Source organism: Hyperoodon ampullatus (assembly GCF_949752795.1).
Source record: "Hyperoodon ampullatus genome assembly, chromosome: 5".
NCBI lineage: Eukaryota > Metazoa > Chordata > Mammalia > Artiodactyla > Ziphiidae > Hyperoodon > Hyperoodon ampullatus.
Window position 1 is genome coordinate 34820443 of NC_136918.1, and position 124359 is coordinate 34944801.

Below are 124359 nucleotides of genomic sequence, written 5' to 3' on the forward strand. Positions count from 1 at the left end.
AGATTATCTCTGATAAATAAAGTAGCTCTGTCTGGAGCAAGGGGGTGGACTGCAAGACTCTGCCTGGCTGATGGTTCGTAGTATGCTGGGCAGATCCCAGGCCAGGACATCCTGGTCCCAGTACTGAAGTGCTCCACTGGAAACAAGACCAAACCTCAAAAAATGTGTGCAGAAGGAAAAGAAGCTGAGCTCACTGCAGCCCCTCTGGGCTCCGCAGGGCAGGCCTGAGCAGAAGGAAGGAGGAAAGCAGATAGCCATCAGGGTGGCTGGAACGCATGTTACAGAAACAGCCTGGAGCCCGTGGAGCCCAGAGAGATGGGTGAGAGATGGGATCCCAGCAAGGCAGCGTGGGCAGGACTGATGGGGAGCAGCTGGTCTGAGCCCCTCATTTTATAGACAGAAGACTGAAAAGTGACTCACTTGCCCACAGTCACGTAGAGAAAGAGGAGGCGATAAGGCTGTTAGTTCAAAGGCTCAAGGTCTTCCACGAACTTCAGAACGGCAAAGGTAGGCCTAGCTCTGAAGGCTGCTGGGGTGGGCAGGAGTTCTAAGCCACAGGTGGGCAGCCATCTAAAAGGTACGGAGGGAGAGCCATTGACAGGACTTAGAGATGGGCCTCCTGGGACCAAACTGGGGACCCAAAATGGCACTGACGTCTCCACCCTGACCTTTCTTCCCAGCCTCCCAAGGTCACCACCCAACCCTGCGAACTTTCCCATAACGCAGGAGCAAGGCCCTGCCTGCTCACCGTTTGCCTACCAGTCAACCGGCTCAGAGCTGGGCAACACCTCCCTCCATTCTCACCCTTTCCTCCTTTCTCCACCTCCTCCATTCACCTGGCTCACAGACAGGCTGAATCCCTTGTCACTGACACTGTAGAGGCCCCATTGGTCACGTTTACCTCGCCCCAGATCAGCGTCCCCACTTCCACCTGGACACCTGCCGCAGCTTCCTCACTGTGCCCGGCCTCCCACTTCTGCTCCTCCAGCCCTCCCACTTACCCAGCACCTAGAGAGTGTCCGGAAACACAAACCTGGTCATCTCACGCCCCTGAAAGCCAGTCATGGTTCCCTGGTGCCTGCAAGATAAAGCACCAACTCCTTGGGAGGGCCTTGCATCTCAGCCCTCTGTTCCACGCTCCACCGTGTTGATCCGAGAACCCCCCAAGCCTTTTCCCAGCTCTGGCTTTTGCACATGTTTTCTTTGCCTGCGATGCTCTTCTACCCCCTGGTCTACCTGGGATACCTCCTACTCATCCTTCACACTTCAACCCAAAGCTTCTTCCTCTGGGAAGCCCTCCTTGATCTCCTCAGGCAGAACCTGCACTCACTTCTCTAGGCACTTACCACCTGTGCTCTAATCACCCATCTGCCTGTTGTGGTAGGTGGCTGCTCGTAGGATGGCTCTCAATGACCCCTGCCTCTTGGTACTTTTCCGTATGCAACACTCTCCCCTTGAGTGTGGACTAGGCTCATTGACTCCCTTCTAATGACAAGAATGTGGCAAAAGTTAAAGGATGTAACTTCTGAGATTGGTTACAAAAGGAATGTCTGTGGCTTCTGACTTGGGCTTTCCGTGTCAGAGCCCTCACTTTGGAGGAAGCACACTGCCATTTTGGAATGGTCCTATGGAGAGGCCCATGCGACAAGGAACAGATGTCTCTGGCTAACTGTCAGTAAGGACTTGAGGTGGGTCTACTGCCACAAGAGTGGGCTGGAAGCAGAGTCCCCTCAGGCAGGCCTTTGAGATGACGGCTGCCCTAGTTGTCACTTGGTTAGTTTTGGAATGGAGACGCTGAGTTAGAGGAGCCTGGCTGAGCTATGTCAGATTCCTGATCCATAGAAACCATGAGATAACAAATGTTGATAGTTTTAAGCCTCTAACTTTGGGGGTAGGTTGTTACACAGTAACCACCTGTGTTCTCCATTGGCCTTGGAGCTCCTTGGGGACTGACTTATTTATCTTTAGATCTGCTGGGGCAGCTCACTGGGGATAATGAGAAGATCCTACAAGCTTTGAAGAAGCAAAAACAAAACAAAACAAAACAACAGGTTTCATACAAAGGATCCAGAATCAGAATGGCGTCACCTTCTCAACAGCTACTCTGGAAAGCCAGAACACAAGGGAACAAGATCCTCAAAATTCTGAGGGAAAATGATATCCAACCTACAGCAATTAAGTGTGAGTGTGAAACACTTTCAGAGAAGATCTCAAACCTTTAATTCCATGAACTCCATTTCTCAGGAAACTACTCGAGGATGTGCTCTGAACAAGAGATAGTAAACCAAGAAAGAAGAAGAAGAAAACAAGGAGCAAAGGGACTCTCTAGCTGATGATGAGGGGAGATCCCAGGATAACAGCTGTGGCCAAAGCCTAGAGGGCGACTGGTCCACACTGGGGCCCATCAGAAGGTCTGCTAAGGAAGATGCCACCGACAGACCACCTAATGTTTTGAACATATTGACTAGAGATTTGCACACATGGGAGAGAGTTTGGGGTTGAATTAGTAACAAGTATACAGACGACTAAGCAAATGAAAAATGTAAGACAATTGTTAACTCTAGCAAAAACAAAATGTTGTGCAAGAAAAAGTAATCATAGTATACTAATAAGCTGTGAATAGAGTTTACAAAGTCAAAAACATAAACAGTGAATACTGACCTAAAAATTACAACAGAACTAAATGGAGAGGAATGGGGGATGGGAAGTGTGCTGTGAGGTGGGGACAGGGAGAATGAAAATAAGCCAAATCCTCATCTTCCACAGTGAAAAGTCAACAGATAAAGAATTAGCTGAAAAGTTGAAAGTGATTGCCTCTGAAGAGTTGGAAATGGGGTCTGAGTTACAAGAGACAGTTGTTTTCACAAGTCTTACAGAACTATTTAACTTGTAGTACTATGTGCACGTATAACTCTATTAAAAGTTAAACTTTAAATAAAAATCTACCACAATTTCTACATATAGAAGGTGCTCAGTAAATGTCGACCATTACAATTCCTTCTGTACAATGTCATCAGACAGCTTGTTATTCTTGCAGCTGTCTCGTGATATGTTAGGACACTTGATTGCAAATGAGCAAGCCTCAACCCAAACTGATGAAAGCATAAAGGGGATTGTACTGTGTCATGTCACAAGCAAGCTTCAGTCATGGCTGGATCCAGGTGGTCACATGGTGCCAGCAGAAATCTTTCTGTCTCCATTTCTTGTCTCTTTTTTCCTGTGCTGACTTCATTCTCAAGCAGGCTCCTTTCCCATCTTGGCAAGCTGGCCTCCAGCACCTCCAGGTTTCTCTCTGACCAGCTTCATTATCTTAATGGAAGGAGAGAGTCTTTGCCCGGTATTTGCAACAATATGCCTGGGATAGACACTCATTGATGTGCCTTGGGTCACATGCCCATCCCTGAGCAGATTGCTATGGCCAAAGGGATTGAGCCCTCTGATTGGCTAAGCCTGAGTCATATGCCCACCAGGGAACCATGGAGAAAGTGGGGGTGGAGTGGTTTCACAAAGGAAATCTGGGTGCTGTTATTGGAAAAAGAGAGGATAAATGCTGCAAAATCAACAGTTGTGCCCCAAAACTGAGATGGCTGCTCATCATCAGTGCATAAGCCACTGGTTAGGAGCCTTCTCCTAGAACACTACCCAGTTGGCCCGTTTCTTCTGCTTCACAAGAACTGTTAGTGTTTAAAGACATGTCCCATGTTCCCACATCTTCTTATCTTCAGGGAAAACAAGCCTAGATCCCCTGGTTATCCTTGCATGACAGTTTCTGGACCCCTCAGTTTCCTGGCTCTCTTTCCCTGGATGCTGAGTAGTGTCAAAATACTGAAACATGGTACCCAGAGCTGAATGAAGTGCTAGATGTGGCCTGACCTGTCCAGAGGCCCATAGGATGCTCACCTTATTTCTCCTTGGCAGTAGAGCATGCTAAAGATGTACTAGCTTTTTTAGTATCTGCTATGCTATGCTATGCATTGTTGGCTCATATTCAGTTGCGGCCAACACCCTGTATTATATGAGCTGTCATTAAGCCAGGGGTTACTCATTTTGCATTCTCACAGTTGGTTCTTTGAACCTAAATAAAGGACTTTGTCCTTGTTAAATTTCAACTTATAAAATTTGGTCCATTACTGCAATTCATTGAGGTGTTTATGAATTTAAATCCTGTCTTCAGTACTAACCATCTCTCCAGGTTTTGCATAAACCACCTATTTGACTGGCAGATATTTTCTTTATTTTCATCCAAGAGGACAATAAAATTAGGGTCAAGGAAAAAGCCCTTTGTCCCACTACCCAAGTCCGCATGATATGGGCAACATAGCTGATATGTTGCCCAATCAGCTATGGAGCAATCACGTTGTTTGAGTTTGCTAGGGTTGCCAGAACACATTACCACAGAGACTGGGTGGCTTAGACAACAGAAATTCATTCTCTCACAGTTCTAGAGGCTAGAAGTCTTACGTCAAGGTGTCAGCAGGGCCATGTCCCCTCCAAAGACTCTAGGGAAAAATACTTCCTTGCCCCTTCCTAACTTTTGTTGGTTGCTGGCAATCCTTGATGTTCCTTCGCTGTAGCTGCATCACTCCATGTCTGCCTTCATCTTCACATGGCATTCTTCCCTCTATGTGTGTCTTCTTTGTGTCTCTATGTCCAAATTTCCCTCTTATAAGGACATCAGTCATTGGATTTACGGCTCACCCTGATCCACTATGAGTTCATCTAACTAGATTACATCTGCAAAGACCTGAGTTCCAAATAAGGTCATGTTCACAGGTACCAGTGTTGAGGACTCCGACATATCTTTTTAGGAGACACAATTCAACACACCATACAAGCAGTATCGGTTTTCATCTCCCACGTTTCCTTCATGTCCTTTAATGTCTGAAGATCTCCTCTATCAGAAGTCTTGCTGTAGGACTTCCCTGGTGGCGCAGTGGTTAAGAATCCGCCTGCCAATTCAGGGGACACAGGTTCGATCCCTGGTCCAGGAAGATCCCATGTGCTGCAGAGCAACTAAGCCCATGAGCCACAACTAATGAGCCTGCGCTCCAGAGCCCATGAGCCACAACTACTGAGCCCGCACGCCTAGAGCCCATGCTCCGCAACAAGAGAAGCCACCGCAATGAGAAGCCCACGCACTGCAACAAAGAGTAGCCCCCGCTCCCCGCAACTAGAGAAAGCCCACGTGCAGCAATGAAGACCCAACACAGCCAAAAATAAATAAATTAAGACTTTAAAAAAAAGTCTTGCTGCAATCCAGGTGGCCACGGGATTCCATGCACCCACCCCCATAAACCAGTCAACCTGATCCACTAACCCAGTCTAGAGCGGTGGCTGCCACCAGGAGCTGTATGTGGCTGCCCTCTCCCTTTCCACTTTTTTTTTTTTTAAACATCTTTATTGGAGTATAATTGCTTAACATTGTTGTGTTAGTTTCTGCTGTATGACAAAGTGAATCAGCTATACGTATACTTATATCCCCATATCCCCTCCCTCTTGCGTCTCCCTCCCACCCTCCCTATCCCACCCCTCTAGGAGGTCACAAAGCACCGAGCTGATCTCCCAGCTAGGCATAGCCGCAGCTATGCAGCTGCTTCCCACTAGCTATCTATTTTACATTTGGTAGTATTTATAAGTGCATGCCACTCTCTCACTTCCTCCCAGCTTACCCTTCCCCCTCCCCGTGTCCTTAAGTCCACTCTCTATGTCTGCATCTTTATTCCTGTCCGGCCCCTAGGTTCTTCAGAACCTTTTTCTTTTCTTTTTTTTTTTTTAGATTCCATATATATGTGCTAGCATACGGTATTTGTTTTTCTCTTTCTGACTTCCTTCACTCTGTATGACAGATTCTAGGTCCCTCCACCTCACTACAAATAACTCAATTCCTTTCCACTTTTTAGAGATTCTGATAGAATCTCCCTGGGGGGGAGGCCAGAATCTCCTAGGCATGGGAAGATGGTAGGTAGAAGAGGGAGGCCATAGAGTAGCCTGGTTAAGAGCTTGGACTTTGGTGCGAGACAGACCTGTGACTTTGTGCTGGCTTACTCCACGTCTCTTGCATCTCATTTTTTTTCACTTATAAAATCTGAGTCATAAAACTTTTCTTTATGACGATTAAATGACATCCCAGGGTAGCAGTGGATGTTGCTGCTGCTGCTCCTGCTGTGAGTTGCTCAGGATTTGGGTGAATCTAGATCTGCACCCAGATCTTCGATGTCCCCCTGAGGTGAGCTTCTCAACATCGCTGAACCTGTTTCAGGGTTCACATCTGTAAAATGAGCTCCGAGTACACCCACTACAGAGCCTGGGGCCCAGTAAAGCCATCAGAAATGCTTGCTTCTTTCCCTTCCCCTCTCCTGGGAGGAAAGGAGAGGACAAGGGAAGGGAAAGAAATAATGCTAGTCTCACAGGACCTACTCTTAGGAAATCAAGTGACTCCTTCCTGATCCCTCTCTTTTCTCCGTCCTTGGGGAGAGAACTTGGATGTATTTTGAGCCTGTCTTTACAGCGACTCTAGACTGTTTTTTTTAAAACAAACGCTAATTATAGCTAGCATATATATATTCACCCAGGCGGTAACTGAGGCAGGTGGTTCAACAACAGCCCCAGAGGCACAGAGTAACAAGGGGTGGAGCAAGGTTTCCGTCCACACCCTCCAACACCAAACCCCATGCTTTGCCTTTACACAGAGAAGTTTAGATTAAAAAAAAAAAAAAAAGGTTTAATTACATATATAAATGTGTTTTTTCTTTTAAAACATTAGAACCTTACTGATAAATCTAAAGTTTCTTTGTCCATCCCTTTCAATCTTTATCCCCGTATCCACCTCCCCAGGGGTAACTACTGTTTATGGGTTTGATATGTATGCTCCAGAACTTTAAAACACATAGACATTTCCATTCCTTTATTGATATACAAACCTATACAAAATACACTGTGTTTGTGCGGGTGTTTTCACATAGAGGGCATCACGTACCACCCGTGCTTTGGCAACTTGCATTTTGTACTCCGCAGCACGTCTGGAGAGCTGTCCCTGTTGAAACACACGAATCTGGTTGGTTCCTTTGGTCCACTCTATTCCACCATCAAACGTGCCGTGCCTGACGGACCCTGTTGATAGCCCCATGCTCCTGCCCCATTTCCCACTGCTTCTGAGGGCTGCGGGCTCTGTGGGGCAAGTCCTGAGCCGCTTTGAGGAAGCCTCCTGGGCTCACAGACTTCCTCAGCCCGGAGAGGCCAGAATCACGGGGAGTTCACTTTGAAAGTGGGGCCACCTGCAGACCCTAACCGTCTGGGTTCAAGATCAAGGACTTCCCCCTGGCCACCTGCTGCAGGAGCAGGAAGGCCCAGCAGAGCCTCGGGAGCTCCCTGCGGCCCTCAGTTCCTATCTGCTGGGCCAGTTCTCCTCACCTCTACTCACTGTTAACAGTGAAAGATAAAAAGACAAGTAAAATAAACACAATAAATAGGCTGAAGGGTAGTGAATAAAATGGCAGCAGCAAACAATAAAAACAAACCAACTAATTACAGTGCAAATATAAAAACATAGCGATTAAACCCTTTTTGACTAGACTTTGATCTAAACTAGGACTCACCGAGAACAAGGCCTGAGGCTGGAGGTGGGGAACACTTCCCTAAGGGAGCACTCCCTCCTTCCTGCAGGGATTCATCCTTCCTGGATGAAACTGAAGTGAGTCTGGGTCCCCCTCGAGCCAGAGTCCCTGTTACTGCCCATCTCGGTGGACTCCCAGACTTGAACTTCTTCCAGATAGGGGGCTACCCATTTGAATCACCCAGGAAGATTTAAAACAGTCTCCCAGTGGTTGGGGATAAATCAGTTGAGGGGTGGGAGTATGAATTAACACTACACTGATTTGTAGTGTTTGGCAATTTCCATGGTGTAAATGTTCCCATCAAACTGCTAATGGTTTACTAATTGGCTTGCAAATTAACTCATTCAGAATTCAAGACAATGGCACTACATTTAGAACTCCTGGTAGCTTTTCTCACTTTCTAAGAATTTCCAATGCACACCATGATCACTGAAGAATCAGCCAGTCAAAATGCAGTAAGTTATTTATAGCCAAATAATGTATAAAGCAACTTTTTAAAAACTCTTTCCAAATGTTTACAGCAAAAAATATTTAATGTGGGCTGGAAGCTTGATTCACTGTTTGATATGATATGTGGGAAGCTTCCACAAGGAACTATTTCCAGGGCCTACCAAGGGAACAGAAGAGGAGGGAGTCCCCACTGTGTGAAGGTGGACAAGAGAAGCACCCACTGACTACAGAAGTCCTCCTCTGCTGGTCCTGTGGTTCATGCAGCACTTTCACAAGGAAGGAAGCTGAGATTCCAAGAGGTAAAGCAACAAGGTCACATGGTCAGATCTCAACTCAGGACTCTGACACTAGAAGTAGGCCTCTTTCCAAAACATGCAGGAGCCCCCGCCCCGGTGGAGTTTGAGACCCTGCTCAGGTGTGGGACCTTTAAAGGTGGGGTGCCCTTCCTTTCGCCCCTTTCCTGACCTTCAGCCATGCCCTGCAGACCACACACTGAGCCCACCTGAGCCAGGAGTGCCCAAAGGGAGAGCCTGGGAGCCTGTAGCCTCCTGACACAGGAGAAAGCCCTGATTACCCATCCCCAAGCCACCTCAGCAAGGCTCCCCAGGATGGGAGAGGTGCCAGCAGGCAGGAATAGGGGAAGCCAGGAAAGCTTTCAGACCTTCTTCGGGGTGTCAGGAGGCACCTCGGTGTGGCTGAGGAACCAGAGCTTCTGGTCCCCAGGGCAGGCCCACACAGCAGGAGCTGCTTCCTGCAACCTAGTTTACATAACCCACGAGATCAGCCAGGTAGGGTGGCAGTTCCCGTAGAGAAAGTGTTCCCACAAGACAGGGGGCCATTCCCTCCTCCTCTGCAGTGAGCACCCCCCACCAGGGGCTCCTTATAGCTCACCCCTTTCAGTGGCAAAGCTACCACCCTCACTTGCCTGCACTGGAGAGGGCTGAGGACTGGAGTCGGTGAGGGCTCTCCTCAGCCAGAAGGGCAGTAAGCCTAGGCCGAAAAAAATAGTTGATTCCCTTAAGTATCAGCCACTCTGCCAGCCCTGGGCCTGCTCGGGAGGGGGTGGGACCTGGGGACGTATCCCCAAATAGCCCTCAGGGTGGCCTGGGCGTCCTGGCCTCCGAGGTCAGCACTCCACTGAGAATCCTGGAGAGGCTCTCTGCTCTCATACCCTCCTGGATACATCCCCTGGGGTAGGCCAGCTGGGCATAGCTTGGTGCGGCAGAGGGGAGAAAGGACAGGCTCTCTGTGTGCCAGTGAATGTCTCTGGTCCCCGTGGTAACCTCTGCTGTCTCTAAAATTATATGTGGATTAAAAGTACTCCATCTGGCAAGAGCAGATGGAATTGGGCAGAAGCATAATCAGGACACTGGATTTTAGATCTGTGGCTCTTCATTTATCAAGAAGACAAAAATAAAAGACAAAAAGGCCAGGAGAGAGGTGTATGGGGTGTGTGTGTGTGTGTGTGTGTGTGTGTGTGTGTGTGTGTGTGTGTTATGTGCCACGTGATGTAGGAAGTGGACACTGAATTAGTATGTAGTACAGGAAGATGATTTAGCGGGGAGGGGACTGACCAAAGGAAATGGAAAATTGAGGTCAGAATAGATGAGGGAAAAATGGGGTAAACTGGGTGGTCAGAGAAAGACCAGGATGCCCCCAAGGCTCCAAGAGCACAAAAAGCTCCCACAAAAGTCTGAATAAGGAGAGGAGAGACACACTGCAGGACCGGGCGTTCCTCGAGAGCCTTAGGGCATCCCTCCCACATAAAAGCAGAAGGAAGTGCCACACGTCAGTCAAGTATAAATGCAGTTATGAGCAACAGAAAACCTGACTCGCAGGCACTTGAACAAATAATGGCTTCTTTGTCTCACAAAATAAAACATCTGAAAGTGGGCAGGGATTGGCGCTCAAGGGTGTCAGGGCTGGCATCTCTGTGGTTATCTTGGCCTTTTTCCATGGAAATATAGTTACTGCGGTTTCAACTATCAGGAACCTCTTCAACCCAGGCAGAAAAGACTAGGGAACTGCACCAGGCAACCTGTCCTGGGAGCGCTCCTCCCGCTTTAGTCCCATTGGCCAGAGCTGGTCACGTGGTCTCCCTCAGCCACAAGGCAGGCTGGGAAAACAGAGCGTAGGGTTGCCATGATCATGGCCTAGGCTTGTCAGCCGTTCTATTGCACCAAACAAAATCAGGGTTCTATTAGTAAGGAAGAAAGGGGAAACGGACGTTGGGAAGGCAACCAAGTCCAGAGGTGAGACCCTCAGTGGTGAACGTTTTTGGTAAAGACTAAGTTAATATGGCGAAGTGGAGCTGAAACAGTCTCCAGAAAACTGTAAGGCCCCACTTTGGGAAGGCAATCCAAGTCACCAAAGTCTGGGCCCTTGATACAGTCATCTCAGTTATCACTAGTTGTCTCAACTGATCTTCAGGGCAACCCCATGAGGTAAATGTTATTAGATCTCCCCTCCTGCAGGCAGGAAAGGCGAGTTCCACACTCCGCACATCACACTTTGCAGGAATACATATGCGTCAAGATTTTACGGGCCCTAATTCAGATATTCCTCAGCTGTTTGGTCCTAAACTGACTGCTCCTTATAGGAAGCCGTCCCTTCCTCCTTCACTCAATTACCGTCCCTGGCCTTTCCCCAGGATCAAAACACCAGAAAGGAGGCCGTTGAAGTCAAGCAGACCTGGTTCAAATCCCCATTCTTCTTCTGGTCAGTGTGGCCCTGGGCAAGCTGCTCAGCTCTCTGGGCCTCGCAGACCTCAAGAGGTTGTAGGATTAAATAGGAGATGCTGGATTAGAGCACCCAGCACAGTGCCCAGAAACAGCAGGTATTCGATAATATCAGTGCCTTTCTAGAGATGCAGCAATGTGGAAATGCAGCCGTGGACCAGCTATGGTTTTGCATAAACCAAGATCATGTTATTTCCCATGTACTTTGCTTACAAAATTTAACTCTTTAAAATCAGGAGTCATCCGTTTTGTTCTCCTTTGCCACTAAACAGCTGACTTGGCTTGAAGTCTTCAGAAGTACTTCAGCTAGCATTTACTGAGCAACTGTCAAGTGCCAGGCACTCTGCTGCTTGGAGGCCTGGCCCTCACCCTAGGAGGGTACAGTCTGCTTGCAGAATGGTGCACGCAGGCAAATAAGTCTAAAATGAGGCAGGGTATAGTGACAATTATGTGTTGCGCTAATTGAAAATGCTGGGACTTCAGAGGTGGCAGAGGCTGTGTGGGTGTAGCGTGGTCTTGTCCTTCCCACCCTAGGGAGGAGTCCTCCAGAGCTGCTGTGGAAGAGGTGCCACCAGGACCAGCTGAATTTAGTAAAAATTAATTTCAGTGACAGCAGAGCCTTAAACTGAGGGTGGGGCCCTTCTGGGTGCAGGGCCCTGTGTGACTGCCCAGGTTGCATGCTTGTGCAGCTGGCCCTGGGGCCGCCACCACGTGACCCCCTTGCTGGCCCCTCAGGTCCTGCACGCAGGGCACAGAGCGGACCTGTGGGAAAGGGGTCGGCAGGCCTCCCCCAAGCCAGTGACCATGTGTCACACTCCCTACTTCTGCTTGAGGAGAGTTAGTTCTGTCTGATGAGAGTCATCAGGAGTGACTGTGGGTTTCCACAAGCCAGAACGGATGCTAATTTCCCCAGCGTGAGAAAGAGCTGCCCTACGATAGTCTGGGGGCCAGTGACAATGGCCCGTCCCTCACGTGCCTTCTGCCTCACCTCAGACCCCCGGCAGAAGGTTCAGGGGCCAGGAAAAGGGACAGGAGCCACGGATGCTAACAATCCCAGATAAAGGAAGTTCCAGGGACCCTCTGGTCTCAGAGACAGAAACCAAAATAGACGTATAATAAACTGTACCGTACACATAAATATTTGATAGGCACCAGCATGAGAGTGAGATATAAAGTGACGTCCTTGGGCTGGTTGGGCCCTCCAGAGGTCAGCCAGCCATCCCCCCGCCTCCAGAAATTTCAAGGCAAATGCGGAAAGTTCTGTGACATGGAGCATCACTGGGCATCACCCATCTGGGGGGCCATCTCACAGGTCTGTCTGGAGATGCACAGGGCTGACATGGCTGCTTCCCACCTACTGCTCTGCTGCCCACTCATGACTTATTTTGACCCTCCTCAGCGCCCAAGAACAGGTCCCCGTCAATGCCCCAGTTTGCCCAGGGACCTCCATTTCTCTACACTGCCTTTGGGAGCAGCTCTGATTGGGGGCAACCCAGCCCCACTCCTCCTGCTTCAGCCCCAGAGACCAGGCCAGGAAGACTGAAGGCCAGGATGGCAGTGATGCCAGAAGCAAGGAAGCCATAAATGTGCCATGGCTCACCCTGTTGCACTTGCCAGGCCAGGCCTGAATGCACCCCTTTACAGCCCGTGGCTATGGGGCAGGTTACAAACCTCCCCTGTAGCTCAAGCTCTGGCACGAGGCTTTCCTGAATGCCCCCACTTTGAAATGAGTTTAGCGAATGGTCCTTCCAGTGAGGTCCTCAGTGATAAGTCACAGCCAGAACAAGTCTCCTGGCTGGTCCACAAGCTCCAGGGAGGCTGAGACTTTGTAATAAACTTCTATGTATGCTCTTTGCACCTAGCCCAGGAGTCATTATCTGGTACTCAGAGGGTATGGGCAAAATTTCAGCTTAGACTGTCTTCTTTTCAAAATGACATTTTTTTGGCTACTATCAAAAAAAAAAAAAAAAAGAAGGAAAAGAAAATAACAATATTGGCCAGGATGTAGAGAAACTGGAACCCTTGTGCCAGTACAGCGGTTCCTCAAAAAATTAAAAATAGAATTACCATATGACTCAGCAATTCCACTTCTGAGTATATATGCAAAAGAACTGAAAGTAGGATCTTGAAGAGACATTTGTACATCCATGTATAGCAGCAATATTCACAATAGCCAAAAGGTGGAAGCAACCCAAGTGTCCACTGACAGAAAAATGTATAAAAAATGTGGTGTATACATACAACAGACTATTAATCAGCCTTAAAAAGGAAGGAAACTCTGACACCTGCTACTACATGGATGAACCTTAACGACATCATGCTAAGTGAAATAAGCCAGTCACAAAAAGACAAAGACATGAGGTACCTGGAGTGGTCAGATACATGGAGACAGAGAGCAGAATGGTGTTACAGGGGTGGGTATGGAGAGTTGTTGTTCAATGGGTAGGGTTTCAGTTTTGCCAGATGAAAAGAGTTCTGGAGTTTGGTTACACAACAGTGTGGATGTACTTAACATTACTGAACTGTACACTTAAAAATGATTAAGATGGTCATATGACCCAGCAATCCCACTACTGGGCATATACCCAGAGAAAACCGTAATTCAAAAAGACACATGTAGGGCTTCCCTGGTGGCGCACTGGTTGAGAGTCCGCCTGCCGATGCAGGGGACACGGGTTCGTGCCCCGGTCCGGGAAAATCCCACATGCCGTGGAGCGGCTGGGCCCGTGAGCCATGGCCGCTGAGCCTGCGCGTCCGGAGCCTGTGCTCCACAACGGGAGAGGCCACAACAGTGAGAGGCCCGCGTACCGAAAAAAAAAAATAATAATAATAAAATAAATAAATGGTTACATTTAAAAAAAAAAAAAAAAGACACATGTATCCCAATGTTCATTGCAGCACTATTTACAAAAGCCAATAGCCAGGTCATGGAAGCAAACTAAATGCCCATCGACAGACGAATGGAAAAAGATGTGGTACATATATACAATGGAATATTACTCAGCCATAAAAAGCAATGAAATTGGGTCATTTGTAAAGACGTGGATGGACCTAGAGACTGTCATACAGAGTGAAGTAAGTCAGAACGAGAAAAACAAATATCGTATATTAATGCATATATGTGGAATCTAGAAAAATGGTACGGATGAACTGGTTTGCAAGGCAGAAATAGAGACACAGATGTAGAGAACAAACGTATGGACACCAAGGGGGGAAAGCGGGGGCAGGGGGTGGTGTGATGAATTGGGAGATTGGGATTGACATATATACACTGATGTGTATAAAATAGATAATAAGAACCTGCTGTATAAAATAAATAAATAAAAGTTTAAAAAATGGTTAAGTTGGTAAATTTTATATTATGTGTATTTTACCACTATTAAAAATAAAAATCCTGGGGCCTCCCTGGTGGCGCAGTGGTTGAGAGTCCGCCTGCTGATGCAGGGGATACGGGTTCGTGCCCCGGTCTGGGAGGATCCCATGTGCCGCGGAGCGGCTGGGCCCGTGAGCCATGGCTGCTGGGCCTGCGCGTCCGGAGCCTGTGCTCCACAACGGGAGAGGCCACAACAGTGAGAGGCCCGCGTACCAAAAAAAAATAAAATAAAATAAAAAAAAAATAAAAATAAAAATCCTAAGGACATTTTGTGTTTTACTGCATGTAAAAGAAATATTTACTAAAAATCTTGGACTTATAGAAAAGTTTAAAGAGGAAAAGACATATCTCAGATATTACATATAAAAACTCATAGGGCTTCCCTGGTGGCTCAGTGGTTGAGAGTCCGCCTGCCGATGCAGGGGATACGGGTTCGTGCCCCGGTCTGGGAAGATCCCACATGCCGCGGAGCGGCTGGGCCCGTGAGCCATGGCCGCTGAGCCTGCGCGTCCGGAGCCTGTGCTCTGCAATGGGAGTGGCCACAACAGTGAGAGGCCCGCGTACTGCAAAAAAAAAAAAAAAAAAAACTCATAAAGACGGCTTCCCTGGTGGCGCAGTGGTTGAGAGTCCGCCTGCCGACGCAGGGGACACGGGTTCGTGACCCGGTCTGGGAGGATCCCACATGCCGCAGAGCGGCTGGGCCCGTGAGCCATGGCCACTGAGCCTGCGCGTCCGGAGCCTGTGCTCCGCAGCGGGAGAGGCCACAGCAGTGAGACGCCCGCGTACCACAAAAAAAAAAAAAAAAAAAAAAACCACATAAAGAAATAAAAATTACCCATAACCCCACTACCCAGAGACAACTGCTGCTAACACGATACATGTCCTTCTGTAATTTGGACATGTAGCTGTGTGTACACCTATCTATCCATCTATAATTTATAGCATTCAATGGATACAATTATATATATTACTTTTTCACTTAATGTATTGTAAGTATTTCTAAAATCTCCTGTAACATGATTTTTAATAGCTTCCTGGTATGTGAGCATATGGACATAAAATTTATTCAACTAGTCTTCTACTTCTGAACATTTAGGCTGTTTATAAAGTTTTTCAGTATTTTTAAACAGTACTGTGATAACACTCTTCTGTATATACTGTTATCCATATTTCTGACCATTTCCTTAGAATAATTTCCCAGAAGTGAAGTAACTGAGTCAAACTCTGAGTATCTTGAGGCCGACGGCATGCACTGACCAGGGCCTCCTGACGCCCGTTTTTGTTCACAGGGCACAGCTGGCCCGTGATCTGTGCTCCGTCCCTGCCAGTGCTCAGAAGGCCCCAGACTTTCTCTCCTTTGCTTCTGCTAGATTTGACTCTTGCAGGTGCTGGAGAACTAAATGCTCTGGAACTTAAGCAAAGTAAAAAAGGGTCCCTGTGTCTCTATGAGGTAACTTTGTAGGTTCGAATGACATCTTACAAAAAGTCTAGAGTCTCTGTTGCTGGAAGGGACTTACAGATGACCCCATCCAACTCTGTCCAAAAGAAAATGAGGCACACAAAGGGGAATAATATCATTTTTTCTTGATGGATGGTCTGAGCCAAAACTGAGCTTGCTCCATCCCGCCAGGAGGGTTGGGATAACAGCAGAGAGTAAATTCTCCAGCTCACTGGACCAAGCGCCAGCTTCCAGAACAGCTGCGGGGTCATTTCGGGCCATCTTTTGACAGCCTCAGTGCAAGTGCCTCATGACCACATCCTGGCTCTCAGGGGGAGCCAGTAAGACTCTCCAGGACAGCGGCTCAGACCCTTCTCCTGTTGTAAACTCAGAAAAACCTGGTCTTAGGTTTACAACACAGGTAGGCGCTCCACAGGCAGGCACGTGGCTGGGTGGTTTGCTCTTGGTCAGAGAGAGGCAGAGAAGACCCAGGCTTGCCCTGTGCAAGAAATGGAGTGGGGAAGGGGTAGGGAAGGGGTAGGGAAGGGGCCCTACCTTCACTGAGCACCTACTGTGTGCCAGGCCTCGTGCTGGGCACCCACCTTCTTTCCGTCAGTCGTCAGTTCCACCCTGGGATGCAGGCATTAGCCCCCTTTGGCAGATGAGGCTCGGAAAAGGTAAAGAACTTGGCCAAAGGTCAAACTGATAGCAAATGCGGTCAGGATTTCAGTGCAGGTTGACCACCAACAGCTGCAGTGTTTTTACCACACCACTCACTAGTCACGAGGACCCTGAATAAACTTCAACATACGTAATAAAAAAGAAATACATGACCTTGCACATGTCTGAAAGCTGGTTTCATATCACAGTAAGAGACAAGTGACAGGGAGGTTTGGTCAAGTGTGTCAAGAGATAGCACTGGTCCCTCCAGCTCCAAGGCTCTGAATCGTGGAATTCCCATAGGAGTAGGAGAACCAACCCGAGGGCCAGTATCCAAGGACGCTGATGATGGCCACAAGAAAGAGGCAGCAGCTGTGGGGGAGGAAAGGGCATTGTGCTGGGGGACAGGGACCTGGGTGCCATTCCCAGCTGAGCCAGGCCAGCTGTGTGAGCCTGGGTGAGACACTTCACCTCTCTGAGCTTAGCTCTTCCCATATAAAATGCGAAAAATTCCCTCATCCTCCTCCAGCCATCACCCCATTTCACTCCTCCCCTCTATAGCAAAACTCCTCCAAAGTGTTGTGGATACGTGCCTCCAAGTCTTTTTTTGATTCTTTTAAAAAATTTGCACTTATGGTGAAGTACTTCTCAAATAAAAATAACGTATATGTTATAAAGGATATTAAAATAAACTATGCACCTGCCAGTCAGTCAGTTTAAGAAATAGGGACTACTAAGGCATCTGAAGTCCCCAATCACGTCCCTCTCCCCTCCACCCAGGAGTATCCACTATTCCAAATATGGCATCTATCATTCCCTTCCTTTTCACTAAACTTGGTTTTTTTAATTGAAGTAAAATTTACCTGAACACTGTGTTAGCTCCAGGTACACAACAGAGTGATTTGATATTTCTATATATTACAAAACAATCACCACGATAAGTCTAGTTACCATCTGTCACCATACAAAGTTATTACAATATTATTGACTATATTCCCCACACTGCACATTTCACCCCTGTGACTCATTTATTTTGTAACTGGAATTTTGTACCTCTCAATCTCCCTCAACTATTTCACTCCTCCCCCACTCCCTTCCCCTCTGGCAACCACCTGTTTGTTCTCTGTATCAATGAGTCTGTTTCTGTTTTGTAATATGTGTTCACTTGTTTTGGTTTTTAGATTCCACATATGAGTGAAATCATATGATATTTGTCTTTCTCTGTCTAACTTATTTCACACAGTGTAATACTTTCAAGGTCCACGACAGGGGCTTAATTTCTAAAATATACAAACAGCTCATACAACTCAACAACAAAAAAACAACCCAGTGGAAAAAATGGTCAGAAGACCTAAATAGACATTTCTCCAAAGAAAACATACAGATAGCCAATAGGCACATGAGAAGATGTTCAACATTGCTAATTATTAGAGAAATGCAAATCAAAACTACAATGAGATATCACCTCACACTGGTCAGAATGGCCATCATTAAAAAGTCTACAGGGCTTCCCCAGTGGCGCAGTGGTTGAGAGTCCGCCTGCCGATGCAGGGGACACGTGTTCGTGCCCCGGTCTGGGAAGATCACACATGCCGCAGAACGGCTGGGCCTGTGAGCCATGGCCTCTGAGCCTGCGCATCCGGAGCCTGTGCTCTGCAACGGGAGAGGCCACAACAGTGAGAGGCCTGCGTACTGCAAAAAAAAAAAAAAAAAAATGTCTACAAATAACAAATGTTGGAGAGGGTGTGGAGAAAAGGGAACCCTCTTGCAGTGTTGGTGGGAATGTAAGTTGGTGCAGCCACTATGGAAAACAGTATGGAGGTTCCTCAAAAAACCAAAAATAGATTTACCATATGATCCAGCAATCCCACTGCTGGGCATATATCCAGAGAAAACTATAGTGCAAGAAGATAGGGCTTCCCTGGTGGTGCAGTGGTTGAGAGTCCGCCTGCCGATGCAGGGGACACGGGTTCGTGCCCCGGTCCGGGAAGATCCCACATGCCGCTGAGCGGCTGGGCCCGTGAGCCATGGCCGCTGAGCCTGCGCGTCCGGAGCCTGTGCTCCACAACGGGAGAGGCCACAGCAGTGGGAGGCCCGCGTAACGCAAAAAAAAAAAAAAAAAATGCAAGAAGATACGTGCACCCCTATGTTCACAGCAGCACTAATCGCAGTAGCCAAGACATGGAAACAACCTAAATGTCCATCAACCGATGAATGGATAAAGATGTGGTATATATATACAATGGAATACTACTCAGCCATACAAAAAGAATGAAACAATGCCATTTGCAGCAACATGGGTGGAACTAGAGGTTATCATACTAAGTGAAGTAAATCAGAAAGAGAAGGACAAATACCATATGGTATCATTTATATATGGAATCTAAAATATGACACAAATGAACCTATCTGTGAAAGAGAAACAGACTCATAGACACAAGAGAACAGACTTGTGGTTGCCAAGGGGGAGGCAGGGATGGGGAGTGGACTGGGAGTTTGGAGTTAGCAGATGCAAACTATTACATATAGAATGGATAAACAACAAGGTCCTAGTGTATAGCACAGAGAACTATATTCAATATCCTGAGATAAACCATAATGGAAAAGAATATAAAAAAGGATGTATATATATGTATAACTGAATCACTTTGTTATACAGCTGAAATGAACACAACATTGTAAATCAACTACACTTCAATAAAAAAATAAATTAAAAATAAAATAAGTCCCCTACTTATGCATGAGTTCCATTCTGAGAGCACGTTTGTAAGTCCAACTTATTTGTAAGCTCAACATAGTTAGCCTAGGTACCCAACTAACACAATCGGCTATATAGTAGTGTACTGTAATAGATTTATAATACTTTTCACACAAATAATACATAAAAAACAAACACAAAAAATAAAGAAAACAGTTTTTGTTTTGTTTTGTTTTTTTTGCGGTAAGCGAGCCTCTCAGTTGTGGCCTCTCCCATTGCGGAGCACAGGCTCCGGACGCGCAGGCTCAGCGGCCATGGCTCACGGGCCCAGCCACTCCACGGCATGTGGGATCTTCCCGGACCGGGGCACAAACCCATGTCCCCTGCATCGGCAGGCGGACTCTCAACCACTGCACCACCAGGGAAGCCCAAGAAAACAGTTTTAATCTTACAGTACAGTACCTTGAAAAGTACAGTAGTACAGTACAACAGCTGGCATCCAGGGGCTGGCATTGAGTGAACAGGCAAGAAGAGTTACTGACTGGAGGACAGAGAGGAGGTGGGAGGTGGTAGAGCTGAAGGATCGTCAGCAATAGGAGACAGAGGGCAAGCTGCAATTTCACTCACGCCTGACGTTGATGGCAGAGGTTCTGGCTCCTAGCTGGATTCAATTCTATCTACCCTCTTGAAAAAATGATCCAGTGATGTCTGGGTAGTACTGTAGCAGCTACATCACCACTGCTTTTATGCTTGCTTCCAGACACCCTGGGCTTGAAATAAAAATACTGTACTACTGTACTCTATACAGTACACAAAAGCACAACCACTTATAGAGGATGCATGCATGTGACAATGTACGCCAGACACGTGAACTAACTTACATGATTGGACATGCAAATGCACGTTTGCATCTTTGAAAATTTGCAACTTGAAGGTTTGTATGTAGGGGACTTACTGTAAATAAAATACAAATAAACACTAGTATTATATGGTAAAAAAAAATACTTTCAAGGTCCATCCATGTTGACAAATGACAGGATTTCATTCTTCTTTATGGCTGAGTAGTATCCTAGTGTATATATACTATATCTTCTTTAACCATTCATCTACTAAAGGACACTTAGGCTGCTTCCATATCTTGGCTACTGCAAATAGTGATGCAACGAACATAGGGGTGCATATATCTTTTTGAATTAGTGTTTTTGTTTTCTTTGGAAAAATACCCAGAAGTGAAATTGCTGAATCGTATGTTACTTTTAAGTTTTGAGGAACCTCCGTACTGTTTTCCATAGAGACTGCACAAATTTACATTACCACCAACAGTGTACAAGGGTTCCCTTTTCATCACATCCTTGCCAACACTTTTTTTGTTGTTGATAATAGCCATTCTGACAGGTGTGAGGTGATATCTCATTGTGGCTTTGATTTGCATTTCCCTCGTGATTAGTGATGCTGAGCATCTTTTCATGTGTCTGTTGGCCATCTGTGTGTCTCCTTGGGAAAATGTCTATTCAGGTCTTCCAAGTTAGAGGTTTTCAGTTATTATCTATTTAAATAAGTTCTCTGACCTCTTCTTTCTCCCTTCTCCTTCTGGGACCCCTATAATGTGGATGTTAGTATCCTTGATGTTGTCCCAGAGGTCTCTTAAACTATCCTCATTTTTTTAAATTCTTTTTTTCTTTTTTCTGTTGAGCTTGGGTAGTTTCCACTACTCTGTCTTCCAGTTCACTGATACGTTCCTCTGTATCATCTAACCTACTGTTAATTCCTTCTAGTGTATTTTTTAGTTCATTTATTGTATTCTTCAACTCTGTTGGGTTCTTCTTTATATTTTCTAACTCTTCATTAAACTTCTCACTGTGTTTATCCATTCTTCTCCCGAGTTCATTGAGTATCTATGTGATCATTACTTTGAACTCTTTATAGGGTAGATTATCTCCACTTTGCTTAGCTCTTCTTCTAGGGTTTTATCTTGTTCCTTTATTTGGAACATATTCCTCTGTTACTTCATTTTGCCCAATTCTCTGTTTTTATTTCTATGTATTAGGGAAGTTGGTTACGTTTCTTGATCTTGGAGAAGTGGCCTTATGTAGGAGACAGGCTATGGGGCCCAGCAGCACACTCCCGTCTGGTCACCAGAGTTATATGCTCTAGAGTGTCCGCTCTGTGAGCTGTATGGGCCCTTCTGTTGTGGCAGGGCTGACCACTGTGGGTGCACTGGTAGGCAGGGCTGGCCCTGGGCCCACTTGGTTGCCAGGCCCTGCCCCATGCAGAGGCTGCCAGCCCACTGGTGGGCAGGAAGGGCTGGTCCCAGCGTGGCTGGCCGTGTGGCCTGGGGTGTCCCAGGGCTGTCCAATGGGGTGTCCCATTGGTTGGCAGGGTCAGGTCTCTAGGGGGCTGGCTGCAGGGCCTGGGGGCCCTGAGGCTGGTGCTGGCCCACTGGTGGGTGGGTAAGCCACCAGTGCTAACAGGCTAGGGGGAGGACTCCAAAATGGTGCTTACCAGCAACAGTGTCCTTGAGGTACAGGACTGCTCCCAAAAATAGCTGCTGCCAGCATCTATGTCCCCATAGGGAGTCCCAGTTGCCTCCTGCCTATCCAAGAGGCTCTCCAAGATCAGCAAGTGGGTCTGACCCAGGTTCCTAACAAATTACTGCCTCTGCACAAGGTCTTGGAGTGTGTTAAGTTTCACATGAGCCCTTTAAGAGTAGAGTCTGTTTCCTCCAGCCCTGCCGAATGCAAGCCCTGATGGCCTTCAAAACCAGACATTCTGCAGGCTCATCTTCCCAGTGCAGGACCCCTAGGCTGAGGAGCCTGATATGGGGCTCAGACCCCTCACTCCTTGGGGAGACCCTCTGCAATTATAATTATCCACCATTTGTGGGTTGCACACCCAGGTGTGTAGGTCTTGACTATATCTTGTCTCCACCTCTCCTACCCATCTCGTAGGTTCCTTCTTTACAGCTTTAGTTGTAGAAAATCTTTTCTGCTAGTACTCAGGTCATTCTTAGCGATAGTTGCTCTATAAGTAGCTGTAACTGGGTGTGCCTGTGGGAGGAGGTGAGCTCAGCAACTTCCTACTCTGACATCTTGGCCACTCCCCTCTCATCAAACTTTTAAGTATTTACGTATTCCTAAACTTTATATAAATGGTATCTCATTAAACGTATTTCTGCCACTTTTTAAATTTGTTATGGATTGAATTGTGTCCCCCCTGAGAAAAGATTGTGTCATGAGCCTTAATCTTCAGTATTACAGAATGTGACCTTTTTTGGAGATAGGGTCTTCGTAGAGGTAATCAAGTTAACATGAAGCCATTAGAGTGGGATTCAGCGATATAAAAGAATGAAATAATGCCATTTGCAGCAACATGGATGAACCTAGAGATTACCATACTAACTGAAGTAACTCAGACAGAGAAAGACAAATGCCATATGATATCACTCATATGTGGAATCTAATTTTTTTTAAATGATACAAATGAACTTATTTACAAAACAGAAACACTTACAAATATCAAAAACAAACTTATGGTTACCAAAGGGGAAATTGAGGGGGGGGGGTGGATAAATCAGGAGCTTGGGATGAACATACACACACTGTATAAGTGTATCATATACATATACTATGTATAAGATAACCAACAAGGACCTACTGTATAGCACAGGGAACTCTACTCAATATTCTATGACACCTATATGAGAAAAGAATCTAAAAAAGAATGAATATATGTATGTATGTGTGTGTATGTATATATATATATATATATATATATATATATATATATATATATATATATATAAAACTGAATCACTTTGCTGTATGCCTGAAACACAACACTGTAAATCAACTATACTCCAATAAAATTAAAATTTTAAAAAAATTTTTTTAATCCCTTCCTTTTCAATGCAATGTCTACTCTAACCAACACCTCTTATCAACACCCTCTGAACCAAAAGCAACAGTATCTTAGCTGGGGAAGAGGCAAAATATAGTGGTTTTGAGAGCAGAGCCTGGTCCTTGGAGTCAGACAGACATGAATTCAGATTTCAGTTCTGCCACTTATGTGACCTTCATTTAACCTCTCTATCCCTGAGTTTCCTCCGTTGTCAAATAGTATAATACCTACCTCACAGAGAGGCTGTCAAGATTAAAAATAATGTAGCAAGGCATTTAGCTTACTGCTTCCACTAGATGGTCTCTGCCTTAATTCATCCAACAATTAACTGAGGACAATCTGCCTCAAATATGCACTCATCCCATCAGTCTATGGCTTCAGGGATCTCTTAATGACTACCAAATCAAAGGTAAACTCCTTAACTTGATATTCAGCTCTTACTGCCCACTATTTGCTTACCTCCAAGACCCCCTCCACTCCTTCCTATTCAACATCACCTCTGGTTATTACCTTCTCCAGGCAAATCACCTCTGTGCCACCATTAAATGTACTAATTCTGAAATGTGGACACAAGCACTGGAGATCTAGGGAACTTCTAAACAATCACCTTGTCCAAACTCTTCATTTCACAATCAGAAAATAAAAATCCAGAGAGGCTAAGTGACTTGACAACAAAATTATTATCAATCAGTATGAAAACCTGGTTTTTGGATTTCTACTCTAAATGTTCTTTTCAGCATCTTTTCCCACTTTCTCTCCAGCAAACTTCATGAACCATGCAAAACTCACTTTAAAAAAAAAAAAAAAAGGCCGTCCATTTACAATTTACTCCATAACCTCTCAGAATGTAGGCATAAAGTTTATGTTTTGGTTTATTCAACATGATACCAAAACATATGACTGGCTCAGTCAACAAATAAGGGAAGAAAATCAATGAAGCCAATTATTTGCCTTGTATAGACCAAATCAACTAAATATTTTAACACAGACTAGTTACTATTTTTGGAATCTGCCTTGTTAGAACTTAGATTACTAATTACCTTATTTTAGGTGGTTATCTTTTCTTTCCAACTAGATTACAAGTCTCTTGAAAAATAGGAATTTTGTTTTATTCACCTTTGAATTCCCTACTGCCCTGCCAAGGTATCTTGCTCCTTTTTTCATGAATTGTGTAAATAACTGTTAATTTACTGTATTAAAGATACATTATTTTCCATACTGTTGAGTTTTATTACCTTTGAAATCTTTCTTATCTAGCCCACTTTGTTAGAGTCTTATTTGCCCACTTTGTTTTATACTGATGTATTTTCCCATTCAATGGCATAAAAATGAAAAAGATGATTCTCAGTGACTGTTTTTATTTTATTCACATATGCCTATGTACCATACAAATATTTTACAGATGTGTAGTTTATATCTCCAATCACACAATATATATCTTTATTTTTTAATGCCATTAGAGTGGGAGTGTGGGCCCTAATCCAATATGACTGGCATACATATAAAAAGGGGAAAATTCAGACGCAGAGCCACACACACAGGGAGGACACCATGTGAAGACTGGAGTTATGTTGCCACCAGTCAAAGAACAACCAGATGCTCAGAGAAAGCCCTGGAACAGATCCTTCACAGCAGCTTCGGAGGGAGCATGACCCTTCCAACAGCTTGACCTTGGACTTCTGGCCTCCAGAACTGTGAAAGAATATACTTTTTGTTTAAGCCACCCAGTCTGTGGTACTTTGTTATGGCAGTCCCAAGAATGAATACATCATTCAATAATATATTCTTGAAATTCACTTGTTAATGAATGAAGCTGAGGTTTATTCATTTTCTCTGCCATGCTCCGCTATGTGACATAACACCATTTATCCATTTTACTCTGCAAAGATATATGGCTCACTTACAGGTTTTTTGACATGGCAAATGGTGCTGACCTGAACCTCCTGCATAGTGGACCCTATAGGGAACAGTCATTTGGGTCTAGAAGGCAGATGCAAGTCTTGACTGGGTAGCAACAATCAGAGCAATAACATACTCGGCAAGATAACCCTTATTGCTATCCCCTGTGCCAATATGGTGGGTGTAAAATGTTATTTCCTAGTGTCTTCAATTTGCCTTTTCCCGATTCCTAATGAAGTTAGGCATTTTTCTATGTTTACTGACAATGTAGGTTTTCTCTTTTGCATAACACCTGGTTGTGCTTTCCTTGTCTTTTTTTAAATTTATTTCCAGGAGTTCTTTATGTACGCTGGACTCTAATCCTACGGTGGCTGTGTGCTGCAAGTATCTTCTTCTGTTTTGCAACTTTTTGCCTTATTTATAGCATCCTTTGAGGAACAGAAATTTTCTTTACTTTTTTTTCTTTTTTTTTTTTTTTCGCGGTACACGGGCCTCTCACTGTTGTGGCCTCTCCCGTTGCGGAGCACAGGCTCCGGATGTGCAGGCTCAGCGGCCATGGCTCACAGGCCCAGCCGCTCCGCGGCATGTGGAATCCTCCCGGACCGGGGCACGAACCTGTGTCCCCCGCATCGGCAGGCGGCCTCTCAACCACTGCGCCACCAGGGAAGCCCTCTTTTTTTCTTTTAAATGGACTTATTTTGGGGGGGCAGTTTTAGGTTCATGGCAAAATTACGAAGCAGAAAGTACAGAGAGTTTCTCATATACTGCCAGCCCCCCACACAGGCACAGCTCCCCCACTGCCAGTGTCCTCCACCAAAATGGTATATTTGTTACCACTGATTTACATACACTGACACATCATTATCAGCTTTCATTCTAATGTAGTGGAATTTATTCATCTTTTTCTTAACAGTTAGTGCTCTCAAGAAATTCTTTGCACCCCAAGGTCACAGAGATATACTCCTATATACCCTTCTTAAGGGTTTATATTCTGCCTGTTAATGGACCTGGAATCGATTTTTGAGACTGCTGTGTAGCAAGAATCTAAAATGGGCAAGAGAACCTGCCCTGCTATTCTCACAGGGTTATTGTGAAGATCAGAAGAGAAAATGTGTGTGAAAGGGCACTAAGAACTGTCACTGTACAAATCCGGGGGCCTATGATGTTAATTTGATGCGGGATGAGAAAGCCATTTGAGAGATGGTTGTTTCAGCTCTTGGTTAGCTAATAACTTGGTTGCATGTTAGGCTGCCAATAGGCCAGGCAGAAACAAAACTACCTCCCCCCCTTCTGAGGCTAGAGGACATGTGTGGCCTTTGCAAGAAAGCAGGTTCCAGTAAAACCACTGGGGTTTTTCTCCCCTCCACCCACACTGCACACTCCATCAGCCATCTGACATTAGCAAATGTGGTTGCCAAGACAGCCCTGAGTCATAGAGAAAAGATTAAATTCTGCTCAGGAAATCTGCTCACCAAAGTGCGTAACGAGATTCAGAAAGATGTCTGCCGAAAGCAGCAAAAAGCAAGTGTGGGTACTTCTCAGGGAACCTGCTGCGCCCCCTCAAAGACGGATGACTCCGCCCCAGCTCCTACTCCACCTGGAGAGGCAACAAAGGCCAAGGATGCGCCTGTGACATCTGAGACTGGGAACCCCAGCAACCTTCCCGTATAGAAGAGATAACAGCTCGAGGGGGAGGGGGGGCTGACTTCAGGGAACTGGGAGATTCAGATCCAAGGAGGCAGGTCTGCAGGGCTGGTTAGAGGTAGAGGGCTGAGAGCCCAGGGAGGAGGAGAGCAGGTCCATTGGGAGGTCACGTTGCTGGAGGAGGCGGACAAAATCAAAAGCACCCTTTGACCTCAGAAGGTGGCACTGTTCGTGCTCCTTGAAGCACACCATGGCTGAGAGCCAGGGCTTAGGCAAGCCCTTGCCAGGTGCCTGCTACCAGGCCTGTGACACTGACCTTGTAATAGCAAAGAATAAATCTAACTCCATATTGGATCTTTTACTTTAATCTTTGTATGCTATTGCTTTTGCTACAAGTTAATAACTAAAAGAATGTTGCCTACAGCCTGAAAGATACAGAATAGCCCATTCTCAAGGCTCTGATCTTTAAAGGTATAACACTTTTCCATTCATATAGAGATTAAAAAGTTGCAGAACAGAGAATATCTTTTGCCTTGTTGGAGGTTTATACGAACACTGTGGCCAGACCTACCTGGACAGCTGCGAGAACAAAGGATTCCCTTACCAAGAAGTTTGCAGCAACCAATCACACCCCCTCCCTTTTTAGTATAAAAGAGGCCTGAATTCTAACTCAGGGAAGATGGTTCTTTGAGACACTAGTCCACCATCTTCTCGGTCTGCTGACTCTCTGAATAAGGTTGCTATTCCTTGCCCCAGCAACTTGTCTATTTACTGGCCTGTCGTGCAGCAGGCAGTATGAGCTTGCACTCAGTAACAGCCTCACTGGGAGGGGACTGGAGGGAAGGAGGGATATAAAAGGGCCTCAAGGAATTGTTTGGGGATGGCAGGTGTGTTCAGTATCTTGACTGTGGTGGCATTTCACAGATGTACACGTGTCAAAATTCATCAAATTGTACACTTTAAATATGTCCAGTTTAGTCATTTATATCTCCATAAAGCTGTTAAAAATTACCAGAGTGTGGTGGTAATTTTTATTACATTTGCATGTAGACAGACAGAAGAAAGACTGGAAGGATGTTCCCCCAAATATTAACAGTGGTTAGTTTGGGGTTGTGGGACTAGAGAGAATTTTAATTTTCCTCTTTGTGTTTTGCTACACATTAAAAAATTTCCAAAACAGATATGTTTTACTTTTGTAGTGAGGGGAAAAAAAGCGTTCAGAATAAGAGCAATCTCTAAGTCACAGGGATCTGGTGAAGATGGGCAGCAGTAGATCCAAGGCGGCGGATGCTCCATGTGTTGAGCTGCAGTATTGGAGGCAACCAGCTTCGGACAAAACAAGCCAGCCCTGGGTCACATCTCAGCTCTGCCACTTGCTTGCTGAGTGGCCTTGAGCTAGGTACTTGAACGTTTCGTGCCTCGGTTTCCCCAGTTATAACATGGGGGATGACTGTAGAAGCCTCTGAAGGTGGCTGAGGGGTTCAGTGAGGTCATAGCAGTGTTCCCACAGCATGGTAGGACTGGGTGACTAGTAGCTGCTATTCCCTTCCTGTCTTAACTTCAAGGTATTAAAAAGAATAGAACTGACTTAAGAAAAGCTTTATTAAAAAAAAAAAAAAGATAAAACTAAAGAGAGTTGAACAATCTCTGAAAGAGAAAGTCAGTTATGGAATTGAAAGTTTTCGAGGTTTCTCTTAGCCGGCACCAGAAATCTTTCTCTCTCAACTAGCAGTAACCACCATTTGTGCCCCCCTCCCATCCTCGCCAACAAGTGTGTCCCCTCCCAGTCCCCCTGCATATCCCCTCTCCCGGCCTCCCTCTCCTTCTCTGATGATCTGCTGTGAAGTACCTGAGCTTGCTTCTCCTGCAGCTGCTTTTGGGGGGCAGAGACCATACTTCACCCTTCCCTTCTTTTATTTGTCCCATTTCTGCAGACCCAGGAGTAACCACCTGTGCCCTCCCCATCCCCCATGCCCAGCCCAATCTTTGGCTTGGCCTTGCCTTCAGGGGTCTGGATGCATCCTTTACTGACTTAGTCCGGTGTCTTGGGCAGCTTACCATGCTTCCCTGAGCCTCAGCTTCCTCATCTGTCTACTGGCACTTATAACTCGTGCCTTACCTGGCTCATGAGGGAATGTGTTTTGTGACTTGTGCATTAAGCCTCACATGACACAGGTGAGACCAAATTTTCTTCAGTTGGCACCAGTTCCGGGAAGAGGAAACCCTCTCTGACACTCTACCCTTCACCCAAGGGTGGGCTCCAGCCCCTGAGGACGTCATGTACTTCACTGTGACCACCCTTCTATGGTCAGTCATCTTCAAGTTGCTGACAAAAAGTGTTGTCTTCCATTTCAGTAAAGAACTAATGTTTTTGGATTGGGTTGTTTGTTTTTTTGATATTGAGCTGCATGAGCTGCTTGTAAATTTTGGAGATTAATCCTTTGTCAGTTGCTTCATTGGCAAATATTTTCTCCCATTCGGAGGGTTGTCTTTTCATCTTGTTTATGGTTTCCTTTGCTGTGCAAAAGCTTTTGAGTTTCATTAGCTCCCATTTGTTTATTTTTGTTTTTATTTCCATTTCTCTAGGAGGTGGGTCAAAAAGGATCTTGCTGTGATTTGTGTCGTAGAGTGTTCTGCCTATGTTTTCCTCTAAGAGTTTGATAGTGTCTGGCCTTACATTTAGACATTTCTCCAAAGAAGATATAAAGATTGCCAACAAACACATGAAAGAATGTTCAACATTATTAATCATTAGAGAAATGCAAACCAAAACTACAATGAGGCATCACCTCACACCAGTCAGAATGGCCATCATCAAAAAAATCTACAAACAATAAATGCTGGAGAGGGTGTGGAGAAAAGGGAACCCTCTTGCACTGTTGGTGGGAATGTAAATTGATACAGACACTAAGGAGAACAGTATGGACGTTCCTTAAAAAACTAAAAATAGGGGCTTCCCTGGTGGCGCAGTGGTTGGGAGTCCGCCTGCCAATGCAGGGGACACGGGTTCGTGCCCCGGTCAGGGAAGATCCCACATGCCGCGGAGAGGCTGGGCCCGTGAGCCATGGCCACTGAGCCTGCGCGTCCGGAGCCTGTGCTCCGCAACGGGAGAGGCCACGACAGTGAGAGGTCCGCGTACCGCAAAAAAAAAAAACCTAAAAACTAAAAATAGAACTACCATACGACCCAACAGTCCCACTACTGGGCATATACCCTGAACAAACCATAATTCAAAAAGAGTCATGTACCACAATGTTCATTGCAGCTCTGTGTACAATAGCCAGGACATGGAAGCAACCTAAGTGTCCATGGACAGATGAATGGATAAAGAAGATGTGACACGTATATACAATGGAATATTACTCAGCTGTAAAAAGAAACGAAATTGAGTTATCTGAGGTGGATGGACCTAGAGTCTGTCATACAGAGTGAAGTAAGTCAGAAAGAGAAAAACAAATACCATATGCTAACACATATATATGGAATCTAAAAAAAAAAATGGTCACGAAGAACCTAGGGGCAGGGCGGGAATAAAGACGCAGACTTTATACTAGTATTCTCCATGCTAGAGAATGGACTTGAGGACACGGGGAGGGGGAAGGGCAAGCTCGGACGAAGTGAGAGAGTGGCATGGACATATATACACTACCAAATGTAAAATAGATAGCTAGTGGGAAGCAGCCGCACAGCACAGGGAGATCAGCTCGGTGCTTTGTGACCACCTAGAGGGGTGGGATAGGGAGGGTGGGAGGGAGGGAGACGTAAGAGGGAAGAGATATGGGGATATATGTATATGTATAACTGATTCACTTTGTTATAAAGCAGAAACTAACACACCATTGTAAAGCAATTATACTCCAATAAAGATGTTGAAAAAACAAAAGAACTAATGTTGCCCACCATCAAGCCATCAGACACTGTAGCCTCCCCAACAGTGTGCCCTGAGGAAAACTCAGGATGGAGAAGAAAAGATACTCTGGCCCTGGACAGATAAGATACATGTCAGAGGAATAATTTCAATGAGCCCAGACTCTTGCATCTTCCCATACACAGAAAGGCACTAAAATCATTAACTTGAGGTGTCTGTTTTTTATGATTAGCAGTAATCTTTCGATGTTTGACTACTTTTTTCTTTTTCTCGATGGAAACTCCTATATATCCTGGCACCTCCCTTACCTCTTTGGAGCATTTCCTCAGAGTCATCTGAGAGGCTGTCTCTCGGGCTATAGTCTTTAGTAAGGTCCCTGAATAAAACACAACTCACGACTTTTAGGTTGTGTGTTCTTCTTCAGTTGACAAGTCTTACTGAAATCTTCTGCTGGCTGGTCATTTAAGCTTCAAGCAAGCTCCCTTCTCTTCCCCCTCAGGGTGCTCCAAGTCCCTTGAGGCCAAGGCCACCTCATTCATCTTTCTCTCCCTCCCTTTGCTTTTCACCCAGCAAATCCACCCCTTGCAGCGAGCTAGCTCATCCGGTGCCTCCTTACTTGTGTTAGTTCTATTTGAACCACTCTGGCAAGTCTCAGCCAGGGACTTTTAAACCATTAAACTTTATGGTGACAATAGAACAAAGGCAGAGAGACAGATCAGCAACCAGTCATTCCAAAGGTGAAAGCACACCCTCAGGGTTTTACAAAAGGCACCAGAACAAAAGGTCTGCAATGGCGTTCAAATAGGAAGGGCCCTGACCCCATGTTATTCATGGCGTGTGTGTGTGTGTGTGTGTGTGTGTGTGTGTGTGTGTCAGAGGAGAGGGGCAGCTGTGGCAGGGACAGTGTCTGTGGGTCTGGGCAGGAGGGGGGATCCGTTTGCAAAGTTTACAGCTTTCCCTTGACTTGGATCCTCACCTATCGCCAGATTGTGTGTTACAGGCCTGCTGGAGGCCAATTCTAGGCCAGACCAGTGCTTAAAAGAACCTCAGGGGGTGAGTTACTTAGTTCCCCCTCCAGGTCCTAGATCCCTGATCCCTGTGCGGCCCAGCCTGGCAGGCCTCTGCCTGCCTTTTGTATCTGCCTGCTTCTCCTTCCCACCATCCCCTCCCCCCGGTCCCCAGTCAGTCTCGCTATCTGCCCTGCCACAGGCGTGACGTCAGCCAGTCTGATGCAACCGTTTGTGGTCGGAGGACCAGTCCCTGCCTGGCACAGTTCCCCAGTGGAGAGGAGACGTGAGCTCTGAATCGGCCCCACCGCCCCCCCTTTTCGGTGGCCCTGCAGGGACCCCTCTCTCCAGGCCCCACCACCCTCCTGAAGATCGGTCGCAGCCACTGTTTAGCTCTTCCACTCCCTCACTGAGTGACCTTGGGCAACTCGCCTCACCTCTCTGCACCCGTTTCTGCCTCTGGAAAACCAGACAATAACACCTACTCACGGGATTGTTGCGAGCATTAAATGGGAAAACAGTGTTTCCCAAACTTCAGTCATTCAATTTCCCAACACAAATTTTACCATAACTGCACATCACCTGCTCTATTCTTTACTTGGTGTTTGTCACTGAATCAACTTTAAATCATCTCACTTTGTAAAAAATACACTTTGCTAAAGAACACTGAGCTCATGCAATTGTTCCTTTCAATTGATCCGTTTAAAAAACTCCTGTCCCCAAATCCTTCAATTCTCGGTCAGGACAGGCCTCTCCTGAGACACCTGTATTCTCTTCTAATACTCATCGCCATAAATGCTTAACTACTGATATACAAAGTCCCCTGGGGAAGGGACATGCGGGCTGCTGCAACCTGCTTTGGGAGACCCCAAGGTAACAGATAGGCAGCCCCGAGCCCATGCCCAAGGCAGGGCGCAGTGGCTGTGGGTCATGGGAAACCTCTGCCTGGGGGAGCTGCCGGCCACCTGGACCAGCGCCCTCCACCCCCAAGCAGGGCGACGGGGGTACAGGGGACAAGGGAGCGCTAGGGCCTGGCTGCAACGAGACGTCAGCGCATCCTGGGAGTCCCACTTCAGGCCACTGTCAGAGTGCATTCCTCCTGCCAGTCGGTGCCTGAGGACCAAGTGCCAGGATGGCTGAGACAGGGCAAAGGGGGCGAAGGCAGATGTGGCCTTCGCTAAGCTCAGGTCTCTCGAGCCGTGTGGGCTGGCCGGGCCTGACTCCGTGAGCTCAGAGCGGCCTGGCCCAGCGAGGATTTAAGGGTGTGGAGCTTCATCGCTTCAAAAACAAGTCAATTAAGTGGTGCACGGGGCCTGCATCTAACAACCCTGTAATTGTGCTCTGCACGGTCAGTTTAGACAGCACTTTCACACACTCTGCTTCCCTGTGAGGTAGTCAGGGCAACTCCAGGACTGTTACCCCCGTTCACAGATGAGGAAACTGGGGCTCGGAGAGGCTGAGATGTGTATGGAGGGGGAGGAATGAGGGATATTTGCTGGCACCCATTAGGAGCAGGCATGTTCCCATGTCTGACCTCATCTAATACTTGGGATAGTGCTGGGAAGTATGGACTATACGCCAAATAAGCAAAGTTAAGAATCCTACCCGAGAGGTAGCCGATTTGAATTTGTTCATTACTAGCAGCCCCCAACTTCCAACTAGGGTATAACCCAAGACGCGGTCAAAAGATATTTTCCCACTGAAATAGGGTTGTTATGGTATTTAGGTACTCAGGCTAGTCCGAGGAGGGCCAATTAACCCACAACACTCCAGAATTCTTGAACATGTGTAGTGAACACTAGAAAAACGTTGTTGTAACACCAGTAATTGAAACAGAAAAGCAATAGCACTTGATAAGAAATTACTTTTCATCTTCAATGCTTGCCTGAAAATCTGAGGCCAGATAGAAGAGTGGACATAATTTCCTATTTTAGAATTTAAAGAAAAAAAAAGAAAAAACAGGTGGGGCGGGGGGCACAGAGCAGCCAGTGGGGAGCAGGCTGGAGAAAAAAGGATAGAGACAGTTGACCAAGTCGGGATGTTGTGAAAGGAAGAAGCAGTTCCCCGGGAGCCAGCTCCTTGTGAAGGGGCTGGCAGGATGGCCAGGGACCCTAAATTCTCTCCCGCTCAAGAGGCTGCTTCCCATTGGAACGAGAGTTCCGGCCTCCACAGAAAGATGACAGAAGGTACTGGACCTGCCGACTCCTGGGGAGTCAGGGGGACTCAGAGGCCTGAGAACAAGGAGAGAAAGGCATTTTCTAGGGAGGAGAAGTGTGTTTCCAATGGGTAGAACCAGAAGTGGATTTAAACCCCTGCCACCATGTACAAAATTCTGGGAGCGGGGGCAGGTGCAGCATCTGAAAGCAGCTAGAAAACCCCCTCAGTCCTGGGAAGAGCAGCCTAGGGCCCTGGCTGCTTTCAGCTCTGATGCTGAGACAGCCGGTTCCAGTCCTGGGGCCCCACTTACCAGCTGTGCAACCCAGCAGGTATATCACCTCTCTGAGCCTCATCTCCTACTGAAGAGGCGGTACACTTCCCACCCAGGGCTGCTGCGGAGAATAACGTCCACAGAGCAACTCGGGCACAGAGTCGAGCACACGGCTGGGGGGACACGACAGGTAATCAACACATGTCACCTCCCAGCCTGGCTGGCTCCCTCACTTCCTTCAGAGCCATCGAGGCTGCTGCCATAGCCCCCTTCGATCCAGGTCATAAGGCTGGAACTGAAGGGTGGAAGAGGTCTTGCATGATTCAAAGTGGATATAAAGAGGTGAGAGGAGTGATTCTAACTTGAGATCAGAGCCTCACAGCTGGTCAGGCTGCAGGGGGCCACTACCTCCCATTCGTGGAGCCCTGCAGGAGAGGGGTCTGCAGTGAGGGCGGGCAAAGCAGAGCAGCTGGCCATGCCGATGAAAGTGTCTATAACCCCCTCGTCCCCATTGTTCTCAGGTAATGTCAGAGCTGGAAAGAGCCACTGATCTTCTGGTCCCACACTCTCACTGCACAGATGAGGGAACAGGCCCAGAGAGGGGAAGGGCTTTTCCCAGTTACACAGCCTGGCAGAGAAAGCGCTGGGCCTAGAAATCAGGTGTCCGAACACCCAGACTGGCAGCCAGAATCCCTTTCATTAGGAAACACTTGCTCATCCACCAAGAGTATCTGATGAGTTTGCTTCCAGTCTTTTAAAAATACATAAATATAATTTTAAATTATATTGAAATATAGTATGATTTAAATAATATAGTATAAATTTAAATTAAATTATACACGAACACATTCTTTTAAAAATTAATTTCATTACCTCCTGGGTATGTTGTGGTTATTCAGTGTTTACTGAATGAATGAATGAATGAATGGATTTGTATTCCCACTATCCCAGTTCAGGCCTCAGTCTTTTTATGAGCTTCTCCATGAATGACAGGAATAAGCCTTTGATTGGTACCCTCCTCTGGATATCCCTTCACCGAGTGCCCTCCCTCCCCATACCCACCCAGCCCTGCCATGGGCCCCACAGAAGGGACCCAGGGGCAAGGAGGGCAAACAGGGCTGCTCAGAGAATTCCTCTAATCCTGCTCCTCTCGAGGTCAAGGCTGGCCTTGGGACACTCTTTGGACTAGACTTGGGACAGATCTGGGACATCCAGATGCCATCTCCCCTGGATCCATGTCCCAGCACCCTGCTCAGAGGCTCCCTCACACTAAGTGTCTCTTTCATTCAACGGCTGGTTTTGCCTTTGCTTTTTCTCTCTCTTCCCCCTGGTGCTGGGGCTTGGAAAGACCCTGAGCCTCTGGTGGGACTCTAAGGGAATAATTCAATCATACAAAATTAAGGTTAGTTTGATGGGGGAATCCTTTCACGATGTACACAGATAGCAAATCATCATGTTGTACACTTTAAATATCTTAGGATTTTACTTGTCAGTTATGCCCCAATAAAAAAAAATAAAAGAATATTAAAGCCAGAGCCTGGGAAACTGGCAGGGCCTGAGAGCCTGGAGATGGAGGCTCGGCCAGGCCCAGCACTGCTGAAGGCAAGGGAATGAGTGAGTCCTCCAAGATGGGGCACACCCCAAGGGTGGGACCTGGGAGAGATCCTGGCAGGAAGTGAGAGAAAGAGTCATAGACAGAGTATCCCTAACTCAGGAGGAGAGTCAGGAGTGTGTCAGATACCCAAGATCAAGGGTAAAGAGAGAGTTCAAGAAAGAGGGTGTGGCCAGCAGTGGGAATGCAGCTGAAGATGGACGGACAGTGGCCTTCCCTTCTTGAGATGGATGTGCACCACCGTCCCCTGGGAGCAATCTTGGGACCTGGCTGTGACCAGAGGCCCTCAGGCTGCATCTGGTGCTGAGGAACCTCCCGGTGAGGCTGGACAGTGAGCCTGAAAGGGTGTGGACCCTCCATCAAGCCCCAGGGATGAGTGCCCAAGACCCCACTGAGCAGAATCAGGGTGGGACAGAAACCAAACAAATTGCTCCTTTAAAGCCACCTGAAATTCATGCTTCAGGAATGTTTGATTTGGGGCTTCTCTTTCCTGCAGCAGGATATTTAAAGAAAACAACTCTTTAAAAGCTTCAACTCCAAAGCACAAAGCCCTCTGTGTGCCTACTTCTGGTCTCTGCTTCAGGAACAAACCTCCTTTACTCTTTGGTCTGGATTGTATCCAGGGTAGATGGAGCCCCTGGGCCAAGGTGGGTGCAGCCCACATCCCTGCCGAGGGCTCAGAGTCGAGCCATCACAACCAGACCTTGAGGCCTTCCAGAGGCTTCCACCCCAGGGGCTCAGGGTGGCTGGCAGATGGGGGTGCCAGCTGGGAGCAGAAAGGGCCATATCCCTGCCCCAAACCCAAGTCCAGCCAGCTCTTCCCCTCAGGACAGATACTTGGTGGGGAAGAGAGGGAGCTGAGAAGTCACCCAAGGAAGGTGACCTAGGCTGGGTCTGTCTGGGATTTAAAGTGAGGCGGCCCATCCTCAGCCTTGGCCACTTCCAGATGATCCAAATCCAGAGCCTGCAAAAACAGCAGGGGAAATGTAGACAGAGGGACAGGGAGTTACTCCTGCTAGCCTCCCCAAGCCCAATCTGGCCCTCCCGCTGCACCCTTTCAGAAGCCCCGTGCCCGTGCGGCTGTGGTTGGTGTGAAGAAGTGATAGTCCAGAGCACCTTCCCATGGTACACTGTGTCACCTCCAAGTGCCAGAGGTAGACGGGCCTGGGCTCGAGTTTCCCTTCTGCAGATGTGGTAACAGCGGCTCTGAGAGGCTAGGGGCTTTCCTGGGGCCACACCACCGGGAAGCACAGACCCTGCTTTCCAACCCAGGTCTCCTGATGCCCCGTCTTGGCATCCCACTGCCCGGCCAGGCAAAGGGCAAGCAGGAGAGTGTCTTTCCGTGTTGTGTTTGCCAGGAGCTAAAGAACAGATACCTAGGAACAACTGGTCAGGGGACTTTCCCAGCCCAGATGGCCAAGGGCCCTGCCCAGGGATCGGTACACTTGCTTGGTGACCTAATGCTCTCCCCACCCCGGCTACTAGGGGAGAGATGAAGTTCAGGAACAAAACCCTAATAGGTCCTCGAATAAGCTCCGCCCAGGGCCCCATCCACCTCAGGGCTTGTGCCCAGACCAAGGACCCTCCTCCCTGGCCACTAAGCCACGGACTCCCAGGAGGGCAGGGCAGGAATAGCCCCAAGGATCCTCCAGAAAACTCTGTCCTTACAGATAGGGAGATGGAGGCCCGAGGACTGTCCAAGGTCACGCCCACAAAAGTCATAGCATCTTCCCCACAAATCATTTTGAGGATTAAATGAGATAGTACAAGCCAAGCACTTAGCCCACAGTTAGCATCAAAACGATTGTTACTATTGTTGTCACTTTTGTGAGTTTGCCTATGGGAGCCAAGTTACCAGGCCTCCAGGAGAAGAAAGAGTGCCCTTCCTGTTTCCAGTCCAGGCCTCTGACCCATCCGGCCTCTGACCCACAGCGGGTGGTGGAAAGGGCTGAGAAGCAGGAGATGGGGACCCAGCCTCGCCTGGCCTCTACTTAGCTGCATGACCCCAGGGCAAACCCTACTGAACCTCTCCCAGAGTGCCGGTGCCTTGGTTTTCTTCTCACTGAGAAATAAGCTAGATATTCAATGTGGGAATACTCCTTCCAGTGTGGGAATCTCCAATGTCAGCAGCAAAACGGTCCCAACCAGAAGCAGCTGAGAAAGTGTGTGCCTGGCTCGGAGGAGGCCCTGGTCAGAGACAGACAAAGGCGCCCTGTGCAGGCCCTGCCTCTGGCCTGGCCCAGAGTTCTGGAGGTTTCCATGCCCAGGCCCAAGGGCTTCCAAGAATCACAGTTGAAAGTTATTACTTGAAAATTGTCAGACCGTTTACTTTGTGTTCCTGGAAGCTGTTGTCCAGGAAAGGTGGTGACGGGTCGGGAGAGAGACAGGGTGAACACAGGAAGAGCGTGGAGTGAAAGGAGGAAGAGGGGGAGGAGAGAGAGGAGATGGAGTGGAAAGGTGAGAAGAGGTGAGGCAAAGACAGACACGGACAGACAGACCGGGAGGCTACAGAGAGAGGGCAGAGCGGGCAGAAGCGGCAGCAGTGGCTCTTAGCGAGGCCTGGACACAGGGTTCAGATGACCACAGCTTTGGCTTCCTTCAGCCCGGGCACTGCCCGGCCTCGAAACAGATGCAACAGGGTGCTTTCTTAGGTGGAAACCTCCTCTCCCATGAAGGCGGGCAGAGCCGTTGGGTGGTTATCTTGCTGTTCCCTTGAACACACTCAGCCCACACCTCCATTCTCCGTTGGCCGGGGGACACAAACATTGCTTGACTTTCTGTAAAACACCACAAACCTCCCCTCTGAAGCAGCCCTTCCCCTTTGCTCCCTGGCCACCAGGAAACCCATACCAAACGACAGCCACTGTGACTGGCATCCCAAAGGCCCTAGCAGGTCACAGAGTCCTGACCCAGGCATCACCTGGATCCTAGTGTGGGGACAATCACTGCCATTGATTAAGCACCTACCACGTGCCCATGCTGGGGTCAAGCTCTCCACATGCGCTGCACACTGAATCCTCATAAAGGCACAATAGAGGCAATGATTCACCCCATTACACAGCAGGAAGCCAGGCCGTCGGTCTGGCTTCAGAGCCCATGCCTTAGCCACTACTCTAAGTTGAAATAAAATACAACTGCCTGTGAAGCACAGTGTCGTGACAAAGGCTAAAGGAGTTTGGCTCTGTCACTTAGAAGCAGTGCGACCGCGAAGAAGTGGCTTGTTTGCTCAGTTCGGTTTCCGCAACTCTAAGACAAGAATAACAACTTCGGGGGTTGCTGTGAGGATTAAAGGAGATCATATGAATCACTTAGCCCAAGCCCTAGCCCTGTGGGGCTCAGTAAAGTTTTGTTAGCCAGGACGGGCCTGGCACACCTTCAGCCCAGCCCTTTCCCTCCACCATGCTCGGCCTGCAGGAACTGGAGGAGGATATGGGCGTCGCTGGAGCATCACCTGGGTGTCAGGCACGGTGCTCGGTGCCCAGGAGGGTCAGCCAGCGAGGGGCCTGTACTCCGGGAGGTATTAGGATTCTGGCCCCCCCGATCCCATGCTGCAGCCACCTCCTCTGTCCTATCTGTCCCACCCTCAGCCACTGGCAGGGCACCCTTGGGTGGGGTGGGCAAGGCAGGGCAGGGCAGGGCTGAGCACAAGGCAGCAGGGCGTCATTATCGCTCCCAGCAGAGCTGGGGTCAGGGTTTAGCCTGCCTTCTTATCAGGTCCCCAGGCCCTGTGCTAACACGTGCTGCCTGGCTCTTCTGGGGGCTGGTAGGGGGGCCCTGATGACGCTGCTCAAGGCCTTCCTCCTCTGAAATGGTCCCTGGAGCAGGAATGGGAGAGGCAGCCCGGAAACAGAGAGAGCGCGCCTGGCTTGGGCACCGCGTCACCCTAGGCAATCCCTTCCCTCTCTAGTGAAAATCTGTGAAATTGAGGGTGGAGGGGCAACTGGATGACGTGACCCCTAAGTCCCTTCCAGCTCTAAAGAGTTAGGATACTGTAGCCACCTGTGAGCTAGCCACCATGGTCATCCTGTTTACAGACGAGGGAGCTGAGGCCAAGCAGAGGGAAGAGACTCGCTCCCATAGCATACTAGCTGGTAGCAAAGCTGAGTGACACCCAGGCCTCCCAACTCCTGGCCCAATGCTCTTCCCACCCGACACACACTCTGACCTTCCAGAAGGTCATGGAGGAAAGGTATAGAGATGACAAGGGGGTGGCTGCTTCCAGGCTCCCCCTCCTTTCTTCAGGTTCCAGAAGTGGCCTGGGGACCTCTCAGAGGGGCTCCAGACATGTGGGCACCTGGCAGCCCTGCAGGGTTTGCGGGGCGGGGGTCACTCCTTGGCTCCTGTCCAAGGGAACACAGGGACGGCAGGGCTTCCAGGTTGTGTGTGGAGAGCTGGCCCCATTTTCAGGCCCTGATAACACCCCTCCCCTTATCAGTGGGCCAAGGACTGCGAGGGGTGTGTCTGGGCGTCAAGGGCAGGTTCGGTAGAAACGTGGAGGTAGAAAGGGAAGGTGGTGCAGCTCAACTGAGGCCTCCAGCCTGGCCGGGAAGAATCTCTGAGGGCGGCCAAGGCTTAGGGGAGACGGTGTGGGGAGTCACAGGAAAGGGTGAGCTAGGTCTGCTTACACCTTGAGGAGCAGAAGAGGCTGACCCAAGGGGCTTTCCTAAAGAAATCCTAGAAATCTCAGGTTGGGAGGGCCCAGAGACCCAGAATCTACATCCCAGGGCAGGAGGGGACATGGCCACCTCTGAGAATCTGAGGAAGGTTACGTCCTTGCCCAGTGAGAAAATGAGGCCCAGGCTGTGTGGGGAGGTGACTCACGTGTGACTTAGGACTTGCGAGGCCCTGCCTGAGACGGAGTGAGTCCCCTGTAGAGCTGGAGACAGGGACCCGGTAGGTGCAGTCCTGATGAAGCAGCCAGGACCACAGAAGGACGGCAGCAGGTCAGGCAGGACCGGGCCACCCCAGACTCTGTGGCCTGGCCTTCGCAGCGCCCTGTGGAGCTGGGGTTCTGGGCAGGCACCATTTGGGCACCCAGCCAGTTCCATGAATATCCCTCCATCCAGGCTTCGGCCCAGGTTCCTGAATCTTCTTCCTCTCTGGCGGAGGCCCAGACCACCCTGAGGACTCCCATTTGGGAGGAGGATTGAGGGCCTCTCCTCACTGCTGAGCAGCCTGGGCTGAGCGGAACACACACAGCGAGGCCGCTCGCGCAGATCTGTGTATCACATACACACTGGGGTCTGGAGCTCAGGAAGTCTCACGCCCTCATCCCCACACCCTGTGACCTGGACCGTGGACTGTGGACTTCCCAGACAGGAAAGCCTGCTTCAGCTTTACTTGTAAACGGGGGCCCTAAGGATTTTAAATGTGGCCACTGAGGCCATTTACAACAAAGCTAAAACTGGGCTGCCTTTTTCTATGGCAGTGAGTACCTTGCATCCCTCCCCAGAACCCAAGGTTAACCCTGAGAGAGCTGAGAAAAGGCTTGAACCCCAAGGGGGGCTTCAGACTGGGGAGACCCTGGGACCAAGGCAAAGGAGGCGAGAAAGAACTGGAGTCCCTGGGTTGAATGAGGCTGGCCAGGAGCCGGAGAACCAGAGCCACAGGGGTGGGCGAGGCTGGGCCTGGGGCTGCCACAGACAGGGCGGGAGGAAGAGGGACGGCAGCCTCGAAGGCGACCCAGCGTAGAGAGAACTGGAGCCCAATCCTGCATCGTAGGTCACCCACCTCCCCAGGCCGGGCCCCCAACACACAAGCACATGTGCACACACAGGCACACACCTTCACAGGCCCCCGGGGTGCTCATCCGACACTTTAGTGACGTCCTTCCCTCTCACCTTCACCGCACCCCACTTCACCTGGATACACGGAGGATAGGAAGCAGTGTGGTCAGTGTCCATCTTCACCTCCTAAGGCAGCAATTCGGTAACTTCAGGGTGGTAGGATCCCATGGAGCACTTGATGGTAATTCAGATTCAGATTCCTGTCCTCCCCCCACCCTGAGATTCTGAGTCCTCGGTGTGGGGCCCAGGTAATTCTGACAAGGTGGTCCTTGGAGGGATGCTGAGTGGTCTGCTAGCTGTGTGGTGGAGAAAATAATCATAATCCTACTGGCTGCATTCATTGCGTGCCTACTGTGTACCTGGTGTTTTTCACGAACCAGCTCGTTTCATCCTCTGACAGCCTTCCTGGAAGGTGCCATTATTTCCATTCCCAAGGTCACACTCTGGCCACTAGAGGAGCCACAGTTTGACTTGGTTCCCTCCATTCACTCCAACCTACCCACACACACAGACTCACAGGGCCTGGGACCCACCCCAGGGACAGAACCAGCATCTGACTCCCCAGCAGGAGGAAATGGCCGGGTGAGACCCACCTGCAGGAAAGTTGCAGGGTTGGTCTGTGACGGAGAATACTTCCACTCCCCCCGCCACCCGGGATGAGGCAGGGGGACCAGCCCACCCGCGAGGCTCCAGGGGGCACGGCCGGACCGGGCCAGGCTTGGCGAATTCCCAGGTGGCTGGCGCCCCCTGCAGCCAGACAGGGGTACTGCAGAGGCGGGACTTCGGGCTCACACCCCGGCATTGCTGGGTTTTCTCTTCCATCGTCTCCAGCCGTCGCTGTGGCTGTTATGGTTGCCCCATTTTAAGGATGAGAGCAAGGTTGAGTGTCTTGCCCGAGGTCGCAGAGGACCCTGGCTCCTCCCTCCCAGGGGCTTCGTCCCAGCCCTTCAGAGCCCGCCTCATCCACACTCCCTCGCATGGAGGACAGACAGTGCAGCAGGGCAGCTGTAGGAGGTAGGCAAAGGGTATTTAATGGGCTTTGGGGGGGGGGGGGTCTCAGCACTCCCGCCAGGCGAGTGGGCAAGGGCAGGGCACAGAGGTCTCCACAAGGGGCTCAGGAGGTGAGGTTCGGCTGCGGGGGCTCCTGGCATCTCCCAGTGCGAAAGGGCAAGAGGTAGGCGGAGCCTCGTCTGGGGGCCTCCCGCAGCAGGGGCAGCACCGGGCTGGCGTGGAGCTAAACACACAGTGGGGGGGATGCGGGCTCTCTCTAAGACCCGCCCCGCAGGCCACCCACTGGGAAGCAAGAAACTGCCCAGACTGTCACTCACCAACAGGCAGAGCAAAGGGAGTGGGGTGGCACCTCAGAATGTCACTGCAGGGGCTCTGGAGGGGCTGTGGGTTACCCACCCCTACATCACTCTTAATGCTCCACTTCCACGTGGTTCATAGATTGGGCTTCAGAGTAGAAGGTGCCTTTAAGTAAAGGAATTCCCCCCCTCCCGCCCCCGCCAATTATAAACCACTGGACTAGTCTCAATCCTCATAAATAGCTGAGGAAACTGAGGCCCAGAAAGGGTAAGTGACTGGCCCAAGGCCACCCAGCAAGGGAGTGGTGCAGCCTTTTCCCTTTGTGTCTCCAGGGACCCCTGGTGTATTCTAGAGGCCTGTGAATCTACTGTCAACACTCTTCAGGCCTATAATGCCCCTCTCTCGAGCTCTAAGTGCTGCAGCTTCAGGGCCAGCCCAACATTGGGGGTTTTCTCCCAACACCTGTACAATCTGCAGACGCCCCCTCCCAACACACACAGGCACACATGCACGCTGCACACACTCACACACACAAACTCCTCACCTCCTGGAGGGCTGTAGCCTCACCACTCCCTGGGGGCCCCTTCCCTGGTTTGTCGAGACCCAGAGGTTGGGACTGGGGGCCAGACCCAGGCCCAGGGAGGTCTGGGGGACTGAGCACGGAGGGGCACATCGGGAAGTGCGGGTTCTGCCTGGGCACCCAATCAGGCCCCACCACTCTCTGCAGCCAGACAGCTTCGGCCATGTACCTGGGGAGCAACAAGCCAGATGCAAGTGGTCGTGGCCCTCCTGGCCTGGTCCCCCTCAGTCTGGGGAGCACACAGCCTGGGCATGGCCCTGCAGGGAGCTGTCACCAATCTCATCCAGGCTGCCATGCCCCTCTAACCCCATTTCTTGGAGCAAGAACCCACAGATGCAAGGAAGGGGAAGCTCCAGAGGCTCCCACAATGCCCTGGAGAAAACTCCAAAAGGAGAATAGTGAGCGTAAGGTGCTGGGAGCTATGCTAAGGGGCCAGCGGGGCGACCCAGCTTCACCCCACCCCACCCGTGCCAGGGGCCACCGCTCAGGCCTCTGCTTTGCCAACTCACTTGGGTCCCAGTGGTGCACAAATTGTTAAATACCAGTTGCTGGCACAGCCGTGGTCGAAGGGGTTGTATCTTTGCAGGTATCGGCACTGGGCGGGGGGGAGAGGTCGAGGACAGGAAGAAGAGCTCAGATCCAGCAGGACTGGGCAGGCCACCCCCACTGGCCCTCCCTGCACCGGTCAGCTCAGCCCAGGGCTGCAGCAAGACTCCAAGGACAGAGGAGCCAGGAGAGTCAGGCGCGGCGTCCCCAACCCACTTCTGAGCAGCTCTGGCACCGCACCCACCTCTCCTGCCTGCTCAGGGATCCTTCCCCATCACCTTGTATCCCCTTTCACGCCATCCTCCCCCACTGTCTCATTTGGCCACACACATCCTCCTGCTACCTCCTTCCAGATCCTTTCGGATCTTCCTTTTGCTGATAAGCTACTCCAAAGGCAGTTCCACCCATGTTCCCTCAAGTCCTCTACTTTCCCACATCTCATTCTTTCCTAAAATTGCGCCTTCACTGAATTTCACTATCTGGAAGGACAGTTTGTGGTGCCTAATCATATTTCCCTAAGCAAAATCACATGGCCTTGGAAATCTGGGCTGAAGCTCCTGAGCACCCAATGCTTGACCAATGTCAAGCCCAGAGGTCAAGTCCTCCCCTGGAAACTCTTGACCAGGTTTTCTCCTCCTCCCCTCCTTCTGCCCATCAGCCTCGCCCCCTCCTCCTTCCCAGCACAGGCTGAGTCTCATGGGGACCTCAAGAGCCTTAGCTACAAAGTGTTTGTCACGTCCTAAAGTGGCCCAAGAGCACCTCTGCCCACCACCAGCTCCCCTGTGTCCCATGCCCTTAACCACTGTGATTTTTTGAGTTCTCCCTACTTTAAGGTGTTTCAGGGATTGAAGGGAAACTGGCATTCTACTCTCAATTTTAATTAAATGGTTAGAAGAGTTTGATTACATTTACAATCAGAATTTTAAATCTAGAGAAATAAATTTTGATTTATTAGATGTACACGAAGAATAGAAAAATGTTGATTGCTCAGTGCTTAAAGGGATGGTAATTGTGGTAATTGTTTAATGAATTCGTAAGAACTGACTAATAAAGTAGAGCCCTTCCTCTCCCCATATGGGACCCTCAGACATGAATGGAATCCAACAGCTCGGAAGTTCCCAGACTGTCCTCTCTCACCGGCTTCAGGCCTGGTCTCCTGTTCCAGTTCTGTATCTCAAACGCCCTCATGCTCCACAGACCAAAACCAAAGTGGGTATCTACTCGCCCCATCTCCTGCCCAATTCCCTGCTGCCTCTGCTCTCTCTCTCCTTCTTCTCCAGGGATCGGGGAATCAGACTTCTCTCTCTTTCTCTCTTTCCTTCTCTCCCAAAGCATTATGGATTCCTTTGTTTGTAGGTTCACTCATTTGTTCATAACTATTTGGGGAACTCAACACTGTTCCAGGCATTGCTCTGGGGACTGAGGACACACCACAGACAACAAAGCCAGCCTTAACTTTCAGGGTGCTGAGGGCAGTTGGGGAGTGGTCAGGGCAGCACAGAGAGGGGATCGGTGAGAAGAGCAGGCAGCCTGGCCAACACTCCAAGGTGCAGGCAGGGGAGCAGCAGCCCAGGGCAGCAGAGAGAGCTGGACCCTGAGAGGCTGGGGAAGGGCCACGGCAGGTACATTCTGTTTCAGATGCTGCTCTGTGCAGCCTGGAAAGATTAGTCTGAGGATTGCCCGCTGGCTTTGGCCACTTGGAGAGTGCAGCATCAGTATGACAGTGAGGACGGAGGCTGGGCTGAAGTGGGCTGAGGAAGGTGAAGAACGACGCTAGTGAGCACAGCCAATGCTTTCAGGAAATCTGGTTGTGCTGGAGGGGAGAGTACAACAGGGGAAGCCTGCGATGTTAAGGGATGTTTGCTTTGTTTTTAAGATGTGAGAGACAAGAACATGTATACTGATGATGGGAAGGAATGGCAATAATGATGACCTATGGGGCACTTACTCATACCAGCCACTGTTCTATGTATTTCACACACATTAACCCATGCTGTCCCCTTCTATGGATGGGGAAACTGAGGCACCAGATGGCCAAGTAACACAGCCAAGATCTCCCTGCTGGTGTGTTGTGGAGCTGTGATTTGAATTTATGTGGTCTGGCTCCAGAGCCCTTGTGATCTAAGCAAGTGGTCCAGCAGAAGTTGTGGTCAAGGGGTGGAGGTAAGAAGGGAATAAAGTTGAGGTGTGTGAAGAATGCCTGAAATGGGTTCTGGTAATGGGAAAGAGCCCTGCCTGGTGAATCACAGAGTGCAGACCACATTTAGGTTTCTTAAGGCTGGAGATCCTGGATTGGGACAGCCCCATCTGAGCAGGGGAGGGAGGGCAGGCCTATGGCCTGACCTGGGCTAGAAGAACCACAGGATGGGGGAAGGGAGAATGCTGCCCAGGAGAGGCTGAAATGAGGGACTGAGGCTGGAGAGAGAAGATATGCAGACCACAGGGAGCTAGCTGATGAGTCAGGGCTGCACAGAGGAGTCACAGGTGGGCTGGGAACCAAATATGGGTGGGGTGGAGTAATTAAGTGGTGACTGGAAGGATGGGAAATGGTGGGCAAAGAGGGTTCCACTGTCCTTTCAGCTGTCTCAAGGTCTCCAGCTCCTCCCTCATTGATGTGACCTACGACAGTCTTCCTAAAACAGCCTTTAGTCAAGTCACTGCCATGTGGAAGGAATCCCATGGCAAGGGTGTTCACTTTTACCACTCCTAATCAACACAGTACTGAAAGTCCAAGACAATGCAATAAGAAAAGAAAAGGAAATAAAGCCATACACGTTGGAAAGGAAGAAATGAAACTGTCCTTTTCACAGATGACATGATTTTCTATGTAGAATCAACAAAAAAACTATTAGAACTAATAAGTGAGCCTAGAAAAATAGCAAGATTCAAGACTAATATACAAAAATCCATTGTATTTTCTTATAATAATAAACAAATGGAAATGAAATTTTAAAAAATTATAATAGCACACAAAATTGAAATACTTAGAAAAAAATCTCACACAATGTAGTCAAGATCTACATGATGAAAACTGTAAGACACTAATGAAAGAAATCAAAGAAGCCCTAAATAAATGGAGAGTTACACTACTTTCATGGGTTCAAAAACTCAATATTGTTAAAATGTCCATTTTCAAAATTGATCTATAGGTTCAACACAATCCAAATGAAAATCTCAGCAAACATTTTTTGCAGAAATTGACAAGCCGCTTCTAAAATTTATATGGAAAATCAAGGTAACTAGAATAGCTGACAGAGCTTTGAAAAAGAACAAAGTTGAAGAACTCACATTGTATGATTTCAAGACAATATAAAGCTACTAAGCAAGATAGTATGGTACTGGTAAAAGGACAGAGAGTCCAGAAATACACCTACACCTCTATATTCAGTTGATTTTTGACAAATGTTCAAAGGTAACCCAATGGAAGGATAGTCTTTTCAAAAAATGGTGAACAACCCATAAGCAAAAACAAAACAAAACAAAACAAAAAAACCCATAAGCAAAAAAAAAAATCTTGACCCATACCTTGCATCATATACAAAATTTAACCCCAAATGAATCATAGTCCTAAATATAAAACCTGAAACTATAAAACTTCTAAAAGAAGGGCTTCCCTGGTGGCGCAGTGGTTGAGAGTCCGCCTGCCGATGCAGGGGATGTGGGTTCGTGCCCTGGTCCGGGAAGATCCCACATGCCGTGGAGCGGCTGGGCCCGTGAGCCATGGCCGCTGAGCCTGCGCATCCAGAGCCTATGCTCCGCAACGGGAGAGGCCACAACAGTCAGAAGCCTGCGTACTGCAAAAAAAAAAAAAAAAAAAAAAAAAAAAGTAAAACTTCTAAAAGAAAACGTATGAGAAAAATCTTTGTGACCTTGGGTTAAGGAAAGATTTCTTAATTACACACCAAAAGCACAATCCATAAAAGAAAAAACTGATAGAGGGACTTCCCTGGTGGTCCAGTGGCTAAGACTCTGTGCTCCCAATGCAGGAGGCCCAGGTTCAATCCCTGGTCAGGGAACTAGATCACACATGCCGCAACTAAGAGTTCGCATGGTGCAACTAAAGATCCCACGTGCCACAACTAAAAGATCCCATGTGCTGCAACTAAGATCTGGCAAAGCCAAATAAATGAATAAATAAAAATAATAATAAAAGGAAAATGTATTAAAAAAAGAAAAGAAAAAACTGATAACGTACTTCAAAATTTAACACTTCTGATCTTTGGAAGACACTGTTGAGAAAAATGAGATGACAAACCACAGACACGGAGAAAATATTTGCAAAACACATGTCTGAATCCTGAATAAATAAAGATTTCTTAAAACTCAATATTAAGAAAACTACCCAACTTTTTTAATGGGCAAAAGACTGGAACAGATATTTAATCAAAGATATACTGATGGCAAATAAGAACATGAAAAGATGTTTAAAATCATTAGTCATTAGGAAAATGCAAATTAAAACCACAGTGAAATGTCACTACATATTTATTAGACTGTCTAAATTTTTTAAAAAACTGACAAAGCCAAATGTTAATGATGCAGAGCAACTGGAATTCTCATATATTCCTTATGGGAATGCAAAATGGTACAGCCATTTTGGAAGACAATTTGACAGTTTCTTATAAAGTTAAACATACAGTTACCATATGACCCAGCAATGCCAGCCTTAAGTATATACCCCCCCCAAAAATGAAAACTTGTGTTCACATGCCTATACACCAATGTTTATAGTGGCTACATTTATAATCACCACAAATTGTAAACAACCCAAATATCCTTCAATTGGTGAATGGGTAAACAAGCTGTGGCACAGCTATATGATGGAATATCACACAGCAATAAAAAGGAGGAAACTCCTGATGTGGGTAACAACATGGATGAATCTCAAATGCATCATGCTAAGTGAAAGAAACCAGACTCAAAAAGCTATGATTACATTTATGTGAGATTCTGAAAAAGGAAAAACTATTGGGATAGAAAACAAATCAGTGGGGACTTCCCTGGTGGCACAGTGGTTTAAAATCCACCTGCCAATGCGGAGGACACGGGTTCAAGCCCTGGTTGGGGAGGATCCCACATGCCTCGGAGCAACTAAGCCCATGCACCACAACTACTGAGCCTGCGCTCTAGAGCCCGCGAGCCACAACTACTGAGCCCGTGTGCCACAACTACTGAAGACTGCGTGCCCTAGAGCCCGTGCTCCACAACAAGAGAAGCCACCGCAATGAGAAACCTGCGCACCGCAACGAAGAGTAGCCCCCGCTCCCCACAACTAGAGAAAGTCCGCGCACAGCAACAATGACCCAACGCAGCCAAAAATAAATAAATTAAAAAAAAAAACAAAAAACAAATCAGTGGTTGCCGGGGGCTGCAGATAAGGAAAGAAACTGACTCAAAAGGCCATGAGGGAATTTGGGGGCGGGGGCGGGTTGGGGTTGATGGAACTGTTTTAAATCTTGGTTATGGCGGTGGTTACAGGACTTATGAGTTGGTCAAAACTCACACAACTGTGCACTTAAAAGGGTGAGTTTTACTGTATGTAAAGAAAAAATCCTATCAAGGCTCCCGGGTTTCCACTGCACCAAGATTAAATTATCCACCTGACTTCTTTGCCTTTTAAATCTGGCCAATCCCAGGCAGACCACTTGCCCATGCCACAGCTGCTCCAATTAGAACTGTTTCCTCATTATCCTATCAACATTCCACAGGCTTTCAGGCTTCCCAGCTTCTGTGCAAGCTTTGCCCATCACTGCAATGCCCTTCCCTCGATTTATGCCCGTCCGAAACCACTAAGTGGCACGTCCTACTCTACACTAAAGTCCTCACTGAACTCTCAACGCTCTCTCTGAGTCTGTGCTACACAACGTAGGCAGGCCCCTCTCCCAGAGAGTTCGCGGGTGTCTGGCGAGGGTTACTCTGATTTCAGGTTCCTTGTCAACACAAGCGCAGGAGGCAGCCTTACCTCTCCGCCCATAGCTCAAAATAATACGCACGCGCCTAGCACACAGTAGCGCACCTTCGACGCAGCGCACCCAGGAAGGAGAGTGACCACCGAGCTCCAGGAGGACGTGAGATCTAAGCTGAATTTGGGTCTGGAAGGGCTAATGAAGCACCTTCGAGAGAAGTCAGGCCATCAAGGACCAGGGCGTTGCAGAAAGCGGAAAGTGCGGAAGTCCGGGAGGGGCAAGGCGACCACCCACAGCCCGATATAGTGGCGCCCCGCTCGGCCCCACGTACCTTGCCCTCGTAGGAGCGCTCGGCCGCGCTCACCGACATGGCCTGCATCAGCAGCAGCAGGAAGAGTGGCACCAGGAAGCCGGCGGCGGGTACAGCCACCACGATGCTGCGCGCCGGCTAAGGAACAGCGCCTCCGGCCAGGCCTCCTTGGCCCCGCCCTTCACCGACCCCGACCCCAAACAGCCCCGCCCACAAGCCCCGCCCACCCTCGCTCTGTGCGCTATCCCAGTGTAAACCTCACCTCACCCTGCTGTCCAGGCCCCCGTGCCACCTCTAGCACTTCCCCTCCTTGACCCTGCTAGATGCTCACCCCTTCGCAGGTCCTCCCATCCCCACCCATCTGCCCGACCCTACCCTCCGTCACCTAGTCCCACACTGGTCCTCCCGAGCGGCTTCGCGGAAAACCCCGCCCACCATTACCTCTGCACCGCCCCCCCCACCCGTGACCTCCTCCGCTGTCCCCGCCCTCCCCACAGCTCCCCTCGTGGGTCCCGCAGCCCAGCAGATACGCAATAGCCTTGTCCATGGAGGAGGGCAGGTGGGACGTGCGCACCAGGAAGATCAGACAGGTAACCAGCATGGCACCTGAGTAGAGGCATAGTGACAGGACGAGCAGCATAAAGAAGCGAAAGTTGCGGTGACCGATGCAGTTATTGACCCACTTGCAGTGGTGATCAAAGTCCTAGGCGAGAGGGAGGGGGGACCTCGAGGACCCAACCTCTGACCCAGGCTCCATCACCCCCAAATCTGAGGCCTTACCCCCACCCTCTAAGCCACCTGCCCTTGGCCTCATGCACTGGCTCCCATTCCTAGGGAGACACTGAGCCACAAAGTCCCTAACACTGCTGGCATTTCTGTGGTTAGAGCACCATACGGCTTTGTGGCTCACATAGTTTCATGTCAAGAGGACTTTAGAGCCGGGGCCTGCTGGTCTTCTCTGGGACACATCCTGGTGTAACTTCAGGCAGGACATAGAATATCTCTGGGCCTCTGTTTTCTTATCCATTGGATGAGCCTAATAATAACACCCTTGCCCAGCCAGTCTCCCAGGGTTGTAAGGACCAGTTAAGACAGCACATTGGTAAACTGTTGCAGGCTGTGCACTTAGAGCCCAGGAGACCAGGAGACCCTCTGGCCTGGACAGCCAGAAGAGGACAGGCGAAGTTCCCCTGGCCAGGCCTGCAACCTGCCTGAAGGCCTCGGGCTTCTAGTGTCAGTGAGCCCTCGATAGATCAGGGGTTATCTTTCCTTCCCCTGGCCTGACCAGGCCCAGCATAGATGTGGATGCCCCTCTGCATGACAGCACCAGTGCAAGAAAGGGCCAGCCTCCCAGGAAAAGTGCAGGCACAGCGGCAGTGACTTGTATGAGTGACCAAGAGTGACTGGGAATTACTGTCACCCTTGGTCTTTAGCAGTCCTGGAAGTAGTTTCACACCGACCCCAGGCCCCCGTGTGAGTGGGCCTCCTGGTCCCAGGCAGGTGCTGGGAGGGTAGGTGGGCAGGTGAGAGGGGCACTTACCTCCACACAGATGTTGCACCAGGGGCAGTGGTAGGTCCGGGGCGGGCGGTGGAAGCAGCACTTATGGCACCACTGCAGGCGGAAGGCCCTGTGGTTCACCCATACCACGTGCACCATCATGGGGCCCTGTTCATTGGAGCCTGGCATGGGAAAAGGATTGAGCAGCAGCAAGAGGCCCTTACATCAGTCTGCTGCAGCAGAAGGGTGTGGGCACACAGCCCCACAGCATCACTGGGCTGCAGGAAGGGTGGGGACCAGGTGGGCAGGGGAATCCTTAGTCCCCACTGAGCAAGCTGGCCAAGCTTAGAGAGGCTGGCAGTCAAAGGGAAGGTGGGTTTCCAGCCCGAGGAGTTCTTTGAGAGCTCAGGCCTTTACCACTGTGAGCGATGCTTTAAGGAATCTGTGTGGTAGGAAGGAGGAAGAGAAAACTGAGTGGTTGTGAAGAGCTGGCTTCTCTGCCCAGCCTGCCCTAGCCCTCCCCTCCAAGGCTACTGGAAAACCTCCAAAATTCTGTTTTTCCACACCTCCGTGGCTCGAGAAATGAAGTGCCAGATGCAGGGCTTGAGCACAAGAGGACATGGGGTGAAGGGGTCCTGAGGCCCCAGGCAGGGAGATGGAGGGAGCACTTTAGGAGTCATCCCAGCAGGCAGGAGCCCTTCGGGTGCTGCTTCCTTCTCCCAGGTGGCCAATGTCTCACCTTGATGCAAGATGCCAGGGTCTGAGAAGTTGAGTGAAACGAGACTGAAGAAGGTGAGGATAAAGAGGAGGCCTGTGATGATGGGAAAGGCCCATTCCCCGTTCTGGGCCAGCCACCTGCAACTGAGACCACAGCAGGAGTCAGCCCTGATCTGGGGTGGCCTGAAGCTCCCCCCAGGACCCAGTCCACCGGGTCAGGACCCACAGACCATAAATCCTGGTCTAAATATCCAGGCTAGTGACAGATCCATAGAAACTCCACCAAAGGTCATTGAGTATTACCAGCCACCCGCAACTCCCAGGTGCACCAAGCACTCTATACTTCTGTGCCTTTGCACGTTCTGTTCCCTCTGCCTAGAACCTCTTCCTTTCCCTGACCCCTCTTCTGTACTCTCCCTGCCTCCGTACTATCGTTATGTGTTTTCCTTTCTGTTGCTCTGTAAGAAACCTGTCAGCTTGTGTGGGAGACTTACGGAAATGCGAAGAAGAGGCCACTGAAAACGACCAGCAGCACCACGTTGAAGGCGGCAAATAGGCTCGGGAGGATCCAGGGGAGTGGGGCCTGAGGCGGGCTATGGGGCTCCTTCAAGAGTGGCATGGCTGGACCTCCCATGGCCCCAGGGGAGATTAGGGCCCCCAGGCTCCCTCCTCACTGCTGGCTCCAGGAGCCCCATGGCCACAGCAGCCTCAGAAGCCACAGCCCAGGGTGGAAGGAAAGAACTCCCAGTGTGACATCACAGAGGCTGAGGAGAATGGGGGCTAGGGGCTCTTCAGCAGCACTGTCTGCCGCCTGCGACCGTCACTTCCAACAGCAAACCATACCCCTACTTGTGCTGAGGACTGAGAGGTCCTGCCCCTGCGAGGTTCGAGACTACATGAGATTAGAGCAACACGTGGGGAGAAGCTGATTGATGCTACTCACCCTTTCAGGCTCAGTGCTAATCAAAGCAAACGGTGTTCATCGTTCTATCTTCATTTTTTCCTTGTTGTTGTTACAAAATGGCACTTTGGGGGAGGAGGCAGCTAAATCTTCCCTTGTTTCCAGGGTTGGCTTCACAACACAATTCTGGTCAATGAGACATAAGTGGATGTCTGAGGGTTTCTAGAAAGGCTTTTGCTTTCCTGACAAAAGGGGGAAAAGACACAGTTGGTGCAGCTTTGCCCCTTTCTTCCTGTTTTGAACCTAGACGTGCTGGCTTGGTCCACCTCGACCCATTAGGCAATAAGTCAACATGGGACACGAACAGAATGACAATAATGACACTGAGTCACTGCCCCAGCCTTGAACTGCCTCCCTCTGAGCTGTTTATTATGTGAGAAAATAACTGGGTTTTCTGTTACATACAACTGATATTTGTCATTTATTTTAGTCACTGAGCATCTGAACCCCTCTGTGTTTGGAGGATCCCTGAACTTGTCTTGATGAAGGGCAAAGACTCTTTCTCCTTCCCAACTGAACCTGAAAATGCCAGATACTTGTATTCAAAGTCTCTCTTGCAGCTAGCACACAGGCCTGTGACTTGGCCGCCACCAATTAGCCTCAGATCTGCTACCACCAACCAACTGAGGAGTCCACTGAGATGCAGCAACTGTCCTTTTAAAACTTAGATCATGGCCTCCGATTAGAACCTTCCAACTGCTTCCCTGCCCACTCAGAGTGAAGTTCAAAGTCCTTACCATGGCCTCCAAGGCCCTCCCTGATCTGGCCCCACTAACTTTCTGACCTCATTTCCCAACACTCAGCCCCGTACTCACTCCACACTCGCCAGGCACACTGGCCTCCATGCTGTTCCTCAGACACACGTGGTATAGTCCAGTCCTGGATTCTTCACACTTGCTCTTCTCTTTCCCTGGAATTCTCTGCCACATATATTCACAGAACTTGCTCCCTCACTTCATTGTATTCTTTGTTCCAGCGGTGCCTTCTGCCGTTATCCACATGCCTGCATCACCAACTGTTTCCCTTTGATAGATTCCTAACAGTTGGATTTAGGGCCAATGAATGAGAATATTGAAAACATATTTCAGAGTCGAGTCGTTGCCTTACCCGACTTGGACGTGTCTCTCACCTGCGTCCACTCTTCGCGTCCTGTCATTCCAGTCTTGCGCTGCCCAGTGCCCGCCCGCAGGATGGCCCATGAGCAGATCTGCTACTCGGACAAGTACTTCGATGAGCACCACAAGTACTGGCATGTCATGTTACCCAGAGAACTTTCCAAACAAGTACCCTAAACCCATCTGATGTCTAAAGAGGAGTGGAGGAGACTTGGGAGTCTAGGCTGGGTTCATTACACAATTCATGAGCCAGAAGCACACCTTCTTTGCTTCATACGACCTCTTCCAAAAGGTCAACAAAAATGAAGTATATCTGGGCATCATCAATTAAATGTTTTTCACATTTAACGTATATGTGTATATAAGGTAGTATTCAGTGAATACTTGGAAAATGTACAGATTGTTCATCCATATCTGTGCATGAGCTGTATTCTTCACAGCAACAGAGCTCAGTTAAATGCAACTGCAGGTAGGTTAACTATAAGGTGGTTAAGATAAAATTTCTTCTAGCCAGTTTTTCTCTTAATATAAATGCCTGTTTGACTTTACCTGTTACTTTTGTTAAATAAAGTTTCTATGTCACATTTTTTAAAAATTTTAAATAAAACATATTTTACATAATTTACAAATGCTTTCTAGAGGGTTTGTGCACGTTTATACTATTATGACCATACCCATATCATAATACTAACACTATAATTAGGTATTAATGTAAAATAATTTCTCCAATTTTATAGATGACAAATGATAACTTGATCTTTTAATTTATATCTCCTTAAATTACTTATAAAATTAAATATTTTTATATATCTATAGGTCATTTTATTGTAGTTGTTTTGTGAATTGCCTTTGTACATCGTGTGCTTGCTCACATTTCAAATGTAGAAGTATTTTTCTCTTTTTTTTATTGTGGTAAATATACATAACATAAAACTTATGTTATGTATAAACCATCACTCCTATCCATTCCAGAACTTTTTCATCATCCCAAGTGGAAGCTCTGTACCATTAAATGGTAACACCTCATTCCCTCTCTCCCCAGTTCCTGGTAACCACTGTTTTACTTCCTATCTCTATGAATTTGACTATTCTAGGTACCTCACAAAAGTGGAGTCATACCTCTGTCCTTTTGTATCTGCCTTATTCCACTTAGCATAATGTCCTCAAGATTCATCCTTGAGCTTCAGCAGTCTTGGAAGTTGGTATGTTGTAGCATGTATCAGAATATCCTGACTTTTTAAGACTGAACAATATTTAATTGTATGTATATGACACATTTTGTTTATTCATTCATCCTAAATGTTGATGGACGTTTAGGCTGTTTCCACCTTTTGGCCATTGTGAATAATGTTGCTATGAACATGGGTGCACAAATGTTTATTCAGGTTCCTGCTTTCTATCTTTGGGATCATATGGTAATTCTGTGTTTAGTTTTTTGAGGGACTGCCATAGTATTTTCCGTAGCAGCTGCATTATTTTACATTCCTGCTAACAATGGACAAGGGCTCCAGTTTCTTCACATCCTTGCTAACACTTTTTGTTTTCTTCTGTTTTTGTTTTTGTTTGTTTTTTACAATATCTATCCTAATGGGTATGAAATGGTATCTCATTGTGCTTTTGATGGGAGTGTTGGGTTTCTCTTTCTGATTTGCAAGAGCTCTCTTATATTAAAAATTTTGGTTGTGTTTATTGCAAATACGTTCCCAATTATTGTTTGTCTTTTAATTTTTCATGCAATATTTAGTGTATAAAGTTTTTGTTATTTTTATATAATCAAATCTATGGATCATTTCCTTAGCATCATCTTACCTTATTTCTATGTCTTTCCCCTCCTTCTATCTGATAAATATTTAACTATATTTAACTCCTTCTATCTGATAAATATTTAACTATATTTCTTGTTTTCTTTTTCATTTAACTCTTTAACCTACCTGAAATTAATGTAAGGGTAAGATACAAGGTAAATTTCTATCTAATCGTGTATTTTCCCCATGTCATTATAATCAGTTGTTCCGGCATCATTTATCAAATAAGCTTTCCTTTCCCTCTTATGACAGATACTAAGTTCTTCATGTGCACTAAGATCTGCGGGTAGCACTATGAGGTGCCTCCCAGTACCCCCTTCAGGAATGAATCTTATCCCCCCAGTGGCTAGAAAACAGCCTCAGCTTTGGGGATTGCCTCCCCTAAAGAAAATTGCCTCACCCAGGGTCCCACCTCCTTCCAGGTGCAGGTTGCATCCAAGGAGTGGTCCAACATGAGGTTATAAAGGCCCAGACACTTTGCCCCAGTGCAGAACAAATCCGAAGGGCCATCCTAGCCCCCATGTGACCTTGGAGTTGGCTGAGGCTTTTATTAGGCCCTTACCACGGATTGACTTCTCCCCTTGCTCAGCCCTGCTTCCTTCCCTTTCCTTTCTTTCCCTTGCCTTCCACAGGTATTGGTCCCAAAATCATCCTCTAATAAACACCCTATGTGCTAATCTCTAGAGTTTGTTTGTGGACTTTTTCTTTCATTGATTTATTGAATTTATCACCCGGTATTTCAATGTTTGTAGTTTTAGAATCCAGGAGCCTTTTTGCGTTCTTAGTTGTCATCATCTGAATCCCTAAACTTATGATGTGTGTAGTAAACAAAAACATCAGAACCCAAAAATATTCACTAATGAATGAGAAATGAGGCCCCACTCAAATATCACCTTTCCTTTAATACTAGCATCTTCCTTTTACATCTCAGCTGCAATGCGAAACAATGCCACGTGCAGGCACGATGACAACTTATTGCAAAGTGACATTTTAAATCTTGCAAAAGAAGCAGCATCTTATGATGTGATAGACATTATATTAGAATGCAATTAAAATTTTTTTAATTAAAAAAAGTATTTTTATTGAGTTAACACTGGTTTTAACATTATATAGTTTTCATGTGTAGGACATTATATTTCCAATTCTGTATACACTTACAGCATGTTCACCACCAAAAGTTTCCATCCATCACCGTGCAGTTGATTCCCTTTACGCATGTCATCTTCCCTCCCGCCCCTTACCCTCTGGTAACCTCTTGGTTACCAAACCAAAACTGGTTTTGGTTTGATTTGGTTTGTTTATTTATTCTGGGTTTTTTTTTTAAGAGAGAATATTATTTAAATGACCCCAAAAGTAATCAACCAATAAGGGGCTAGTCTAAAACAGCTTAGAATTGAAGAATGGGATATCAATAAGGTTGATAACATGGTAGACTCTTCAAAAAAGAATGCCTAAGGCTTCACTGGTAAATTATACCAAACGTTAAAGAATAATGAACACCAGCCCTTCTCAAACTCTTCCAAGAGATAGAAGAGAAAAGAAGAAAGAACACTTCCTAATTCATTATATGAAGTTAATATTACCATGATAGCCAAGGCATATGAAGACATTACACACACACACTCACGAGATCCCACATGTCACAGGGCAAATAAGCCCAAGCGCCACAACTACTGAGCTCGCACACCCCAACGAGAGCCCGAGTGCCACAAACTACAGAGCCCACGCTCTCTGGAGCCCATACGCCACAACCAGAGAGAGAAAACCCGCACGCCACAACTAAGAGAGAAGCCCACATGCCTCAGCGAAGATCCCGTGTGCTGCAACTAAGACCGACACAGCCAAAGAAATAAAGAAAATAAATAACTTTTTTTAAAAAGAAGAAATACAGTATTTAAAAAAACAATAAATAAATATCAAATGATTGAGGAGCACTAGGGAAAACTGATGAAATTTTTGGTTGGTTGTTCTTTTATTTTTCAAAAATTACCCTTACACTGAGAAAGCCAAAACTGAAGTGATAGATGTCTTATCATGTTACCATATGATTTTGTGGAGAAAATTAAACCAAAAAAAAGAAAAATGAAGTGAAGAATTCGTTCTTTTTCTTTAATAGGTTATTACTTTTTTAATATTTATTTATTTATTTGGCTGTGCCGTGTCTTAGTTGCAACACGCAGGATTTTTGTTGCTGCATGCGGGATCTAGTTTGAACCTGGGCCCCCTGCACTGGGAGCGTGGAGTCTTAACCACTGGACCACCAGGGAAGTCCAAAGAATTTGTTTTTCTTGATTCTAAAAATCAGTGTTTGACAGCTAGCAGTCCTAAATTAGCAAGAGAAGAACCTGATTGGCTGGTCCAGCTCATCTTCCTGATACGCCTTAGCTATGGATGGCCCGGCCTTAACTAATCCATGGGTCCCACTGTATAGAAGATAGGGACTTTGGTTCAGACAGAAGTACCACATCAGCACTAAAGCCCTCCCTCTCACCAACCCCTTGCCATTCTTCCTTCCACCATCATCCATCCTGAGGATTAGCCAGTCTCCCCTGGGCCTCCCAGCCCCTGCTGCCCGGCTGCGGAAACATGAGTGTCAGCCCAGCAGCCTTCCCTTTCCAACTCCCTCCTGCTCTTCAAACCTGCTCTCCTGCCTCTACCACCCCCGACCCCCCATTTCTGTCCCAAAGAAGTTTCAGAGAACATCCTCAGCACCCTGTGTTCTCCTCTAGGGAAGCCTAAAGTTCAGGGCTCTGGGCGGTTAAGCTCAAGACCTCTCACCGGGCTAGAGGTGAATGACCCAGGGAGGATGGAGCACTCCTGTGGAAATGGTTGAGGAAGTTGAGTCAGCCTGTACCTTGCTAGGGCGGGGCCCAGGCGACTGACCCTCCAGAGGTTAGTGCCCTCGTCTTACGTGTTGTGCCCTTACTTCCACCTTAGGAGGTAATTGGCCCCTGAGACTCCTGGATCACTACATTGTCCTGTCCAGAGAACTGTACTTTAGGAGAAGGGTAAAAGAGGGAGAGGGCTCTTCTTGAACCTTAGGAGATATTTTGAGGTGCTGTGGGACAGGAGTGGGGAGTCTTCTTGGTGCCACATCAGTAACTTCTTCCTCTGATTGTATTTACTTACCAGTCCAGAGCAGGGGGTTTTCTCTGCCTTCCCAGAACTGATTCTCTTGACCCTCTCATGGGCCTTTTTTCTTCTCTCTTTCTTTTTTTTTAACTATCGAAAACTTCATCTGAGCCTCAACACAGCCCCTGACCCAGGTCCCTTCTGCCTCTTTCCACACCTCCATGTCTTTCTATCCAACCTGGTGTCGTAACCCCTCTGAGCCTCAGTTTCCTTACCTGTAACATGGGAGTAAAGATAGCATTTACCTCACAAGAGTAATTGTAAGGTTTAAATGAGATAAGGAACATGCAGCAATTCCTACAGCACCTGGTGCGTGAATGCTCAATATACATTAGCTACTGTTGCTATGATTTTATTATTTTATCAGTCGTGCAACCAATTCTAAGGAGCACTTAGTATGTGTGAGGTCCTGTGCTGGGAACTTAGGGGTACTACGCTTGGCCTTAAATAGGTTTAAATCTACCTGGAGAGAGAAGAGAAATCACCAATCAATAAAATAGTTCAGAAGCGTACGATTTGGCTGTTTTTCAGAATCTGTCAAAATGCCCAGAAATCTCACTCAGTAACTCTGCCTCTTAAACACACCCTCCCCCACTCCCCATTTGCTGCATCTTCCGGGGGTGGCCTTTTGGCTGGATGAGCCTGCCATCAGGATGCTGTGGGCTGGGCTTTGGGAAACCCACATGGGCCTTGTCTGGACTTCCCGGCTAGCCCTCCCTTCCACACTCCAAGCCAACAGCACCAACAGAGTCAAGGCCTCAGGGGGACAGAGCCAGCGTTCCAGCCAGATTCTGAGGGAGGGGGGGTTGCTGACCAGGGTGTTTTGCCGGGAGGACCACGGATTTTGTCTCTACCATGGCCCTAAAAGGCCCCTTAGGAGGGATGGAGGGTGAGGGAGGGCTGGGGGCAAGGGGCAGCCAAAGGCGTTTGTGGGAGGGAGGAAGGAGGGGCCACACCTACCGACGGGGAGGAGTAGGAACCAGGGAACTCAGCCAGCCGAGGGGATCAAATTCCTCTGCGGTGAACTCTGAGATAGGAGCTTGTGGGCACGGAAGCCTGAGGAGGGAGAGAGCCAGAGGGGAAGACCCAGCCACTCCACCTACCCACAGCCCAGTCCCGCAGGCAGCAGAGCCGGCAGGAGCCACCTTCCCCGGGGCCCACACCTGCCTGTCCCTCCTGGGTCCTCAGTGCCTGCCGGGAAGGAAAGCCGGAGAGAAAAAGGAGACAATGGAGCCAGACGGGACTCAGATAAAGCTTGATCCCAGGTGAGTGAGGGACACAAGCCCCGAGCCAGGAGCCAGTTGCTAAGCAGCAGGGGCCCCTCTCACTCTGGCCTGTCCCTACCTCCCTCTCAGGGCTCTTTGGCTCCCAGCACACAGAATGACCCAGAACTAATAATGGTCTGGCCATCCCACAAGGTCCTCAGGGACACTGTGGGGTAGGGCGAGTGTATGACCCTTCAGAGCCTTGGCCTTGGCCCCCAACCAGGGAGAGAAAGATCCCAGAGGTGGGGGCAATGGGGAGTATGCACAGAGCCCTGACCAGCTGGAGATCCATTCCTGGTACTAAGGGTCCACTCTTTCTCTGGGACCCTGCTCTTTCTCCCTAGCCAACCTCTGGGCTTCTGCCCCAGTGGAAGTGGAGAAAATGGACTATGGGTTGTTTGAGCACTGCAGCCAGACCTACCCATGGCCTAGGTGGCAGCCTGCCTTACACAGTGACCCAGGCCAATTCTCCATTCCCTCTAAGAGTCAGGGCCTTGAGGGGAGATGGACAAGCTCCCTGAGCCCAGGAGTATTTGAGGGAATGTCAGGTTGCTGGTGTCCCTTCTGCTACCCTCCCCGTCCCCAGGTCCCGATATTCTGAACACACGCTGGTGTCTCTCCAGGTACACGGCAGATCTTCTGGAGGTACTGAAAACCAATTACAGCATTCCCTCTGCCTGCTTCTCTCACCCTCCCACAGCAGCCCAACTTCTGAGAGGTGAGTCAGGGACCCTCTGTAGAGGGAACTGAAAGGAGGGAAAAACTGAACATCCTGGGGGAAGTCAGAAGAGCTGAGAGGAGCTGAAGAGAGGTGGTCCTGAGCTAGCCAGCCTGGAGGGCCTGGGAGGATGACTGGCCCAGTGTCTGTCTGTCATGGTAAAAACCTGGGAGAAGAACAACTCCTGGAGGAGACAAAAGGCCAAAAGAGAGGCACGACAGCATGGCCCACAGACAAAGCTGCATGTTGGGCCTCCCCAGCTCAAATTGGGGACAGTGGTCTGGAGCAGTTTTCAGACCCCAGGGCCACCCAGGAACTCAAGCTGGTGCCCAAAGCCCCATAGAATGCCCTTGAGGTGTGCACAACATCCTCCCCAGGAGAGGGTCTGTACAATTCTAGTGGGGTGGTTATTATCAATAATGTTCTGAAAACTTAGGTGAACCTGTAAAAGTATTCTGACAGTGTTGGCCAACTAGATGCCCTTGGACACGTAAAACAGGACAATCAAATGGCCCTAGCATCTTGAAAAGCAAATGTGGCTCCCATCCACATTTTATTTGGTTTCCCTACTGCATGACTAACTACCTCTTAGGCAGTGATGAATAGGAGTCTGTGTCTCTACGGTATCCTTAATGCCTTTCCCAGCCTCCTTCCTGATGTCTACCTCAAGGAGTAGACTCTTCCTGAACAGCAGGATGTGGTCAGTGTGAACTAGGAGGCAGACATGGGCATGTCCTCTGATAGTGTTCAGCCTCATTTCAGATGCTTTGAACCAGAGTGAATACCAACTGCCAGAGGGTGTCCAGAGAGGCCTTGTAGCTGCTCTGTGGTTCATGCCAGTAGGCAGATGCTAGATCCAGCTCCAGGGACCCCTTGTTCAGAGAGTGCACCTGGTGGCACAAGTGACAACACACCAGTGTTGTCAACCAGAGGCAATTTTGTCCTATTGGAGACTTTTGACAATGTCCGGAGGCAGTTTCAGTTGCCACAGCTAGAGGGTGCTACCGGCATCTAGTGGGTAAAGGTCAGGGATGTTGCCCTGGAAACAAAGGAAAGTCCCCTGGGCTTCCCTGGTGGCGCAGTGGTTGAGAGTCCGCCTGCCAATGCAGGGGACATGGGTTCGTGCCCCGGTCCGGGAAGATCCCACATGCCTCGGAGCGGCTGGGCCCGTGAGCCATGGCCGCTGAGCCTGCGCATCCGGAGCCTGTGCTCCTCAATGGGAGAGGCCACAACAGTGAGAGGCCTGCGTACAGCAAAAAAAAAAAAAAAAAGTGGAGGGAAAGTCCCCACAGCAAGGAATTATCTGGGCCAATGTGTCAATAGTGCTGAGATTGGGAAATCCTTCCTTACACAATGCAAATGGATCTCACATTGCTTTGCTACAAAATGTGCAAATAGAAGCACCAAGGATGTTCAAAGCAGGGAGACCATTCTGAGGCTGGTAGTCTGGAGAGCTGCCTTGTCCCCAGGTGCAACTGTTGGAGTGGGTAGCAGTTGGAAAGTGGAGGTGGTGGGCACCACTGGGGTTGGGGTGGAGATAGAAGGTGCAGGCAGGTTCTCCAGACACTGAGGAGCTGGATCTGGTAAGATTCAAGGTTACTGGTGCGGAAGCAGGGGACAATTGAGAGGGCTGGGCAGGTAAGGTGGGGCCTGAGGAGTGTCAGTCAGAGGAGTTGTACTTTATCCCGCAGACAGAAGGAGCAGACAAGGGCTCTGAGATTGGGAGGGGCTGGATAGTGTTTCAGGGTCATTAATCAGCAATCAAGATAGACTTTGGGGAAGAAGAGCCTTGAGAATGAGGGGCATAAATTGGAGGTTATTGCCCCAGCCCAGCAGGAACCAGGTCAGTGTCAGGGAAAGGAAGGGAAGATTGGAAAATACAGGCAATACAAAGAAAGAGCAGGCAATCTGGTAAATATTTAGACAAGGTAAGCGAAGGAAAAAGAAACTCTAATGATGACTCCGAGAATCTGGACAGTGGTGATGACACTGACAGAAATAGGAGAGTCAGGAAGAGGTGCCCATTGGAGGATGTGGTAAAACCCCTTCCTCCTTCATTTATAAACTCTGTTATTCCCTAAATTAAATGCCATTTAAGAAAGAACTATTATGGAAGAACTATTGAAACTTTCAATAATCTGTTTTTGAAATGCCTGTGATATGATTGCAATTATAATCCTTACACGATTATTTTTTTTAATGAACTGATCCAAACATTTATTTGTGGGAGTGAAGGACCAAGAAAAGCCAAGACAATTTTGATAAAGAGTAAGGAACTTATGTGCCCTACCAGATATTAAGGGTTATATATCAAGACTAGAGTAATTAAAGCAATAATGTAATAACTGCAACCACACAACTCAGATTGGGACTTGAACCCACTGTTTTGTTTTGTTTTTTCCTTTAAAAAAATATTTATTTTTGGCCGCACTGAGCAGCATGTCGCATCTTAGTTTCCCGACCAGAGGTCAAACCCGTGCACCCTGCAGTGGAAGCGAGGACTCTTAACCACTGGACCTCCAGGGAAGTTCCCCACTGTCTTTTCATTGAAATCACACACCTGGTCTCAGGACTTACTGAAGTCCAGGCTCTTTATGCTTCCGCACAGAAGAAATTCAGTGAAAGGCAAAGTGATAGGTAAGAAGTAGATTTATTTACAGAGCTACACACTCCATAGACAGAGTGTGACACATCTCAGAAGGCGAGAGGCCCTGAAATACGGGGTGATTAGTTTTTATGGGCTGGGTAATTTCATAGGCTAACTAGTGGGAGGATTATTCCAACTATTTTGGGGAAGGGGCAGAGATTTCCAGGAATTGGGGCACCGCTCATTTTTTGTCCTTTTATGGTTGGCCTCCAAACTGTCATAGCACCTGTGGGTGTGTCATTTAGCATATGCTAATATATTACAATCTGTGTATAATGAGGCTCAAGGTCCACTGGAAGTTGAATCTTCCACCGTCTTGGACCTAGTTGTTTCTAACCAGTTTATGTTGCATCCTCAAGAGCTATGGTTTTTAGAGGTTGTGCCCTGCCCCCTTCCCTCCTGTTTCACAAGGGGCCTGACAAGCAGAAAAATAAAATAAAATAGAGGGTCTAGAAATAGACCCATGACCACTTGGGGACTTGCTATATGAAAGGATGGTATACACATCAGTGGGACAGGATGGACTCTTTGAGGAGTGATGCTGGACAATTGCCTGTCCCTATGGCAAGTAAATAAACATGAAAATAACTCCAATATAGCTTTAAGCCAGATAGATTAAGTACCTAAATGTAAATGCAAACATTTTTTACAAAAGAAAATATGGAAAGATATCCTTATGGTTGGAAGTAGAGAATAATTTCTAAAATAAAACACAAGAAAGCACAAATGATCTTGAAGATTGACTACATAAAGCAAACAAAATTCTGTACAGCTAAAAACACTATAAACAATGTTAAAAGCCAAACCAAAGACTGGGAGAAGGTATTTTCAAGCCTTATAACCAACAAAGGATGATTAGTCAGTATAAGGAAAATTCCCCAATAAAAATTAGATAGAATAGATGATCATACAATTCATACTAGAAGAGGAAACCCAAATGGCCAATAAAGGTACAAAAATATTATCTGTTTTGTTAGGAATTAGGGAAGCTCAAGTTAAACAATGAAATAACATTTCACTACTCTCTCAAAGATGAAAATTAAAAGTCCAATAATCCCAAGTCATGGTGAATTTAAGGTGAACTGTGAACTCTCATAGACTGCTGGTGGGAGTACAAATTGGTATAACCACTTTGAAGAGTAATTAGATATCTTTAACACTGAAGATTCTCATCTCCTACAACCCAGCAATTCTAATTCTAAGTGTTTGAATAGAGGAACTCTCCTGTACATGCCAAGGAGACACATTTAAGAATGCTTATGATAGCATTTGTTTGTCACAATGAAAATAATAACAACCATGAAAACAACGTTGAGTGGAAAAGCATTTCACAGGATAATACCATTTATATAGATTTTTTTAACGCAAAGCAATATAATATGTTGAGTATGTACTTATATTGTAAAAAATTAAAACATACAGGAAAAGATACACCTCAACTTCAGAATAGTAGTTAGCCCTGGGAGGTGAGGTAGGGAAGTGAAAAGGATCCAGGAGGTATACACAGGGGCCTTCAAGTACATCTGTAATGTTTTATTTTTCTAAGAATAACTTTTGAAGCAAAGTTGGCAATATCGTAACACTCTTTAAAATGGATTATGGATATACTAATATTTGCTCTATTACTATATTTATTTTTTAAATCTTTATAATTTTAAAAATAATTATAAAAAATAATTTTTAACCGGCTGTGATGAAATGTTAGATGAAAAAAACAGAATGCAAAATTTTACAGTATGATTGCAGTAATACAATATGTATGAACTTTAACCAGGATGCTTTTTTTTTTTTAACATCTTTATTGGAGTATAATTACTTTACAATGGTGTGTTAGTTTCTGCTTTATAACAAAGTGAATCAGTTATACATATAACAGGATGCTTTTTTAAAGCTAGTTTTTACTGAGCAAATACTACATTCCATGCTAAGAGGTTTAATTAGAGGATAAATAACCTGCCCAAGATTATAGAGCAAGGAGTAAATGGAATTTTACTTTGAATTCAGAGCCTATGCTCTTAACTTCCATGGAAATACATTATGCAAAAATGAAAATAATTTTTGGTTAGGAACTAGCTAGGATTATGGTGACACTCTTTTTTCAAAGTTTTAATGTTCTTATATTGTTTTCATTATTTAAAAAAGTAATCTTGGGCTTCCCTGGTGGTGCAGTGGTTGAGAGTCCGCCTACCAATGCAGGGGACACGGCGGATTCATGCCCCGGTCCGGGAGGATCCCACATGCCGCAGAACGGCTGGGCGCGTGAGCCATGGCCGCTGAGCCTGCGCTTCCGGAGCCTGTGCTCTGCAACGGGAAGGGCCACAACAGTGAGAGGCCCGCGTACCGCAAAAAAAAAAAAAAAAAAAGTAATCTTCACTGTTACAGATACAGTGGGAAATTTGCTAGTTGCTAAAGGTATGATTGTATTCAAACAGGTGAGTTAGACAAGCATTTCCCAAAACGTGTTCCTTGGAATACTAATCCCAAGGAGTGCTCCATGAAAACAGAGCCTGTAGAAAAATAAGTTTTGCAAAAGCTATATTCTGTAAACTCCTTTTGGAAATTAACAATATAAATTAGATTTAAAACTTGGTATACTCCACAGGAAAGAAACATGTTTAACCTTGTTTAAAGTGTTTCCAAAGATCCTTGTGCCACTGGATACTTTTGGTCCATAATATCTATTAAGATGCAGAAAAAAAAAGATAGAGGACAATCTTCCAAGAAGATAAATGAATTTGAAGTAGAATAGTGGTGTCGGGCTATGTATGCTAAGGAAGTTCTCTCTCTCATACCTTTGCGCTATGGAAGTGGATACAAGAGCCGGTAGATGCTGCAAGTATGAGAAAGAATAGAGCACCAAAGCCAGCAGATACAAGAAACTACAAAAGCACTTGCATATTGAACAGTTGGAATATGCCTCACCTCCACCTTCATCAACTTAAGCAACCTTTAGAGCTGCATTTGATTGTTTATATCACTCCACATTTCCTTCCACAGCTATGTGAACACACACCAAGAGTCAGCATGTGTAAGGTGAAGAGAATGGACTTAGGGTCAGGAAGCCCTGGGTTTAAATCCCAGCTCCGTCACTTCCAGGCTGTGTGACCATGGGTGAGGGGCTCAACTCCCTAAGCCTAGTTTCCTGAAAAAAAACTGTAAAATGGAGATGACAATAAGAATTCTCATGGGGTCATTTCTTTCATTCAACAAATAGTCAGTTACTGTTCCATGCACTTGGAGATAGAACAGAAAACAAGCCTGACAAAAATCCCTGCCTTCACAGAGTTTATACTACCATCACGCCGATGGGGATAGACAACAAACAAGTAAATAAATATGTAAATAACCTAACTGTTGGGGGCAGCTTGGGGGCGAGGAGGTAACACCACACTGGACGCTCAAGGGAGGCTGGCTGAGGAGGGGGATTTGAGCAGAGAGCTCAGTGATAGGAAGGAGCCCACCACAGGGAGCTCAGGGAGGAAAGACGAACAGACAGAAGCCAAGTACCGTAAGGTTCTGGAGGTGGAAACAGCTCAGGTGGTTGTTGGGAGGCTGAGGAGTGGTAGGGAAATCCTAAACCTCAATAAACAGAAGAGACGAGAGGCAGCGATTGAGTTTGGAGAACGCAGGGTGCGGGAGAGGATGAGGAATCAGTAGAGGAGATCTAGGGTCAGGGACCAGGAGAGGAACCAGGAGAACTGTGGTTCTGGGGGTCAAGGGGAGGGAGATTTTCAAGGAGGGGGAACAGTCAAGGACAGTGAACGCTTACTGGCTTCTGGAAGGGCTGTTTCCACTCTCAGCTCTCAGTGAGCTGATGAGGACAGGAGTCAAGTAGGGGGTGGGGGAATACCACAAGGAGAGGCCTGCAGCGGTATGCCCCTTCCCAACAATGGATGTTGGTTTTTAGAAATCTACTGAATTAATTTTGGTTTCTGCCTATCTGAACTTTATATTTTGTCTGTATTTTTTTAACTAAACATTTCTACTGTAAAAATAATTCAATGAAGTCAGTACAAAAATAGAGAAAAGTGAAAAGAGGAACAGTTATGTATGGTCCCACCACTCAAGACCAGCACTGCAAATATCGCAGCATAAGTTCTGTTTTCTAGGCTTTTATTTAACATTAGTGGAAATTATACCATACTACAATTTTATGTCCTGTTTTAATAAGTATGACATCATATGAATTTTTTTCATGTCATTCTATGTTTGGCAAAGTAGGTGTTTAAAAAAAAACTTTTTTGTTATAAGATACGTATTCATTATAGAATAATGGGAAAAGAAAGAAGACAAAAACCACCCACAGTATCATCACTCAAAGACAGCATTGTTAATTAATTTCTAGGCTTTTTTCTAGGAAATGATTTTTTAATGTTTTTATTTTATCAAAGTAACACATGAACATGTGTTAAAAATTTAAATAGTACAAAAAGGCTGCTAAAGAAAATCAACTATCCCCTGCCCTATTTATTCTCATTTCTTTTTTCTTAAAAAAAAATTTTTTTTGGCCATGCCATGCGGCATGCAGGATCTTAGTTTCCTGACCAGGGATCAAACCCGCCCCCTCTGCAGTGGAAGCACAGAGTCTTAACCACTGGACCGCCAGGGAAGTCCTCTCGTTTCTAATCGTCATCCTCCTTTTTTAGCTGATGATTATTCTGATAGTTACCTTCAAATTACCATTATTTCCTGTGGTATCAATTTTGGACATTATCTGTAGCTGCCTCTATAATACATGAAAATTTAATTCACTTAGCACCAAACTTCTTCCACTCTTTCCACATAGTTATGTCAATATTTTTAGTTGGTTATCTGTATAGCTGTATATACTATACCTATATTTTATTTCTTATTCTGCCAACTATGGACAGTACTTCTTCACTTTCCATTTTATATGATAAAGGTATTAGGGCCCCACTCTTTCCATCAACTCTTTTCTACCTTTCTCTCTCCAAATCCTTTAAACATGGTTATAATTTTACCACACTACTTATTTTTATTTTTTATTTTTATTTATTTATTTATTTATTGGCCACACCACGCAGCTTGCAGGATCTTAGTTCCCCTACCAGGGACTGAACCCAGGCCGCTGGCAGTGAAAGTACCAGGTCCTAACCACTGGACTGCCAGGGAAATTCCCTTTGCTAATTTTGCATTCTGCTTTGTTCACATAAAGATTTGTTTGTTTTAGTCATAAATTACATACAGTAAAGGGCAATGATTTTTATTTTTATTATTTTTGGCTGCACTGGGGGGTCTTCTTTGCTGCGCACGGGCTTTCTCTAGTTGCGGTGAGCGGGGGCTACTCTTCGTTGTGGTGCGCAGGCTTCTCATTGTGGTGGCTTGTCTTGTTGCGGAGCACGGGCTCTAGGCGCGCGGGCTTCAGTAGTTGTGGCTCGCGGGCTCTAGAGCGCAGGCTCAGTAGTTGTGGCGCACGGGCTTAGTTGCTCCGCGGCAATGCGGGATCTTCCTGGACCAGTGATCAAACCCATGTCCCCTGATTTGGCAGGCGGATTCTTAACCACTGCACCACCAGGGAAGCCCATATCTGTATTCTTGTTGAAGAACATGTGGACTGTTTCCAGTTTTGGCCATTATGAACAATGCTGCTCTGAACATTCTTTTGGTGATTAAGGCACTCATTTCTATTAAATATGTTTCTGTGAGTGGAATTTTTCTGTTGCAGGGTAGGTGTATGTTAAGCTTTAATAGATACTACCAAACTGTTTTCCAAAGTGGTGGCACCACTCCCAATAGCAATGTGTGAGAGTTCCAATTGTTCCTCATCCTCACCAGCACTTAGAATCATCGGTCAAAGGACGATTAAAATTAAAAGCAATTCTAGCCCTTTTGGTGCGTATATAATGGCACCTCACATTTGTATTTCCCCAGTGACTATTAATATTTAGCACCTTTTTATGCTTCTTGAACATTTGGATATCTTCTTTCAAAAAGTCACTGTTTAGGTCTTTTTCACTTTTAAAAATTTCACTTTTTCTTTCTGATAGGAATTCTTTATGTATTATGGATACGACTCTTTTTTTTTTTTTTTGCGGTACGTGGGCCTCTCACTGTTGTGGCCTCTCCCGTTGTGGAGCACAGGCTCCGAACGCGCAGGCTCAGCGGCCATGGCTCACGGGCCTAGCCACTCCGCGGCATGTGGGATCTTCCTGAACCGGGGCACGAACTCGTGTCCCCTACATCGGCAAGCAGACTCTCAACCACTGCGCCACCAGGGAAGCCCGGATACAAGTCTTTTGTTGGGTATTTGTATTGCAAATATCTTCTCTCGGTCCGAGCATGCCCTTTCATTGTCTTAATGGTTTTCTTTGTCAAGTGGAAATTCTTAATTTTAAGGAAGTCCAGTTTATCAATTTATTTTCTTTATGATTAGTGCTTTTGTGTCCTATTTTAAAAGGATCTTTGCCTATCTCAAAGTCATTAAGGTATACTTCTCTGTTTTCTTCTAAAAACTTTATTGTTTTAACTTTCACATTTAGGTATTTTTGTATGATGTGAGGGAGGGGTCAGTGTTCTTTTTTATCACTTTGCATATTAAATGAGATGCAATTAACCCAGCACTTTCTCAGAAAGAGTCCTTTCCCCCTGAATTGTAGTGAAGCCTTTGTCATGAATCAGATGACCATAAATGTGTGGATCTGTTAATAATAACACTGTTTTTTAAAACAGTGTTAACACGTTTTTTATAATATTAGTACATAGTCTTTGCAAAGTTTTTTTATGGTATGCACAAATTTTTCATGCCTGCATAATATTCTATTGTGTAGTTTACATAATAATTTCAGTATTGTTGGACAATTTAAGTTTTTTAAAATGTAGGGCTATTAATAATATTAGAAACATTATCTTTAAATAAAACAAAAAATAATATATTACTGTTATTTTGCAAAAAATAATATATTACTGTTATTTTGCTCTTCTCTGGCTGCTAGGCAGGTTGACTATTTTCCCACTTCCTGAACTGTGTTAGTATCATTTTCCCATTTGCAAGAGCCTTCTGTTTTTGTTATTTTCTTTACATAATAAAAATTTTAAACTTGTGTACACATTTATTAAAAATGCTTTCCCCCAGTCTGTTTGCTGCCTATATATTTTTTTAACATTCAGAAGTTAAAACTCTTTATGTCAAATTTGACCATCGTTCTCTTTGTGATTTCTTGGATTACACCTAAGCTTAGGTAGGCCTTCCCTCTCCAAAGTCTTGATGCAGATACAATTCTCTTTTCTTTTCCTTCTCTCAATTTTCCCTGTTTGATTTTTAAAGGTTTATCTCTTTAATCTATCTGGAATTATTTTGATATATGGAAGGCTTTATGTGTATCTCATGATAAAACAATCATAATTGTTTTAAATCCACATTTTTATTGTATAAGGGTAAAATTGTGTCAGCCCCCAACCCCACCCCATGATGTTTATATTTTTAAAGTTTCAAGGAAGGAAGGTAAAGTCTCTTTTTAATAAAGGACTGCAACCAGGTGTTTTTTGGCTTTTGTTTATTTGTTTTGTTTTGTTTTCTTAATGTTTAAAATTTGCAGAGCCTACTGGAGCAATATCTGTAGAGGGAATTGAGAAAGAGCCAACAGAGTTAAACAGCAACGGCAATGCCAAGCCAGTAATTTGGTCACCCAGAGGGCTGTATCCTAATTAAGTGGAGGCGGGGTGGAGGCAGGAATGGGGAGGAGGGAAGAAAAATAGCACAGTCCTGTCTTTTGAGGCCTGTAATAGAAAGGAAAAGCTTACTACTGACTTCAGAAATACAACTTGGGATCTGGAATCCAAGGGCCACCTTCCCCATGGCAGGTCCTCTGGATTGATCACAGACCTAACTGTGGTCAGAAGTAAAGGGCCTATTGGATAAAGTAAACAGAAACAGAGAGAAAAACGTGTGCCCTGAAATAAGAACAACCAGGATCAACATATTTTTTGACAAATTCACCTTTGTCCTGGATGCTCCTTGTGGTGCCGCCAGGTATGACTGACCCAGATGACAACTCAAGCCTTTCCTGTGGTATGGTCTCCTTCCTCCCTTCTCCTTTTGGTGTCAGCAGTAATATCTCTGCCAGAGTTGCCCTCAGTCACCAAAACATAGGGCAGACCAGCCAATGCCTTCCTCATACTTTACTCCCAATGTAATAAGACAGTGGCCTGGACTCTGACAGTCTTCCCCACTTCATCTGTCATCTAGCCAGTTAAGTGGCTGAAAGGAAAGAGTCTGCCAACTAGGGAAGAGACTTAGATAAATGAGGGTCCAGGCTTAGTCACTGAGGACACAGAACCCTTTGTTTAAAACTAATTGTTGCATTGGTTAGAAAATGTTCAGAAACAAATATTGTGGCTCTATTAATGTTTTCCTTTTAGCAATGGTGAGGCCAGAGGAGCTTCACTGGTGTTTGTTGAAAAATTGTTTGTTATCCTCTGACCATTATCAGGCGAGCTTGTTTAAAATGTGGATTACTGGGTCCATCCCAGATCTGTTCCAGATCTGTTGAAACAGCATCTATGCGGATAGGGCCTGGACAGCTACTTTTTAACAACTCCTCAAATGATTTCAATAAATACTAAAGAGAGCTACTGGGCCACATTTAATGTAAGATTAAGTGTGAGGCCAACGTGGGTCATATGTCCTTGGAGTCTTTACTCATACCCATTTCTTTTGTTAAAGTCCCTTCCTATGTCCCAGTTTTGTGACATAATTTTTGAAATCAAATTTAAACAGCTCTAAAGTAAATCAAGAGTTATATTCTGCTTTAATTATAATGTTAATTGCTCCCTGTTCTGCTAGCAAAACACCTGACACTGAAATAGAAAACTGAATAAGCCCTGCTGACCTCCTAATTTAGAATTTTTGCTAATTATGTACAAACTTGTTTGGTGTCTATATCCTGGTTCAGATAAGCCTTACCATACCTAGAATTATCTGGTCTAGTCTCTCATGAATGCAGAAGAATGACTATTTCTTAGTCACATGTTGGATACTCTAGATCTAAGAAAAAGCCCATCTTCTGCATGAGGGGGCCTAGACCAGGTAATTTTAGATATGGTAAAGCAATTTAGATCCACCTGAGGAAGCCCACATCTTCTGCTCCTCAGTCCTGATCTTCAGCTCACTGGGGTCTGCCCTCTCTTTCAACTCTAGCATTGGGCCCTGCGGAAATTTCTCTCATGGTCATCATGACCTTGCTTGCCCTGGGCTCAGTCGCCATCTTCCTGGAGGATGCTGTCTACCTATACAAGAACACTTACTGCCCCATCAAGAGGAAGACTCTGCTCTGGAGCAGCTCTGCACCCACGGTGAGGGCCCTGCAGCTGCCTTTTGGGAGGGACTGACGGGGAGGCAGGGTCCGTCTTGAGGATTCCTTTAAACTCAACAATTCAAGTCGCCTTCCTCTACCACCTTAGGGTGAGGGTTTTAGTCTGATATCTGCAGTCAGGACCCCATGCTTGGAAGGTCAACAGGCAGTGGGATGGAGCGTTTGAAATATCTTAGAGCCACAGAAACAGCTGAAGAACCCTCTCAGCCCACCGGCAGCCTCACTCGCTATTCCCCTGCTACAATATTGCAAGCCTCCTTCTTGGACACACCAACTTCCTGCTCCTCAGAGGGTAGGAGGAAAAGAACCTTTTCCCATGGGGTCATGCTCACTCTACCCTGACGTCATAGGTCTTTTTAACTCGCTCCCACAGCTATTAGATAGGTCTTTGGCATGTTCCCAGGTCATAAAATGGGACTTCTCTTTCCATGGGGTGAGCTCTGTGTCTATTTGGGGGGAAGAACAAAGCCCTTGAGGTCCTTTCCTGCCAGATGACAACTGCCTGGGCCATCTCAAGACATCAGATGCACTAATAACATCTTAAAGATGAACTGACCTACTCTTACCCCAGTGCTGTAAGTTGAGATAGTCTTCAAAAGAGCCCCCTGACTCAAGGTCACTTTAACTAGTTATTTTTCCAGCTGGTCACTTTGAAGTAATGGTGCCTCGAATGTTTAGGTTTTGCTTCCTTGAGCCCTTGTTGTAAAAGGTGAGCACGAAGCCTCCTTCCTTGCCCTAACCAGCTCCTTGCTCTTCTCCAAGCAGATAGTGTCTGTGTTCTGCTGCTTTGGTCTCTGGATCCCTCGTGCCCTCATGCTCGTGGAAATGACCATAACCTCGTAAGTGTCCTGCCCTGCCCACAGCTGAACGGGATATCCTTCTGGGGTCCCCCACTCTGCTCCCCTCAACCCCAGGACTCCAGAGTCCGTGTCTTCTTTCATCCCCTATCCCTTCCATAAATCCGTGCAAACCAACTGATCACAAATAGAGTCCTTGAACCTCCAGTTCATCCTCAGGCACCATTTCATTCCCACAGCCTGAAATTGCCCTCTTCCCACCCTGTCCTCGCTCTCACTTCCTCTTGGGTCACACACTCAAAACACCTAGCCCCTACCTGATCCCCTCAGGAAGCCCACCTCTCCCTGCCCCCTTTGCAGTCTGTTTTTCTTTGGCAGGAAGGGCTGTCCTATCAGCTGCTGCCACCTCCCCTTCTGGGTGCTCTCAGGCCCACCTCTCCCCCAACTCCAGGTTTTTTGCGATGTGCTTTTACCTGCTGATGCAGGCCATAGTGGAAGGCTTTGGTGGGAAGGAGGCAGTAGTAAGGACACTGAAGGACACCCCAGTGACGATCCACACAGGCCCCTGCTGCTGCTGCTGCCCCTGCTGCCCACAACTCATGCTCACCAGGTAAGGTGGGAGGGAGAGGCCGCCTGGAAGAACAGGTTAGCCTCTTCCTGCACTCTCCCAAGAGCCTCTGCTGGCTCTCTCAGCCCTGCTTCAAGCCTCATGGAATTAGGGTTTTATGGAACAAAGCCAGTGATGAAAGGGTGGGCATCCCGCAGCCAGGGTCCACACACTGGGCACCCACGCAGGGCTAAGGGGAGCACAGGAAGGAGAACTCCAAAGTTCCCATCACTTAAGCTCACTGCCCCCTACAAACTACCACAGAGAAAACTGGATTTTGGACTATTTACTTTCCCCTTCTGTCTATTTCGGTTAATGAGGTTGGGGTCAACACTCAGTTCTTGCTCAAAGGCTGCATTCTGGTCTGAGGGTGAGTGGGAGGCAAGAAGGAGGGTTCCCAACGCTCTCAACATTCTTCTGGCTTCTTCCGAAGTCCCCATCCATTTGACCATGTTGATGTCTATGATGGCGGAGCCCAGTGAGGGAGCTGGAAGGTCTTCTTGGGGTGGGTGGTTTGTGGGTCCATGTTCCGAACCCTCTTCCCACTTCAGGAAAAATCTTCAGCTGCTGATGTTGGGCCCCTTCCAGTATGTCTTTTTCAAGATAACACTGAGCCTGGTGGGCCTGTTTCTCCTCCCTGATGGCATCTATGACCCAACAGATGTAAGTCAGGAGTAAGGGGCAGCGGAGGCCAAGATTCATTAAATACCTTTGAGCTCTAGAAGGAATAGCTGGAGCCAATATCCCCTAATTCAGGGCCCCAGGAATGGGGTAGCCCCAGGGACAGGGTGGCTGTGGAAAAGTAGAGGCTCAGGGACTCTGATGGGGAGAGAAGAAATGGGAAGGGGCCGAGGCTTTGGGGCTTTTTTACCTTTCCCACCATGGGAGAGGGGAAATAAAAGGAGAAAAGGGCTTGCTTCCTCACTGACTACTTTCTGGCCTGCCACCAGATGTCGGGGAAGAGCACAGCTCTATGGATCAACATTTTCCTTGGTGTGTCCACCCTGGTAGCTCTGTGGAGCCTGGGCATCCTTTATGGTCAAGCCAAGCTGCACCTGGGCGAGCAGAACATAGGAGCCAAATTTGTTCTGTTCCAGGTAACTATACCCTGGGAGAGAAAAGATGGTTAATAATAAGCCACAAGTAATAGGGGTTAGGAGCTGAGACTAATAAAGGATAAAAGTGGGTCTGGGGGCTTCCCTGGTGGCGCAGTGTTTGGGAGTCCGCCTGCCGATGCAGGGGACACGGGTTCGTGCCCCGGTCTGGGAAGATCCCACATGCCGCGGAGTGGCTGGGCCCGTGAGCCATGGCCGCTGAGCCTGCGCGTCCGGAGCCTGCGCTCTGCAACGGGAGAGGCCACAACAGTGAGAGGCCCGCATACAGCAAAAAAAAAAAAAAAAAAAAAGTGGGTCTGGGAATCTTCTTAAGCCTTAGGTTTCCTGTGAGATTTGGAAAAGAATCCCTGCTCTTTCCCAGTTTTTGCTTTTCTGTGCTTTAATAGTTTCCAAGCGTTGCTGTAGCAAAATATCACAAACTGGGTGGTTTAAAGCAACAGAAATGTGTTGTCTCACAGTTCTGGAGGCCAGATGTCAGCGGCCCATGTTCCCTCTGAAAACCGTGGGGAGAACCCTTCCTTGACTATTCCTGGCTTCTGATGGTTTGCAACAATCCTTGGCATCCCTGGCATGTCACATGGCATTCTCCCCTCATGTGTCTGTGTCTTGTATCTCTTTTCTTATAAGGACATCAGTCATATTGGAATAAGGAAGGACCCACCCTACTCTAGTATGACCACATCTTAACTAATTATGTCTAATTAGTTACCAAAACAATGATGCTTTTTCCAAATAAGGTCACATTCTGAGGTACTAAGGGTTAGGACTTCAATGTATCTTTTTGCGGGACACAATGCAACCCATAACACATGTATTATCAAACCTTAATTTCTTATACCTTTGCTTTTTTTTCTTTACTACCCATTACTTCTAGAAACCTGCAATTCATCACCACCAGAAACATCAGCATTATCACAGCTACAACTATGAAGTGTCTATACCACATACTAGGCACTTTTCATACATTAATTACATTTAAATTCACTATAATCCTCAGAGTCATTATTATTTGTTTTACAAATGAGGAAACTGGGATGTTATGGGGCTTGTTCAAAGGCTCATAAGCGATGGGACTGGAATTTAAACCTAGATCTGTCTACTCCGAGACCCACATCTCTTATCACACTGCCTCTTCACCTTTACATCTTTTCTGACAATTCTCTAAAACTCACGTTTGTTTACTTTTTACACTTTCCATTCTCTAAGCCCACAGATAACCTTTCCACCAAATGCAGTGACTTCTAGCCCAATATCGTTTCCCTTCTCATTTCATTCTTTCTGTCTCCTTGCTGGGCCCTTCTCCTATTCCCAAGGCACAATGACTCCTTTACAGTTAACAGAGTGATTTCACATAAATTCTCATTTGATCTAAGCAGGTGCCGCTTACAGGCACATAGTAGGTAGAATTGGAGGGTCCAGAGGAAGACAGGGGACAGAAGAACCTAAAATGGAGTAAGGGACTGAAGGGGCACAGAAAGGATCTGGGCCCCAGAAGCACTCAGGGTCAGGCTAGCGGGTAAAAGCCCTGTGATTGCCGAGCCTGCCCATGATTATTGTGGGGAAGCCTAGAAAAGCCAAGTCTGCCCTGAAGAGGCTGTGCTTCAGAGAAGTGTACTCAGAGAGGGTAAGTACAAGACACATCTCAAACACAGCAGTGGGCCAGCCGGCCTCAGTGCCGGGGATGCTGAGCCCCTACCCTCACTTCTCTTTTCTCTTCTGCAGGTTCTCCTTATTCTGACTGCCCTGCAGCCATCCATCTTCTCAGTCTTGGCCAATGGTGGGCAGATTGCTTGTTCCCCTCCCTTTTCTTCTAAAATCCGGTCTCAAGGTGAGCACGTAGGAGCTCCTATTCTATTCCAGGATAGGCAACAGGAGGAGGTCAGGGAGGAGAGAAACTTAGAACGGAAGTTGGGCCAGCCAATCTCAGAATACTCAGAAAGTTCTGCTCAGAATACCGAGAAAGGGACCTGCAAGAAATCTACCAGAAGCTCTAAGCAGACTATGACCCCTCTGATCACACAGAGGAGAGCTGCAATCCCACAGCTTGAGGCCAGCCCTAATGGCCAACCCAGGAAGCCATGGGTTCAACCCTCAGCTCCAGGAAGAGCAATTGGTGTAGTTAGGAAGCAGAAGTCATGCTGATGAAACATGCAAAAGAAATGTTTAGTGCTAGCCTCAAATTGCAGGAGGTAGAGGGCCAAGTTCTGGTTCTGGCTCTACTATTAACCTGCTATGTTACTTGTGACAACTTAATATCTCTAGGTCCTGGTTTGAGGGCAAATTGGAGAAAGCGTTGTTCAACTCATATGCCAAGGCTGCTAGTGGTATACCACCTCTGTAAGTTAGTATAACCTACATTATATTTTGCCCCATGCTGCAGTGATGAACTGCCACCTCCTCATCCTGGAGACTTTTCTGATGACTGTGCTGACACGAATATACTACCGAAGGAAAGATGACAAGGTTGGATATGAACCTTTCTCTTCTCCAAACCTGGATTTGAACCTCAAAGCTGGAGGTGGATTGCTTGGACAATGAAAGAGACACTGCACTCATTAGATGGGCGCAAGATTTCTTTACTGTTCCTCAACCTTGACCAAATGGGGATGGATTCCATTGTCAGAGCAAGCTGGCTGATGGTATACACTTGACTGTAGAGACGAATGTGAACTATGCAATAGGATGAAATTGTTTTGGATCTTGCCTGAGGAAGGTATTTTAAGTTTTATAATAAACAAATAGGATGGAGTTTGATGTTCTACAACTGGGCACATTGCCTCTGTGTGTGCCACTATTAGCCCATAAAGCTTGTATATTAAATGGTTACTCTGAGGTTTCCCAAAGCAAATGAAAGGGAGAAGAGAATGTGATAGTTTTACTGGTATAATAACAGGAATAGAACTCAGCCAGGCAAAAGAGTATGAGCCCAAACTCTCGAAGAAACCAGGCTTCTGAAGAACAGATGAAAGGTGTTCTTTCCCTTACAGATGTGTCAGTAGGGCACTGATGACATTAGACCTGGGAGATCTGGATCAGCCTCCCTTTGTGGGACAATGGCTTTTTTAGTCTTCTGTACCAAGCTGCAAAAGGAATCCCCATAATATGGTCATGGAGTTATTATGGAGAGACAAATTAAGATGCAAAAGCAAAGGAAATGATCATACAGGTAAAACCCCCAAATTAGGATGCAAAAGCAAAGGAATTGATAGTACAGGTAAAAGCCCCAAATACATAAAACATATCATACACATGTATACAAGGTCAAAAACACAGAAAATGGAACATTACATAAAATCACTTTTCCTTTATTTGGCTAATGACAAAAGCCAAAATAACTGAACAACTTAATAACACTCAGACAGGAAAACAATATACTGCACCAATTGAGGAAAATGTCCTTGTGGACACTGGCACTGGTGATGGGGCCAACATTCATGCCAAGGCCAGAATTTTTTCCCAAGACTTTCTGTTCAGGATCCTCAATATAAAACAACTCAACCAATCAAGTCTCTGTGTTCAAAATAGTCAGTGCCTCCCTAAGAAGGGTGGGAAAGCCCACTTGGAAGCTAAAAAAACCACAACTGGAGTCATCCTAATGTTAAACCAAGTACTTTTGTTCTCTACCCCAATCTGAATACTAACATTAAACTTTGGCAGAGTATCTTTCTCCTTTGTTTTAAAGAAAATTAACATTTAATAGTATAATTCCAAGAACATGTTCTACTTACTTGGAAAAATAATAGCTAGGGACCACTCTTTATCACATGACAATCTATTCTGTGAGAGAAAACAAGAACAATCATTGCATGACCTTGAAAAATATAACTTTAAAAATACTTATATTGGTAAGGTTAAAAAAAAATACCATTAGTTAAAAACATTGTTAAGGGAGCTCTTTTCCTACCTGTACTGATTCAACTTCTGGTGATAGTTTGTGCTGACAGAAAATGTAAAAGCTATGGCTTTTAGGGAATTAAACAAAAACAGTGAAATATACTTGATTTGGAAAGATTTCAGATATAGGGTCTGGAACAGGATTAAAAAGGCAATGAGCTCCAGAAAAACAAAAGCTACCCATACATCAAGAAACAGAATAAAAATCACTGTGAAGAACCATTGTGGAGGGAATATTCAAAGACTGCCTGGACAGCTGTGTGGTCACAAGTAAGAAAAATGTAACTCAGGTGCTGCCTAGGAAGTTATCAGTGATCAGAAAAGGTCAAAAGCTCTCTTGACCTCCCTCAAATTTTCTCTCTCATTCAAGATTTTCAACCTCCTCGCATCCCCAACCTTCTTACTCAAGCCTCAGCAAGATAAGGGTCTTTGGCTCTAGCTATCAGAAGCAGCCGCAGCAGTACAAATGATCCATTTTTATTCCTCTACAATTTCAACCTCTATCCTTCAGTGCTACTGAGTCTAGTGTATGAAAAAAGCGAACTTTTTGCCCAGCTCATCTCAAGGTAACTGCTGAAATGGCACCTCCTCAGCTCTGGCTACAGGGCTTCTGTCTCCATTCTCTTTCTATCTTACAGCGAGAGGCTCTGAGGCCAACCAACTTTTTTTTTTTGGCTGCGTTGGGTCTTTGCTGCTGTGCGTGGGCTTTCAATAGTTGGGGCGAGCAGGGGCTACTCTTCGTTGTGGTGCGCGGGTTTCTCATTGAGGTGGCTTCTCTTGTTGCGGAGCACAGGCTCTAGGCATGCGGGCTTCAGTAGCTGAGGCACGTGGGCTCAGTAGTTGCGGCACGCGGGCCCTAGAGCGCGCGGGTTTCAGTAGTTGTGGCGTGTGGGCTCAGTAGTTGTGGTTCGCAGGCTCTAGAGCACAGGCTCAGTAGCTGTGGTGCATGGGCTTAGTTGCTCTGCAGCATGTATGATCTTCCTGGACCAGGGATCGAACCTGTGTCCCCTGCATTGGCAGGTGGATTCTTAACCACTGGAGGCCAAGCAACTTTTAAGGCTCTCCCATTTCTGCCACATTTGATCTATTCAGGATGACAGCTTTGTGTGTGGGATTCAGGGAAACAGCTAATTAAAATTAATGTTAGAAGTTAATATTAACAATAATATTTAAAGATTTACAGATCACATGCATGGTTATGGAATGCGAACCTCTAACCTCATTTAATTAGGCACAGATGATCAAACAATGCATCATCCCAATAGCTTCTTCCACCCACCCACCCTTGTCTAGCATGTAGGATCACATTTATCCCAAAGTATCTAGCATGCCACGCCATAAAATTTTTTGCTTTCAGTCAAAATTATTTGAAGATGTACTAGCGTTAGGAGACTGAGGCCACAGAGGTTCACCAAAAGGGGTGAGAGTTTTCCAAGAACACGTGCACATGCTGGTGCTAGCAGTCTCATGGAGCTTGTCAGCCTAGAGGTCATATTCCAAGGGCAGGATATGCCAAAAGCAGCCCATTTACAGAGCGGAGGAGGAGGACCAAAAACTTGGGACCCAGACAATACACGTGAGAAGAGTGACTGCAGGGAGGAAAATCATACTCTGGGCACCTCCTCTTCCAAATACACTTGGATAACATGTGTACTTTGAGAGAACACGTAAGTGGGCTTCAGTGGTGATTTCACTGCTTTTCTATTGACAGAAATGGGCAGAATTCCCAAAGAGGCAAGACTGAAGCAGCAAGTTAAAATATGTGACCATATCAGCTTGATCGTATCAAGCTGAGTAATGTAGGAAAACATTAACTTCAACTGTTCCAAAAAAAGGATTCCAAGCCAAAGCTTGTGTAAACCAGATTTGATAGTAAAAACAGCCCTTCATGAGAAGAGTTAGAACTGTAATTCTCATAGGCCATCGGGACAAGAGGTTTCCCCCTCTTTGTCCCTCTCCTCTGCTGTGCTCTGCCTCTCTGGATGATCTGAGGACCTTGGTAGTCCTGCTGTGCAGGCAGGCAGTGATTCTAGCCACCGACCCTCAGGCAGAAGAGCAAGTTTTAACAGAAGGTGTTTAGGGAGGGGACTATGAGATGCTCACAGCCCTAGCAGAGGGGCAAGGAAAGATAAGATGTGGTTTTCTTAGCTGAAAACACTAAAACTCCACCCCCACAAGGGGTATTTATGAGTGATGGGATGGTGCCTGGACATAAGCAATTTTTCACCCTAAACCCAGCTACAGGATTATGATAGATGATGATCTGCTAGGTCATGTACTGTAGGATGCTAGAGGTTTAAAAGGAGCTTATGCTCAACAGCAAGTGTTAAGCTTCAGCATTCTCTGACGTGAAATTTAAGCAGTGAATCCCCTGGGCAACATACCAGGGGAGGTGGAACCAGGCAGAGTGAGAGGGAGGGAACCTACAACACTCTTGTAAAGTGAGCCCTTGCTCGGTGACTTGCTGGAAGGGCAGCAGACGGGAGTCCCTGCCAGCTGCCAACTCTCAGGGGAAAATAAACACCTCATGGAGCACTGGTTCCAGTCAAGGACACTCTTAAGAGGGGAAGAGGTCAAGAAAAGGCTTTAGAAAGGGGTGTGTTTCCTTATGCTTTTGAGCCTATGTTCTGTGCAAATCTCTCTGAATATTCGATATGGCTATGAGCAACATGAATTAACAGATCATGTTCAAACTGAAAACATTTACTAAGTATCCTTTGTAAAAAGCTAGGTAATAAGTACTAAAATAGGAGTCACAGGGCCAGGGACTTACTCTCAGAAAGAAAATTAATCAAAACTGACTTTGCATAACATTGCGTATTGTCTCATTCCCCTCCTCAATCAGACTAAACCTGGAAGTGTTCCTCCCTTTAAAGGTAGATTACAGGAAAGAGATTGACAAGAGCTCCCAAATAACTGGGCAACAGAGTTCTCTGAGAAGATGAACATAGCAGAAAAACCGTAGCAGATGCCATGTGGTCTGGTTCCATCCCTATCAGTGTCTTCATGGACCCCACTGGGTCCAACAAGAAACTCCTCAGGGAGCAAGAAAAGTTAGACTCAGATCTCCTTCTTCCCATAGCCACATTGACACATGTGCCAGCAGTACACTTAGGGGATTTGTGACTTTACTCAGCTTTTAGCTTTTTTTAAAGGAAACCAAAATTATGATATTTCCCCTCCAAATCACCCATCAGCATGGCTCATTGCCTGAAGGACCTGGCAAAACAGTTTGCCTCAGAACAGAAGGCAAATACTATAGTGTATCAGGAAGAAAAGGCCTCTGGGTATTACACCGCTTCCTTCTGCCCACTCCTTGGGGGCAAAAAATTAGTTCTGTTTACTACATTTCAAAGACTAATTTTTTAAAAATTAATAAAAATGACAATTTCCCTGTCAAGATCACATGAACATAAACAGTAAAGCAAAGTCCATGGGGAAGGTATATGGATACCAAACAGGCTTCTAAGATGTAGTTAGCCTCTTTCTTGGCGGGGGTGGGTGATGCCTCTCAGAGGATAGGCTGTCTAGTCCCCCCATCCTAAGTACTCTTGCCCCAGTTGTCTTTCCTTTGTAGCTGTCCTTAGGTTTAGTGTTGGGATCACAATTCAGAATTCAACAGAGAGCTTCTGACGGTGATGGGACAGAGGGAGGGGAGAGGAAAGGAGCAATGAAAAATTAGTCTTCTTCATCCTCACTGATATCATAGGCTGCAGACTTGTGTCTGGAGAGGTTTGCTGGGGAGGAAGGCGGGGAGGTCTTGCCAGAGAAGGGCCACCGGAAAGAGGGAGAGGGGGAGCGTTCACGAGTGGGACTGCTGCTGGGACTCTGCCTTGGACTGATGGCCTGCAGCATCCGGCCTTTCCCCTCTTTCAGCATATGTTTCTGGGGAGACCAAAAGAAAGAGTTAGAAGAAACCTATGGATCCTACTAAAGCACCACTGGAGGATATGAGACTTCAAATTATCATGAGTGCCCTCTGTAATGTCAAAAGTGATCAAGTCAGCCAGAGGAGGAACATAGCTATGATCCTAAGCAATTTCCTCTCCAAAGTGGTCTATGCTATACTATGTATCTAAGGGTTCCCACCTGCTATCCACTGTCACCCAATCCTTGACCTCTACGTCAAAGGAATTCTTAAAAGGCTACTTGGGTCTGTAGTCTAGGCTGTAGGCAAAAACAAAGGAATTAACTCAGACAAAAGGGTACCTATTCTAGTTTTGGAGTTCTCTGAAAAGAAAATTCTATACACTCCCAGAATAATCTATTCTGGCATCCAAACACCCTCACAGTCAGATCGTTCCTGATATCCTAGGGCTCATCTGCTCATAGCTACACAGGCACCTTTTATTTGGCTCGAAAAGACCTTGCTACTCCTCAAGGACAGAATTCCCACCGTACCCAATGGTCCTGCAGCAGCTGTGTGTAGTGCAGGCAGCTTTCTTTTTACTGCTCTCTGCTCTTTCCTTCCCTTCCACCTAAAACTATAATGTAGAAGCAAGCTGGGCAAGGCTACTCACTTATCTTGTCACCATATTTGGAGGTTGATAGAGAGCTGGCAAAATTATTTAGGAGAATGTATAACTTCTTTCTGTAAAGATTTTTTAAAACTTTCTGGGGACAGTGGAAATATAGTTCTGCCCAACAAGGGGAACAGATTAGATAACTTCTTAATGTCAATGTCCCTTTCTGCTCAAGGATTCTGTAATTCCTTCCACAGCATGAGAATTCCCTAGATTTTCCTGAATTTCCCTAAATTGTCCAGCAAGAAAGAACATACCAGCGCTCCTTCTGGACCAAACATCTCCAGGAAACTTCCGATGAATTCTCGGGATTTCTCCTCCCATTTCTGAATGAGGTCAATGCCTTTTTCTTCTACCTTCTGAACAAATTCTTTTGACTTTTCCTCCACATCTTTCACTTTCTTCTTGACTTTGTCAACTCGCTCCTGCAAGTGGTATTTCTTCTCCTGGATAAAGAAATAACTGAGAAATAATACTCATTCTGACCTTCCATACTAAGGGGGAGGAAAAGACTTGGTTTGGCACTCTATTGACACTCCTTTCAGTCTTGAGAATTTCACTTTAATCTATCCCATACTTCTCCAGCATAATAACAGATAAGATATGCTCTAGATGGTCATCTTATACAAAAGTGTAATAATTCTAAGACTGTAGAGCCCAGGACTAAACTAAATGTATAGTGTAAGACCAGTAACAGACAGGCACATACCAAACGAAGTCAGATGTTTTTAAGACGAAACATAAACTTGGAAGATAAACATGCCCAACAAAACCCAAACCCCATTCTAGATGGAGATGTATAGGGAGAGAGCAACAAGTTCACTGCACAATATTGCCAACAATAAGCCAACTGTAACAGGTTGAAAAAGGAAATAGTGGGCCTTTTACTTAAGTAATTCATCTATTGTACTGAATTTTTTTTCCTCCATCAGTGGCTTAGTCTATGATTATAGAGGAGTTGTTTTTTTTTTTTTTTTTAATATTTGGAGGTCTGTTTGCTCATTCGCAAAATAAGGATGATACTCTTTGGTCCTACAGGCTTCCCTAAAGATAAAGGAAAATGGTATGAACCCTCCCAAAGGGAGGGGAGGGGAGGAGTCTTTAGCCAAATGAAAACTATTCTCATTTCCAGATCATAAAGGGGAAGGGGAAGGCGAATATGTTTAGGATTTTTAAACATTTAAAGATAGATTCTGCAGTATAACAACAGCTAGAATGTTAACAACAGCTAGGGTTTACCTGAATAGATAAATCATATTTAAATGAAACCATTTCACCTATTCATAATTCACAGAGCTGGGAGCAAGTGAGGGAGCATGGTAAACTACTTATGTAGAAGATACAGTTAGCAGCTTTCTTCTTGTTTTTAAATCAACTTTACTGAGGTATAATTTATATACAAAATGTATAGCAGTTTGTTTCCAAAAGGCAGTATTAAGCTAAAATAAACTTGTTTTCATAAATCAAATTTTAAAAGTTAGGTTCATATGCCTTGAGAAATTGCATGCAAAATGTTGTGTGTTACTATGCACACAGGGAGAGGATCCACAGCTTTCATCAGATTTGCAAAGACCATCCAGTCAAAAAGAACAAAGGTTAAGAACCACTGTTTTAAATATATTTGATATAAGTACTGTACTTTGTAAGTTCCACATTCTTATTTATTTAATTGGCTGTATGTCCTTATATCAACGTGTTGATACTAGCTCATAAAGGCAGAAAATGCCTCTAGATACATCCATATGCTCTTTGTAAAGAGCTTGGCATAGCGTTATGTGCAAAGAGGTATCCACTGATCTTTTGGAGGTGATAATAACAGCAGACTGAAAAGTAAGTTTAACTTAGATGAAGTGAGAGGCAACATGTCCTATAGGACCAGGGAACTCTAGGATGAGGTTGGAACTCACATTGATAAAGCTGACATTGAGTTCCTTTGCCGTGTAGCCCCTCTGTAGGTTCCGTCTGGCATACACATCATAGTCGCGGACAATTCGGGTGATGATGTCTGATGTGGAGATACCTTCTGTCCTCTGTGTTGGAGCAAACATGCCTAACCCAAGAACACATACAAACACTGTGACATTCTGATTAGCTCAGGCAGTAGGACTAGATGGAAACTGGGAGCCACATTCCTTTTCTTTCCTCATAAAGCAGAGTCTGTTATTACTAAGTAAAGTCTGGAGATACTGACATATAGAAGGAACACTGAATCAAAGTTTAGGAGTAAGGAAAGGCCCTAATATTAAGAAAAATATGGGGCTGGAGAAGGGTTTCCTGAAATTAAAAGAGATATCAAAAGTAGATGTTTAGACTGAGAATTGATGGATACGATGCTATGCTCACCTTAACCTCTTAACCAAAGTGTGACCTGAAACTGGATGTTAAAGTTCTCACTGTATAAATTTTCCTCTGTAAAGTAGTGATGGGGTTGAATCTCTGTCACTGCCCCTAAGACTCCATAAAATGAGGATGCACATCAACTTACTCACCTGCTTCCTTGATGTGCTTATAAACATCATCACTCCCAGCAGAAGAGTAAGGGATGTCATCATGGGCTACAAAATCAATCTGAAAGTAAGGAAACATCATTTAAAACCCAGCATAACTGCCATTCAGAAAGAACCAGTAAATACTCTCAGGCCCAGAAAAAGGACCACAAGGAGAGGCGAGGCCTCAAATGAACTTTCTCTTTATCTCTCTTTGCTTTGCTCATAAATTCCACGATTCATTCACAAGTCACCCAACCTAATTATTCGTGGATCATAAACATGAAGCTAGCCAGTTTCTTTTTTAGCTATTCCTCCTGGTCTGCTGGAAGTGCTACCCTCACACTGTATACCAGTCACCATGCTGTGGTAAATAGGCCTAGAGGATTTTCTGGTATGCTAGTTAGTGGGTGGAATCAAGGAAAGAAGAAAGGAAATCTCCCCACCCTCCTGGGTCTACAAGGATGGGTCAAATAGGGTTTCTAAAAATATGAGAAAGAGGTCACTTCTTTGTTAACTGGTTTCTCTCTCAGTCCATGAGATGAGTGGGAATATAAAAATAGCAACCAAGAGCGCTTTTACTAGAATAGATACATCTGTACTCCTGAGAAATGCAAAGCCCAAGGCGATAAAAGACCTTTAAGTCTCAGATCTATTACTTTACTACTGTCAATACCTCTCACACTGGGATCAATAATCTTTCTAAACCTCACTCATTTACTCCTTCCTGAATAGGCCATATGCCCTTTGCTAATATAATTACTAACACCACCACACCCAGCTCCCAGAAGCCACTGTAATGTGAAGTACGCTCATCAGGACTATGTCAGGGACTGTCAGCTAACATCTCAATTACCCATGAACAACTTGTCAGGGATCCATAGGCAGCAAATTGAAAATAAGAATGGTGAGCAAGCAAGACTCATGGTTGAGGATACACTGCTAATAAGGAGAAAAGGGAATATGGACGTTCCTCTAACCTCTTCTGCCTGGGCTTGCCTGGCTATGTTGCTGAGAATAATCTTGCTCATCACCCTTGGTACCATTGGCTGCTAAATGTTGAAGCAGTAAAGCTAGAGAACTATAAAAGTTCTGTCCTAATCCTAAACAGTTATAACAAATATCCCTTAGCTTCAGGCCTACCCAAATACTGCTTTTGAAGCACTTTGGCTACTTTTGTTTTTTCCTGCCTCATTGAACAATTCACCTTCAACATTCTACACACCACTGTAAGAGAACTGACAATATGCTTGCTGGTTCCTCAAGCTCGAGCGCCTCCAACATGACCTGATAAATTCTTCTCAGCTATAAACCCCTCTTTTGTAGGAAACGTGTTGCTTTAATGTGGGAAAATAAAAAGGAGATAGGGTTTTTATAATACCAACTCACTGAGAAAAAGTGAGAAACCTCCCTGGTTTCTGATCCCACATAATTTCTAGCCTGAAATCAAAAGTCTTGAAACTAAATTTAAGTCAATACAAGAGAAGTCTATGTTTATATATCTTATTTCCTGGAATGTGAACTCCTTGAGAGCATGTCTGGGGCTGTGTATACTCTAAAAAGACCGGTATGCTGTGAGGATGGATACGCCTATAATGGTGGGGGGGGGGTGCGACAGACTCACATAACTGAAGAGTTCAGTTTCTTTTTTTTTATAAGATTTTTTAAAATCATTTATTTTTGGCTGCGTCTTCTTTGCTGCGTGCAGGCTTTCTCTAGTCTTGAGGAGTGGGGACTACTCTTTGTTGCGGTGCGCAGGCTTCTCATGGCAGTGGCTTCTTGTTGCAGAGCACAGGCTCTAGGCACGCGGGCTTCAGTAGTTATGGTGCGCAGGCTCAGTAGTTGTGGCGCACAGGTCCAGCTGCTCTGCAGCATGTGGGACCTTCCCGGACCAGGGCCCGAACCCATGACCCCGGCATTGGCAGGCGGATTCCCAACCACTGCGCCACCAGGGAAGCCCTGAAGAGTTCAATTTCTAGCCCTGCTAGAGTGTGACCTGGTTATTCGGCCTCTCTGGCCCTGTTCTCATATGTAAAGTGGAAATAACTAATAACTACCCAATAGGACTTTTGTGGGGAACAAATGAAATATAATGGATGCAAAAGTGCTTGTAAACCATCAAACCCAAGAAAAATGTCAGGGATGGCTATTATTAGAAGTAATAACACTGTTACCTCTTCTATGTGAAATTTACATAGAAGATAGAAGTAAAATAAGGCTAGTGGAAAACTAGCCACAGTACCAGAAGTCTTGAAAGTTGACGAAATTCCAGAACAGGGAATGGAAACATGTGCTCAGTTTCTTACCCGGTGTTCTGCCAGGAACTCTGGTGTCAGGGTCCAGGGGGCATTCCTCACCACCTCATCCACATAGCGGCAGTGCTGCACTGCATCATAGCGCTCATTTTCATTCATCACGGTGAAGCCTTTGAAGTTGTGTGTTAGCTCATCACTGCAAACTGAGTTCACCACAACATAAGGTTGTAAGTCAAAGTCCCCTCTTCTTAACCACTCCTCAATCATCAACCTCTCATTTCCCAACCTCTCATACCAATCTCCCCAGCCTGGATAAGAGTCTTCTGGATATAGCTCAGTCTGGATAACAATGCTTTTCCTAATCCAAGATACACCTTCAGGAGCAACATTCACTAAATATGTTCACACTTTGGAGAGGAGAGGATACAATGGAGGACTAAGATCTTTGGCTTTGAAATGAAACTACTGTGCATCTCTGTATCAATTAACAGTTTTAAAAAATGTTTTCCTATTATACTTTGATTAGACTGGGCTGGACCACATAACATTAGCTTAGCAGACTTTAGTACTTCAGTTGACTCAGAATGATAAACTGAAATCTAAAGCAAATGCTCTTCTTAAGTAGCATTTATTCTTAATGCTATTCTGATTACCCCTGCCCCCACTGGGGGTCAGACTGCAGAAACCCGGCCAAAACCAGCGAGATAAATCCTGGACGTCTCAAGTCAATGAGCTTAGAGCTTCTCTCTCCAGGTTTATACAGTTCAGGTTTTATATACTTCATGTTCTTCATATATTTCACATTTTAAAGAGGCTGCACTATATCTCTCATTTGAAAACCAACATAACAGGCAATGTACTCGGGTTATAAAGATAGGAGAAAAGAGGCTACCATAATTTTTTTCTGGACAGCACCTAAAGTCATCAGATGTTTTCTTACCTCCCACAATGAGATATGTATTAGGGAAAAGGTTCTTTGCTTGCATCAGAGCCCGGGCATGACCAGAATGAAATAAGTCAAATATTCCATCTGCATAAACTCTCACAGGCCGTTCACCTAAATCCAAAGGAAAGAATTTATCACAGAAATACATTGATTCAATAACTCATATTTAACAAATGGAAATGGCACTGTGTGACTGTTCCACCCCTGCATAGCCCCCTTTTAAGGTGTTCTCTGGATATTCACCTTAATTTGGGGTACTTTGGGGTTGTGAGGAATAACATCACAGGCTTCCTTGACTACAAAGACACTCTTGGCATCATATCCACTAACTCTCTTTGTTAGCCTGGTTGTACCAGACTGCTCAGGTAATTGGATTTCATGATTGCTTTTTCTTAAAGTTATTTTAGAAGTGAAGGGAAGAGTTATACAAGAGCTATATCTGAAACTTCAAAATCTTCACCTTCGGTTTATGTTTAAACTTCAGTTATGTTTAAACAGAGTATAATTAAACTATGCTCTGGCTGCCTGCTCTCTCTTTTTCAAGCTGCCTTGATTACTAGCAACTAATGCTTTGCTTTGAAAATAAAATACTTTGCTTTGAAAGTAAAGAGTGATGCAGAGGGATGAGATTGCTTCACAGTCCCAGATTCACCCTTAATAACTGCTCTGTGATAACAGATGGAGTTCCTTCAAGCGTTTCTCCTTGACAGTGAGCATGTTACACTTTCTCAGTAGAGGGTGATATACCAGGTATTTGAAAATCAAATATAAATATTTTAGGACTTTATGTTAGAGCCTTTCCTCTTCCCCTGTCCATTAGTGAGAATAACAAACAACTGATTGTCAATTTATTTTTAGTGGTAGTGGACTATGAAAGAAAAGGAGAAAATGATCTCTTGGGGTACAAGCCTAATTCCAAAGCCAAATAAACACACTGAGAATGAAACTGATATAATGGTTCATCATGCTTCAAATGATAAACCTAATGAGTCCTAGTAACATATTTCCACTACTTGAATAAAGGAAGAGCTGTTTCACTGTAGCAACAGAAAATAACAGTAGGAGCATCTACATCATTCTTCGAAAGAAGGGCCAGAGCCTCATCAAATACACCATACTGAAGGTAAGGATAAGATACATCTCCTTCCTGCCTTGAGGACAGTGAATCAAGGGGGAGGAAACCGGTTCTCAGGAGGTTTATGGACTTTTCTTTATAGATTGCTTTATCCATAAAAAAAAGTCGCTTTTAAACTGAGAAATTATACACTGCTGATAGAAGTATATATTGGTACAACTCTTAAGGAAGGCAATTAGGCAATATCTGTGAAAAGACAAATGACAAATGTTTATACCCTTTGGCCCAGTTATTCCAATTCTAGGAATTTACCTCAAAGATATGTTTGTAAATATGTATGCAGATTACATTATTGATTGCAGCACTGTTGGTAATAGCAAAAGTTTGGAAACAACCTAAATTTCAGTGGAAGACTGAATATGACATGATCCACCCACTAAAAGTGTGGGAAGATTTATATATTATTTGCTTAGATATCCACAAGAAATTGGTAATACTGGGCTTCCCTGGTGGCGCAGTGGTTAGGAATCTGCCTGCCAATGCAGGGGACATGGGTTCGAGCCCTGGTCAGGGAGGATCCCACATACCATGGAACAACTAGGTCTATGCGCCACAACTACCGAGCCTGCAATCTAGAGCCCGCGAGCCACAACTACTGAAGCCCGTGCATCTAGAGCCCGTGATCCGCAACAAGAGAAGTCACCGCAATGAGAAGCCTGTGCACCACAATGAAGAGTAGCCCTCGCTCGCTGCAGCTAGAGAAAGCCCGCACACAGTAACAAAGACCTATTACCTGTAAAAGGGATACTAGGTGGCTGTGAGACAGTAGTGAGAGGAAGTCATTTCACTCTGTGTCTTTTTTGTACTTTATGAATGTTAGGTCATGGGAATGTACTAATTTTATAATACAGGAAATAAAAAATTTTAAATAAAATAAATACACCAATACAATGAAAAACTGAGAAATAATATGACGGATTTAAAGAGTCAGAAAAATTATAGCCCAAACTTGCCAACCAGCCTCATTCCTTTGTAATCTTAATCTCTTTAAGCCTCAGTTTCCTCATCTATAAAACAAAGCAAAACAAAACAAAACCTGAGTAATATAATCTCTCTTCTACATCCTAGAAATCATGACCATGAAGTAACTAATATACTTCTATCTTTCCTAAACAAGTCCAGAGTGGCTATGATCTCACTTTATTTGATCCTAAAAGACAAACGATAGAATATAATATTTGAGAATACTGTACTGTTGTTTCTACACCAAGGGCAAAGTGAGATGAGGGAGATTTAGCTCAGTAAACACATTTCCTGGATAGTGGCAATAGCACAGATGCTGTTAATTAAGTGGCTATTTGCCAGCAGTTAAATGTCCCATATTAGGCCAAGCCACCTCTGAACCCTTTCTTGGACCAATCCCTGATGTGCCTCTTGCCCTCTTAGCATTTACCCAGCTTCCCAACCTCTCAATTCCCCATGACTTAACTGCAAGTCTTTGACAAACCCAGGCTTGTATATTAACCAAATGACCAGAAGGGGCCACTGTTGAACTAAAAATCTGGGGAGAAAGCATGCGTTATCCATTCTTTTACCAAGTGGCTATTGGTCAGGATGACTATACCCTCTGATTTATATCTGTTGTTCCAGTACACTATCAAGAGCAACTGCTTTCATTCTCAAAAATAGTCTTGATTTGGGTTACAAATTATAGTCTTTTTACTACTGCTAGACTAAGTAACTAGATGTTCTCCTTTAAGCAGAAGAGACTTGGGTTTCAATTTATTATCTCTTTTGATATATTCTCTCAAATAGCTACCACTGAAACATTCATCTTTAACAGATTTCCACTGCCCTTCAGACTTTGCCTTTTTCTTCCTTTCTCCAAGAGAACATACTGCTGGGTTTTTTTCCATCTTCTAAAAAAGATGATCTTCTCATCTCTCAGGCCGTATTCCTTTTATCTCTAAGTAGTGAGTTTACTCCAAGATTACACAAACTTCCCTCTTGTACTCCCTTAACCTCCCTAAGTGAAAACCTGGGGGCAGGGGGAGGGATGCCCCTTGAACCAGTTATTGGTTTAAAATTCACTAACTATATGGCATGTGTAGATTCTTTATTTGTTTATTCCTTGTCTGGCACTGGCATGAAGACAGTCACTTACTTGGTTATTTAACATAAAACTGAACAGACAGAATAAGATAAAGGAAAAACCAGAGGTCAAGTTAGACTGGCAAATTTTACAGGCCAATTTGTGACTATCTGTTCCACCCAAAATTCAATCAGCTTGCTGATAAGCCTTCTATTATTTATAACTAATGTCTATATAAAGAATAGCACCACTCCAGGATGAAAAGAACACAAAGATGGAAAAACTTAGGTTTTTAGCTTCAATTCTATCACTAATTATTTGTTTTACTGTTTCACTTCTTAGTTTCTATGGACCTATATTCATGTATATAATGAAGAGAGTATAAAGTATATAATCTCATAAATGACTTACTTAAATTCTATTCTAAAAGTTAGAAAGTAATTTATTAGTGTTTGTTAATTATAAGTTGCAAAACTTGGAAACAGTATACATATACACACATACATTTTTGCTACCACAAATGGTATGTGGCTAGATTAGCAACAAGGTGGCTAATATAACTAATGTGATCAGATCTGAGTGAGGTACTGCATTCTGAATGTGTGTCATTAGAAAGTATATGAAAAGTTCTTGCCCTCAACAGGCTCTACTATCACATCTGAATGTGATACTTGAACTGTCTAGTGGCATTCTGAAGTCTGACCTGCCACCACTACACTGTTACATACAGCCTGTCTTTCCTTGTTGTCATTTTACTCTGCCCCACTAGCCTGACTATTACTGAAGTAAGAGGAGCCAAACCCAAAAAATCACATCATAAATCAGAAGGGTTGTGATCAACATGAGCTATATCTAAACACTTTTGCAAAAGGAAAGCATTCTCTGGAATTTTGAGGACCCCAAAACCATACTCCATACAGCCAAGATATAGCCAAGGGGTATTGGGACCCCTAGCCTAACATTGTCCAGCATTCATTTCTATTCATATTTCAGTACTCCTAAGTTACAACAGAGAGTAAACATACTAACACAATTAAGAAGTAACTACAAATACCTTCTATATACTGAAAATGTATAGATTTGTGGCTATAACTACCTCTTATTCCCTAGTGCTTGCCTGGGTTGAGTCCAGCCCTACATTCCAGCCCTTCATAAGAGTAAACACTTACCACAGTAATCAAAAGAAATGAAAAAGGATTGGGAAAAAAAGGAGAAATGGAGAAGTTACAGAGAAGTAAGAACAGATGCTTACAGGACTTTGTAATCATAACAAATGCTTGTGGAAGTTTCTATTTATGATGATCCCTAAAACCAACTGCCCAAAACTATCTGGAATACATATTAATAATTTATGAGGCCAGAAATTGCTACTTAATAATATAAAGTAAGTATACAAATAAAGAGTATGGGCTTTGAAAATAATAAAGCAAGTCTTTTTTTAAAAAACCTGGAAAACTATAATATCAATAAAGATAAAATTAAGTGATAAGCATCTCCCAACTTAGGATAGCTTTGTCCTCTATCAGTCAGCAGCATCATACTAGTGTACTGACTGATAGAAAGGAAAACTTAGTGGGAAATTCGGAAGGCTATTAAAAATGTGACAGTCTGACATATTATTTGGACCTTTGTAAAAACAGACAAGATTATAAACCAGCTCAGGCTAATATCTTATTGTCTCTGCTCCTCTATATCTCACCTCACAGCTGTGATGATAACAGCCCCCCAAAAAAGTGTGTACCACTGTATCTCATAGCTGTGACAAAATACTGGGAAATTAGTATACAATATAAATGAAATTTTATGGAGTACAGTTATCCTCCCAAATAGAACAGCAAGTGAGATGGGAGGAACCCTTCTCTCAAGTAGCTTTTACAGGTAAACTGAGGGAAGAATATAGCGAGTAGGTGTACATTTGATAAGTACAATTGAATGCTAAAAACAATAGTAAAACAACAAAATAATTCGTCATTTACTTACAAGGAGTTCCTCTGCTGGCTTCTTCCATGGTTACCCTGACATAGGGCTTACTAAAGTCTACTTCAATTTCATCAGAAAAAGGCGCTGGCTGCCGTAAGCCCTTAAGAAGAGGAAAGTGAAGGAAAAGAAAAATTCAATGGTATAAACTAAAATACTCAAAAAATGGCAGCTTTAAAGAATAATCAGTTATTCAACATGCTGTGATTAAAATTTTCCCTAAAAGTTCATAACCTTAAAAAGATAAAAGCATTCCAAAATGACAAGTGAAAGTTGCAACCTTTTACCAAATGGGCAAATCATGGCATGAAAGATAAATGTCTTGATGGTGATTTCAGGATAGGACTGAGGAAGGTGGCTGAGAACCTAAGCATAGTCCCAACTAACTGGGTCCAGAATGACAGCTCCTCTGCCAGACGGCAGAACAGCCAACCCTGATCTATGTGATGAAATTGCCAAGGTTCACAAGTGCCTCTTCATACTACTTCAACTATGGGACTGGGAAGGCAAACAGCTGCCATGTGCTTTAAGTATGATCATCACTGTATAATGCTTTACACTGTAAATATGTTCTAATTCTCATTAACAGCCCTGTGAGGCAAGTAGTACAACAGTTAGTATCCTCAATTTAAACATGAGGAAAATGAGGTTCAGAGAAGTTATATGAATTGCATGCAATTACTCAGAGGCAATGCTGAAATAAAAATGTAGGTATGCTCTTTCCTCAGAGGAAAGCCTTACTTAAGAGCTTTTGTTAAATCTATTCCTAAGTATTTTATTCTATTTGATGCTTCTGTAACTGTTTTCTTAATTTTATTTTTGGATTGGTCCTTGCCAGTATATAGAAATGCAATTGATTTGTATGTATGTACGTGTATTAGTGTGAGTAATTTCAGTTGACTCATCTCCTGTGGCTTTGTTAAACTCAATTATCAGTTCTAGCAGTTTGTTTGGTAGATTCCTTAGGACTGTCTACATATGAGATCATGTTGCCTGTGAATAAAGACAGTTTAACTTATTCCTTTCCAATTTGGATGGCTTTAACTTCCTTTTATTGCCCCTTATTGCACTAGTAAACCTCTAGTACAATGCTGAATAGAGGCGGCAAAGACAAATATCCTTGCCTTGTTCCCAGTCTTAGGGGAGAAGCATGCAATCTTTCAACACTAAGTATTATCTTAGCTGTAGGTTTTTCTTAGATGCCCTTTATCAGGTTGAGAAATCTCTCTTCATTTTGTAGTTCGTTGAGAGTTGTTTTTTTTTTTTTGGCTGTGCCATGCGGCTTATGAGATCTTAGTTCCCCGACCAGGGATCAAACCCAGGCCACGGCAGTGAAAGTGTTGAGTCCTAACCACTGGACCGCCAGGGAATTCCCTGTTGAGAGTTTTTTAATGAACGAGCATTGGATTTTGTCACATGCTTTTTCTACATTATTAAAACAATCATATTTTGGTTTTGTCTTTTATTTTATTAATTATGGTGTATTAGATTAATTGATTTTATAATGTTAAGCCAACCTTGCATTCCTGAGTGAAATTCTTCTTGGACACATTGTATAAATCTTTTTATATGTTCTTGGATTCAATTTGTTAAAATATTGTTAAGGACTTTTGCATCTAAGTTTGTGAGGGATTTTGAACTATATAATATTCTTTTCTTGTGCTGTTTTTGCCTGTCTTTGCTATCTGGCCTCATAAAATTGGTTAGGAAATGTTCTCTCCTCTATTCTCTGAAAGTGGATAGGATTGATATTATTTCTTCCTTAAATGTCCGATAGAATTCACCAGTGAAGTCATTTGTGTCTGACTTTGTCTTTGTAGGAAGATTTTTTTAAAGACAATTCAATACTTTACTTGGCATAGGTCTATTCAGATTTTCTATTTTTTTCTTGGGTCAGTTTTGGTAATTTGTCTCTTTCTAGGAATATGTCTATTTCATCTAAATTGTCACAGTTTTTGGCATGAAATTGTTCATAATATTCCCTTACAATTCTTTTAATTTCTGTTGGGCTATAGTGATGTTTACTTAGATTTTTAAATTACACATAGATCACATTGTGACTGGGCTAAATTCAGAAACTGGGAAGACATTGTTTTGTTTTGATTTCAGATAAGGATAGATTTTTAAAATAAGGTTTTAAAATTAAAATATATTTCTTTTAAAGAGCACTTATATAAGCTTAGTTTAAAATATGCTAAAGCTATAAGAAAAACATTTTTAGGAGATGTGTGTGTGTTATCCTTTTTTAAAACGTTTTTAAAAAAAGGTTAAGAATGGACCAAGGACACAAATGTGTGATTTTCTGAAGTTATTAGAAATTTACCTACAGATAAAATTAGAAAAAAACAATTTATCCTCTAGAAGTTAATATGCAAAGAGTTGCCTAACAGTAATTTGTGTTTCTAAAAGTATATGCTAGTCACCAAATAATAGACATTCTATGATTCTATCTATACGAAGGTCAAAAACAGGCAAAGCTAATCTATGGTTAATAGAAGTCAGAGAACAAAGAAAAAAAAATCTGGGGAAAAAGGATACTGACTAGCAGGAGCATGAGGGAGTCTTCTAGGTGTACCAGTGATTACATGGATGTATACATATATAAACATTTATTGAGCTGTACACTTAAGGTTTGTACACTCTACTGTATGTAAGTTATACCTCAAGAAACAAATGCCATTCAGCCATAAAAAAGAATGCAGTACTGATACCTGCTACAACATGGATGAACCTTGAAAAAATTATGCTAAGTGAAAGAAGCCAGCCACAAAAGGCCACTTATTGTATGACTCCATTTATATGCAATGTCCAAGAATAGGAAAATTTACAGACAGAAAGTAGATTAGTGGTTACACTGGGATGGAAGGGTTGGGGAGAAACGGGGAGTGACTGCTGATGGGTACAGGGTTTCTCTCTGGAGTGATGAAAATGCTCTAAAATGTATCATGATGATGGTTGCACAAGTCTGTGAATATTCTGAAAACCACTAAATTGAACACTCTACATGTGTAGGTGAATTATAATGGTATATGAACTATATCTCAATGAAGTTGTTTATATATAAATATATTTATACATAATATAAAATATATGAAACAAATAGAAAAAATTGTGCTTATTAACAATAGTACATGTAGATAAAAGACAGCCTTACTGTGTTCTCTGAAATTTATTATCAATGGTGTGCTGGAGTCAGTTTTTAAATATTCACATATTTTGAGGGCTGGTAGTTTGAAATCAGCCACAGAAATCAGTAAATGCTATATATCAGAGGTTTGTTCCCCCCAGTTTATCAGGACACCACTGGTTATTCTGCATACTTGGAAAGAAATCAGTTCAGAAGTTATTACAGGGAGGAAGAAATGGATTTGTGGATTTTTCCGTTAATATTGAATAGAGAGAGTGACAGTTAAAAGATTCTGTGAAGGAAGAATAGGTAGGATATGGTAAAGAGAAAATATACTGTCACTTGAGAGAGGAGTTTATAATAACTGAGCTTTTGAACTGAAGAAAATAAGACTGTGGTACCATCAGCAGGAATAGAGAAGTTTTTTAAAAAGGAGTGGAGATCAAAGAAAAAGAGAACTGACAGTCTTTGAATCTGGAGATTCAAATGACTATTGGAGACCTCCTAGAATATATTAGTGAAAGTCAGAACACCAGTGCCTTTAAGAAAATTGAAAGACAAGGAAACAGATTAGTAATAATTTCTCATTAGAGATGTATAGCCATAAAGGGAATGAGAAAAACAGAAAGGTACCTAGAGGGGACAGAAGGATCAGGTAGCAGGTGTTCTTAAAAGTTGAGGATATCAGGGCTTCCCTGGTGGCGCAGTGGTTGAGAGTCCGCCTGCCGATGCAGGGGACACGGGTTCGTGCCCCGGTCCGGGAAGATCCCACATGCCGCGGAGCGGCTGGGCCCGTGAGCCATGGCCGCTGAGCCTGTGCTCCGCAACGGGAGAGGCCACAACAGTGAGAGGCCCGCGTACCGCAAAAAAACAAAACAAACAAACAAAAGTTGAGAATATCTGTACATGTCTAAGACAAAGGAAAAGGAGCCAAAGAGATTGAAAATATCAAGAGAAGGAAAAAAACAGATTATTAAGGAAGGAAGAGTCTAGAAGAATGACAGGGAATGGCCTCAAAGGAGAGCAGGGGGAAGCTGTTGGCCCTATAAGTAATTAGGATCACATTTTTCTGAAAGCAGAAGAAAGGAAAGGTGATAAAAGGATAATATTGGATGTAAAGGAGGAAGGATGTATATAAACTTATATTCTGATGCCCTCAATTTTCTCAGTAGAGCAAAGAAGAAAGTGAAGTTCCCTATAAAGAACAGGGACCTTGGAATGAGACTGAAAACTTGAGGAAAGTACAAAATATTTGGAATAGCTGTTGTGGGAAATGTATATATTTGAGCATCAGCAAATGATTAATGGAACTTCTGAGCACTATATTCAGCCCAGATCAAGCTAGAAACTTTAATCTTTAGAAGGCCAAGTTAACAGGTCCAGGAAGAAAAACAAAGAATTAACAGAAACTGAAAGATCTTGGGTTAGGTCCTGGTGAATGGAAGGGAGGCAGAAGAGGGAAGAGAAGAGTTAAGGAAAAAGAGGTATCCAGACATTTCTCCAAAATGATATACTAATGGCCAAAAAACACATGAAAAGGTGCTCAACAATATTAGGCATTATGGAAATGCAAATCAAAACCACAATGAGACCCTGCTTCACATCCACTAGGATGGGTAAAAGCAAAAACACAGGCAACAACAGTGATGGCAAGGATGTGGAGAAACTGGAACCTCTGTACACCGCTGTGAATGTAAACTAGCACACAGCTTTGGAAAACAGCTCTTCAAAATGTTAAACAAAGGATATATATGACCTAGAAATTACACTCCTAGGTATATAAGCAAGAGAACTGAAAACATATCTTTAAAAACAACCTTGTACATGAATAACAGAACATTATTCACAATAGCCAAAAAGCGGAAATAATCCAAATGTCCAACAACTGATGAATGGATAAACAAAGTAGTATGTCTATAAGGATTCACCTATAAAAAGGAATGAAGTATTACTAAATACTACCACCTGGGTGGACCTTGAAAACATTGTGCTAAACAAAAGAAGCCAGAGACTTCCATGGTGGTCCAGTGGGTAAGACTCTGCGCTCCCAATGCAGGGGGCCCGGGTTTGATCCCTGGTCAGGAAACTATATCCCACATGCATGCCGCACCTAAGAGCCCGCATGGCGCACCTAAGAGCCCGCATGGCGCACCTAAGAGCCAGCAACTAAAACATCCCACGTTCTGCAACTAAAAGATCCCACGTGCCACAACTAAGACCTTGCGCAGCCAAAATAAATAAATAAATACATATTTTAATAAATAAATAAATAAAAGCCAGACACAAAAGGCCACGCATTGTGTGATTATATGAAATGTCCAGAATAGGCAAATCCCTAGAGAGAGAAAGTAGATTAGCAGTTGCCAAGGAGTAGAGGGAAGGGGGGAATGACGGAATGACTGCTAATAGGTACAGGGTTTCTTTCTGTGGTGATAAAAATGTTCTGGAATTAGACAGTGGTGATGGTTGTACAACACTGTGAATTTTCAGTATTAAAACCACTGAATTGTACACTTTAAAATGATTAAAATGGTGAACTTTATGTATGTGAATTTTATCTCAATTTTAAGAGATACATTATGTATCCTATCTTTCATAACTCTGTTTCTTCAATCTTCCTTGTATACGGTGTACATTCCAAGGCAGAAGGCAAATGCAACTGTCCCTCCTGGCTAGAATTTGTGCTGAATCGATTCCTCCTAGAATTTGTGCTGAATCGATTCCTCCTAAGTATAGAGAGAATGAAACCTAAGGTTCTTCAGCTAAAACAGATCAGCAAAATCTTTAACTCTCTAGAGCTGCCTCCAGTTAGAATGAGTAGTTTTTTTTAAAACACCCTATTATTCTCTTCTCAGTTAGAGAACATCGTCTCTAAAAGCTGACGTTTATATAAAAGTAGGACTAAGTATTTCTATCTGTGTTCTCCTAAAACAAACCTCCTTCATTTTAACCTCAAAGGAATCCTATGGAATAATATTGCTTTCAAATCTTTTGACTCTCTGGTAGCAAAGTATAAATGAAAGGGCAAGGGTTTAGGACTTGAAAAAAACTTAGATCTAAATCCCAGCTCTATCACTTCATAGCTGTGAAATCACAGCAAGCTTCTACAGCTTTCATTTCACCTGCTATAAAATGGAAGATGAGACTTCCCTAGTGGCAGAGTGGTTAAGAATCCTCCTGCCAATGCAAGGGACACGGGCTCGAGCCCTGGTCTGGGAAGATACCACATGCTGCAGAGCAACTAGGCCCGTGTGCCACAACTACTGAGCCTGAGCTCTAGAGCCCGCGAGCCACAACTACTGATCTCGCGTGCCACAACTAGTGAAGCCCACGCGCCTAGAGCCCGTGCTCCGCAACAAGAGAAGCTACTGCAATGAGAAGCCCGCACACCACAACCAGAGAAAGCTGGCACGCAGCAACGAAGACCCAATGCAGCCAAAAATAAATTAATTAAGTAATTTCTTTAAAAAATGGAAGATAGTAATACCTGCTCCATAAGGTTGCTATGAGGATTAAATAAAATAGCATATGCAAAGTAACTAGCACAATGTTACACATATGAGTAGGCACTCAACAAATCTACATTAGCTCATTTTCTCTTCCATTCTATGGAACACAGGTTTCATTATACCAACAAAATTAACTAAATTGTGTTAATCTAAGAGGTTAGCTTCTAAATGCTATATAAAGTTTCTAAGTCTATGCAAATTATAACTAATACTGTTATAACTAAAACTTAAAACTTATAATGATCATCATCTCCCAAATTATAAATGAACTTCTGAATGCAATATTGCTTCCATAAAAACTTTCTCCTGATTATGTTCACATATATTAACTCACTACTCCTCAAAATTCTAGTGAAAGAGAAGAAGAGATTCTGGTGTCCTTACTAATAGGAAAGAGGAGGTAACTCAAATAATCTAATACTAGAACTTGATATTGGCTTCCCAGTATGTATTCTATTTCCAAGGATTCGTAAACATTTTTCAGCAAAAAGTTTCATAATGGCACAGAGAAACATTTCCCATTTACCCAAACATTCTGCACAAATGGTAACATGCCCTCCTGAGTTCCAAACTATTTCAATAATGCCAGGAAAAAGGCTCTAGATTCAAGAGGAATACCAGGTGGTGTGAGAAAGAAGGGATAAGGAACAGAGCAGAAAGAAAAAGAAAAACAATCATTCTCCCTGATTCCTGTTGCCATTTCAATGGATGTAAACAATGAGCTCACCTATTTAACTACTATTTGGATGCCTCATAGACCTTCTAAGTTGAACCTGTACTAAACTCATCGCCTTCCTCCTAAAACAGCTCTTCTTCCTGTATTTTTCATCTGAATGAGAAGCACCCCATCTACACAAACTACCTAAGGCTGAAACCTAGCAGTCATCCTTAACACCTCTCATCCTCTGCATCCTGATAATTTCCAAGAATTGTCTATTTCACTTCTTAAAAACTTAAAATTTATCTTGTCCTCTCTGTATCTACTGCCTTAGTTTAATCCTTCATCATTTCTAACCTGGACCATTATAATAATCTCACAACTAGTCCTGTGGCTTCTGTCTATCCCTGTTTCAACTGTTCCTTTCCAAAGCAATCAGGATGATCTTCTAAACTGTATATCTGATCATATTACCTATAGGATAAAGTTCAAATTCCTTAGCACAGCATACAAGATCCTTCATGAGCAGGCCCTTGCTTTACCTTATCTATTGCAGATTCTTATTCTGAACTTTAAGCTCCAGTAATGTTACTTGTAGTTTGCTAAACATACTATTATTTCACACTTCTGAAGTTGTACTCTATCTCTTGTCCATTTCTTGAATTCCTACTTAGCCTTCAAAGTTCAACTCTGAAATAATCTCCTCAATGAAGCTTTTCCAAAACCACTGTCCCCACCCCTCGGTCAAAGTTAATCTGTTGCTCCTCTAGAGGGTCACTGTACCTCTAGCTTACTTCTATTTGGCCCTTTTCATACTGTATCTTAATTATTTGTCTCTTTCCCCTATTTGTCTATGAGCTTCTTAAGGGCAAGGCCACCTTTGCATCTCTGCATCTCAATGTATAGCAAATGACACACAGAGGTTCTCAATATATGTAGTTTGAAATGAGATTGTAAGATCTATCTCCATAAGCAGAACTTAGGCCAATTAACCTCAGAGTTTAAGTACTCTGTGACTTATTCATACATATGACAAATATTAAGATAGGCTAAATGTCTGTTCTTTATAAATATTTCTGTGATCCTTTTGATTTTACCTCTAGAAACATCTGTTTCAGTAAATTCTTTATACTTATAGACAAACTAGCCACAAAGTTATCCCTTAATTTTTCCTCCTTAACTCCTTTCTCTCCCTTCATCCATTTTATCCTGACCTACCAACCCAGCTACCAAATACTTGGGGAGGTTGGGAGGAAATGGGGAGTGACTGCTAATGGGTATGGGGCTTCTTTTGGGGACGATAAAAATATTCTAAAACTGGCTGTGGTGATGGTAGCACAACTCTGTGAATATATTAAAAACCATTGAATTGTACCGTTTAAATGGGTGGATTTATGATCTCAGTAAAGCTCTCATAAAAAAAAGAAAAAACCTTGTTCGTTTTTGCTACAGAGTTGAAAGGGATTCAGAGATAGAAAGCACATGTGTACAGTGGAGATGACACACAAGTTTATTTAGCAGACACTCTTTTTTTTGTTTTTTTGTGGTATGCGGGCCTCTCACTGTTGTGGCCTCTCCCGTTGCAGAGCACAGGCTCCAGACGCGCAGGCTCAGCGGCCATGGCTCACGGGCCCAGCTGCTCCGCAGCATGTGGGATCTTCCTGGACTGGGGCACGAACCCGTGTCCCCTGAATCAGCAGGCGGACTCTCAACCACTGTGCCACCAGGGAAGCCCTAGCAGACACTCTTCATTAGAGTCAGTCCAGCCTGTTGGGTGAGTGAATCTTTGACCATTAGCCCATGTTAAATAGCCAGTGTGTACCAGAGAGGAATGTGAAATAGGTAGCAAGCCACTTAACTGATCTGTGACATGAATATATGAAGCAGAGTAACTTAAAGCATTGAAATTCCTCAGATTCTAAGAACCAGGAAATTTAAGTCTTCTCAGAGCCCATTCCACTAAGATTGGCCTTCTTTGGTCTATTCATGGCTATGGTGATTGGCTCAGAGTATTACCTACTTGGTTATAACTTGTCCCTACTCCAAATGAGAGTGCTGAATTGGTGCCCACCACCATCCCCTTAACCTGAATTCTCTAAGAAACATTCAGAAATTAAAAATGCCCTGTTAGGGACTTCCCTGTTGGCACACTGGTTAAGAATCCACCTGCCAATGCAGGGGACATGGGTTCAATCCCTGGTCCGGGAAGATCCCACATGCCGCGGAGCAACTAAGCCCGTACGCCACAACTAGAGCCTGCGCTCTAGAGCCCGTGAGCCACAGCTACTGAAGCCCGCGCGCCTAGAGCCCGTGCTCCGCAACAAGAAAAGCCACCACAATGAGAAGCCTATGCACCGCATCTAAGAGTAGCCCCCGCTCACTGCAACCAGAGAAAGCCCACGCGCAGCAATAAAGACCCAAAGCAGCCAAAAAAAAAAAAAAAAAAGCCCTGTTTTGTTGACTGCTGAGTCATTTTCTGAGTTTACTTGCTGTAAAGAATAATGGCCCCCTAAGGATGTCTACATCTTATTTTCTAGAACCTGTGACTATGTTACATGGCAAAAGGGGCTTTGCAAATGTGATTAAAGGATTTTGAGATAGATTATCCTGGATTAGCCAAGTATGTCCAATGTAATTACAAGGGTCTTTACAAGTGAATGAAGGAGGCAGGAGATTCAGAATCAGGAGATGTGATGACAGAAGCAGAGGTCAGAGTATTATGATTGCTGGCTGGCCCCTGAGCAAAGCAATACGGGCAACTTCTAGAAGCTGGAAAAGGCAAGGAAACAGTTTTTCCCCTAGAACCTCCAGCCCTAACAACACTTGATTTTAGCTTTTTGAGACCCATTTCAGCCTTGTTACCCCTAGAACTGTAAGATAATATATCTGTATTGTTTTAGGCCATTAAATTTGTGGTAATTTGTTACAACAGCAATAGAAAACTAATACACTTGCCCCCAACATAATCATCAATATCAGGCCTGAAGCATATACCTACTATTTGTGGAGTCCAGTTGCTTTTATTGCTCAAGATAGAATATTGGTTTAGAACAACTAGTAATTGTGTCCAAGTAGAAATGTTTTTCCTTTTGGGTTACGAAGCTCCAAAAGTAACCAGTGGGAACTGCAGTTGGATCAATGGCTAATGGTCAATATAGGTACAAAACATACAGAAACATATAATTCTGTCACTGGGATTTTAAAAACATGGATTTCATAATAACACTGTATATCAATAATAACTCCAACTGTGTATAAATGTTCTTTGACATATTTTTTTTAGGGGAAGCTTCAGGAAGGGTACCAACCTGAGACAGCATGAGCCGTTTGGAATGGGGTCTTTCATCAAAGGCTTGGAAGTGGTTAGGAAATACAAAGATAACATCCCAGAAATAAAGGAACATAAGGTAGGCAGTAATAGAAAAAGGTTCTCACCTAAGATATAACCAGTAATAGAGTGCAGGAGTGATATGAGAGAAAAGACAGTAAGACACAGAAAACTAAACACCATGAGATGATGCTAAGATCAGATCACTGCCTGGAGCTACAATTTCTCTATTTCATTAGTTTGAATTTGATCTTTTGCCTAATATATGTACAACCTCCAAATTTTCCTAACATTCTTTTTTCAATTCCAGTGTAAAGCTCTTACAACTGAGCTGTGAATTATAATCTGCATAAGAGTTCCAACAACTGGTGGAAAGTTACTATTCACACTTACTATTCATTCTTTCCATTATTTAAGAAGCCTTGTAATGTTGATATTGTCAGTGTTATATCAGTTTCTACCCTCCTCCTGCCAGGTTAAGTGTTCAACAAAGAAATCTCTTCCTTACTTACAATTGCACAGCGTGGCATTTTTGAAGGAATTCCATCATCCTCTGCTGCCCCATTGGGTCCAGGTATCTCTTTCCTCCTCTTCCTCATGTTGACTTTGGTTGAATTCTGTGCATCCATCTTCTTCTAACTGGTGATAGAAAGTGAAAAAGAATTTTTGTCTCATTGGGGTGGGAAAAGCCTGTCACCAATATTTCAGAGATGTTAATATGGAGGCACTTAGTATCAATTCCATAGCACACATTTCACAAAGATGAACCCATTGCATCCGGCAAAAACAGCAAAGCTTCACAAAACCCAGGCTCTAGTAGAAACACTGAAATGCCTCTCTGTGGAACAATGGCACAATTAATCACCTGAACCTTGTAAATTATTTCCCAACCAATACAGCCTGTATACCAACTGCTAATTTCATATCCTGACTGCATGCAAAAACCTGGAAGAACGTGGCTGAGAAAGTTAGTTATACAGACTTTCCACTACTCTTACATCATACCTCTAGGACACCTAGAAGTATGACAGGTGCAAGGAAATGTGAAAGGTATGTCTTTGGTACAGATGGAGAAAAGAGCCTTTTTTTAAAAAAAAAGGATGGCCACCAGCGATTCCTGGTTTAACAAAGCATGGACTTCTTAACTCTAAATGCTCTGTATATTTCAGAGACCACTCCTCCAGGATGAGAGCTATGAAAATTGTAGAGTAAGTGTACTTGTATCTTTTAAATGTCCTTCCTCTTCCTTTTTCAATTCATTTCCCCTCCCTCTTTCAGAGTCTTAGCACCTTAAGCTTGCTCAGAGTCCCCAACTACTAAAACCCCACCCAGGCTTCTCCTTCCCCCAAGGAAAAATTTATTTATTATTGTCTCATTTAGCAGAAAGTGTCTAGCAACTAACTCTTACAGAAAAGTTCTGAATATTTGATGTTTCATGTTTAGATGTTGGCTTGTGCTACACCTCCAATCCCCTACAAGGATATCTGCATTTTCCTTAGGTAACATAATTTGCACAAATAAATTAATTTCTTGATAATGATGAAATTTTAGATATCAGCCAGAAATTGGAGAGAGAGGAACTGCAATGATCAACTGCCATCTCTGCCCAAGATGTGGTACAGTGAAAGGTGGAAAAAAGATCCTTAGAGCAGAAGCAGAAAACAAAACAAAATACTAGACAGAATAAGGACTTTCTACTCTGCCTCACTGCCTCTAATAAGCCCTCCAGAATACATGTTTATCTAAACAATCACAATTGTGCCTTTCTTTCTTTCCTCTGGTTAAATTCCAAGTGGCAATGTGATAAGATCTACAAGAAACCTAACCTAATTCTTAGAGACTGAAAGAAACACCCTATGAGTCATGGCTAAGTATGAGGCTGGTATGAAAAAATGTCAGAATCTAAAGTGAAAGATGAACACCACCCCGAAACTTCCTTTCATCACATATTCAATTAAAATTAAAATGTCTTTTCATCACAGATTAAAATAAAATGAAAGGAGAGTACTGTATATTTAACAGGTTTTTCCAGTGACGATGATCAGAGATTTTCTTCATTATTGTTATTAATTATTCTTTTGAAATATCCAGAGGTCAGATTTTCTACTCCCATCTCACTGGTCTGAGGGGCCTGCTAAGAATGCCTAACCAGTTCAGTTAATGACCATTTCTAATTTGCATACAACAGGACTTTGCTGCCAATATCTGTTAAATTCTCAGAGTAGGTAGACAAAATCCATTATGAGAAATATAATCAGCAATCTGGTGTCAGCTCAAGGTCAGGCAGTCAATAATACTGAGTATTTATTGTACACAAGGTATTATAACATAATTTTTAAAGTAAAAGTTATTTTCTCAAGAAGCCTTCAATCAAGGTGAGGAAACCACATGTTTATGATAAAAAATGCTCCTTAAGATTGCAAAACCATTGGGGAAAAGTTTGTTTAGGAACAGTTTCAAAGTAAATATCTCCCCATCAATGACTTATTAATTACAAAGTAAAAAGAGCTACCTTTAAAGTGAAAAAAATCTGAATTGGGAGATTGGGATTGACATATATACATCAATATGTATAAAATGGATAACTAATAAGAACCTGCTGTATAAAATAAATAAATAAAAATTTAAAATGTACACTATTAATAATGTAAAAAAAAAGTGCAAAAATCTCTCAGCTAAGTAATTAAAGCTAATTAACATCACCAATAATGCCTCCTGATGTAAGGCACTGAGGACACATCATCTGCCAAAAATGCATAACCTGTATGGATTTATGAGGAACAATCAGACAAACCTCAACTAAAGGACATTCTACAAAAGAAAAAGGCTGTATTCTTCAAAAAACTGTCTATCATGAAAAACAATGAAAGGCCGAGGGACTGTTCCAGGTTAAAAGAGACGAAAGAAATGACAACTAAATGTAATGCATAATTCTAGATTGGGGGAGAAATTGTTATAAAGGATAGTTATTAGGACAATCAGTAAAATTAAAATATGGATTCTGTATCACATAATAATATATATATCAATGTTAAAATAAACTTCCTGAAGTTGATCATTATACTGTTATGTAAAAGACTGTCTTTTTTTTTTTTTTTTTACAAAAGTTTACTCTTAAATGTACAATAGGTTCCAAGACAACACTTCATTCTAGCTATAGGTGGCAACAGATGTTATGGCAGGGAATCCAGGTGTTTAATCCAGATGTTTAAACAGGAATGGAACTAAGGATCATCATTGCCTCAGGCACAAGGAACAGCTTACTTTTTGCCAGATTTCTTAATTCCACCTGTGGCCAGGGGGCCTTTCCCCGGCGGCCTTCTTCGCTTTTAGCTCCTCGAGTTTCTTTTGCTCCTCCTTCTGTTTCTGCTTGAATGCCTTATCTTCCTCATCCATCTCCCTGGCTTGCTTCTTGGGCTGCTTCAGGGGCTTCTTCCTGCCACCTTCGCAGCCCGACATGGCGCCTGCCGCCTGCCGCCCCTTCCCCAGACCCTGCCACCGGCTGCCTGTCATTGTTTTTTTATGCTGAAGTATCTAAGGATAAAGGGTTATGATCTCTGCAACTTAACCTCAGAAAAAAAAAAAAGAAAGAAAAATGTGTATATTACATATAAAAAGGTAAAACAAATATGGCAAAATGTTATCAATGTATGAAGCTGAGTCAGGCATAAAGGAGTTCATTTTTTTTTTTTTTAAGTAAAAAGTTTACTTTTAAAAATGTTCAAGGGCTTCCCTGGTGGCGCAGTGGTTGAGAGTACGCCTGCCGATGCAAGGGACACGGGTTCGTGCCCCAGTCTGGGAAGATCCCACAAGCCGCGGAGCGGCTGGGCCCGTGAGCCATGGCCGCTGAGCCTGAGCGTCCGGAGCCTGTGCTCCGCAACGGGAGAGGCGACAACGGTGAGAGGCCCACGAACCGCAAAAAAAAAAAAAAAAAAAAAAAAAAGTTCAATAACCAGTTTCTACACAGATAGGCCCTCATCTAAGGTTGTCTTTTGGGGTCTCTAGAAACAGACTTCCTCTCCTTCCTAAATCTTTGAATCAGTGTAGATGATACATATATTCCAAGAAGTATGTTTTAGGAATCTAAATGTGTTGCAAGAAAGTAAGATAATAGCAGCAAATTCATAATAATGACTATTTTTTTTTCAATATTACCAGTGCCAGGCACTGTGCTAGGTACTTTATATACATTATTCTCATTTAACCCATATAACCTGAGAAGCAGGTATTTTTAGTCCCAATTTACAAGTGAGAAAACTAAGGATCAGGGAGGTTAAGCAACCAATCCAGAAATCACGCAGCTAGTAAATGAGAAAGCCAGGATGCTGTCTCCCGGAAATTCACAGATTTTTTAAAGAAGCTGTCTCATCATTACTGCTGCTTCCCTCAATCAAGAACATTCTTTCCACGGCATGGGTTCCTTAAGTTTTTGCAAACTTAAGTCAGACCAGCCTACCTGAACAGTGGAATAAAAGGTCACAGTCACTTAAAGGTAAACAAGGTCCCAGCACCAATCAAACAGAACTGACATGGCTCTTGGCCTGATTCCAAAGCTGCCTGATTTGTCAGCTGTACAGGTCTTTCCTACTGGAAAAGTTTTGCTAGGATTTCCTGATAAGCTTTCAATGTAAGCAATAAAGAATTCTTTAATTCTCTGCTCGTCTCTCTTCTGACATTACAAATAGGTGGTGCTTAAGTTACCTGTACTTTTCATTCATGATACAAAATAGTTTTAAGGATGCCAAAATAAATCAAGGGAATAAATGTCATGTCATATTCTCACCAGTTACTTTCCATGACTTCAAGTTAAAATTCCTTAAAGTTTAATAGAAAAATACTTAACACATCCAAAGACATGTTTATAGGAACTTCTCAGAAGTCTTTGCTCTGTGTGTGTGGGGGGGGAGGATTATGTGTGCTATAATATTTTTACAGCTCTACTGAATGAACTATAATTGACATACAATAAACCATATATTTAACAAGTGTATAATTTAATGAGTGTTAACATTATATACCTGTGAAATCATCAAAATTAATAAACATATCCCTCGCTCTCAAGTTTCCTCATACCACTTTATAATCCACCTCTCCCTCCCTACTCTGACTTTGCTTTGCTTTTCTGTTTTGTTTACATTGTGGTAAAATATACATAACATAAATTCTACTTTGTTTTTTAACTGTATAATTCTTTTTTTTTTTTTTTTTTTTTTTGTGGTACGCGGGCCTCTCACCGTTGTCACCTCTCCCGTTGCGGAGCACAGACTCCGGACGCGCAGGCTCAGCGGCCATGGCTCACGGGCCCAGCCGCTCCGCAGCTTGTGGGATCTTCCCGGACTGGGGCACGAACCCGTGTCCCTTGCATCGGCAGGCAGACTCTCAACCACTGCGCCACCAGGGAAGCCCTAACTGTTTAATTCTTGAAGTACTGAACCATCTTGCATAATTCAACTTAACCAGCCAAACACATGGTAGATATCATCATACTAGAAAGAAGCAAAGGTGCTAAATACTGCCCTTGTGGGGGTTTTTTGTTTTTTGTTTTTTTATCACAAATGAGGTCTTTTATTTGTCACCATTAAAAGTCTGATTTTTAAACAGATTCCTGGACTGGTGGCTCATACCCATCAGCTCGTTCAACTTTAGCACCTGTCTCGTCCCCAGTAGCTTTTCCAGAACTACTACCTTCACCATGTAGCTCCATGAATTTTCCCAATTCAGACTTGGGCTTCTTCAGCATTTTTACTTTTCTAACAAAGACATAATGGAGTGGATAAATAGACTGGCAGGCCTTTTCTATGTCTTTTCCAATGCTGTCTGGAATCAATTTATTGACCACCTCTTTCAAGTCATTTGTCTGCACCTCTCGGGTCATGATTTCCATCATCTTCTTGCGGATCTGGCGGACCTGCTGGTGCTGGCCATAAGAGGTCTTCCGAATCTGATTGTTGCATTTTTTAGTAAAACCCACACAGAAGAGACAAAGCAAATAACCATCGGTAGTCTTGACATCAAGGTGAGCTTCAATCATGGTCTGCCATTTTTTGACTATGGAGCACATTTTGTCACGGGTTAAGATCCATGCCATGGAAATTAGTCAGGCAGTTTTTGCCCTGAACGTCCTCAGTAATAAGCTTGAATTTTCTAAATGCAACTTCATCATTCTGCAGATCAGCAAGGCTCACTTCAAACACATGACCCTTGAGGCCATCAGATGCGATTTTGGTTCCTTGAGTTCTCGTGACTAGTGTTTTCCCAATATTTCTTATATTGAACATAGCTGGTGCTTTCACATCATACCAATCTTTCTTAGAAAATGGGTCAACCACTTTCTTCTTGGCTCCCTTTTTACCACCTTTGGTAAGGCGCTTGTTCTTTCCAACCGCCATGGTGCTGCTCCGAGAACCAAAAGGCTGCCCTTGTGGTTTTAAAGATATTTTAAAGTCAAATTGATATCTGGAGTCACTAGATATTGTGACACTGGATCTATTCCACTAGATTAAAAAAAATCATACAAAAAATATAAAATATCACAATGAGAACTCAAGGGAGGAGAAAGGAGGTATCTGACTAGCTATTTAAAGCTAATGTAAAATTCATGAACAAAGAATCAAGGCAACCATTAGTATTAGTATTAGTACTGACACATTGCAAAGCCCATTGGTAAATAATAGTAATATAACATATTTTACCTGAATTTCAGTTGAGTACGTACATTCTTCAACAAAATCTCTCCTTCTGTCTTATATAAATATCTCTAACCAAATATCTAAGGCAGTGTTTCTCAATATTTTTTATCCATGCTCCATTTTGAGAAAAGTAAAAATCTTTAACCTCACTCCGTTAGCATACTGTAGTGATTAAATCTCTATTTAATCAGCCCCTAAATCATATTACCTAAATATGAATCCCATTTCTACCACTAACTAGCCATGAAAATTTGGACAAATTCCTTTATCTCTCCAAGTCTTAGTTTCATCATCTAACAAATGTGGTTTAAATGGAATAATCCATGTAAAGCCTTAGCTCAGCGTCTGGCACACAGTATGTGCTTGTAAACATTAGCTACTACTATTATTTCATAGTAGTAGTAGTTGCCATCATCTGCCTTAAAGTCTATCTTCTGTTTATCCCCTATAGCCAAAAAGATTTTGTCAAAATTTCACCCATGATTACTACTATAAAAAATGTACTTTTAATGTAAAAGTATGATAAAACATGAAGTATGCTCCATCTCCCCATCTTATCCTTACCCCATTTAAGAATCACTGCTGTGGAACTTCCCTGCTGGTCCAGTGGTGAAGAATCCGCCTTCCAATGCAGGAGACGTGGATTCGATCCCTGGTCAGGGAACTAAGATCCCACATGCCGCGGGTCAACTAAGCCAGTGCATCACAACGAGCTCCCGTGCCTCAACTAGACAGCCTGTGTGCTGCAAAGTACAGAGCCCACTAGCTCTGGAGCCTGCGCGCCACAACCAGAAAAGAGAAAACCCGCACGCCACAACTAGAGTGAAGCCGGCGCACCGCAGCAAAAGATCCCACCTGCCTCAACGAAGATCCCACATGCCGCAACTAAAACCCGACACAGCCAAAAGTAAAATAAATAAATAATAAACAAATTTTTTAAAAAATAATAATTTAACAATTGCACATCCTTGCCCAACAGACACTAATTCAAAAAAAAATTACTATTGTAGCAAGAACTCTTCTAGAGTCTGATGTTAAGCTATGATGAAGAAACACCACTATTACTACTACTACTACTACTACTACTACTACTACTACTACTACTACTACTGTCAGCATTTATATAACACCTGTATGTCTAAAAAATTTAAAAATATTAAAACTCTTGGGGCTTCCCTGGTGGTGCAGCGGTTAAGAATCTGCCTGCCAATGCAGGGGACACGGGTTCGAGCCCTGGTCTGGCAAGATCCCACATGCCACGGAGCAACTAAGCCCGTGCGCCACAACTACTGAGCCTGCGCTCTAGACCCCGGAAACCACAACTACTGAACTTGCGTGCCACAACTACTGAAGCCCATGCGCCTAGAACCTGTGCTCCGCAACAAGAGAAGCCAATGCAATGAGAAGCCCGCGCACCGCAACGAAGAGTAGCCCCCGCTCACCGTAACTAGAGAAAGCCCGCGCATGGCAACGAAGACCCAATGAAGCCAAAAATAAATAAATTTAATAAATTTAAAAATACAAAAAACTCTCTTAACATTCACAACCCTTTGACATAGATGTATTATTTTTATCATTATTGAAACTGAGGCACAGAAAATAAGATCACACAGCTAGTAAGTGGCGAAGCTAGGAATCAAATTCAGTCAGCCTGGCTGCAGACTACACACCCTTAACTACTGTGGTATACAATAAAATGTGACACTGTACTATACAAGAAGGTACCTAATAACTATCTGTAAATATCTGAATGCCTGTTATGTTGGATAGGGCAGACACTTATTATGTGAAAGTGCAGATAATAGAAAATGAATCACTAGTTGGAAGATGCAGAGACACAAACTTTAACTAAACATAATAAAAACCTTTTTAGGATAACTTTTCAGAGTTATCTGAAAAGGGGCTGAGTTACCTCGGGGGCATTTCGTTTTGGCATACCAGGACATTCAAGGAGAGGTTGTATAGAAATACCTTCATTCATTTCATTATTCATAATCCTGTTAAAGTCCATCATGGTTGATCTTTTCGTTTGTTCTAATCTTAAAATACTTTCAAATCATGACTGCCATCTATCACATTAGCATTCACAATTTTATGTAACCTATAAACTTGGAAAGCATGGTTTTTATGTCTCCATCAATGTCAGTGCTGAAAGTATTGATCAGGATAGATATATGTCACCATACACCAATGTGACATACCACTAGACCCCTCTCTCCTCATTGAGATCCACTCTTAATACTCTAGGTTAGTACAATATAAAACACAGGAGAGTTTATCTTTAGAAAACAGGATAGAAAAATATATTTAGAATTCTTAATGATTAGGGTATTCAATCAGATGTAAACCCGTTTCATTGTACTATCACATAATCCATATTTCTCTATCACAGTCCCAAAGATTATGATAATAGTGATGATAAAAATTATAGCTAACACTTACAGAGTACTTCCTTTGTGCCAGAAAGTTATAAACCTTTTGCATATATATATTTTTTTACAACTTTATTGGAGTATAATTGCTTCACAATGGTGTGTTAGTTTCTGCTTTATAACAAAGTGAATCAGTTATACATATACATCTGTTCCCATATCCCTTCCCTCTTGCGTCTCCCTCCCTCCCACCCTCCCTATCCCACCCCTCCAGGCGGTCACAACTTTTGCATATATTAAATAACTTAATTCTCACAACAATCTTATGTGGTAGATAATATTATTTGCTCTATTTTGCAGATGAGGAAATTGAGGCACAGCTGGGTTAAATGACTTGACTGAGGTCACACACCTAGGACAGGGCAAAACCAGGATTTGAACCAAGGCATTCTGGCTCTAGGATCTGTGTACCTAACAACAACACTGCCTAGTATTTATTTACTTATTATATGCTGCCTAGTATATAAAATGGTCATACATGAATTTAAACAAAACCACTTACTGCACTCTGGCCATGCACTACACTGTGCCAAGCAGGAAGTTAATTTCATCTTTCACAAAGACTGGGCTCCTTCTCACTGGGCATATTGCTGACAGGCTACTTAGGAATTCCAGGGGCTTATTTTGGTTTGGGCCAGAGTAGAAGAGTAGAGGGTGCACTAGACCAGGAATCATATCATATAAACGGGGACTTCATTCTAGCTCCTCCCAGGGAATTCCCTGGCAGTCCAGTGGTTAGGACTCGCGCTTCCACTGCAGGGGGCATGGGTTCGATCCCTGGGCAGGGAACTAAGATCCCACAAGCCTCTCAGCCTGGACAAAAAAAAAAAAAAAAAAAAAAAAAATCTAGCTCCTAGTACCTTAACTCTAAGTTATGGTGAGTGCAAATGAGAGATTAGAAAACAAACTCCCTGATGTTGCTCCTTTCCACCGTTCAACTCTCCTGCTCTGAAAAGAGCCCATTTTCATTCAGAGACTCAGTATCATTCGGTCTGTGTGATCTTCACCCTTAGCCATACCGTCAGATGCCACTGCCTAACCTGAACCAATCAGCACATCACTCTCTCAGGCCACAGACTGGGGGAGGAGGGAGGTGGGAAGGGCAGTGATTGGTGACCTAAGATAGTCCAATGAGAGTGAATCTCAGGACTCGCCAGATAGGAATTCATGGACAAAGATTATCACTTCTTTCTTTGTGAATTCAAGCCTGGAGACATGACTCTAGGAACCATCCTATAACAATCTAATGGTCATCCTATAACCGGAAGAGAGTCTTTCTCAAAACAGTCACACAGAGAAAGCAATGCTGATGATGGAGAGAAGCCAGATCCTGAACTGCCTAATTGTGTCAACCAATACATTCCCCTTTTTGCTTAAGCTCAGTTAAGCTTGGTTTTTTATCACTTAGAACCACAAAATCATAATTAATGCATTCAATACTTGGCAATGAGCCCTAGCACAAAGTAGGTGCTCAATAACTATTTGAATAAATGTAATAAGTGGAAAGACTCTTTTGAAATTTTGTAAAGCACTACTCACATTAGTATTTTGTTTTGATGGAAAGAGGTCAAGTACTTGTCAATTTATAAGTGTATCAAAGATGGCATAACAAAGCTCTCATCCTGTCAAAAGTATTTTTTTCTTATCTGCTTACAGTTCTTCTATTTTCCAAAGATGACTTTTGTGTCATATATTATATTTTATACTATACTTTTTTAAAATTAATTAATTTATTTATTGGCTGTGTTGGGTCTTCGCTGCTGTGCACGGGCTTTCTCTTTGTTGCGGTGCACGGGCTTCTCTTTGCGGTGGCTTCTCTTTGTTGTGGAGCACAGGCTCTAGGCGTGCAGGCTTCAGTAGCTGTGGCATGCAGGCTCAGTAGTTGTGGCGCTCGGGCTTAGCTGCTCTGCGGCACGTGGGGTCTTCCCGGACCAGGGCTCGAACCCGTATCCCCTGCATTGGCAGGAGGATTCTTAACCACTGTGCCACCAGGGAAGTCCCTTATACTATACTTTAAACTGAACATTACACATCAGACTTAAACTGAAGTCTTAAGATCCTCTGGATTTAGAACAAACACATCTAATACTTTTTGTTTTATAATGCAAAACACTTCTATATCTTCTCCACTTTCTTAGGAGATGGAAAACACCAAGATCACAGTCATTCCATAATAGTGACCCTAAAAGAATTCAGAAATTATAAAGAGATTAACCCTCACACCTTTCCTCTAGAACTATTACTAATTTTTAAACTTTGACTTTATAGGTCTCTCAAGTTTTTCATTTTTCACTGGCTCTCTTAGACCATCCCCATGTTCCTCACATCTACTAATTTATACACTATGAAAGTATATATAAAAATTTAATAATTAGTGCCTAAACTGATGAAAAAAATTACCCCCAGCTTCCCTAAAGTTCCAATAGATGTCTGCTAGGACACATCAAATTTGCTACTGAGAAAAGGTATGTGGGAGGATGAGGGCATAGTGAGGGTAGCAAATATATGTTGGCTTTTTAGTTCATTATACTGAGACTTAGCTTGACCTAAAATCACACGACCTTTACAATACTCACAATTGCCCAGTAACCACTGAATACCTCCAACAATGAGGAATAATACTTCCCAACTCTCCATTTATGATAACTGCCCCTTTGCAATCAACCAATACTATTCAAGTAAAAGTGAGTGATGACCCTAGAAAAGGAGACTTTAAATATCTACATTCCAGAGGGAACACATACACACACACACAAACACAGGCTGCCTTAATATCTGTTTGTCCAGTGGGTAATAGGGTTGGGAAAAGATGACACCTCCTCGGAGCCAATACAGTACAAGATCAAAATGGGGATGGGGAGCAGGAGACTGCCCAATGACTTGCAGGTGGAGCCTGGCTTCCAGCCATAGCACCCACATTAATTAAGCTGGGATGAGTCAAAATGAAAGCAGTTGGAGATAGAATACACAGCCTCACTTATGAGCCCATTAGGATGGGCCAAAACTTCCTATTTCCTTAGCAGTTTATCCTCCCCAAAAGTTTCTACGTCAAAAGAAGCTATAACAAAAGAGAAAAAGGGAGCTGGCAGCCAGAATGCAGCATTTGTAAGGCCTGATCTTTCCAACACTGCTACATATTCAGTCCCGAGATAAGTCACCTTATCTTAGTCAAATTCCCCATTCAAGCACAGATTCTAAATATGGACATAAATACCCACACCACCACCATCACTACCATAACCCTGCCTATTAAGTGCCTTAGCGTCTCCAAATTGCTTTCAAGATACAGAATGTGGTATCTGTTCCTGTGATTTTTACCCAAATTCACAAAATCTGGCTCCATTTCTGCTGACTAACCTCCCAGTATACACTGCTTGCCTTGTTCTTTAATGTTCCAATAGACGCCTGCTTGGATGGATTAACTTTGCTATTAAGGAAGTACACAGAAGTAGAAATGTGTGTCAGCAGGGAGGGGTGGCAGGGAGGAGATACTGAGGATAAATCTAATCAAGTGTCTTTCCAACGTGAATATCTTGAAGGAGACAAAGTCTGGGCGCTGGTATGCATATGCTTGTGTTTTAAAGATGAAAGTCTCCAACAAGTGCAGTTTTAGAAACTCCCACCCAATCCCCTCTATTCTACTTCCTTATTGTTGGTAGATTTAGTAAGCATCCCAGGGTGAAAGAGGAGGTGGACTCTGCTTCCTAAGCTATGCAACAACCTAAATAGTAGAAGTTGCAATCATGTATACTCTTAAACCTAATTCAAATTTGACTGATTACTACAGGGAACTATCTGTAAAAAGAGGAAACATGAATTTTTCCTTTGCATTCTATTCCTGCTTCCCCTGTCTCTGGGCCTACAATTTTCTTCCTCAGTAAGACCCTATGCTCAGTAATTTTCTACTGGCATACCAATGTCCAGTTCCAAAGCTGAGTGAGCAAGCATACTTTGTACTTGGGATCTTTATCTGCTTCTACCTTTGTGGAGCGTAATAAAGTAGTGCTCTAAGAGGCAAGTTCTGTGAACTCCTAGGTTAAAGTGAATCAAATACTGTTGGCATTAATCATGTCATCTGCTGTACATTCAGGCCTTCCCACAGATAACAGTGCAGTCACATCACCCCTTGTGTAAAGACCTTTGAAGCTTGAGGGAGGATATGTCTAACCCATAGTGGGGAGGAGGGACTGGATTCAAGAACCAGCAGAACTCCTAGCACAGCTCACAAGCCAAAAATGGCCCACTGCCTGTTTTTGTAATTAAGGTTTTGCTGGGACACAGCCACGCTCATTCACTGATGAATGAATGAAAAGTGGTCTATGGACACTTTTGTGCTACAACTGCAGAGTTGAGTAGTTGCAACAGAGACTGTATGACCTGCAAAGCTGAATATTTACTATCTGGCCCTTTACCTAAAAAGTTTGCCAACTCTGTTCTAGATGAAAACAGGATCAGTTTTATCAATAACTTGGTAGTGAATTCTACCTAGATTATGCAAACAGTTTTAAAGTGGAGGACAGTGCTAGGAATAGAATTATCTCAAGAAACTGTACCATAACTTTCTGATACAGGATTTCTACAGTTTATGTCACTAACCTGTATATATCACCACACTGTACAGAATAAGTCAAAAGAATGCCTGATTTGGGAAGTTCTAAATGTAAAAGTGATTTCACAACATGATCTGCACAGATGATTAGTTTTAAATCAGAGCTCAATGTTATTCCTCAATATGTGGGACCTGTAAATTGCCACATCTAAGATTTTAGCTCTGAACTTCATCTCTTTCCTCTAATTTCTCCACAGAAACCCTTATTCAACAAACACTGAGTGGGCACTTACTCTGTGCCAGACCCTGGGTTAGTCCTGGACCAAAATAAAGTTTCTTCTTGGGCCTGACCACACAGTAGGATATTTCAGGAAAGAGATTATCCTAAAAACCACAAGGGACACTTGTAATAGCTCTTACAGTTGAATGATTTTGCTCTGCCACTATTCTACTAGAAGAATCAGTGAGTAAACCCTGTGTTTAGATTTTGCTCTTCCTAGAGTGGGTTATGGAACTTATATCTCTAAGGCAGGGTCTATGACAGATTCAGGGAGTCTTGGATTTGGACCCAGAAAATTATATCTTTATTTTCACTAGCCTCTGGCAAATTCACCATTCCTTCAATTATGAACGTAAGCCACAATAGTAATAGTACACTTAGTAGAACAGACTTTGTCACTGATAGAAATCATAGATATTTTCATATAATATCACACTCGTACAAGTATCTTGAAATACTGTTTAAACACACGATCATTTAAAAATTATCATAGCTATAAGACCCACTGATAGACAGTAAACTTTATTTATTATGTTAATAAAAACTACATGTGCTATATCACACATTTTAAAAATATTCTGATAACTATATTTCAACATAATTTGTTTCCTTTATAATTCTATGTTATTTCTTTTGCAATAAAAACATTATTCAAAAAAAGGAGTCAAAAAGGTTTCACCATACTGACAAAGGGGTCCACGGCACAAAAAAGATTAAGACCTAGGGGCCAAAAAATAAACAAACAAACGTAATCACATCTGAGGTAATTCTATGCAGATAAAAAACTACCGTTTTCTGTTAAGTGCCATACACTCATTTTGTTCTCTAATATAAAGCAAAGACTATAAGTCTTTTTTTTTTTTTTTTTTTTTTTTGTGGTACGCAGGCCTCTCGCTGTCGTGGCCTCTCCCGTTGCGGAGCACATGCTCCGGACGCGCAGGCTCATGGGCCCAGCCACTCTGTGGCATGTGAGATCTTCCCGGACCAGGGCACGAACCCGTGTCCCCTGCATCGGCAGGCGGACTCTCAACCACTGCGCCACCAGGGAAGCCCTATAAGTCATTATTTTTAGCAGCCCTCACTTCAGACTGGTTTGCAAATAGTTGTGAATGTGATATATAACAGCCTAGCAGATCCATGGGTTCCCCTGGCAATCATTCTAGTCCAAACATAGAAAACTTCAAACTAACATAACTTTCAACAAGAGTTACCAAAAGAAAGGGAGAAAAAAGACTGAAAAAAGACAACAAACAAACAAAAAACCAAAACACAACCCTGCTATATATCTATCTACTAATCTGGTTTGCAAACAGTAAAATACAGGCAATACAATTATTTATATTAATGAGAATATGTACGTAAACAAACCTAACACAGTGCCAAATATATACTAGAGACTCACTCTTTTTTTTTTCTTCTGGAATGGTGCCCTGGCATATACTGCAAAATAACGTATGTAAAAATGTATATTCCCTGAATTTACTGACTGAATTACAGAAGGGAGTTAGAATTTAAATTTTGCCACAAATCATTCATAAACAATTGACAAAACAAATCGTACTTCATACACGTGTCCAGGTACCCATTTGACAGGAATATTGTGAAAAGGGAACTTCAGGACTAGAAACAGAAAGGTTTAAGCTTAGGAAAGAGAAAGTGCTAGAAGCTACCCTCTGGCATATAAGCAGGAGGGCTGAGCCCTGCTCTTACACTCTCCTTCCTATTGTTTTCTTTTTTCTTTCTTTTTTTGTTTTTTAATTGGGGTATAGTTGTTTTCCAGTGCTGTGTTAGTTTCTACTGTACAGTGCAGTGGAGTTCCCTGTGCTGTACAGCAGGTTCTCATTAGGTATCTATTTTATACATATTAGTGTATATATGTATGTCAATCCCAATCTCCCAATTCATCCCAGCACACCCCCCTTTCCCCCCTTGGTGGAAGTCCATACGTTTGTTCTCTACATCTGTGTCTCTATTTCTGCCTATTGTTTTCTAATGTGACTTATGTAGTGGTAACGTAGGTAAAAGTTGTAGAAGCAGCCACAATGTTGAGTAAAAAGGAACTCTCACAGTTCAGTGATGATTGGGAAGTACTCTGATTTCAGGGTTTCTCTAACATAAAAAATTCCCCCCAAATCATGACTTTTAGAAAAATTTATTCTTTCCAATCTATTTTAGGGTAACACAAACGTTAGTGTAAGACAGACCTATTTCTGTTTGATTCGGTAGGAAGAATTACCTCTATTAGTAGAAAAGCCGGAAGATCTGGTTTCAGATGAGAGTTACACAAATACTTGGAAAGAAAAGCATATGAAAATTACAATTATAACTAGATATTCTGTCTTTATTCATCATTAAAAATAATAGCAAATTATTATGCTTGCTTTTTCTATGAATATTTCATAAATTAATCCTCATGAGAGTTTATAACATGAAGAGGTTATTCAGCTCCCACAGGAAAATCATGAATGAGGTCAGGTGGTTTACAAACTCCATGAGCTTGTACACTAAATTTGGTGAGTATGCATATAGTTCAGATTCTTAAAGGGTCATTTAACCAGAAGAACAGTTATCTCTGCCATAGAAAATCTAAAGCAAGAGAAAGCAATAATTCTTCCCAGAGACACAGAGTAAGTCAGTGTTAACATCAGATAAAGTAACTGGGGACTTCTGAATCCAAGGCTCTATCTGACTGGATCATTCTCCTTAAGGGATCACATATCCAAAGAGGAGATTCCCCAAGAAAAATAAAACCTCACCTGTTTATGGGAGAAGAAATCATAGGCTGAGGAAGGAATAAAAGTTCATTCTTTATCAATCAGGCCATTATGCTGGTTTTCAAAGGGAGTTTGCAAAGCAGGGTAAGTCAGAAAGAATCATCTCATTCAGCAGACACAAATGACCCCAGAGGCAGTGCTGAAGTCCCCAAGTCTAAATGGCTTCCCTTCTGTGGTGAGTTACCTTTAAGCATTATATTCTGTTCTAGGAACAAATTCTTGAGTAGTTCCTTTTAGTTATGTTGAATGTAAACCAAGTAAACATCTAATGTTCTAGAAAAAGCCATTTTTTAGCTAAACAAAGGCTATCCCTCACCATTCCCAACTCATTCCCATTCAAGAATCTTTCTGAACTCTCTTCCCCTATCACAAAATGTATGTGTGTGTAGAGGGTGGGGTGACTATTAGGTTATCAGATAAATACAGTGTCTGGTAAGTTGAAATTGCCTCAAGCTTCTTCTATTAGATATATTTTTTAAAACACTGAGTGACACAGTAAGTAGCACCTTCTACAAAGGGCTGTAAAAGGGGAGGAAGTAGTGAAACTCACTTTAGTTCATTTCATCTGCATCACTAACAGCCCTCATGAAAGGGAAATAAAACCAGAGCTAAAACATCATTTGAACTATCCACAGCATGGTATCATTCCCAGTATGCCAGTCTTGGCCTCCAGTGCACAAATCATTGAACTGGATAGCTAAAAACAGTAAAACTTCTCCGCTGTGGCATTCTAGTCACCACTGTTGACCTTCCCAGATCACCCTGTCTTCTCCAAGATAATCATCTATCTGTTCACCACTGATTCCTGCACCAAATTCCATTCTCAACTAGTTTCTTTTTACTAGCAATTCTCTGTACTTGCAGAATCACTAAATATCAAGATTGAAAAGGACCCTGAAGGTTGTATCTCCCTACTCCCACTTTATTTCTTGGCAGAATCTTTTCTGTCTCTATCTTCAGTTCCCTTTCTAAGCTTTGTTCCTACCCTCCTCAAAGCTTCCCCCTTCCTCAATGTCTATTCCTAGCAGTTTTTCCTATCACAAACCCCTATATCCTCACTGCCTTTATAAATATCACTGTCCCTATTTCAATATATACCTGTTGGTTCTCCCAACTGAGAACCTGAGTTTCAGTCCCCAGTCATAACTGGTCACTTCGATTCTATTTGGGAAGCCTTCTCCAGTTAAGTCAATCTGATAGAGCCTGTGACCCAGCCCCGGATCCAGTCTTCCTAATTGCACCTTTGTACTTCCAAACAGTCCCCTAATCGTAGAATCGTCGCATTTTAGACCAGAAAGAAAACTCAGAAATAATCTGGTCCAATGTTTTTCCAACTTTTTTTTTTACTACATTTTAAGACACATGAAATCCATTTTACATCATAATCTCACACACACATAACTGAAACACGTTTCATGAAATAATACCCTTACTCTGCGAACACACTGAAAATTTCTAGTCTATTCCTTTTTTTTTTTTTAATTTCAGGTTCCATCCACTAAATAGACTTCACAACCCAATCATAGGATGGAAGCCACAGTTTAGGAAACATTAATCTAGCCCAAACTTCCCATTCACGGAGGAAGAAACTGTAGCTCAGTGGTGAGGTGAGCCTCCCAGCCACAAGAAGTTTGTCCATAAAATTAAACTCGGGTCTGTCTGATAAGTCCCAAACCAGTGTTTCCCACTAAGACCTTCTCCACCCAGTCACCACACCCCGTACCCAAACACCATGCTACCGTACCCTGGCCAGTCACTGATCCCACACTCTTCTCCAACTCAGCCCCTCAAAGTTACTGCTCGTTGGTCGGAATCCCCCTGCAGCCGCCGCTTCATGTTCCCTTAGGTCAGAGTCCCTTCACAGTTACTATCCATCGATCGGTCTCCTCCGAGTCGTTGGTCCTTGGTCACAATTCCCTGCTGTCACTGCTTCATACTTCCTCGGTCATAGTCCCCTCGCAGCCTCTGCCTCGTGTTCTCCGAGGTCAGAGTCCCTCAGCATTCACTGCTGCGGGTCGCAGACCCCTCGCGAGCAGCTGCGTCTCAGTCACAGTCCCCTCGTTGTCAGTGCCCCAGGGTCACAGTAGCCTTGCAGCCCCAGCCTCACACTCCCCTCGCTGTCACTGACCCACTCTTCTTTCAGTCAGTCTCCCCGCGGTCCCAGCGCCACAGTTTCTCCTCTCAAATAGAGCCGCAAGGATAGGCACACACCGAGTCCTCACCTGCAGCTCACGCTCCCCCGGTCCGTGTCCCGTCGAATTTCTCCTGGGCGCCGCGTCACGGACAAGGGAAGTT

The 124359-nt window shown here is 44.3% G+C and overlaps 3 protein-coding genes and 3 pseudogenes across 6 annotated transcripts; 2 read left to right on the forward strand and 4 right to left on the reverse strand.

Moving 5' to 3' along the window:
* Positions 1-42225: 42225 nt before the first annotated feature.
* On the reverse strand, positions 42226-52610 carry ZDHHC19 (zDHHC palmitoyltransferase 19; the record flags this gene model as incomplete). Its single annotated transcript, XM_079705206.1, has 8 exons — positions 42226-42345; positions 42964-43168; positions 43509-43594; positions 49783-49888; positions 50292-50464; positions 51302-51441; positions 51999-52120; positions 52471-52610. The coding sequence occupies 8 exons, from the start codon at positions 52608-52610 to the stop codon at positions 42226-42228; spliced, it is 1092 nt and encodes a 363-aa protein (XP_079561332.1).
* A 1517-nt stretch (positions 52611-54127) lies between these two features.
* Positions 54128-54358, forward strand: LOC307053347 (cyclin-dependent kinases regulatory subunit 2-like; annotated as a pseudogene). The gene has a single exon. The product of its transcript is annotated as a cyclin-dependent kinases regulatory subunit 2-like (transcript).
* A 5858-nt stretch (positions 54359-60216) lies between these two features.
* Positions 60217-78008, forward strand: SLC51A (solute carrier family 51 member A; the record flags this gene model as incomplete). The annotated part of the gene is made up of 9 exons (XM_079704587.1): positions 60217-60254; positions 60878-60972; positions 72777-72931; positions 73717-73790; positions 74200-74358; positions 74907-75018; positions 75306-75452; positions 77193-77298; positions 77851-78008. 9 exons carry the CDS (start codon positions 60217-60219, stop codon positions 78006-78008), a joined length of 1044 nt encoding a protein of 347 aa, XP_079560713.1.
* A 5034-nt stretch (positions 78009-83042) lies between these two features.
* PCYT1A (phosphate cytidylyltransferase 1A, choline) lies at positions 83043-105969 on the reverse strand (the record flags this gene model as incomplete). Its single annotated transcript, XM_079704617.1, has 8 exons — positions 83043-83249; positions 84145-84333; positions 85795-85937; positions 86377-86455; positions 88680-88831; positions 89569-89685; positions 94722-94821; positions 105853-105969. The coding sequence occupies 8 exons, from the start codon at positions 105967-105969 to the stop codon at positions 83043-83045; spliced, it is 1104 nt and encodes a 367-aa protein (XP_079560743.1).
* A 2421-nt stretch (positions 105970-108390) lies between these two features.
* LOC307053411 (translation machinery-associated protein 7-like) lies at positions 108391-108814 on the reverse strand (annotated as a pseudogene). The gene has a single exon. The product of its transcript is annotated as a translation machinery-associated protein 7-like (transcript).
* Positions 108815-110896: 2082 nt separating this feature from the next.
* LOC307053272 (small ribosomal subunit protein eS1-like) lies at positions 110897-111747 on the reverse strand (annotated as a pseudogene). Its single transcript has one exon. The product of its transcript is annotated as a small ribosomal subunit protein eS1-like (transcript).
* Positions 111748-124359: the final 12612 nt, after the last annotated feature.